This window comes from Mercenaria mercenaria, chromosome 6 (assembly GCF_021730395.1).
Source record: "Mercenaria mercenaria strain notata chromosome 6, MADL_Memer_1, whole genome shotgun sequence".
In the NCBI taxonomy this organism is placed as follows: domain Eukaryota; kingdom Metazoa; phylum Mollusca; class Bivalvia; order Venerida; family Veneridae; genus Mercenaria; species Mercenaria mercenaria.
This window is the reverse complement of record NC_069366.1, coordinates 9,077,875-9,214,901: the sequence shown is the minus strand read 5'-3', so window position 1 is coordinate 9,214,901 and position 137,027 is coordinate 9,077,875. Positions and strand designations below refer to the sequence as shown.

Here is a 137,027-nt window from a genome sequence, read left to right as displayed (position 1 = left end):
TAATATCTCGGCCAAGTTCGATAACCAGCCAAATTGCCCCAGGCACTCTTGGATTATGGCCCTTAAATTAGGCCAAGTTCAATGACGGGCGTATTTTGTGACAGTCTGGCATGTTTTGGCTAAATTTACCCAGTCTTGAGTTTATTACCACTAGTGAAAAATATATTTGATATGTTTTCACTCTAATACATGACATTGTGTATTTCAATAATTCCCTGAAAAACATGCAATAAAAAACAATACCACTGTTTAATATTACATATTATTCTAAGGAACTCCAACGGTGGTAATACAAACTTTAACATTTTCAAAATATCTTGATTAATTTTGAATTTGTTGTCAAGAATGACTTTAATCTGGTATTTTTCGTTGTAAATTCAGTTATGTTTGACACAAGAATTTTACAGAAAAAAAATTATAGACTTCATTTTTCAGTAGATTGTTACAAGAATTTAATTAAAGGATATTTAAGTATTAAGCATAAAAGTAGTGTTTCCATGGGTAAAAAGTAAAACATTAAAAAAAAGTCCTTTCGAAATTATGACTTGCCTGATTTCTACAAGAGGAAAAATACATTTAAAGCTGCAAAATGGCATTAATAAAGAATAAGTCAGAAATATCCTAGTACCACTCTCGGATACATTAGAATGATGTTTATAATTACCTGAATTATGGAGAAAAATGCTGCAATTCCTTGAAAAATCATGAGGGATTTAAGATGAATCAAATAGTAGACAGAAAAGTGTTTCAGTCTATACTACAGGAACTTTTTGGCCTACAATCATTAAACTTAATAGGATAATGAATGAAAGTGGTCAATACATGACAGCAGCAGATGTTTGGGGGATAGTAGATTGAAGGTCAGGTTTACAATGACATACATAAAACTGATTTCAAATCAGTAACTGGAAAATGTTTTGAGACTGAAAACAGTATCAAAGGTTCATGGTATACGCTCTGGATACCACATAGATTACCTGATCAGCATAAAACCTGTTCAGAATAGAATGTCTTTTTAGCTCACCTGTCACATAGTGACAGGGTGAGCTTTAGTGATCGTCCGTCGCCCATCCGTCTGTCGTCCGTCCATCCACAGTTTCTTGTGAACACGATAGAGACAATATTTTGCAAGCAATTTTAATCAAACTTGCATAAAACTTGTATTGGCATAATATCTCGGTTCCTTTCGAAAACTGGCCAGATCCCATCATGGATTCTAGAGTTATTGCCCCTTAAAGGGCCAAAATTTTCTATTTTTGGTTTGTGAACATGATAGAGACCACATTTTACAATCAACTTTAATCAAACTTGCAGACAACTTGTATTGGCATAATATCTCGGTTCCTTTCGAAAACTGGCCAGATCCCATCATGGGTTAGAGAGTTATGCCCCTTTAAAGGGCTAAAATTTGCTATTTTTTGCTTGTGAACATGATAGAGACCACATTTTGCAATCAATTTTAATATATCAGACTTGTACACAACTTTTATTGACATAATATCTTGGATCCTTTCGAAAACTGGCCAGATCCCATCTTGGGTTCCAGTGTTATAGCCCCTTTTATAGTAAGGGCCAAATTTGCTATTTTTGGCTTTTGAACACAATAGAGACCACATCTTGCAATCAGCTTTTATCAAACTTGCACACAACTTGTATTGGCATAATATCTCGTTTCCTTTTGAAAACTGGCCAGATCCCATTATGGGTTCCAGAGTTATGGCCCCTTGAAGGGCCAAATTTTGCTATTTCGGCTTTTGCAGCCATATAGAGACTTCCTTTATGGTTTGATTTGATACAAACTTGCAAAATAACTCTAACCCTAACCTGTCAGATCCAATCATAGGTTCTAGAGTTATGGCCCCTGAATGAACATTGAAAGTGCCAAAATATGTTAATTTTTACCTTGTGAACATGATAGATGCCGCATTTTGCATTCAGCATTAGAAAATCGTGCACACAACTTAAATCACAATAAGATATCGGTTCCCATTGTTTGAAGGTCAGGGTCATACATTGAGGTCAAGGTCAGCACTTATCCATAAAATGGTTATATCTCTGCAACTATTGATGGTATTGGTTTTGAAACTTAATGTATGTCATCAGGTTGACCTAGACACTGTGCACTTATTTTATATCTGATTACCTCCCCTGATTTTAATCAAAATGGATTTATATCAGTAAGTACTTAAGGGACTACTTAAGGGACTCATTTGAAATTTCATTATTGTCATTAGTTGGACTGAGACAATCAGGGTAGATAACTATGAACTGATTTTATGTCAAATTACCTCCCTTTATTTCAAATTAAAATGGGTATATCTCCGTAAGTAATGAAGATACTGATCAGAAATTTCACTTATGCCATCACATGGACATGGACAATCGGTGTAGATACATATTGACTGAATTTATGACAGATTACCTCCCTTTTGTTTTTTATGTAAATGAATATACCTTAGCAGCTTCTAATGAGATTGGTTTGAAACGTTATTTATGTCCTCCAAGGTAAGAAATAGTCATGTTAGATAACTCTTGATTGAACATTTATCAATATGAATACTTTTCTCATAAATTGTTGTAAAGGCTTGTACTCTTCTACATGCATACATCATTACCTCCCCTGATTTTAACAAAAAATGGATTTATCTCAGTAAGTATTTATAGGACTCATTTGAAATTTCATTATTGTCATAAGTTGGACTGAGACAATCAGGGTAGATAACTGGACCGATTTTATGTCAAATTACCTCCCTTTGTTTCAAATTAAAATAGGTGTATCTCGGTAACCAATGAAGATACTGATTTGAAATTTCATTTATGCCATCAGATGGATTCAGACAATCAGGGTAGATAACTTTTGACTGAATTTAAGACAAATTACCTCCCTTTATTTTATGTAAATGAATATACCTCAGCAGCATCTAATGAGATTGGTTTTAAATGTTATTTATGTCTTCCAGGGTAAGGAATAGTCATGCTAGTACAAAAATGAAATCTAGTTTAAAGTTAAAAATTGGGTCATTTGGGATAATAAAAAACTAGGTCAGGTTAAAACCTCACAAAAACATTATTGTCTAGAAGCCACATTTTCTTCCTAATCTACATGAGAAATGGCCATAATGTTTTTTTGAAATAACTTGTTCAATGACAACTACTTGTTCAGGTCCGAAACTGATTAAAAAAACTAGGTGGTTAGGTTGAGTCATAGAGAAAACATGATTCTGTAGGCCTTATTTTCTACCTGATGATCAGAATGTGTGTTTCTGCAAAGTGTACTGGGTCTCTTCGGTATTAAAAGTAGGTCATCAGGATATTTAAACTAGGTTATTAGGTCAAATCATCAAACAAAAATTATTATCCCTCTTAAACACATTTTAATTGGCCATTGTAAAACTTTTCTTATCCGTCTAGAACTTTTATACATTGCTGGATATTCAAATAACCTGGCTTACACAATTACTAATAACAGTAATAATGACACCCGTTCCTCAGAGTTCAAGAACAGTATTTTTCTCAGTCTCTAGAGGAGTTGTTTGCGGTATCAAAACACCAAGGTCTGTATTCTAAACAAGCAAGCGGACAAAATGTGTGGATGCTCAAATCAGAAGGTCTGTATTCTAACCAAGCAAGCAGACAAAATTTGTTGATGCTTAAATCAGGTCTGTAATCTAAACAAGCAAACAGACAAAATATATATACTATACACTCAATATGTGCATACAACCAATAGGTGGGAATTAATGTTTGCGATGAAGCACATCACTATAAAGACTGATTTTGTCAATGACAGGCAATGAAAAAGTGCACCAATCATGCTCTCGAGCAAAGGCTTGAGAGAAACTGAACATTATAAAAAAACATTGAACAGATATCTGTATTCCTAAAGGACCAGAAATAACTGTAAAAAGTACTGAGTCCAAGATTTCAAGATGGATTATAAATTGCGCAAACTCAACATAAGTTCTTTTCATCATCTGAGCCTTCCGCTTGTAAACGTCCCACTTGCTTTCTTTGGTCCCAGCCCTTGGTAAAATGTCAGTCAAAGCTTGCTGAGTGGGTTGTAACCTTACTTCATGAAGTTGAAAGAAAATATGAAAAGTGAAAGCAAAATAACCAGTTTGCTTATATCAGACATGACGAGTTGGAACTGACATCTTATCACTGACCATGGTAACTGATATCTTATCACTGGCCATGGTAACTGACATCTTATCACTGACCATGGGACCTGACATCTTTCCACAGACCATGGGAACTGACATCTTATCACTGACCATAGGAACTGTGACATCTTATCACTGACCATGGGAACTGACATCTGTCCACTAGCAATGGTAAGAAACATCTTTCCATTAAACATCTTTCCACAGACCACTTTCCATTGACCACAGATACCATGACCATGGCAACTGACATCTTTCCATTGAACATGGGAATTGACACCTTTCCACTGAACATAGGACCTGACATCTTTCCACTGACTATGGGAACTGACAGCTATCCAATGACCATGCTGACATCTTTCCGCTGACCATGGTAACTGACATCTTTCCGTTGACCATGGAAACTGACATCTTTCCACTGACTGGGAACTGACACCTTTCCAATGACCATGGGAACTGACATCTTCACACTGATCATGGCAACTGACATCTTTCCACTGACTTTGGGAACTGACACCTGTCCAATGACCATTGTAACTGACACCTTTGTAATGACTATGGGAACTGACATCTATCCAATGACCATGGGAACTGACACCTTTGCAAATGACTATGGAAACTGACCCCTTGATACTGACCATGGGAACTGACATCTTTCCACTCACAATGGTAATTGAAATCTTTTTCACTTACCATGGGACCTGACTTCTTTCCAGTGACCATGGGAACTGACACCTTTCCACTGACTGTTGGAACTGACATCTTTCCACTGACCATGGGAATTGACACCTTTCCACTGAACATGGACCTGACATCTTTCCACTGACTATGGGAACTGACATCTTCCCAATGACCATGGGAACTGACACCTTTCCAATAACCATGGAAACTTACCACTTGCTACTGACCATGGGAACTGACATCTTTCCTTGATAGAATTATTTTGCTTGACTGTTCATTGGACTACTTGATTATTACAATAGATCAAAGGTGGTGGGCGTCATTATATGATTTTTTCAGGCTGAACATAGAAATAATTTAATATCGCCAATTTATACAACATTTACATGATAGTCTAATACTGCGTCAAGTTCATGCCACCTCAGATGATGAGGCATCAATCTTCTTTAACACCTATGCCATAATTTCAATTATTCGATCAATACTTCACAAACTTATGTTACTAGGAAACATAAAGACAATTTCGTTTTCAAATAATGTATTTGGCCGCAGCATCAGTATCACAGTGACTGATGTGGCTCTTAACTTCCACCCTAGAAACCCGTTTTCCATTGAAATATTTAGTTTAATGACCCACCTCAACCTAGTGCTCCCCCTCCGCCACACACACACACACCCTTATGTTTTAAAACATCTTCCACTGTAGAAAGAAAAATTGGTCTAAACTTTACTAAATGCACCAGGTACTTTCACTGTAGAAACAAAAATTGGTCTAAACTTTATTAAATGCACGAGGTACTTTCCAAACTGCTAAATTAATTCAATAAAATCAATTTTGTTTTTTTTCCCAAATATATACCACTGTCAACTGTAATTAAACACTTATATTTCTTTCCTTTTTTTCATGCAAATCGTGCACAATTACCATCATTGAAACAAAAAAGAATCAGTTATTCTGAGGTGGGTCTTTAAGCAGTTTTGTAAACATGTTGGAATGAGTATAGAACAGTTTAAAGTCTTAAATCTATATCGAGTCATTTTCATCTATGTCTCTTTAGCTCACCTAAGCACGAAGTGCTCATGCTCAAGGTGAGCTATTGTGACCAGTCATTGCCCGGCGTGCGTCATCCGTCAACATTTGCCTGATGAACACTAAAGGCCACAGTTGTGACCCAATCTTTATGAAACTTGGTGAGAATGTTAGTCTTGATGATCTCTGTGTCAAGTTCGAAACTGGATCATGTGGGGTCAAAAACTAGGTCAGAAGGCCAGATCAAAGGAAAAGCTTGTGAACATTCTAGAGGCCACAGTTGTTACTTAATCTTTATGAAACTTGGTCAGAATGTTTGTCTTCATGATCTCTAGGTCAGTTTTGAATCTGGGTCATATGGGATCAAAAACTAGGTCACCCGGTCAAATCAAAGGAAAAGCTTGTGAACACTCTAGAGGCCACAGTTGTGATTCAGTCTTTATGAAACTTGGTCAGAATGTTTGTCTTAATGATCTCTAGGCCAAGTTCGAAACTGGGTCATGTGGGGTCAAAAGCAAGGTCACTAGGCCAGATAAAAGGAAAATCTTGTTAACATCTAGAGACCACAATTTAAGTTTGAAATCCTGAGATTTGGTCAAAATATTTATCTTGATGACCTCTAGGTCAAGTTCGAATCTGGATCATGCAGGTTAAAAAACTAGGTCACCCGGTCAAATCAAAGGAAAAGCTTGTGAACACTCTCGAGGCCGCAGTTGTGATTCAATCTTTACGAAACTTGGTCAGAATGTTTGTCTTGTTGACCTCTAGGTTACTTTAGAATTTGGGTCATGTGGGATCAAAAACTAGATCATCAGGTCAAATCAAAGGGAAAGCTTGAAAACACTAGAGGCCATGTTTATGACCCTATCTTCGTGAAACTTGGTCAAATATTTATCTTGATGATCTTTAGCCCAATTTCGAATCTGGGTCATCAGGGGTCAAAAACTAGGTCACCTGTTTAAATCAAAGAAAAACCTTTTGTAAGCAATAGGGGCTGCATTTTTCATTTGATGTGCATGAAACTTTGTTAGAATGTTTGTCTGCATGAAATCTCGGATGATTTATTGTCAGGGTTACGCGAGATCAAAAACTAGGTCACCAGGTCAAATCAAAGAATAAGCTTGTTTACACACTATGGGCTACATTTTTGATTCTATCTTCATAAAACTTGGTCCGAATGTTTGTTATCAAACAGTCTTGGATGATTTCGAATGTGGGTCATTTGGGTTCAAAAACTAGGTCACTAGGTCAAAACAAAGGAAAAGCTTGTATACACTCTAGAGGCCACTTTTTTTGCTCCAGTCTTCCCGAAACTGTCAGAATGTTTGTTTTTATGAAATCTTTAACAAGTACGAATCTAGATCATGTGGGGTCAAAAACTAGGTCACTATGTCAAATCAAGGAAAATACTTGTTTACACTCAAGAGGCCATATTGTTGGTCCAATCTTAATGAAAATTGGTCAGAATATTTGTCTCCATGAAATCATTAAGTCAAACATGTTAACACTGTTATGGTGTGTTACTCAGGTGAGCGACCTAGGGCCATCTTGGCCCTCTTGTTTTAATGGTTGTACTTTAATTTATTCTCGTGTTTAAGTCCGTGCGTTTTACAGAAATTTTAAGTATGGTTATTACATGAAACGCTATGCCTTATCACAATAACAACCAGACAGAAATTAAAGTGAAACAGTTATATTTTCTTTTCATATATGTCTCGTTTAATAGCACCAATGTTGCCTAAGAGAGAAAATAAATTCAGTAAAAACTGCTGACACAGCAGTTTATATTTGTACAGTAATATAATTATATACGAAGCGGGTTTAAAATGTAATGCAAATAATCGGTAAGTATCGCATGTCGTATAACACTGGTGTTATTAGAATTATTAAGGTTCTGTTGAAAGGAAGCCTTTAAGAGCCTTGTTTTTCATGGTGTGCATGGTGAAGTTTACAGTGAGGAAATTTGTTGGTGCTTAAAGTTAATGGCATCTAGTTTTTCAGCATTCCTGGCGAACGAAAATGAGATGTTTTCACCTGGACGTTATTCCTGAACCACGTGCCTTTCCAAAAACACGAGCATTCCCTGAACCGCGTGCTTTCCCACGAACTTACAACGTTTCAGAGATCAGCGACAAATGACCGAGTATAGAAATTTTAGAACATTTTTAAAATTCGCTCGCCAAGGAGACGCTCAAGTCCGTACGTTCGTCGCGAATCTCGAAACGCATTCGGCATCACATAATGTGTTATATAGTTTTATATGAGAATATAATTCTAATACCTATTAATTTAAGGAAGAAATCCAGTGCCGTCTGGCCTTTATTCAGTGTGTGCATTATTCGACAAGGTTTAGACATATGAATGACAAAATGAAATGGTTTAAACCTATATTGAAAACCTTCACTATATATATAGATCAACGTAAGATGAAATCCTTTATTACTATTTTTTATCCCCCCGCCAAAGGCGAAGGGGATATTAGAAATGCTCTCCGTGCGTGCGTGCGTCCGTCCGCAACGATCTTTGTCCGGAGCATAACTCCAAAAGTACTGGAGGGATTTTCTTCAAACTTCATACACTGATAGAACACATTGGGAGGAAGTGCAGTGTGCAAGAACAATAACTCTGCCTTGCCTATTTTTTGAGTTATTCCCCTTTATCTTATTTTCTTAAAAAATTTTGTCCGGAGCATAACTCCAAAAGTACTGGAGGGATTTTCTTCAGACTTCATACACTGATAGAACACATTGGGAGGAAGTGCAGTGTGCAAGACCAATAACTCTGCCTTGCCTATTTTTTGAGTTATTCCCCTTTATCTTATTTTCTTAAAAAATTTTGTCCGGAGCATAACTCCAAAAGTACTGGAGGGATTTTCTTCAAACTTCATACACTGATAGAACACATTGGGAGGAAGTGCAGTGTGCAAGAACAATAACTCTACCTTGCCTAATTTTTGAGTTATTCCCTTTTATCATATTTTCTTAAAAAAATTGTCCGGAGCATTTCTTCTTCATGCATAGAGGGATTTTGATGTAACTTGGCACAAATGGTCACCACCACGAGACAGAATGTCATGCGCAAGATCCAGGTCCCTAGGTCTAAGGTCAAGGTCACACTTAGAGGCCAAAGGTCAGATACAAGAATGACATTGTCCGAAGCATTTCTTCTTCATGCATGGAGGGATTTTGATGTAACTTGGCACAATCATACACCATCATGAGACGAAGTGTCATGCGCAGTTCCCTTCTTTAGAATTACCTCCCTTTGTTGTTACTTTAAATAGCTTTTATTGTAACTTTTTCATTACTAGTCGTACGGAAAAATCGAGGCCACTTTTCTGTAGTACAACATGCATGCTACATCCAATTTTGAGGTGTATTTTGACCAATCTCTACCTGGTAAAGATTTTTTTGTGGACTTGCAATTTTTTTTTTTTTTTTTTTTTAAGATTAACTTCCCTTAGTTGTTACAATAAATAACTTATATTGTAACATTTTTATAATTGACCGTAGGGAAAAAACAAGACCACTTTTCTGTAGTACAACATGGATGTTACTTTCCAATTTTACGTGTATTTTAAGATATCTCTACCTGGTAAGGAGTTTTTTGTGGACTTAGAAAAACAAAAGACTTACAATGATTACTAAACAACCACAAAATTAAAATTCCATTTGCAAATACAGCTGCTAGAGTAAAGAAATTTGCTGTGACGGGCATATTTTGTGACATTCTGGCACTCGTGTTCCCTGTTAGCTTTCCATTCCTTCTTTTTACAGTAGCCATATAGAAAAACATCATAGCTATACTGTTCATGATAAGTAATAAAATTTAGCAGTAAACCACCTCACCATGCACTGACTTATTCTTTCTTCCACATCTTTAAAACCCCTGATGCGGACCACAACTAAATGGTTCTTCAAAGCTTTCCCCAAAATTAATACTTTCAAACTTGCCAGGAACTTTAGCCTTTAGTTATAATATGCCCGGCGGGGGGATTGGCCATGTCTAACATGGCTCTTGTTCATGTAACAATAGACAAAAAAAAATGAAAAAGTTTACCAATATTTCGAACTAGGTCACATCCTGTGAAAATAAGGTCACAAGGTCAAATCAAATGACACCTTTAAAACAATGATGATGAAGCTCTGTGACAAGTCGGCGCCCCAGATATAAAAGGTTATAACTGAAAAAAGTACTTTTGAGAAAACTGAAAATAAAAACACTAAATATTTTGATTTACAGACTTCTCACCAAAATTATTCATATCTGTTTTTCAGCCTCATAGCTAAAGCTTTAAAATTCTTACAGTACCAATGATGATGTATTTATCGAGATGATGATATTTAAGAAATTGTATATACACCATTTTACAGTCCCGCAATGATGAAAGGTCGTATCTGCTATTTACGACCTATTTACAATAAAATTGTTATATCCAAAATCACATAATATGTAATCCTAAAATGTTGTAAGTGGCAAATACGGTCTTTTTCTTCAGTAGATATTTCTAAAACTGACCAAAAAAGGGTCGTAAGTAACAGATACGACCTTATTTTATTAACAAAATGTTATGTTTGTTTCAATAAACAGAATCACACGATAAAGATTTATTTTCTGTTCAGGTAATAGCCCTTTTCATGCAGTTTCCGAAAATGTATTGGTCATGTAAGTTCGTAACAGTTACGGCCTTACTTTTCTGGGACGTCTAAGTATCAATTTTATATCTACGTGTATAAACAGTGTTCATGCCAACATCTTGAAAGATTTATAAACCATTCAACAGATCAAGTATTTTTTTTATCATTTTTGGTGTCAAAAATGGCTGAATTATACAGAGGAAAGACAATTTTAAAAAAAAACTGTTTTAACCTTACCAGTTTTCTTGGAATTTGTAACAGTACTAGCCAGTTCTTCTCAAATAACTGCCAGTTTCCCCACAGGAATCTGTTGTGGGAAACGAATGATTCTATTAACAAATCGTCACTGAGAACTTACGCCTTGTCCGGGGATCGAACTCATCACCCTGCGAAAAACTGCTGCTCAAACAGTAAGATTAATGAACTTTTAATAATCAATAGTGGCAGGAGTCGTGTGCAAGGTAACTTCGTTTGCTATGATTTTCATTTTCAGCTCACCTAAGCACAAAGCTATTGTCTGTCATGGTCGTGCGTCGTCAATAATTTGACTTTCTATGCTCTTAAAGATCACAATTTTAGCGCAGTCTTAATGAAACTTGATCAGTTTATTACCCTCAATAAAATCTTGAATGAGTTAGTTACTAGGTCATCTAGGATCAGAAACTATGTCACTAGGTCAATTGAAAGGAAAGCTTTGAGGCCACATTTCCTTCCTCATCATGAAACTTTGCCACAATGTTTAGGTAATCCAGAATTTTTTTTAACTTGGTTACCTGAGGTACAAAAATAGGTTGCTACTAATCATCTGTATAAAAACCTTGTTAACACTCTAGAGGTCACATTTTTTTGTTTGATCTAAAAAAAATGTCAAAAATATCTAGATCAAGTTTAAAACTGGGATACGAGGTCAAAAACTAGGTCACTAGGTTTAATGATAGGCAACCCTTTTTAGAAGGTGATTTATCAATTTATCAAAATCACCCTCTCTATGTAACCGCGCAGAATTCGGTTACCTGAGGTAAAAAAGGAATAGGTCGCTACGGATCAAATCGTATAAAAAACCTTGTTAACACGCTAGCGGTCACATTTTTTGTTTGATCTAAAACTTTCCCTCTATAAAATCTAGATCAAGTTTATAACTGGGTTACGAGAGGTCAAAAGCTAGGTCACTAGGTTTAGTGATAGACAACCCTTTTTAACACTTTAGATACCACGTTTTCTGCTTGATCTTCTTTAAGCTTTGTTTTTGTGAAAATTAGACCAAGTTCAAAACTGGATTACCTGAGACCAACACCTAGGTCACTAGGTCAAATCATAGGATACCTTGTTACAATCTAAAGGCAAAATTGTCTGTTAAAATCTTTTAAAACTTTGTCAGAATGTTGGTCTCTGAAATCTAGGGTAATTTAAAACTGGGTAACATGAGGTCATAAACTAAGTCACTTTGTCAAATCATGAAAAGACCCTGTTTACACTTTTGAGGCCACATTTCTACTTGATCATCACAAATCTTTGTCAGAATGTTTGTCTTTAGAAAATCTAGGTCAAGTTCAGAACTTCGTTACTCGAGGTCTTAAACTAGGTCACAAGGTCAAATCATAAGAAAATCATTGTTCACACTCTACAGGCCATATATACTACTTTATCTCTTCATAGCGTTTTTGTATTTGAAATCTAAGTCAGACTGAACCTGAATTATCTGAGATCTTAAATTAGGCCACTCGGTCAAATCATAGAAAAATCTTGTTAACACTCCACTCCACTTCATCATAATTGATTGTCAGAATATTTATCTTTATGAAATTTAGGTCAAGTTCAAAATTGGGTTACTAGGTCAAAACTTAGGACAGTAGATCAATCATAGAAAAACCTTGTTAGCTCTGTAGCGGCCATAATTTCCACTTTATCTTCATAAAACTTTGTTAGAATATTTGTCCCTATGAAGTCTATGTCCAGTTTAAAACTGGATTATCTAGGTCAGATCATAGAAAGATGTCGTTAACACTCAAAAGGTCACATTTTCTACCCGATCTTCGTGAAACTTGACTAGAATGTTTGTATTGAATGTATGACAGATTTATAACTGGTTCACTTGAGAAAACTGGGTCATTAGGTCTAATAATAGAAAAGCTTTGTTAACACCGAAGATCCCATTTCGTTCAATTTGAACATCATCAAGCTTTGTCAGAATTTGTGTCTGTGTTAAATTAAGGTCAAGTTCAGTTGTGAGGTACCTGAGGTCATAAACTATATTACTAGATGAAATCATTGGGGGAAAAGTTAATTATCTAACTGATTTACATAAAACAAGGTCAAAATGTTTGTCTAAATGAAATACAATGTATAGGCCAAATTAGACACTAGCTTCTCTCGAGTAAGCCCTTCTGGGCCGTCATGGCCCTCTTGTTTGCATTTTCTCATGGTTCATATTTTAAAAAAAAACTTTTTAAGAAAAGAAAATAAGTGTAAGAAAAATATAGGTGTGAAACGTCCCAGAGGACTGCATGTGTTATTTCTAAATATAATACATGGATGTTCGTAGTTCTTCAAAATACAGGCGACCAGAAATAGACAAAGAGAAAAAAGATCAGCCGCACGGAAAATCCAGACAAATGCTGCAAAATATACTTGAAATTCCCGAGGTGATTATTATTATTTATTATTTTTATTTTGTTCACAATTTAAATGTATTTATGTCCTTTGATCCCATTTCGTCCGAAGTTCAAGGTGAGATGACACTGTCACTTTTTATTAACACCGCCCCGAGGTATACGCAAGAGAATGTATAGCCCTATAGGACTAAAATAGCAGTTTACTCGCGCGAACATTGACAGAAGGGTTATTATAATTAATTAAGTAGTTTAAACTATATCACTTGACTTTTCTACCATATGATACACTTATATCTCAGACTTCTTCGAGACCAGGCATACACAATGGGTGGAAAATAAGTGCAAAAAGGGTACCAAGGCTGTTACTACAAATACCTAGTTTTCTTGAATAAAATTAAAATCAAATTACAATGTAAAGTGTATGATATCACGCGTATTTGCGGTCGGAATTCAGTTAGTCTGGATTCACTCCCCCCCCCCCCCCCCCCCCCCCCCCCCCCCACTAACAAGCACACCCGAACAGCGATATACCCCAATTCTCAGCATCAGGCGTTGTTTTTAAACCTAATAATTCGTTTCGATGTTGAATTACATGGCCTTCCTGTCTAGAAGTCCCCGTTTTATAAGTTTTATTCGGTTCAGCCCTGTTATGGAAATGACGGACCAAACGTACAGTAATTTTGTGACAAGTTATACCTGTGCATTTTCTAAAGACATGATAATATAAGTAAACAGTAAAATTACGTTTTACTTAATAAATTCATTTTAATTTATGAAAAGAAAGGAAAGATATTGTTCGCTTTTATGCAATCTCTTGCTGACTTGCAAAAAAGTTAAATGTGAAAATGAACCTGCTTTGAAAGAGCTGAATGGCTATCAGAGGTACTTGTGAATCTGCCATAGTGCATAACTCTAGTTTGAAAGCAAGTCGCAGTGTATTAGGGCCAGTAAGTAGGGAGGGCTGAAAGGAAAAACAAAATTCCACTCGTATTACACGTTAATTTATTTTGTGAACCTGGTGTAGATTTTACAGCGCTTTCGACTTCACTAAATGTTAATCCAGCAGTCAAGAACATTCAGTGTTATTGTTGACGCATCTTGCATCTACGAATCCTAACTTCTACCAAACGCTACCTTTAGACAAAGCAGTTGTGAACGAGTTTTAAAGCACTATTCGTTTAGTTGAATGGTCTACGTGACATTTTTTCACAAGTATAGCGCGTGGATATTAAAACGTATACTGAATGAAATTGCATTTTCAACAGATTGTAACATTAATAACATCAGATTGTAACATCAATAACATCATCTTAAACAGGTTTTGGACCTTTAACAATTCAAACTCATTACGAAAAATAAACGTCAAAGCTATAAAACAATCCAATCTCGAGTCTGCCGACATTCTGACCCCTTCACACTCCTTGGGTTAATGTGTGCTTTACGTGGCATGTTAAAGAAATATGGAAGCCGATGTCTGTATCTTACAATGCCCTCCCACTAACATTTTTAACGGTCTTTCGGATGACCGATGGCGGCTACAAACAACGTAGCCTACGTTAACACTGCCTTGTCAGTCAGGCGTCTGACCAGTACCACAACCAACTGCCTGGTGACCGATTCCAGTACCGTGAATATACAACAACAAAAAATGTTTTTAATCAAACACTGTGTCCTGGTGCGTGGTCTTTTTGTTGTTTGTTCATGCTGTCCTCCTTCATGTCGTTTTTACACATTTATTTTCTAGAGGATTGTTTTCAGTAACTTTTCTTTACCTTTACTGTTTACTGTCATTTTTAAATGTGCTTTGTGAGTTTCGATGTTACCGATGTTGAAGGTTGTCTGTGTTTTGTGCGTTTCGTTGTTACCGATGTTGAAGATTGCCTGTGTTTTGTGCGTTTCGATGTTACCGATGTTGAAGGTTGTCTGTGTTTTGTGAGTTTCGATGTTACCGAAGTTGAAGGTTGTCTGTGTTTTGTGCGTTTCGATGTTAGCGATGTTGAAGGTTGTCTGTGTTTTGTGCGTTTCGATGTTACCGATGTTGAAGGTTGTCTGTGTTTTGTGCGTGTCGATGTTACCGATGTTGAAGGTTGTCTGTGTTTTGTGCGTTTCGATGTTACCGATGTTGAAGGTTGTCTGTGCTTTGTGCGTTTCGATGTTACCGATGTTGAAGGTTGTCTGTGCTTTGTGAGTTTCGATGTTACCGATGTTGAAGGTTGTCTGTGCTTTGTGCGTTTCGATGTTACCGATGTTGAAGGTTGTCCTGTGCTTTGTGCGTGTCGATGTTACCGATGTTGAAGGTTGCCTGTGTTTTGTGCGTTCGATGTTACCGATGTTGAAGGTTGCCTGTGTTTTGTGCGTTTCGATGTTACCGATGTTGAAGGTTGTCTGTGCTTGTGCGTTTCGATGTTACCGATGTTGAAGGTTGCCTGTGTTTTGTGCGTTTCGATGTTACCGATGTTGAAGGTTGCCTGTGCTTTGTGAGTTTCGATGTTACCGATGTTGAAGGTTGTCTGTGTTTTGTGCGTTTCGATGTTACCGATGTTGAAGGTTGTCTGTGTTTTGTGCGTGTCGATGTTACCGATGTTGAAGGTTGTCTGTGTTTTGGCGTTCGATGTACCGATGTGAAGTTGCTGTTTTTGCGTTCGATGTTACCGATGTTGAAGGTTGCTGTGATTTGTGCGTTTCGATGTTACCGATGTTGAAGTTGTCTGTGTTTTGTGCGTGTCGATGTTACCGATGTTGAAGTTGTCTGTGTTTTGTGCGTGTCGATTTACCGATGTTGAAGTTTTCTGTGTTTTGTGCGTGTCGATGTTACCGATGTTGAAAGTTGTCTGTATTTTGTGCGTGTGATGTTACCGATGTTGAAAGTTGTCTGTGTTTTTGTGTGTGTCGATGTTAATGATGTTTTTGTGCGTTCGATGTTACCGATGTTGAAACTTGCATCTGTTTGGTGCGTGTCCGATGTTACCGATGTTGAAGTTGTCTGTGTTTTGTGCGTGTCGATGTTACCGATGTTGAAGGTTGTCTGTGTTTTGTGCGTGTCGATGTTACCGATGTTGACAGTTGTCTGTGTTTTGTGCGTTCTGATGTTACCGATATTGAAGGTTGTTTGTGTTTTGTGCGTGTCGATGTTACCGATGTTGAAGGTTGTCTGTATTTTGTGCGTGTCGATGTTACCGATGTTGAAGGTTGTCTGTGTTTTGTGCGTTTCGGTGTTACCGATGTTGAAGGTTGTCTGTGTTTTGCGCGTTTCGATGTTACCGATGTTGAAGGTTGTCTGTATTTTGCGCGATTCGATGTTACCGATGTTGAAGGTTGTCTGTGTTGTGTGTGTTTCGATGTTACCGATGTTGAAGGTTGCCTGTGATTTGTGCGTTTCTATGTTGCCGATCTTGAAGTTTGTCTGTGTTTTGTGCGTGTAGATGTTACCGATGTTGAAAGTTGTCTGTGTTTGGTGCGTTTCGATGTTACCGATGTTGAAAGTTATCTGTGTTTTGTGCGTGTCGATGTTACCGATGTTGACAGTTGTCTGTGTTTTGTGCGTGTAGATGTTGCCGATGTTGAATGTTTTCTGTGTTTTGTGCGTGTCGATGTTACCGATGTTGAAAGTTGTCTGTGTTTTGTGCGTGTAGATGTTGCCGATGTTGAATGTTTTCTGTGTTTTGTGCGTGTCGATGTAACCGATGTGTTTTGTGCGTTTCGATGTTACCGATGTTGAAAGTTGCATCTGTTTGGTGCGTTTCGATGTTACCGATGTTGAAAGTTGTCTGTATTTTGTGCGTGTCGATGTTACCGATGTTGAAAGTTGTCTGTGTTTTGTGTGTGTCGATGTTACCGATGTGTTTTGTGCGTTTCGATGTTACCGATGTTGAAACTTGCATCTGTTTGGTGCGTGTCGATGTTACCGATGTTGAAGGTTGTCTGTGTTTTGTGCGTGTCGATGTTACCGATGTTGAAGGTTGTCTGTGTTTTGTGCGTGTCGATGTTACCGATCTTGACAGTTGTCTGTGTTTTGTGCGTTCTGATGTTACCGATATTGAAGGTTGTCTGTGTTTTGTGCGTGTCGATGTTACCGATGTTGAAGGTTGTCTGTATTTTGTGCGTGTCGATGTTACCGATGTTGACAGTTGTCTGTGTTTAGTGCGTTCTGATGTTACCGATGTTGAAGGTTGTCTGTATTTGTGCGTTTCGATGTTACCGATCTTGAAGGTTGTCTGTGCTTTGTGCGTTTCGATGTTACCGATCTTGAAGTTTGTCTGTGTTTTGTGCGTGTCAATGTTACCGATGTTGAAGGTTGTCTGTGTTTTGTGCGTGTAGATGTTGCCGATGTTGAATGTTTTCTGTGTTTTGTGCGTGTCGATGTTACCGATGTTGAAAGTTGTCTGTATTTTGTGCGTGTCGATGTTACCGATGTTGAAGGTTGTCTGTGTTTTGTGTGTGTCGATGTAACCGATGTGTTTTGTGCGTTTCGATGTTACCGATGTTGAAAGTTGCATCTGTTTGGTGCGTGTCGATGTTACCGATGTTGAAGGTTGTCTGTGTTTTGTGCGTGTCGATGTTACCGATGTTGAAAGTTGTCTGTGTTTTGTGTGTGTCGATGTTACCGATGTGTTTTGTGCGTTTCGATGTTGACAGTTGTCTGTGTTTTGTGCGTTCTGATGTTACCGATGTTGACAGTTGTCTGTGTTTTGTGCGTTCTGATGTTACCGATGTTGAAGGTTGTCTGTATTTTGTGCGTGTCGATGTTACCGATGTTGAAGGTTGTCTGTGTTTTGTGCGTGTCGATGTTATCGATGTTGACAGTTGTCTGTGTTTTTTGCGTTCTGATGTTACCGATGTTGAAGGTTGTCTGTGTTTTGTGCGTGTCGATGTTACCGATGTTGAAGGTTGTCTGTATTTTGTGCGTGTCGATGTTACCGATGTTGACAGTTGTCTGTGTTTATTGCGTTCTGATGTTACCGATGTTGAAGGTTGTCTGTGTTTTGTGCGTGTCGATGTTACCGATGTTGAAGGTTGTTTGTGCTTTGTGCGTTTCGATGTTACCGATCTTGAAGTTTGTCTGTGTTTTGTGCGTGTCAATGTTACCGATGTTGAAGGTTGTCTGTGTTTTGTACGTGTAGATGTTGCCAAAGTTGAATGTTTTCTGTGTTTTGTGCGTGTCGATGTTACCGATGTTGAAAGTTGTCTGTATTTTGTGCGTGTCGATGTTACCGATGTTGAAGGTTGTCTGTGTTTTGTGTGTGTCGATGTTACCGATGTTTTTTGTGCGTTTCGATGTTACCGATGTTGAAAGTTGCATCTGTTTGGTGCGTTTCGATGTTACCGATGTTGAAGGTTGTCTGTATTTTGTGCGTGTCGATGTTACCGATGTTGAAAGTTGTCTGTGTTTTGTGTGTGTCGATGTTACCGATGCGTTTTGTGCGTTTCGATGTTACCGATGTTGAAAGTTGCTTCTGTTTGGTGCGTGTCGATGTTACCGATGTTGACAGTTGTCTATGTTTTGTGCGTGTCGATGTTACCGATGTTGAAAGTTGTCTGTATTTTGTGTGTGTCGATGTTACCGATGTGTTTTGTGCGTTTCGATGTTACCGATGTTGAAAGTTGCATCTGTTTGGTGCGTGTCGATGTTACCGATTTTGAAGGTTTTCTGTATTTTGTGCGTGTTGATGTTACCGATGTTGAAGGTTATCTGTGTTTTGTGCGTGTCGATGTTACCGATGTTGACAGTTTTCTGTGTTTTGTGCGTGTCGATGTTACCGATGTTGAAGGTTGTCTGTATTTTGTGCGTGTCGATGTTACCGATGTTGACAGTTGTCTGTGTTTTGTGCGTTCTGATGTTACCGATGTTGTAGGTTGTCTGTGTTTTGTGCGTGTCGATGTTACCGATGTTGAAGGTTGTCTGTGTTTTGTGCGTGTCGATGTTACCGATGTTGAAGGTTGTCTGTGTTTTTTTGCGTTCTGATGTTACCGATGTTGAATGTTGTCTGTATTTTGTGCGTTCTGATGTAACCATATTGAAGGTTGTCTGTGTTTTGTGCGTTCTGATGTTACCGATGTTAAAGGTTGTCTGTGTTTTGTGCGTTCTGATGTTACCGATGTTGAAGGTTGTCTGTATTTTGTGCGTGTCGATGTTACCGATGTTGAAGGTTGTCTGTGTTTTGTGCGTTCTGATGTTACCGATATTGAAGGTTGTCTGTGTTTTGTGCGTTCTAATGTTACCGATGTTGAAGGTTGTCTGTGTTTTGTGCGTGTCGATGTTACCGATGTTGACAGTTGTCTGTGTTTTGTGCGTTCTGATGTTACCGATGTTGTTCAAAGGTTGTCTGTATTTTGTGCGTGTCGATGTTACCGATGTTGAAGGTTGTCTGTTTTTTGTGCGTGTCGATGTTACCGATGTTGAAGGTTGTCTGTGTTTTGTGCGTTCTGATGTTACCGATGTTGAAGGTTGTCTGTGTTTTTTGCGTGTCGATGTTAACGATGTTGAATGCTGCCTGGGTGAATTTTGTCCACAATTTTCTTAATTTACTTATCATACCGTTTATCGTTTGTGAAAAAAAGGGTTCGCTGTTTTTATATAGACAGATATGCTTTTAACACAGTTGTGAAACATGTTCCGGTTTTCAAAAGTACGGCAGGTGAAAAATCGTCTTGAATTTTATTCGGATATTACGACACACAAATTGACTTTATTAGAAATAATTTATACTCGTTATACGAAACCAGAGAGCTTGAACTGTTTTTACTAATACATGAAAAATGTAACCATCCTGTTATTCCACATTTTATTGCTCTAGTCATTATCCGTAACAAGTGTCACAGCAACACTTGGCTCGTTAAAACCTAGGAATGATTATGTTGTTTCAGCACGCACGTGTAAGTGCCTCGTGCCGGGCACTGTGATACATATAACAAATTAGAAGACTCTCAGTTTTTTTGGGGAAAAAAATCCATTAGCATGTTTCAAGACAAAAATAGGTAAACGTTAATTTCACCTGTTATTGATTTATTACTACTGTATATCACATTACTGAGGCGAAAGTTACCACAACTAGCTGCGAGTCAAAATTTGAAGAACATCCATCAAGTTCTTCATGGGAAGAAGTCGTACAAAGCCTTCTCATTTTCTAAGTTCAGCGGCCCCTAGAAGTGGCCTAGTGCTCCCATTTGAATATAATCGAAAAAGGACCTTATAAAGTTTGATGAAGATCCATTAAATGGTTCATGAGAAGAAGTTGTTCAAATGTTTTTCTACTTTTTAATCATAGCGGCCCCTAAAAGGGGGCCCCAAGTGCTCCCATTCGAAAACAAATGAAGGTAGGGCTGTCATTGATTGGGTCTTTGTCATATCGACGATACCGATATATCGAAAGACAGATATCGACGATACATCGATATATCGATTATTAAGTTAGAGTAACAACCTATTTGTTCATGTACATGCTATATACCTTCTTGTTAATGTTATTTTTAGTTTAATTGCCTGCTTTTCATGTGTTTTATTTGTATTTATGTATTTCCCCATACAGGTAGTGCCGACTAGTTGGAAAAGAATGCTACGGTACAAGTTTAGACATGACCTTTATTGACAACTTCCGTTACTAAGGGCGCATTTTTGCAGGCAGAAAAGTTGTTTTAGAGGGTCTGAGTGTTTATCTGGATAGTTTTTTCTCTGTGTAAAATATCGATTTTTAAAAATGGGAATCGATAATCGATCGACCAAAAAATATCGTTGATACATCGATATCGTTTCTATCGATGACAGCCCTAAATGAAGGGGAACATTGTCAGGATGCTTCAAACCAAGTTTGATGTAATTCTGACCAGTAGTTTCAGAGGAGATGTTTAAGTAAAAAAGTTGACGCTTGACGCCGGTACTGATTACTCACAGCTAAATATACCTATAAATGACTTTCTTTTGAACTGCTCAATGGATTTTAATCAAACTTGGTCTGTAGCATCATTTTATGGTCCTCTCCTAATTACCTTCAAATGGGGATGCTTGACTCTTTTAAGGGTCACTAGAGGTTAAAAATAGACATATCTTTAAACGACTTCTCATTTATAAACCGCTTGAATTGGTCCGTCATCAAACTTGGTCTGTAACATCACTGTAAGGTCCTCTCCCGAATTTGTTCAAGTTGGGGTGCCTGATCCCTTTAAGAGGCCATTAGAGTAAAATATAAAATGATTAAACGACTTCTTATGAATATTCGATGGATCTTCAGATGCAAAGTCTTAAGGTCTTGGCCCACCTCATGTGAGCGACTAAAGCCCATTTGTGCCTCATGTTGAGTCTTGGATGGTAACAATGGACAGAGGATACATCAATCTACACACCCATACATTGTACCCCGCATGTAAGGACTTGAACATATGCTAACATACATCGAATCATGACCTACCCTGGCCGTCTTGATCTAATCCAGATTTCAAACTATATCCGGCTAGGATATAAACCTACATTTACAGGTATAATATACTAAGTATTCTTGTGATAGGAGCTAGAACTAGGTCCAAATCCTTCAAGAAATATAATAATAAGATTTCAACAAATTTCATAGTTATTTACTTTCATAATAATATAAGTTAAATTAGAATTTAGATTACACATGCATTTCGATATTAATTGCCTTTAGATATTTTAAGCATTTCTCAAAATGATAGAACACTCCTTTTATTGTTTTCATTTTACGAGTGTGGATATTCTATGATAGCGTCATATTAACGTCGTATCTTAGCGATCAAACTGTAAACATCGGAATTCTTAAATTCATCTTAATGTGACTTTGCTAGTCTTTCGGTGTGTCAACTTTGATAATAACACCAGAAGGAAAAAATAAAACGGAACAGAACTTCATACTGGTCTTCGTATTCTCGAAATAATATATGAGCCGCGCCATGAGAAAACCAACATATTGGCTTTGCGACCAGCATGGATCCAGACCAGCCTGCGCATCCGCGCAGTCTGGTCAGGATCCATGCTGTTCGCTAACGGTTTCTCTAATTACAATAGGCTTTAAACGCGAACAGCATGGATCCTGACCAGACTGCGCAAATGGATCCATGCTGGTCGCAAAGCCACTACGTTGGTTTTCTCATGGTGCGACTCGTATCAATTATTACTGAGTAAAACAACATAGTATACCGGCATACCAGTATCATCCAAGGGTTGATTACTGTATTGGGCACACTATCAACTCCCCATCCACAACCCGACCAAACTAGGTACACGAACTATGCCTTGGTCATATTTGCTTCTTTCTTGGAAACATAAAAACTGTTTGTTTGTTTTTTTGTTGGGTTATTGAGATTGTCCCGTCAGCTATAGATATACCTTGTTAAGGGGTTTAATGAAAGTTGACAAGGTGAACAGTTTACCTCCACATTTGATACCTTTTGCAGAGTTGTACAGCCTTTTGGAGTTTTTAAAATAATTAAAATGACTCGACTAACTATATAGTTTTCAAGCCGGTACGTTGTTTTCTAATACCAGACTGTTCTTTTTAATTCCTTTTAGTTGGAGTTAATGAAAGTTACCTACCGAAAATTCATTTTTGACAGCAGTAGTATAACTTCATAACTCCTCAAAATTCTGTACAAATGTGTATTTGTTTTAGTCATTAATTATCTATGTATCATGTTCGTTTACTCATTTACTACTCGTAATTAACGTTATAATATACTTGAAAGCATGGATGATTGTTTTATATTTGGGTTTTACGGCGCACCAACACAGTATAGGTTATATAGCGCCAAGCAGGACTACAAATTTTGGTTTCACATCCCATTTACATCGAAATAAAAATATGAGGTATGGAATCAAAATTTGCATACCTGCTGGAATCACAGAGTTACAGCAAAACCAAGTGTTAAGACCCTATTAGTCGCCTCTTACGATCATGCAAGGGTAAGACAGTTGTTCCAATTCTTTTCATACACAGATCGTCCCAGAACCACATGGGGCAGGATGATTCTTTTAATATTGGACCTTGGTCTCGCCAATATAAACGGGATACGGAAAGGGTCACTTACATGAACAAGAGGGTGATGATGGCCCTATATCGCTCACCTGTTATCATTGCACTTAAGGACAAGTCTTCAAGGTCAAAAGATCATAATAAAGATCAATCAAAAGAATTATGAGAAAATATAATTGAATTTTTCTTAAAGTAACTTTAAATAAAATTATTCTCAAATCAGGCCAGAAGTTTCATACAAGAAGATTTGATTTTAAAGCTTTCTATATGGCCATATAGGGATAATGAGTGTCTCCTGCGGGCCGCCATGTTTTTCAAAGAATCAAAATTATCTCAAGGAATTTGGTAGTAGGTCATCCAAGGCACATTTGTGTAAAACTATTTTGAAAATGGACCAGAAGCTTTTGAGAAGAACATTTTCAAAGGTTTCTGTATAGCCATATAGGGAAAACATCCCGCATACCCCCCCCCCCCCCCCCCCCCCCCCATCAGGGGCAGTAACTACAGAACCCATGATGGGATCTGGCCGGTTGAAGAAAGGAAGCAATATCTTGTGATGATACAAGTTGTGTGCAAGTTTAGTTAAAATCAAATCATTAATGAAGCTGCTATTGTGCAGACAAGGTCAAAATAGTTAATTCTGGCCCTTTCAGGGGCCATCACTCTGGAACCCATAATGGAATCTGGCCAGTTCAACAAACGAACCGAGATCTTATGGTTATACAAGTTGTGTGCAAGTTTGGTTAAAATAAAATCATAAATGAAGTTGCTATTGTGCAGACAAGGTCAAAATAGCTAATTCTGGCCCTTTCAGGAGCCATAACTCTGGACCCATAATGGGATCTGGCCGGTTCAAGAAAGGAACCGAGATCTTATGGTGATACAAGTTGTGTGCAAGTTTGGTTAAAATAAAATCATAAATCAAACCACTATCGTGCAGACAAGAAATTGTTGACGCACGCAAGACGCACAGACGACGGACGAAGGGTGATCACAAAAGCTCACCTTGTCACTATGTGACAGGTGAGCTAAAAATATCAATCATCGAAATAAAAGTTTTTGAAAACATTCTTTTTTTCATTTTTTTTTTCAATTGAAACTTACTCTCATACGATTACATTACTGTTTACGTGTTGCCTTGATGTGGTCGAATTAGAAAGAACATTAAAACTATACTCAAAAGGCTTTGAGTAAACTTTGTACTTTTTGACTTTTCAAGGCCGATTCTACCACGTCTTCGCCGTGCACAGTATAATCCAGTTGATAAGAGTAACATCAATTTTATTTAATCTCTCACATTCGCTTAATACGTAGCCTACGGCTCAACTCTCTGTATGTTGAATTTCGTTTTATGTACGATATCAGTGCTTGAGAAGAAATAAGCCACCTCTGTTAGAATTTCTCAACATTTATTACTCCTAAGTCAGTCACGGCCTAAACGCTTTCTCACACCGCAAACAGACTGTCCCAGACGCTATTACATACGCCAATCGTAACTATTTAAACGAAAACCGTTGCGGAGAGCAAATGTGTATTGGTAAAATGTAAACAAACAATAAAAAAATGCAACTTTTACTTGCTATGTAATTATATAAACAACACTATTCCAACTGTCATTTTTAGCATTTAATTACATAATACAAGTCCATTTAAACAGATCATTGTGCGTCTGCTATACTGGTAACACAGCTCAAAAACAAACGTCTGTTCATAACGAATTTGTAACAGGAAATAACATATTTCACATGATTTGCTCTAAAAGTAGAAAATATCTTACACAGATATTCAACATGCAATAACATAGTGTGTGTAACAGCACTGTGATTGTGTGCCCCAGTTTTCTTGTTATGAAAAATTTATTCTAAAACATGAGCATCATATAAAACACAACTGTAAGATACCTAAAATAACAAGTCATTTTGTGCGTCTATTTGCTTAAAACACACCCGATTCAAAAACAAGAATATCTCACCATAACAAATTTGCAATAACAAAGTGTGCTATAGAAAGCACTGTAGGCGGCAACTGTGCTCTACGATATTTTTATACTTCCTAACAAACTGTTGTTGTTTTTCAGCACCGAATTCGTGTGCCAGGATTGCTTTAAGAGTGTTAACAAAAATTTCTTATCATAACACTTTTGCAACATATCTAAATAAACATAAGACCTCTAACCGCACCACTCACTTTGATCTAATTGATACTGTACAATGGATTTTTAAAACTCTTGTGTTGCTGCTTTGAGAATGGTATATATACGTTTAACACAAGGTCTGGCTAAACTTTACTTGTTGTAACAATAATAATAATAATAAAATAACTCTTTGATAACATAATAATTTGTAACATGTTACAACAGTTTATTATCACTTTATATATAAAACAATTGAAGTTACAACAAGACTTTATCAACAACAACAGTCTCGTAACAAGTTGCAACTATAAAACCGGAAAATAACGCAATAACAATGGCCTAAGTTTCGGTCATTATATTCCGAACAGGGCTGCTTTTAATGTACATGTATGTAATCAGTAACTTAAAACTATTTATTTACTGGTCTACACATACAGCAAAATTGTTCTAAAATATTGGTATATAATTTTCATATTTCGTTGAATACAGCCCCAAACACTTTAAATGTATTTGTTCAACTACATTCTCTTCTAACCCTTACCATGCTGGAACCGATTGATTCTGCCTCTGCGACTAGTGCAAAGCATGATCAGCCTGCACATCCGTGCAGTCTGACCATGACCTGCACTGTTCACCATTCAGTCCGTATCTTTTTGGTATTCACCCTTTTTAACAGTTAATGGTACTGTGACTACTGGCCAAATTGAAAGATGGACAAGTTCATTATAGAAATTTAGCAGAGTAAGGGCTAATAAGTGAAGTTTCTCATTTAGAACTCCTTTCCCTGTTGCAGCCAGTGTAATCGTATATTAAACATACAAGTGTATACAATAGCTACCCCGAACAACAAGGTATGTTTATTTAATATTTCATCTAACACAAGATGGAACCAAAACCAAAGAACTGCAAATTACATAATTGCAAATATCAAACGCATCCATAGTAAAACTCCTATTTGACAATAAACAAAACTAACAAAAAGACAACATGTTTATTTTCAACATAACTTTTGGCGAGAAACAAAAACAAAATCACAAATAGCACTTTTTATAGCGTATTAAAATTGGTGGACAATACGATAGTATTGAGAAAAATGATCATTAATCACAGACATCCTTTTTTATTACAGAACTTGGCGCGCCAACAATACTTCCCCAAAGATGTACATTTCGCCGAGGCGTAAGGACAAACAGACATTTTAAAGTTCGTTTCAGGTAAAAAAAAACAATCAGATCTTTATATTTGAGTCTCGTAGGGGATAATTATTATTATATTTGTTCAATAACTTACATTCAATATGTATAGCGTCTTTCGCTCACTAGAACTGGAAAAGGAAACACGACACAGAATGCACGTGCACCATGTGCCAAAACTTCAGTTACCACTTAATACCTACAATACTTGATTACCTATTTAGAAATAACGACTTGGAGGACAGTTAGAAGTTTTAACAAGAGATACCACTTGCAAGGGACGAATACCCCTGAAATTGAGAGCCACTTTCAGTGTGTTTGGGTCCAGGGCAAGGGTCCTATAAGCCTCCTTTGGGGGGTGGGGGGGGGGGAGAGTAGTAGGAATGCGGGGAGGGGGAGAGGGAGGGGGCTCCTATTCCCGCTTGCTGTATTCAATTAAAACACCTGTTACCAAATTTTATGAAGGAAACAAAGTAAGCTTTATATAAAAACCAACTAGATAATCGCACAATTTCATGATAATCAGCAGCTTAATTGTTTTTAATGATTTTAAATGCCCCGAAGGCTGAATACGAAACCGCAATAAACAATAAAGAATTCTCTTTTACCCAAAAAAAATTCTAAGACACTTGTTCTAAGTTTATACGGTATGTTGGTGATATTTTTGATAAACCTAAACCAGAAAATGGATAATGAAGTCAAAAAATTAAATATGATTTTAGTTTACTATGAAAATTTTGTGTTTTTGCTATTTTTTTTTTTTTAGTATTTCTTTTGTTACAAGCGAATTATTTGGGAAACAACAAAATGACCGTTCATTTCATGTTGCGCTTTGAAACAATCTAGACTCGCTCAGAAATTCGTAAAAACTATTTTAGTATTATTTTAACAACAGTGGAAAAAATTAGGCCAGCTTTTTGTAAATATTTGGTGGTAAAACAGAAATATCAAGGTATTATAGTGGTATATCTTTTCAGTATACTTGGTTTACGGTAATTAACCTATAAATGTTTTACCCTTCAGTCTGACAGAACACACATACTTAACAAACCATGTAAGACATTATCGGGAAAAAACATGTGTTATGGGGAACACATTCTGTTTTCAATTGACCGCATTACTTTGTCGGAAGGATACATTCAATATTTAATTATGTATGGCAGCGTACGTGTATATTGCAAATAAGTACATTTAAAACTGAGATTGGAAAGCAAAAAATAGAGTATGGATACAGCCATCTGCTATATGCTTTAAAAAAAACAGGCGATTTCAACAACACTTGATCATAAACACACAAACTTTGAAGAATTTAAATTAATGATTTTTTTCCTCGTTACCTTAAAAGGCAAAGAAAAACACGGAATCACACACTCAACAGGCTCACACTCAACAGGCTGCTTTAAAAAGGGAAATGAAAACGATAATTTGCTATATACATAAACGTTTGTTATGTTACATCTTACGAGACGTTATATGTCCGGCGCGTAAACCAGACAATTATCACAGATATGACGTCAATATTTCACTGGTGTTACTAAGTAACGAAATGCCCTTGCAGTGAGGTTGACGAAATAAATGAGATTTCAAAGCTATAAAAGCAAAAAGGCAAATAAGATGTCTTTTATAAATTGCCTGGTATTAAAATAATCAAACGTAAAATGGAAGAAGTCACGTGAAGTGGAGCGATTGTTAGATATATGAGAACTTACAAAAGGATCACCTACAAATTAGTTTATATGAGGGTGGACATTCCCTTTGTGTTAAGGAGCTATGTTTAAACCGTGCGTTCTTGAATACATAAATATATATCTCGATTTAAAGACATTAATGAAACAAAAATTATAAATATTTAATGCCTCACAATTTAATACATAAAAAAACTTTTCATCATTCATAATCGCCCAGTCCATCCTTTCATCCATAATGACAAAATATGTAACAGAACGCAAGTTTAATGGACAAAAAAAATGAAAGAGAAAAAAAAATACTGTTTAAAACTAGGCCACCGTATCTTAATCTGCCCTAGCTACATGACAAAGTCGGTGAGGGTTTACAATATATTAAACAAGCCGCACCTTTACTCTCCGTACAAACAACTGTGGATTTATGCAATTATTTCAAGTTTAAATGTTAAATGTATACACAAATACGGAGTATAAAAGCCCGATTCATAAAACTTGTATGACAAGAAAGAATACATGCCGTGTATGAATACGACAAAAACTTAAACCTGTCTGGTTTCATAGCTAAGATACGATCGTATGCACTGTATATATACTAAACGTCTCTTTACAATTTGGTTCGTAAGACATAACACTGCATACATTTGTATACATGTAAATAAGCCGAGTGTGTATATATAGTAAGCTGTGTAACTAAGCTAGAGAAACGTGTCAGTCTGATTTTTCACGAGTACCACTTAAAGAAGTTCAGCATCATTACACAATGCATAATTGATGTTTTAACGAGAGTCTTGTAATAGAAGGTCAATAAACCACACTATAATATCGCTGCTAAATATTGCTAGTGCTTCTTACTTTGCCAACGATCGAACATGCACATTAGCCGAGATGCGTTTTAAGATACAGCCAAATATTTGATATCGGAATAAAAGCACATCCCCAGTAAAACGAAATAAAACAAGAACAGGTCAACATGATATATGTACACCGTGCAGAATGTATAGGCAATACTCCTAGGAATTAATTCATTTTTACATTGTACAGAATATACCAACGAGTTCTGCTGCATGCCTGTGAATATACATGTATAACTTTGTATACGATAGCAGAAGACAGGAATGCCGGCAATTTATAAACACACGTTTCGACTCTTAGTGTCTGACAAACTGCAGGTTATACACAAAATGAAAAACATATAAATTGTACATTTCAACAATATTTAACAGACTTCAAGTAAAGTATGCGAGTTTTGAAGGTGTAGATACTGATAAAACGATGTTGTTGCTGTCAGTCGCAGAATGAAACAAATACATGTATGCGTTTAGGGTTAGCTGATCCCCCAAAATGTCTGGTAGCTCGTCAATACCTTTTTTCTAACTTCTTCTTTCTAATTATTCCTTATGCAGAGACGTTAAGCCGGGACTCAATTCTGGGATGGATCGGGTAACCCTACTAATAAACTTTGATAATGTGGCAGTCGAGTCCAATAAGTCCAGGGATGTTCAAAGATAATCCGTCATAGATCTATTGTAAAGCAAATATTGGATTTACCTGTATTGGAAAATAAACAGTGTCGATTGGATTTAGGTCAACTGCCACATTATCAAAGTTTATTAGTACGCACATATATTTTTGTAGTATTAAATTTACAATACAAGCATGGTTCGAAACAGTGACTAAAATGAACAATAACTCTTCCGCTCAGCTTAGGAACAAGAATCATTATAAGCACTAATAATTAAAACAGATAATGAAATTATGCATTTACATATACAAATAATGGAGGCATTGAAATCCCTCAATACAATGCTTACCTGCATTTTAATAAAACTTACAATTTAGGCACATAAAACTCTGTGAAATAGGACAAATTGCATTTACTATAATACATAACAGCAAATGTTCGAGATAATACATGTAATAATGATTACAGTCGCTAATAAAAATGCACGAAGTTGACTTAATTGTGTTACAAATTATCACAAACATTTGACCACTGTGGTAGGAGAAGCAAAATGTATCACATACATATCTGTAAACTTGTAACCACATACTTTATACATATGTATACAATTATATGAAAACATTCATAATTTATCACGTTCATGTCCTTTTTCCATGATAGCATCAAGCTACAAACAGAATTTATATACATTTTGACGTATGTATACACGATGAAAAACGAACCTATCCGTATCACAAGTCATGTCATATCATTGCTCTACTGTAATGGTCTGCTGCCAACTTCAAAAGTTTGCTTCATTCAGTTTTATTGACCTTTCATGCACAACTGCCATGTTTAAACGGTCATGATCAAGCGTCTCCTGGAAACAGCTCACATCTATAACGTTTTCAGCTAATTAGTTGCAAGTGTTCTTGTGAGAAGCTATTTTCAAAACATGAAAAGCAGATACTTACATGAACATATGATCAAGTAATATTCCAAAACAGTGACAACTTTGCTGCATGTATATACAAGATTAGCACTAATGCACGTGTAATTCAGATTCCATATTCTGGTGAGCTGGGGTAACTTGAGAGCGAGCTCTCACAAGACTGACCTGTAGAGTTGCTAACTGTAGGAGGGATTCCTAACTTCGCCCTGAGAAGGTCATTTTGCTGCTTGAAGTAATTCTTTTCTCTCGTTAGCATAGCTACATGACTTTGAAGAGCATCTATTTGGTCCAATAATGAATTGTTTGTACGTTCTAATTGTGTTTTATGATGCATTCTTTTAGATCTACAGTTTTGTGCATACCCTCGATTTTTTAGAGTACGCCTCTTCTGTTTTAAACGTTGAATTTCATCTTTAGACAAACCCTGAAGTCGTTTATTGAGCTCCCTAACCGGAAGTGTGACTAGGTCTTCGTCCTCCAGCTCACATTCGGATGTGCTCGGTGTGTAAGTGTCTTTTCGTCGCCGTCGGGGTGTTAACGAGTTTACAGATGACGCTGGGGTCATTTCCGTTTGTTCCATTGGGCTTTCCGGCGGCGTTGGGATCTCGTCTTTTATCATTTCCATTAATGGTTCAACTGGATCAACTTCCTCGCATTTCTGCGAGTTTTGTGATAGCTGTAAGGCGTTCTGAGACACCTGTATGGAGTTCTGTGAACATTGGGACTGTACTGATGTCTGGCGAGACAGTGGTCGAGCCCCTGATACAAGGTACTTCTGAAAACTCTGCACGAACTCTGGGCTCGATGATATAAGAACATCAACAGCTTCGTCAGGGGTGATTTCTGAATTACCATGTGGAAATGTTACGTTCTGCGTTAGCCAGGACAAATCTTCTATGAACGATTTAGGCAGACCTGCCGGCGAAGGTGTAGAAACTTCACTGCCCGTCGGCGATAAAGGCACACTGCGACTATCCGGGCTGATCGGTGTTGTGCGACCAGAATCTAACGGTGTTAACGGCTGACTAGGTGATTTTTCTAAATTTGCACAACAAGGTTCGCTAAATTTTTCATCCATTTCCTTTTTTATCACTGGTTTAGTTGGAACCTCAAAATGCACAAGATCGAAATCGCTAATATAATCGTCAGCCAAGTGTTGATTTGCCTCCATATTTAACGATCAGCTGGATGTTTGCCGGGTTAACTAGGTCACTCCGATCCGTGGTTTAAATCCGATAAATTATTCACTTAAGTATAAGTCCAACGTGATTTTATCGATGACGGATGAAAAGTTTAATGTTTACTGACAAAAGTCAGCTATGAAAGGCGAAAATCATTCATTTAGATGAAAGAAAAATCGACGGTGGTCCAAGGGCACAACCACCGAACGACTTTACAGACTGAGTAACAGGCAACAACAGGCAAATTTGGAAACCCCCTGATATACTTATATTACGACTGACGTCAAACAGACAACCTGTAAATAAATCAGCCAATCGCGTGCGGTATTCATCTTAAAAATAGATATTATCACCGGCCTACCAAGCGAAAACGAGGCGCAGAGGCTATAGTATACTAATATATCTTGTGTCCCGATACAGGGAATAAAACGTGTTTAACGCCTAAAAACGCATTTATAAAGACTTGTAATAGCTACAACGTTAATTATGGAATACAATGTTAATATGATAAAATTGTAACAATAATCAGTTTTCTTTTCATTTACTATCAGCTGAGGCTTACGCTTTAACATTAAATTTTTAGCTGCGAGCCTCTTAATGAAAATGGATTTCTGTTAGTTGTGCAATTCAAGAAAATGCGTATTGTACCAGTTATAACTGTCGATATGAGTAGTTGCCCATTTCATCAGAGGGTCTGGGGGCACTCGGGACAATCATCTGGGGTCTGGATCAAACCGCACTTAATCGAATGGGCTCTGTATATGATTAGAAACATGAACAAAACATTTTGTATAAAAATGCAAAAAAAAAAAATGGCATGAGCTTACTTATTCAGAAATGTCACTACAATTTGGCCGATAACTAATTAGGCCTAAGGTACGGCGTGTTGACTGGTAATACAGAAAAAAACGGTTGACGGGTGAGATACTTTTGTTTACTGGATACATTCACTCGAACTTCATGCTCAGTGCATCTGCACCGCCTACTCAAATGTTTTATTTGTGTATTTTACGCTCCACAGAACTTTAAAAGCTTGAAGTATACCTCTACATTTACAGTGTTGTGACAATCCTCTTTCATTCAGGATACCGAAGCTAAAAATATGTAAAATTACAGTACAAGTAATAATTCGTGTTTTTTTTCTTGGCGCAAGTCATAAAAGATGTTTAGTTCTGTCATTGTTTTCTAGTTCTATGGCTATCCTATCATTTTAAATGGGGACCATATGCCGTTTTTCGCGGAATTGAAGGTTCCATGTACACCGCCTTATGAACATCTACATTGTATTTTTGTACTGGTAACAAGTATACATGTTGAGTTTAGCTCAACCCGGGGCTAGAGGACGTGGACGGTAGCATGCATCTCCACTACCGTCCAGGAACATGCGCAATCAAACCGAGTTAGGGCATGTTGTTTTTACTAATTTTCCCATTTAAACTTGAAAATGTTTGTAACGGAGTACCGGAGGTAAAAACGACCGTTATGTATTCCCCCGCAAAGCCAACATAGCTCAGTGTGTTAAAGATATTGCATGGAATTTGGATGGGGGGTAGTGAGGCGGGGCTGACTGTAAACAATGGACTTGATGTCTAGGATTCATTGGAAAGGAAGAATGACAGTTGATCTTAGTCATAACACTGATTGACAGGTGTTTAGCTTATAACTGCAATTTTCTGTCGATCGAAATCCTCTCGAAACTTGTAAAATTATTGTTTGAAATCTGGATAAAGCTCTCTGTCTTCGCCGTTCGCCTGCTGCTAAAATGGTGAATGTAAAATATTCGGTGTAAGTTATATTTCACTGGTACTGCGAGTTAGTAAATTCATACTCCAAAAACACGTCAAAGAAATTTTGTAGCGTGATCAATTTAAATGTTACTGAAGGGGAGAGTGTTGGAAGAGGAATCCCCTACTCTGGCGGGGTCCGGGGAGCCATCCTCCGTGGAAATTTTAGCGGCAAACAAATAGAAAGGGTGGCTTCTGGTGACTTTTCTAACCAAAACTATGCTTCTTCAGTTTAGAACAAAATACTCACAAAAGACTCGGGATGTAAAGAAAGATCTATGTAAGTTGATGAACGTTACAAATCGGGGTCGGGGAGAGGGGTGGGGCTGGCATTTTGGAAGGACTTGGACTAGACTGTCTATTTATTCAGGACGAAATTTGTTAATTATGCACAAATTAAGCAACATGAGTTCGTTTTCCAAACTTTTTTGTTGTATACACAACTTGCATTCACTATACATTTTATATGGAAAGACAAAATCGTTAATTTTCGTATAAACAACATTGGAGAAATAATATCAATGACGGCCCTTTCCGCGAGATTGCACGCGTAATCTGACGTCCTTCACCAAAAACATGAACAAAATGGCCTCGTTCCAAAAATTCTTTCAAAATTGGACGCCAAAACTTTCAAAAAGAATTTTTAATTACAGCTCTTACTAATTTTTGACGTCAAGGATTACAACTGAATCGACACGACTGTGTGAATTTTCTCTGGAGTTAAAAATATTTTAAATAAAAACCAGGAACTGTATTTTATATAGTTGAACGTGGGCACGTCTTTTTGACTGTTCTGTTACAAACATGTATAAGATGACGAAAAGATCGATATCTTGACATTTATTTTGATTTTCTGATACTGCTGGAAAGCAAATTAGTTATTTTTGTTTGTAGATATAAGAACTGAATGCTATTTTTTTGTACGTTTATACGGGTATGAACCACACTGGAAGACTTCTTGCTTATCAGCGCGGTTCATGAATTTGCAAGTTTATACCCGTATAAACGCACAAGAAAGAGCATTCAGTTCTTAAATAAAGTACACATGTGTGCAAACGGAATATATGCAAATCACCTAAATGCCTAGGAACTGATCAAACTGCTGAGGTCAAACTTTGACGTATGAGACAGAATGATAAAGCTATATCAACAGAACGGTAAATTCTCTTTTAAATATCAAAAGGAAAATGGTGTAAGCATTATTTTGATTTCTAGACCTAGGTAATTACTAAAAGGTATTGTTTGCCAGCTGTTGCATGTTTGTAATATCACAAACGTCCTTGCCATTAAATTTCCTTTCATCTCTACATTCTTGGAAACAATCGAGTTAATAATGATGCAGAGACAAAAGTCTTGTGACAGATGTTTAGATTGAAATATAAAATCTAAATTCAAGAAACGATACTACTAAAGAAAATGTGTAGACGACTTTAGTAATTAAATATTTATTGGTTATGAGTATTATTACATACGTGTTTCTAATCGAGGTATTACCGTATTTAAGAAATAATATTTATAGCAAAAGAGTGTTTTAACGCTATTCAAGCACGATGGGCGGTTATACGTCGGGCGTAATAATTTCACGAGGGCGCAGCCCGAGTGAAATTATTTGTACGACGTATTACCGCCCGAGTGTATAGTGTTAAAACACGGGTTTGCTATAAATTATTTCGATTTTAATATGCCCTTAATCTAAAACAGTAGATAAGATATAGAATCGCTATTTCTTGGTCGCAACATAAACTTTGACGTCACCGCACGTTAACGTGACGTCATTCTAGCGTAATTAGGTCATGGAGGTGTAGGATGTATACTTATTTCGTGCATTAAATAATTTTGATCGATGTATTTTTTCGGCAATAAATTTTAGGAAATGGGTGTCAGGGCATCACCTCCCACGACGGAGTGGAGTAGGGTGAGTAGGTGCCTCGCAGAATAATGACCTGGAAAGTACATTCATAACCGTACGTTTTCCATGTAGAAACTAATGAATTGCTAGTCTATATGACTGAAGTTGAGTGTTATACTGTGGCAATGCAGATAACAAAGCCCAAATGTTAATTTATGAGTCTGTTCTTTTTTGCTCTCGTTGATTCTCTTTGATAAAGATAAGAGTCTGTTCTTTTTTGCTCTTGTTGATTCTCTTTGATAAAGATAATTTATTTTTGTTTGAGCGTAGCGATTTAGGAAATAATGCTTGGGAATGCATGGTTGTTACAGACACAGTTGTTTATCCTTCCAAAGTTAACTAGTGATGGACAATTGCCATTAAGAAGATTGTTCTTATGGTCAATAGCAGCTATAGTATATATGCATCTGAAATCATACATGTATTTAGAATTTTAAATGTATTTAGATTTAAATATGTTAAATAGATGTATTTAAAATAACGTGCAAGTGGAGGAAGAAATTTTTTTTTAGAAATTTGATAAAAAATTTGATAAAGGAGCAACAGCAGTCTGCCGTCACAAATATTATTACAAAGTCAAGGACCAAGACAACAGAATACTCATATTATGCTATGGCATTGTTTCTACCCTCATACCCGCTCCTGATCCGATTTTTTTGTTTCTATGGAGTTATTAGCCATTTTTATTATTTTTGGATTTTAAATGTTACTCAGCCGAGTAACTGAGTATGCCACGCTAAGAGCATGGCAGTTTTGACTCATTAAAAATACTGGAGAAATTTAACTATACTGTATTCCGTCTTTAGAATCTACACGGAAATTGCCACAATACATTGATAAGAGTATTTCGAACATGCTATTGTCACAAAATTGTTCCAATTACACATAAAGTAGATCTAGTCGGGTAGAGTATAAGGGTGCACTAACACTGCCTAGCTATAGACTCTGCTGTTACAGCGAAGTGGTAAAGTGTCTTCTCTTGGTATAGTGTCCGCTCTAGGTGTGAGAAGATCTGGGTTCAAGTCCCGGTCAAAATTTGTATTCTGTTACAGCATGTATTTTAAGGTTATCGGACTGTTCGAGATGTTCTATACTTTAATGGACCTTTGTTGGGAAATCCAGATCACAGTTGAATGTAAACTGATGATGTTTCTGCTATACATGCACAGAAAGAGTTACATTTCCTTGATCTATATGAAGGCATCGTAGCACAGTTTTTCACCACACACCTTGTGTCACCGTAGCACAATGTTTCACCGCAGATCCACCAGAACCATTTCAATGTAGCGGTTCGCCTGGTCCCGTAGCATAGCGTTTCATCACAGATCTGGCAGCAAAGTAGCATATCGACGGTGTCGATCGAAAATCCCGAATTACGAAAATGCCTATTTTTTTATTTGCCGAATAATATTCAGCATTTTCCCGCGCACATTCTCTCCAAATCTGGGGTCAATTAGCCAATGAGAAAGGGGTGAAACATGAAGAAATAAAATACCGAATAATGAGAAAAATAGAAAATACCGATTGATTTCGCTGGTTGGAAAAAAAGCCGAGTAGTGAATTTCAACTTTTTCTTAAGATACAAGTGTCTTTTCGATACTTTTCAATATTCAACCCAAATACCAATTAGCAGAATGGATGTTCTGTGTTGTTTACTTTTTTCAGAAATTGATCTGAAAAATTCATTATTCGGTATTTTATTTTTGATTTATAAAAGGCAGGAAAAACACTTAAAATTAGTTTTTTGCCTCTCCTGAAAATAACCTTTTCTTTTTCGGGATTTTCAATCGATAGAAACTATAATAAAATCGTTAAGAATGGCAAAATGTTTTCAGCAACTTAAGTGTCTTTCAGAAAGCACTCGGTACCTTCCTGAAAGTTTTAAATAGTATTACGTATTTTTTAGTGTTTTAGTATAATTCTTGTAACCGCTGGCCCGTACCTACGTTGAGGCAAGTGAGGCAGTTGCCTCGGTTAAAATTTGGCATGCAATGAAAAAAGTAATTAAGTACATGTATTTCAATTAAGAATACAAATGGTACCAATTAAAGTTCAAGTTCAAAAACATAGGGAAATGATATATTACACCCATTTAGAATGACTTTACAGTAACAGCCGTAATATAGATCTACAGCCTATTAGATAATTCTTAATCAGATTTAGAATTATGGATCCGCATACTCATAAGTAAAAAATCAGTACAAAACTACATTAAAAACACCAAATTTAAAGTAGTAAAACATGGTCGCAGGACCCTCCAGAATGCACCATAGACGACCTAAAGAAAAAAAATTCCCGGGGGAGCATGCCCCCGGACCCCCCTAGACTGCCTCGGTTAAAATTAGCCTCTGGCTACGGGCCTGAACCGTCTAAAATATCTAATTACATTTAGAATATACCATTTTGGTACTGTTCAAAATTTTTAAAGTATTTTTATGTCTTAGTAAATTGTAGTCATTAGCAACATGTTTAATGATATTTAGGATATTCAACGATATTTCTAAATGTTACAAAAAGATAACTATAAGCTTCTTCATTTTATATTCATCAAGCTGACGTGTTTTTTTTTTTTCAAATATCATGTTCTTTCACCACTTAATATTGTTCACATTTTTGACAGTTTTTTGTTGTTGCAAATTCGTAAGTTTAAATCTAACGATTTCTTAAAATGCCTGTATATTTCCTTTAATTTGTTAGTTTTTGTTAAGTATTGCTCTTCACAAGGAAATATTTTATTATGAACACATAAATATTTCACTACAATTAATATATATGTTTGTGAAATTCAAAAGTAAAATGCTTTATTTCTCACTTAAATGACTGCATCACTAAACTGGCAAAATGAAGTTCACATAGTTTTTAAATTGTAACAGACTAAATGTGAACACCGAAGAATGACGGGCAAAATGAAGTTCACATAGTTTTTAAATTGTAACAGACCAAAGGTGAACACTGAAGAATGACGGGCAAAATGAAGTTCACATAGTTTTTAAATTGTAACAGACTAAATGTGAACACCAAAGAATGACGGGCAAAATGAAGTTCACATAGTTTTTAAATTGTAACAGACCAAAGGTGAACACTGAAGAATGACGGGCAAAATGAAGTTCACATAGTTTTTAAATTGTAACAGACCAAAGGTGAACACTGAAGAATGACGGGCAAAATGAAGTTCACATAGTTTTTAAATTTTAACAGACCAAAGGTGAACACTGAGGAATGACGGGCAAAATGAAGTTCACACAGCTTTTAGATGGTAACAGACTTAAGGTGAACACCGCAGAAAGATGGGTAAAATGATGTTCACATAGCTTTTACATTGTAATAGACTAAATGTGAACACCGAAGAACAATGGGCAAATTGAAGTTCACTTAATTTTTACATTGTTACAGACTAAAGGTGAACACCGAAGAACAATAGGCAAAATGAAGTTCACTTAATTTTTACATTGTTACAGGCTAAAGGTGAATACCGAAGAATGGCGGGCATAATGAAATTTACATAATTTTTACATTGTAACAGACTAAAGGTAAACACCGAAGAATGACGGGCAAAATGAAGTTCGAATAGTTTTTACATTGTAACAGACTAAAGGTGAACACCGAAGAACGATGAGCAAAATGAAGTTCACACAGCTTTTAGATGGTAACAGACTAAAGGCGAATACGAAAGAAAGATGGCCAAAATGGGGTTTACACAGCTTTAAGATGATACCAGACTAAAGATGAACACTGAAAAACGATGGGCAAACTGAAGTTCACATAGTTTTTATATTGTAACAGACTAAAGGTGAACATGGAAGAATGACCGGTAAAATGAAGTTCACATAGTTTTTAAATTGTAACAAACTAAAGGTGAACACCGAAGAACGATGGGCAAAATGAAGTTCACACAACTTTTAGATGGTAACAAACTAAAGGTGAACACCGAAGAATGACGGGCAAAATGAAGTTCACATAGTTTTTAAATTGAAACAGACTAAAGGTGAACACTGAAGAATGACTGGTAAAATGAAGTTCACATAGTTTTTAAATTGTAACAAACTAAAGGTGAACACCGAAGAATGACGGGCAAAATGAAGTTCACATAGATTTTACATTGTCCATTGTAACAGACTAAAGGTGAACACCAAAGAACGATGGGCAAAATGAAGTTCACATAGTTTTTACATTGTAACAGACTAAAGGTGAACACCAAAGAACGATGGGCAAAATGAAGTTCACATAGTTTTTACATTGTAACAGACTAAAGGTGAACACCAAAGAACGATGGGCAAAATGAAGTTCACATAGTTTTTACATTGTAACAGACTAAAGGTGAACTCCAAAGAACGATGGGCAAACTGAAGTTCACTTAGTTTTTACATTGTTACAGACTAAAGACTAGCAACAGACAGCAAAGAGTTATGGTAAATGGGTCAATGAGTTCCTGGAAAAAAGTTTTAAGTGGGGTACCCCAGGGAAGTGTCTAAGGGCATGTATTGTTCTTGATCTTCATAAATGATTTGCCAGACGTAATGAAATGTGTGACCAGATTATTTGCTGATGATACAAAACTATACTCTAACTCTGTACAAGAGTTAGTACTCCAGGATGGCGTGTTTAGTGCATGTGAATGGGCTCAAAAATGGCAAATGGTATTTAACAGTAAGAAGTGCAAGCATTTGCACTTTGGGAAAAGGGAAATTACTGACACCTTTTATATGAAGAGTAGTAACAATCAGATTGTTGAAATCAGTCAGGTACAGCGTGAGAAAGATCTTGGAGTTGTTTTTGATGCAGATTATGAAATTTTCTATTCATATCAATTAAAAGGTGAATAAGGCAAACAGGAATTTGGGTCTCATTTTCAGGACTTTTACATATATGGATATAGATATGTTTCTGTCACATTTGGAATATGCGTCTATAGTATGGAATCTAAATTGAAGAAAGATCTGATTGCAATGGAGAATGTCCAGAGAAGGGCAACTAGGCTTATAGCAGATTTAGGTAATATGGAATATTGCTAAAGACTGAGGGTGTTGGGCTTACCTACTCTGGAATATAGAAGGCTTAGGGGAGACATGATACAGGTGTACAAGGTCCTCCATGGCTACGATAAAGTTAATAGTGAAAATATTTTCTCCTTGGTAGGTCATAACAGAACTAGGGGTAACAGGTATAAATTATAAAGAGAAGAACTAACTCCAAACTGAGAGAGTGTTTTCAGTCAGAAAGTAATCGATACCTGGAATGAATTACCTGATAATGTAGTTTCAGCACCCTCAGTAAATGCATTTAAATCGCGTTTAAACATTTAAGGCCAGTTGCTATCAGTGATGTTGTGACATTATGATGACTACGAGTTTAAATGAGTAAAACGTGTGTGAATGATGCATCATGTACTATAGTATACGGAAGTTGCTGCTGATAAAAAAATTTGGGAGAACAAAGAAGAAAAGGGCCGTCAGAAACGTTATGTTTGTATGGATCTAATTCATATGTGGCCTCTACAACAGTATGAACAGTATAAAGGTGAACACCAAAGAATGACGGGTAAAATTAGGTTCACATTGTTTTTAAATTGTAACAGATTAAAGGCAAACACCGAAGAACAACGGGCAAAATGAAGTTCACAAAGTATCTACATTGTAATAGACTAAAGGTGAACACCGAAGAACGATGGGCAAAATGAAGTTCACTTAATTTTTACATTGTAACAGACTAAAGGTGAACACTAAAGAATGACGGGCAAAATGAAGTTCACATATTTTTACATTGTAACAGACTAAAGGTGAACACCGAAGAACGATGGGCAAAATGAAGTTCACATAGTTTTTACATTGTAATAGACTAAAGGCGAAGACTGAAGAACGACGGGCAAAAATAGGTTCTCACAGTTTTTAACTTGTAACAGACTAAAGGTGAACTCTGGAGAACAACGGGCAAAATGAAGTTCACATAGCTTTTACATTGTAATAGACTAAAAGGCGAACACCAAAGAATGATGGGCAAAATGAAGTTCACATAGTTTTTACATTGTAACAGACTAAAGGTGAACACTGAAGAATGATGGGCAAAATGAAGTTCACACAGTTCTTACATAGGTGGAAACCTAGACAAATGGACAAAATATATAACAAATTTTAATATAGGTGGACACTGAGAAACAAATATGCGAGGACAGACTATATGTAGTCTCTTAGTAACAGATGGATGATATAAATATCCCTTAGTTCTTACATGATGGCAGTCTGTAGTTTAAGTTGAATGATGACCAGGGGATCAATGTACAAGAGTTCTGTTGACAGTATACACACCTCAATACAAAAAACTTTTGACTTTAAAATACTGTACCTATTGAGCCAACACTGTTTAACTAGCACAAGGGCAATAACTCATATGGACAAGCTGGTTACAGAGCATGCCCCGCAACATGTTCTAATAATGTACAGTTGAGATATGTGTACAATGATAAAATAATCCGACACTTCTGCTAATTCATGGGCCACAACTCTGGAGGTAATTTCCTGAAATGACTAATTATCCAATGTTACATTGATTTTAAAGAGCGAACGCCCAACTATCAACTTTGAAATTAGAATAATTCAAGGTAAGTTACTATGAAGACACTGGTCCCAACTGGCTAGTTACTGAACTTGATATAGATTATACAGCAAAGAAATATTCTGCATAAAAATGTTTGAGATCAGTATGGTATATTGATCAAAAAGTCAACATTTGCAATTTTGACTTATTAAAGGGCAATAACTCTTGATACTTATTTGAATTGGCCAACTACTAGAATTGAGCTTGACCAACACTTTACAGGTATAAATTTTGTACAAAAATGACTGAGATCAAATTAGATTGACAAGAAGGACATGATGACCCTATATCGCTCACCTGTTAAACTTGGCCTTGAAATCGTCAAGATAAACATTCTGACCAAGTTTCATGAAGATAAGGTGAAAAATGCGGCTTCCGCAGTATTAACAAGCTTTTCCTTCGATTCGAGTGGTGATCTAGTTTTTGACCCAAATGACCCACTTTCCAACTTGGCATGGTAATCATCAAGATACACATTCTTACCAATTTTCAAGAAGATAGGGTCATAAATATGGCCTCTAGAGTGTTAACAAGCTTTTCCTTTGATTTGAGCGGGTGGCCTAGTTTTTGACCACACATGACCCTAGGAATGATCAAGACCACTCAGACCAAGTTTCATGAAGATGGGTTCACAAATATAGCCTCAAGAGTGTTCCCAGCTTTTCCTTTGATTTTACTTGGTGACCTAGTTTTTGACCCCACATGACCCAGTTTCGAACTTGGCCTGAGATCATCAAGATAAATATTCTGTGCAAGTCTGTATCAAATCAAAGCATAAATGAAACCTCTATATGGTTGAAAGGGCCAAAATAGACAAGTTTGCCCCATTCAGGTGCAGAAACTCTAGAACCCATGATGGAATCTAGCCGGTTTTCGAAAGGAACCGAGATCTTATTGTGACTTAAGTTGTGTGTAAGGGTGGTTAAAATCAAATATAAAATGTCACTTCTATCGTGTTCACAATGTAAAAATTAACAAATTTTGGCTCTTTCAGCGGTCAGTCAGGTGCCGTAACCGATTATTGAATCTGTAGAATTTATTATAGAATCCAAGATATATTGTTGCTAAAGATATTTTGCAAGTTTGTATCAAATCAAACCATAAATAAAGTCTCTATCAAAGAGCAATTTTTGGCCTTTTAAGGGGTCATAACTGGAAGCCATGATTGGATCTGGCAAGTTTTCGAAAGGAACCGAGATATTATGCCAATAAAAGTTGTGTGAAAGTTTGATTAAAATTGATTGCAAAATGTAGTCTCTATCATGTTCACAAGAAATTGTGGATGGACAACGGACGAAATGTGATCACAGAACCTCACCTTGTCACTACACAACAGGTGAGCTAAAAAAACATTATGTCTCCTACCACTTACCACGCAGAAACTACAAAATGCCACAAATAAAGGGCAATAACTCCAGGGAAAGTTGTTTTTTTTGCTGAAAATCATCAAACAGGAAAAGAAAATGCTGAGGATATGTATAACTAAGTTTGGCAATGATAAATCTTGTGAAGTTTGGCTTAAGCCCATCCACATGTGTCGGAGAGGTTGCATGGACAAACTTTGTGACATACAGACAGAAGGACAGACTAACAACACTAAATCAGTATGTCTCCCCAACTTCATGTGGAAGACAACAATACTCCACTTACTGAACAGATAATCTAAATTATCATGATTGACTACATGACATTCACACTGAAGTTACTGGTCTTAACTGGCTACTTATCAAACTTGGCCTAGCTTTTATAGAAATACACATTCTCCTTAAATTTGGCTAATTCAGAGAAAAACAATCTCTAGTTAATGAACAAGCTGTGTCAATTTCCACAATTTGGGGTATTTCAAGTAATTGGGATGATAGAATGGTCCGAGATATTATGACCATACACTCTGACCAAATCTGGTAAAATCTGGAGAAGAACTGCTCATAAAAGAGTACCAGTTTCTGTTGATGCCAGCCAATACATATGGTTATTATTGGATCCTGTCAAGACAGCATATAACAAGAGTGCCAGAATGTCACAATATAGGCCCGTCACAGCAAATTTCTTTACTCTAGCACCTGTATTTGCAAATGGAATTTTAATTTTGTGGTTGTTTAGTAATCATTGTAATACTTCTGTTTCTCTAAGTCCACAAAAAAACTCCTTACCAGGTAGAGATACTTTAAAATACACCTAAAATTGGAAAGTGGCATCTATGTTGTACCACAGAGAAGTGGTCTTGTTTTTTCCGTACGGTCAATTATGCAAAAGTTACAATATAAGCTATTTACAGCAACAACTAAAAAAAAAAAAATCCAAAAAAAAAATTGTAAGTCCATATAAAAATCTTTACCAGGTAGAGATTGGTCAAAATACACCTCAAAATTGGATGTAGCATGCATGTTGTACTACAGAAAAGTGGTCTCGATTTTTCCCTACACTAGTAATGAAAAAGTTACAAAATAAGCTATCTATAGTAACAAAAATGGGAAGTAATTCTAAAGGGAATTGCGCATGACACTTCATTTCATGATGGTGTATAATTGTGCCAAGTTACATCAAAATCCCTCCATGCATGAAGAAGAAATGCTTCCAACAAAGTCATTCTTGTATGCTTCGGACAAAGTCATTCTTGTATCTGACCTTTGGTCTCTAAGTGTGACCTTGACCTTAGACCTAGTGACCTGGTTCTTGTGCATGACACTCCGTCTCATGGTGGTGAACATTTGTGCCAAGTTATATCAAAATCCCTCTATGCATGAAGAAAAAATGCTCCGGACAAGGTTTTCATTCTTGTATCCTTTGACCTCTAAGTGTGACCTTGACCTTAAACCTTGGGACCTGGTTCTTGCGCATGACACTCCGCCTCGTGGTGGTGAACATTTGTGCCAAGTTATATCAAAATCCCTCCATGCATGAAGAAGATATGCTCCGGACAGTTTTCTTTCTTGTATCCTTTGACCTCTAAGTGTGACCTTGACCTTAGACCTGGTTCTTGCCCATGACACTCAGTCTCATGATGATGAATAATTGTGCCAACTTTCATCATAATCCCTCCATGCATGAAGATACGCTCCGGACAAAGTCATTCTTCAATTTGACCTTTGACCTCTTAAGTGTGACCTTGACCTTAGACCTAGGGACCTGGTTCTTGCGCATGACACTCCGTCTCATGATGGTGAACAACTGTGCCAAGTTTCATCAAAATCTCTCCATGCATGTAGAAGCTATGGTCTGGACAAAGTCTGTGGACGCCCGCCCGCCCGCCAGGGCCGTTCCCATAATACGTCCCGTTTTTCAAACGGGCGTATAAAAAGGACAAGTAAAACACATAATATAAAACCAATTTAATCATTTATCACAGATAATAATATAATACCAAAGAAAATAATAATTTAACAATTAACTGTGTTCTACAATACATGAATACATTGTTTTTATGTCACATATGTCTGTGCTAAGCAAATCCCAGACTATGCACATTTGACCGAAGACAGTGTGTCTGAAATATTCACCACCTACCATGATTCATGTACGAAAGTTTTGTTTTTGTTTTTTTTAATCTGTTAAGTATTGGTACACAAATCAGGAACACTGGTTAGGTTGATGGTCAACATACTGCAATTAACAACTAGAAAATGCTTTTGTAAAAAAGCGCATGTCTCCCCCAATGCAAAGTCCTATAGGCAAGAAGTCAATAGGGGTCAGGAGTGAAAGTCAAAGAGACACTGATGGTTGGCTGCAATAGGGATCATCTACTTGGCATGTCCAGTCATCCCGCTAAATTTCAACACTCGTGGCCTAGTGGTTCTCAAGTCACTGTTCAGGCTCCTGTGACCTTGACCTTTGATCAAGTGACCTCAAAATAAATAGGGGTCATCTAGTCTACATGTTCAATCATCCTATTAAGTTTCAACATTGTAGGTCAAGTGGTTCTCAAGTTATTTCCAAAAAATGATTTTACATGAACAGGCCACTGTGACCTTGACCTTTAATAGACTGACCCCAAAATCAATAGGGGTCATCTACTCTGCATGTTCAATCGTCCTATGAAGTTTCAACATTCTGGGTCAAGTGGTTCTCAAGTTATTGATCGGAATTGGTTATCAGTGTTCAGGCCCCTGTGTCCCTGACCTTTAATGGAGTGACCCCAAAAACAATAGGGTCATTTACTCTGCATGAACAATCATCCTATGAAGTTTCAACATTCTGGGTCGAGAGGTTCTCAAGTTATTGATTGGAAATGGTTTTCAATGTTCAGGCCCCTGTGGCCTTGACCTTTAACAGAGTGACCCTAAAATCATTAGGGTTCATCTACTCTGCATGACCAATCATCCTACGAAGTTTCATCATTCTCAGTCAAGTGGTTCTCAAGTTACTGACCGGAAATGGTTTTCAATGTTAGGGCCCCTGTGACCTTGACCTTTCACAGAGTGACCCCAAAATCGTTAGGGGTCATCTACTCTTTATGACCAATCATCCTATTAAGTTTCAACATTCTGGGTCAAGTGGTTCTCAAGTTACTGACCGGAAATGGTTTTCAATGTTCAGGCCCCTGTGACCTTGACCTTTAATGGAGTGACCCCAAAATCGATAAGGGTCATCTACTTTGCATGTACAATCATCTTATGAAGTTTCAACAATCTGGGTCAAGTGGTTCTCTAGTTATTGATCAGAAATGGTTTTCAATGTTCAGGCCCCTGTGACCATGACCTTTGACGGAGTGACCCCAAAATCAATAGGGGCCATCTACTCTTCATGACCAATCATCCTATGAAGTTTCAACATTCTGGGTCAAGTGGTTCTCTAGTTATTGATCGGGAATGGTTTTCAATGTTCAGGCCCCTGTGACCTTGACCTTTGACAGAGTGACCCCAACATCAATAGGGGTCATCTACTCTTCATGACCAATCATCCTATGAAGTTTCAACATTCTGGGTCAAGTGGTTCTCTAGTTATCGATCGGAAATGGTTTTCAATGTTCAGGCCCCTGTGACCTTGACCTTTGATGGAGTGACCCCAAAAACAATAGGGGTCGTCTACTCCAGCAGCCCTACAACCCTATGAAGTTTGAAGGTTCTAGGTCAAATGGTTCTCCAGTTATTGCTCGGAAATGAAGTGTGACGTACGGACGGACAGACGGACGGACAGACAGGGCAAAAACAATATGTCTCCTGGGGGAGACATAATTATTCATGGAGTAACTTTTATGGATCTTTTGCTTGTCTTAAAGGCACTGACCTCCAGATTTGGCTAAAAATAATATTTCTTTCAAATTGAAGTTTGGTCATAATTATTATGAACATTAGAATATGAGTTTTTGTTTATAAAATATTTTAATAATTCCAAATCAAGACAAAATGATGACCGTGTCGGGAATCAAACCCCGGACCATTGCGGCAATAAAGACATTTTCCCGTCGTCGTAACCAACAGCACTTTAGCGGAATTAGTGAATTATGACTTCAAAATATAGATATCTATAATCAAGACAGTTTACCTGGAGTAAAGCGTTACAAACGCTTTTCGATTTTCATCGTAAAAAGTAGTAAAAACAGCAAATTCTCATGTGTTTCTGTAACATATACTAGTAGTTTGTCAGTAATTAAGTTTTAAATTCTTCTTAAGATATATAGCATTTATTTCCAGTTATTTAAAAAAAATTTTTTAGTTGTCAAATGATCTGGAGGCCAGTCCCTTTAAAATTGATGTTTAAGTCATATGAACATTCGAATAGGAGCTTCTAAGTCTAAACTATCTTAAAAAATGCCAAATCAAGAAAAAACGGATGCCCGAGCCTGAAAACCCCGACCACCAGGGCAATAAAATTTCCCCCGGTTTCTTTACCAATAGGCATTAGCATACCAGAATGTGAACCATCACAAAAATTTCCAAGTTAACAGACCAAGTAGAGAAATACGCATTTAACGTTCGTTAAATACAGATATTTATAATTAAGGAGTTTATTTCAAGTAAAATGATACAAACGCTTTTTAATTTTCAATGTAAAAATTAGTAAAAACAACTAATTCTCATGTGTTTCTGTATACATATAGTCTGTCAGTAATTAAGATATAAAACTTTAAGAAATATAGCATTAATTTCCTGATTAAAAATTTTCTCCTTTTTGGTTGACATACGACCTGGAGGCCAGTGCCTTTGAACTGTACTGAACAAATAAAATTACCATACATTTTATCTTTAGAATTTAAAATCAACAAAGTCAAATCGCAGATATATATATATATGTAAAAAAAACCTAAATTTCTTATGACTGCATGCTAACTGAACACAAATAAAACAAAAAACCAGCTTTTTTTTGTATTTTCAAAATTATTAAATCTTACATGAAATTTTAAAGGTCCTCATGAACCTAAAGATTTCATAAACAGGAGGGTTAATGGCCTTACTAGCTTAAGAGGTCTTTGGGTATGGCTTTTGTGTCTAATTTGAGTGGGGCCAATTTTTTTGTACTGGTCTGCATTTAGATTTTGGTTTCACTCTTGGAAAACAGGTCCACGTTGGTTTGTACATTAAGCTGATGCTACTGAGGTTTCTGCATAGATTACAGTGTTTTCTGAATATATATTTATATGCAGCCTACTACATTGAAGCTGAAATGTTTAAAGTGGCAAAATAATGTACTTTGTGATTCCATTTTAAATCTATGTAAAGCAAGGGCAGTACTGATTTTATCTTTGAGTCATACTTTGTAAAGTTTAAAACAGGTTAATTAGATGGCGCTACATACCAAATATCTAATATAAAGCATTTCACCTGTTGCTATTACAGGAAGTTTTTCCTATATAAATCTATGTTGATGGAATGATCCCTGGGATCTGGCCGATTTTGACCCCAGGGTCAAGATTTGTTTCAGTAGGATACGGGTCCAATACATACCAGTTAACTATTCAGAATTGCAGAGAAGATTCTTAACTTTTTTTCTATAGGATTGAACTACTTTTTACCCATTGATCATGACTTGTTGAAGAAAATTAATACTCAGTACAGCTGGCAAACTACTGAGCCATTAGTCATAATGTTTGTGCAAAAATGATGCATATTTGGAAAATTAATATTGTCTTAATAACTTCTTGTCACATGTTGACTGTAGAAACTGATTTGAAAATATAGTTAAATGGGACTTACAGGCAGTTTATAATACTCAATATTTGTATGTCCAAATACCGATGTATTTACATGCTTAAATACAATTTAAACTTTAGCATGATATGAGCCGCGCCATGGGAAAACCAACATAGTGGCTTTGCGACCAGCATGGATCCAGACCAGCCTGCGCATCTGCGCAGTCTGGTCAGGATCCATGCTGTTCGCTTTTAAAGCCTACTGCAATTAGAGAAACCATTAGTGAACAGCATGGATCCTGACCAGACTGCGCAGATGCGCAGGCTGGTCAGGATCTATGCTGGTCGCAAGGCCACTATGTTGGTTTTCTCATGGCGCGGCTCATATCACTTTCAACTATTCATATAAATGTCTCACATTTCCACTAAAAACATTAACAACATCGACTTGGTATGTAGAAACATTAACAAGAGCTGTCACAGGAGACAGCGTGCTCGACTATTTCAATGCTGGATAGTGAAACTGGTCACATCTGAGGAAGCTGGAGCTGTCACTGGAGTGTTTAATGACTCCAATGAGGATGAAAATATTGGACAATACCTTGAGTCTGCGTCAAAAGTGTTAAGTAATAAGAGAGATAAAGTGTATCAAAACATTAAATAACTATAATTCTAAGCAAAAAGGGGGCATAATTCATGAAATATTGGTGCAAGAGTGACACTCCTTGTGTCACATGATGTGGATGATGATCTGGAACAACTACTCTAAGTTTGAATCAAATCCAATTAGTAATAACTGAGATAGAGTGAAAGTGCACCAAAACTTTAACCTGAAATTCTAAGTAAAAAGGAGAGATAATTCATGAAATAATGGTGCTACAGTCATCGTCCTTGAGTCATATGATGCGAGTGATGATGTTGAACAACTATTTTAAGTCTGAATCAAATCATCTCTGCAATTACAGAGATATAGTGAAAATGTATCAAAATTAACTTTAAATTCAAAGTAAAAAGGGGGGATAATTCATGAAAAATAGCTGCTAGAGTTATGGACCTTGTGTCAATTGATGTGGATGATGATGTGGAACAACTATTTTAAGTTTGAATCAAATCCATTTAATAATAACTCAGACAGAGTGAAAGTGCATCAAAACTTTAACCTGAAATTCTAAGTAAAAGGGGGGATAATTCATGAAATACTGGTGTTATGGCCCTAGTGCCATATGATATGGGTGATGATGAGGAATAACTATTTTAAGTTTAAAACAAATCCATCAAGTAATTACAGGATAAAGAGAAAGTGCATCAAAACCTTAACCAAGGTGCGGACGCGGAGACACCAACATCAGGTCGAGTAGGATAGCTCCCCATACTTCATATAGTTGAGCTAAAAATCAACAAGAGAATACACTGTCAATGCAGCTATGATTTGAGAGTTCATGACTACCCATCTAGACGCTGCAAGTTCCATCTTCAGGTGGAGCTGAATGTCCTACTCCAGCAGAGAAGTTGTCAGTTTTTGGAGAGAACAAGCGAGTACTGGTACCATGTCTTGGAACCCTGAATCAGTTAAGTGAGAATGTTTGCGTGACTGAAATGTAAACAAGTTGAACATATCCTATCAAACAAACAAATCAACTTTATGATCATTCTAAATGAATGTTTATATGGTATAAATAATAAAACATTCAATTTATTGTGCAAGTTTTAAATGCCGCTACTTCTGTTCCCCCTATCTAAAGACTGTTTTAAAGGTGGGAAATCCTACTGGGTCATATCTTAACCTAGTGAAGATTTTTAAACACTAGAATAGATTAATGTCATAATTTTTTTGATGAAAGAACTTAACAAGAGGGCCATGATGGCCCTATATCGCTAACCAGAATTGATCTGGCCTACTGACCTTGTTTTTGACCCCACATGACCTAGTTTCAAACTTGACCTAGAGATCATCAAGACAAACATTCTGACCAAGTTTCATAAAGATAGTGTCATAAATGTGGCCTCTAGTGTTAACAAATGACCGAGTGACCTAGTTTCTGACCCCACATGACCCAGGTTCGAACCTGACCTAGAGGTCATCAAGACAAACATTGACCAATTCTCATGAGTTTTAAACTTAAACTGCAGACTCTAGAGTGTTAACAAGATTTTCCTTTGATCTGGCCTTGTGACCTAGTTTTTGAGCCCACATGACCCAGTTTCGAACTTGACCTAGAGATTATCAAAACAAATATTCTGACCAAGTTACATAAAGACTGGGTCACAAATGTGGCCTTTAGAGTGTTAACAAGGCAAATATCGACAGATGACTGATGACGCACAATGCCAGACAATGACCGGTCACAATAGCTCACCTTGACCACTTCGTGCTCTGGTGAGCTTAAAGACACTGATTCTGGTATGCCTGGTATGTGGCCTATGGAGATGATAAGGTCTGCGTATTGGCGATAAGGGCCAATACACAAGTCGGGACCATTGGTAGACTTGCTTCTGTTTATCATAATAAGCTACTGTATAGCTACTGTGCAGTAAATAAATTGCAGGTGATATTTCTCACCTTTATAACATACCAGTTCTCACCTTTATAACGAGTTTAGAAAGCTTGATTGAATTAGGGCTAAATAAACAAAGTGATAAGATACAATAGTGTTTTATCATATTTTTAATAAAGTAAGTTTTTTAACAATTACATCTCATTATTGCTGTTTATTATTATCAAAAATATAAAAAATGCATTCAGGCACATAGCTTTTAGAAGTAATAAATTATTGTGTATTTTGAACAATGATATATCTTTATTGCTGGATTTTATTATACATAAAAGAAAGTTAACATTATTTAAACAACACAAGAGGAATTAAGCATTTTTAATATATAACATCCTTCTGTCTATATACCTTCTCTATCTATTAAAAATGCAACTGAACGCTTCTTTAATTTCTAATAAAATCCAGCAATTATCTTTTCTTTTTTTTTATTTTGTTACTTTTGATAAAAAGATCATAATCATTGAATAAACAAACTTGTAATTTCTCTTATTAAGTTTTGAATAATTATTTTACAGTCAGAAATGCTTTGCTGTAAGAGTTATAATTTAATTGGCCAGGACATTACTCACATGACTGAGCAATCAAAGTTAGCATCTTAACAATTAAAATTTTGTGTACATGCTGAAAAAAGACTAAAAAAAAACAACAGCATTTCAATTAATAAAATGCAAAACACAGGAAATAACCAATTTACCTGTAGGCAATAAAATTTATGATTCTCTGACAATAATTAGGCTACATGTCAAGTCTACAGGGGTTTTATTAGGGCTGTCATCGATAGAAACGATATCGATGTATCAACGATATTTTTTTGTCGATCGATTATCGATTCCTATTTTCAAAAATCGATATTTTACAGAGAGAAAAAACTATCAAGAAAAACACTCAAACCCTCAAAAACAACCGAAGTTCACAAAGTTGTAAGTTTGGAAAAATGCAAAAGAGGAGTGAAGGCAAAATAAAAATGGAAGATGTTATTAATTTTTATTTATTTCTTTTATTTCATACGGTAAATATCAATTCAACACAATCAAACAGTAATATGAAAAGTAGGCAATAAAACTAAAAATAGCATTTACAGAAAGGTATATAGTAAGCATATGAACAAATAGGTTGTTAATCTAACTTAATAATCGATATATCAATGTATCGTCGATATTTGTCCTCTGATATATCGGTATCGTCGATATGCCTAAGACCCAATCAATGACAGCCCTAGGTTTTATGGACCCTTAACAGACTGGACCAGACAGGATCTTGTATATTGGGGATTAAAAAGTCTGGTATTTGGGGGGGGTCACTTATATAGGAGATTTTCTTTGTCTTTAAAAGGAATAAAATGCAATGTATTTCTATATAAAATAACAGTTTTAACTGTCATCAAGTAGAGGTAGAAGTGAATATTTGTATATGGTACCTTTTTTCAAGTATGAACATCTGCAGAAGCCCAATAATTAAGTTTATTCCTATAAAATAGCCATTTTGACCCAAACCACTAAAGAAACTGATTTTACAGTGTCCTCTGAGACTGGTGACAAAGCAACTATATGCCTTCTACCCAACCTACCTCAAGATTTAACCGTTAGTTGGGCCTTCAAATTTGTTATTTACCACTCTTACCATATAAAGCTCTTGCAGAAACTCAAAACTAAATGGGTCTTCCAATACGTTTACTAAGCATTCGTTCGCTTATATCCCACAATGCCTTTGCAAGCTCATCATCACATCCTGCACTAGAAGGTGGACATCGAACACAATTGTTGAAGTACATACCACCATTGTTCTGCAACTCGGGGGCTGCAGCACAATATATAGTAGTTGCTGCACCTTGTTGCTGAAACACAGTGACACAAAATCATATTCACATAATTTTTTTTTCATTAACACACCATTTGAAATATGAGTGAAGTAAACCCTGTATGACAATGTTCCCTTGAAAAGGCTTGAAAAATAATTAAGTAAGTCCAAACATTAGGCATACTTAAACAAGAGCTGTGACTATTAGTGACAAATGGTCCCGAAGGGTGCCCAAGAATGCTACACTTGTTTGTGCAAAATATGCCAAAATGGTTTAGGTATGTATGAATCATTTTGTGAACTTGACCTTGACCTAAGAGACCAAGGTCATAAGCGCGACACACCTTCTCAATTTGGCTTACATTTATATCAAATTATTTTCAAACCCCCCTATGAATATTGAAGTTAAAGCCTGGACAAGAAATATAACCTGTTAACCTTTGACCTCTAAGTGTGACCTTGACCTTGGAACTAGGGGTCTTGGCATGACATGTCGTCGCATTATGGGGAACAGTTTTGCCAAGTAATTTCAAAATCCCTTGATGAATGGCAGAGTTATAGACCAGACACGAAATATACCCTGTTAACCTTTGATCTCTAAGTGTGACTTAACCTTGGAGCTAGGGGTCTGGGTCTTGCGGACGGCACATCGTCTCATTATGGGAACATTTATGCCAAGTTATTTTCAAATCCCACTATAAATGTTGAAATTACAGCCTGGACAAGAGTTTACACGGACGTAGCATGCATGCACGCTGTAGCATGCATGCACGCATGCACACACGCACGCACACACATGGACGGACAGTGCGATTTTAATATGCCCATAATCCCAAACAAGAATGATGTCAACATTGTAAGACACATGCCCCTGAAAATCCCTGACGGAAAAAATCGGACATAACTGAAGAAAAATTGACCACAAAACTACCAGCGATATGCACATGTCCCTTTCATCCGAGTTCATGCTGGTTACGCAAACCAAGTTTAATTTAAGTTAGACAGAAACTAAAGGAGGAGTTGAGTGTACAATGTTCTGATGTAGTTGTGTTTTTTCAAAGTCTGGAAAAAGATCTGAACTCCATTAAAAATAATGGACACAAATGTCCCAACAATATGCATATGTTAATTTCATGCAGAGGAAGTATACCAAGTTTCATTTCAATAATTTGAAAACTGCAAGAGGACTCCTGAAGTTGAGTACACAATGTTCTAATGTAGTTTATAATTTCTAATTTCGAAAAGGGATATAACTTCAGAAAAACATATCAGACAAAAAAGTCCTTATAATATGTACATGTTCACTTCATGCTCTTAACATACACAAAGCATATTCACAAATTTATTAAAACAGTAGAGTTGAGCTTTAAATGTATTATATGTAGTTGTTATATCATTAAGCTCAAACAGGCACTGAATTTCTCATCTACCATAGTTTTACCCATGATGACTAGCTTTCCTATGATTTGACCTAGAGTGGTTTCGTTAAAGACCAAATATGGTCCAGTTCTAAACTAAGTCTAGATTTTATCCAGACAAACACTTTGACTAGGTATTGTGTAGATCAGGCACATAACATGGCATAAATTATATAGTGTTAGCAAGCCTGACCTACTGACCTAGTTCTTAAAAAAATAGATTACACAATTTCAAACTTGATCTGTATTTCATACAGACAAACATTCTAACAAAGTCTAATGTAGATCATGTAGAAATTATGCTCCCTGAAAGAGTTAATGAAGGCTTTTTTGGATTTGAATTTGTGGTTTAAATTTTTACCTTTGACCTAGATTTTATACAGACAAATTTTCTACTAAAGTTTCGAGATGAATATTGAGGGTAGAAAATATGGCCCCTGGAATCAAGCTTTCCTATAATATGACATGGTGACCTTAATTTTGACCAAAAAAGATGGCGCAGTTTCATACTTGACCTTGAACTTGAGAGGAAAAATGGCTACATGGTATTACAGTCGACACTGTATTAAGAGACCACCCAAGGGACTGCTAAGAAGTGGTCTCTTAATGGAATTGTCTCTTAATGAATTTCAGTCAGATGAAAAGGAAAGTTATTTGTAACTGTTAATGTAACTGTATTTATTATGAACATACATGTATGGTTTTAAAATCTGTTTTAACATTGTGAACACTTTTTCAAGTCCAAACACCGTGAAAATTATAGCTAGATTGTTTGTTAGTTTGACTGATACAAAGGTTAATTGCATTCAGTCACGTGCAAAACGTACTCGCTAATAACACAGATGAAGAAATGCCCGGTAGAATTTTGGTACCCGGTCGCTTAATAGATACTTTTGTCGAATATTTTACCTGTTGGGACTACATTAATGTGGTCGCTAGTCGTTTAATAAAAAAGTCGTTTAATGGAATGAATATATATACTGAAAACCTTCAGGAGGGATTTTGACTGGTCGTTTAATACAAAAATCGCTTAATAGAGGTGGTCGCAAGTATGATGTCGACTGTATTTTCAGTTTTAATGAAGCTTATTAGCATATTCAGTAATTGTAACCAAGCTTTGCTGAACTTCGATTAAGAAAGTCCTATCAAACTACACAGCAGACGGCTGGTCATATCTTCATTCATCCTTACACTACTACTAACTCAGCATGGTACTAATAAAATTTATTTTTGTAAATATCACTTATTGAATCTATGACATGTTTCATGTAATTTAGCTAAGTAAAAATCACAACTTTTTGACCACCTCAAAGATATCAAATCACTTTCATGGAAACAAAAATAGTGATTTCATACTTTATAATAGCCCGGTGACCATTTTTCATGAAAAAATATATACAAATAACTGAATTTTTTCAAAATTTTTCAACCTGCCTAAAAATTAAATTTAGAAAGGTAAGTGACGTGCTAAACTGTTCAAACACCATTAAGAAATATACAATATGTTATTACAAGAGATCACAGAGTGATCTTAGCGCCCACCATTGAGCCATTTTTGAATGTTCCAAATTTCAAGACAAGATCAAGGTCAAAGTTCATTTCAGTACACAAAACTGTGCATGTGATCCATGCATGTGGTCCAAATTTGAAGCTGTAGCTTGAGAAATGTGAAAGTAGGTCACTAGATCAATTCCAAGGTCGAAGTTCATTTCTGTACACAAAACTATGCACGTATTTCAAACCTGAAGGCTGTAGCTTGAAAAATGTGAAAGCAGTTACTAGGTAAAATCAAGGTCAAATTTCAATTCAGAACACAAAACTATGCATGTGTTCCAAATTTGAAGCCTGTAGCTTGAGAAATGTGAAAGTAGGTCATTATGTCAATCTCAAGGTCAAAGTTCATTTCGGTACACAAAACTATGCATGTGGTCCAAATTTGAAGGCTGTAGCTTAAGAATTGTGAAAGAAGGTCACTAGGTCAAAATCAAGGTCAAATTTCATTTCAGAACACAAAACTATGCATGTGGCCCAAATTTGAAGCATGTACCTTCAAAAATGTGAAAGTAGGTCACTAGGTCAATGTCAAGGTCAAAGTTTAGTTCTGTACACAAACCTATGCATGTGGTCCAAATTTGAAGTCTGTAGCTACAGAAATGTGAAAGTAGGTCAATAGGTCAATCTCAAGGTCAAAGTTCTTTTCGGTACACAAAACTATGCACATGGCCTAAATTTGAAGGCTGTAGCTTGAGAAATGTGAAAGTAGGTCACTAGGTCAAAATCAAGGTCAAATTTTATTTCAGAACACAGAACTATGCATGTGGTCCAAATTAAATGTGAAAGAAGGTCACTAGGTCAATGTCAAGGTCAAAGTTAATTTCGGTACACAAACCTATGTATGTGGTCCAAATTTGAAGGCTTTAGCTACAGAAAAGTGAAAGTAGGTCAAGATCAAGGTCAACTCATGACAAGGTTCATCTAACCACTCAAAACTATACATAAGGTCCAAATTTGAATGTTGTAGGTTATGACAAGAAGATTTTTAAAGTTTTTCCCTATATAAGTCTATATAAACCATGTGACCCCTGGGGCAGGGCCATATTTGACCCTAGGGAAATAATTTGGACAATCTTGGTAGAGGACCGCTACATGATGCTACATACCAAATATCAAAGTCCTAGGCTCTGTGGTTTTGGACAAGAAGATTTTCAAAGTTTTTCCCTATATAAATCTATGTAAATTATAAAAATAAACAGAGGGCAATAACTCACTCAAAAATTGTTGAACCAGTCTTTATTTTCAGGGCGACACAACTAGGGTACCAATACATCATTCTGACAAAGTTTGGTCAAAATCCCCCCAGTAGTTTCTGAAGAGATGCGATAACGAGAAATTGTTAACGGAAGGACGGAGGGACGGAAGGACCACAGACGTAGAGTGATTTGATTAGCCCACTATCTGATGATGGTGGGCTAAAAAGGCCAAGCACATTATACCATATATATATAACTGCAAAAATGTACATTATGTAGGTACATTCATACAACACTGGGCTATCCCGATCATGTGATCAGTATACAAAATTGCACCATGATGTTTCAATCGGGCTATTCGCATGTCCCACATGAGTACCGAATTGATGTGCTATCTAGGCTGTAATGAGTACAAATCATGCAAAACTGGTGTACCAGGCAACATCAAGGTACACAATCGAGTCCACCTATAAATGTGAAATCATAAATATTCATAGAGGGACTATTTTTTGTGGATCTTATGGTAGCTTAAATCCATGAAATTAGATTCAAGGAAAACCACCCAATTTTATACTCACAAAATCAAATGATTTCACCATGTTTACATTCAATATATATATTTTATATATATTGTATGGAAAAAAACATTTATTTTTGTATAAGCAACACTAGTGCAACGATATCAAGGATGGCCCTTACTGCGAGATTGCACATGCAATCTGACAGCACGATTCCATGATTTGCTAAAAGTCTCCATGAGGACTACACCTAAATAAATGCACAAACAGTAACATTTAATTCTTAACTATTTACATTGGCTGACATCAAGCATCACTGAAGTATAAAAGACGAGTGTTCTTCAAGTCTAAACCTAAAATAACTGTGTTACCGAGACAAGTTGCACAACTCACATGCTGAATAACAACACTATGAAGTTTGATGACTCTAAGTCAAATATTTTTTGAGATATGCATGACATAAATTCAGGCAGATGTTCAAAGTTCTCTACACAAATGGGTATTTAAGTGGCTACCCTTTAGTTCTCTGCCGTGTAAAGAATTTTTACCCAGCTGTGTGCAATAGAATGGCGAGATTTACTGTTACCTGTTGTCTTTGTAGCCACATAAGTATCCATTTTAAGCACAGACAAGGGTAAATTTAACTCTCTCCCAAAAATTTGGGAGGTATGGGGAGGGGTGCAAAAAATATTTCTCCAAGCATGTCCAAGTACTGTCTGGACAAAATCTGACAGACACATGCATACTTTAACACATATACACCAAACAGCCATTTTGATAACCATGTCATGTAAGGGTGTGTACTGGTTTTTGATATAAATCGAATATCGGTATTACAGGTTTGACTGATATGTCATATTGAAGAATGTCGCATTGGTCAAAATATCGAATAATTAAAAAGAACCAAAAAATATGTTTCCGTAACCTACTCTGGGTGTTATTTTAGTGTCTTTATGCAAACTGGAATCAATTGTTTATATGTCGTGACAGTAATTGCAGTTCACCTCTTTTTCTACACACAAGATATAACTAGAATATGCTTTTGTAAAAAACCCCACGTCTCCCCCAATGCAAAGTCCTATAGGCAAGAAGTCAATAGGGGTCAGGGCTGCAATAGGGATCATCTACTTGGCATGTCCAGTCATCCCACTAAATTTCAACACCCTTGGCCTAGTGGTTCTCCAGTCACTGTTCAGGCTCCTGTGAATATGACCTTTGATCAAGTGACCTCAAAATTAATAGGGGTCATCTACTCTGCATGTCCAATCATCCTATTAAGTTTCAACATTGTAGGTCAAGTGGTTCTCAAGTTATTTCCAAAAAATGATTTTACATGAACAGGCCACTGTGACCTTGACCTTTAATAGACTGACCCCAAAATCAATAGGGGTCATCTACTCTTCATGTTCAATCATCCTATGAAGTTTCAACATTCTGGGTCAAGTGGTTCTCAAGTTATTGATCGGAACTGGTTATCAATGTTCAGGCCCCTGGTACCTTGACCTTTAACAGAGTGACCCCAAAAACAATAGGGGTCATTTATTCTGCATGAACAATCATCCTATGAAGTTTCAACATTCTGGGTCGAGAGGTTCTCAAGTTATTGATTGGAAATGGTTTTCCATGTTCAGGCCCCTGTGGCCTTGACCTTTAACAGAGTGACCTTGAAATCGTTAGGGGTCATCTACTCTGCATGACCAATCATCCTAAGAAGTTTCATCATTCTGGGTCAAGTGGTTCTCAAGTTACTGACCGGAAATGGTTTTCAATGTTCAGGCCCCTGTGACCTTGACCTTTCACAGAGTGACATCAAAATTGTTAGGGGTCATCTACTCTGCATGACCAATCATCCTGTTAAGTTTCAACATTCTGGGTCAAGTGGTTCTCAAGTTACTGACCGGAAATGGTTTTCAATGTTCAGGCCCCTGTGACCTTGGCCTTTAAAAGGGTGACCCCAAAATCGATAGTGGTCATCTACTTTGCATGTACAATCATCCTATGAAGTTTCAACATTCTGGGACAAGTGGTTCTCTAGTTATTGATCAGAAATGGTTTTCCATGTTCAGGCCCCTGTGACCTTGACCTCTGATGGAGTGACCCCAAAATCAAAAGGGGTCATCTACTCTTTATAACCAATCATCCTATGAAGCTTCAACATTCTGGGTCAAGTGGTTCTCTAGTTATTGATCGGAAATGGTTTTCAATGTTCAGGCCCTGTGACCTTGACCTTTGACGGAGTGACCCCAAAATCAATAGGGGTCATCTACTCTTCATGACCAATCATCCTATGAAGTTTCAACATTCTGGGTCAAGTGGTTCTCTAGTTATTGATCGGAAATGGTTTTCAACGTTCAGGCCCCTGTGACCTTGACCTTTGACGGAGTGACCCCAAAATCAATAGGGGTCATCTACTCTTCATGACCAATCATCCTATGAAGTTTCAACATTCTGGGTCAAGTGGTTCTCTAGTTATTGATCGGAAATGGTTTTCAATGTTCAGGCCCCTGTGACCTTGACCTTTGACAGAGTGACCCCAAAAACAATAGGGGTCGTCTACTCCACCAGCCCTACAACCCTATGAAGTTTGAAGGCTCTAGATCAAATGGTTCTCCAGTTATTGCTCGGAAATGAAGTGTGACGTACGGACGGACGGACGGACGGAAGGACGGACGGACGGACAGGGCAAAAACAATATGTCTCCTGGGGGCGACATAATTATGCTTTGACTCCTAATTTCAAAGGAGCCTGCCAACCAAACTTGACATGTCATATGTAAATTAAGTCCGCGATTTAAGGAAACCCATTTTTCATTGGTTATTTATCTTTATTCATGCACCAGAGAGTTTCCAAGGAAATCAAAACGTCACACTGGTAATTTTCCATTGTGAGAGCTTGTGTAACTTATTTTAAGTATGGAAAAATACCATTTACACAATGTGCTATTTCTGTTTGTTACTCCCGGTGATCTGATTACATCTATTTCAGTTTCATTGAGTCAATAAAGCAATTAGCGACTGGTTTCAATTTGTATATGCTGTCTATTTGATAATGGTGTCTAAACTCTGTGATTGAAAAGAGAGGCTAGCTGACAAGTCATCCGCACAACTTATGATCTAAAATGATCCTGGTCATTGAAATTCTTTACTGATCGAGAAATACATGTTATTTCTAAAAGCATTAGAAAAGTGTAATGCAGTGACACATACTTCTAAATATAGGAATATCATATGACATATATTGAATATCGATCATTCCAACCAAGCACACAGCAACTTTACTAAAATCAAGAGCCGTCTGTAAAACAGCCAATGCTCGACTATTCAAATTGTTGTCCAAGAAGCAGGAATATTACTCTAAATGTTAAAATGTCTATAGTTTCAATCCAGTATCTGCATTAGTTTTGGAGATAGTAACCTGCAAGCAAAACTTTAACAAGAAGTTTTAAAGTTCAAAAGGGGACATAATTTTGCAAAATTCATGTCAGAGTTACAGGACTTGATGCTATGACCTAGTTTTATAAACCTGAAGAAATAAGTGAACCTAAACCATGAGTAAAGTCACTAAGTCACAAGATTCGGTTACTAATTAATAAAAATTAATGTGCTGAATACATTAAATTATCAATATTGAATACTGAATATTCCTTTGCTAAACGTATGTGTAAGTCTAGATTTCTATTTTAAAAAACATGCAGAACACAAAAAAGACATTTAAGGGAAATCCAGGATTGGGCAGACCAAGTGCTCCTGCCCACCAAAACAACTAATGAGCATGTTTAACATACTTTTTTTACAGTCTTCAAGTGTTTTGAAATGACACTGCTTCTTCTACTAGTGTTTAAATAAATGTCAAACTGCACCATTTCAGGTGTACCTGTCAATTTTTTTCTGCAGGACCATGCCCTATACCTCGTAAAATATTCCACTGCCATAAAACCAAAATCCTGGTCTGCCCCAGACATTTACTCTTATGCCCCCACACCCACTTAAAAAAAAATTCAAGCCTGAATAAACCAAAATCCTGGTCTGCCCTTGACATTTACTCTTATGCCCCCACACCCACTTAAAAAATTTCAGCCTGAATAAACCAAAATCCTTGTCTGCCCTAGACATTTACACTAATGCCCCCATACCCGCTAAGATTTTCACCCCCATGAAACCAAAATCCTGGTCTGCCCCAGACATTTACTCTTAAGCCCCCACACCCACTTAAAAAATTTCAGCCTGAATAAACCAAAATCCTGGTCTGCCCTAGACATTTACACTAATGCCCCCATACCCATTAAGATTTTCTCTCCCATGAAACCAAAATCCTTGTCTGCCCCTTACATTATACTAAACTTTAACTTACCATTGATTTTGTGAAAGGTCTTGCTACATAAAACAGCAGTCTGTAAAACCACCAGCTTCTCTGTATATTTGTGTACATAATGTTTCCTGGGTGTAATGAGTTTGAAGTCACACCACATTTTGACAATACACTGTTCAGATGTAGAGAAAAGAGAACATTACACAGTTTAGATAGGTTGTAGGCTTGCAGGTCCCAGTAATTCTTGGCACTAGGTGAAAGTTTTTCTTCACTCAGATTACACACATTTAAATCTGTACTCCTGCAATAAGAAAGTATGACATTTTTGCAACATTTATCCAAAGCTCCAGATTTCGATGTTGTTCCAATCTTTTGGTAAGTAACTGTTTACTGATACATAATAAAGACAAACTAGAACTGTCACAGGAGTGATGAATAATATCTCCACAATACAGCATTGTCACAGAAGTATGGCAACCATGAGTTTGGCAAATTTTTAGTTGGAAAGGGGCTATAACTACGTCAAACAAGAGGGCCATGATGGCCCTATATCGCTCACCCGAGTACCATTGCTCTTAATGATAAGATCAAGTTTTGACATAGATCACAAAGGCATACACATTAAATATCATCAGGATAAATATCTTCTTGTAACAGTCCCTTTTTGACCTATGGGTCACATACTAGTCAGGGCCAATCTCCATACCAAGTCTGAGGGTCCTAGGCTCAAATGCTGCATTTTTGTACTAGCATGACTATTCCTTACCCTGGAAGACTTAAATAACATTTAAAACAAATCTCATTAGATGCTGCTGAGGTATATTCATTTACATAAAATAAAGGGAGGTAATTTGTCATAAATTAAGTCAAAAGTTATCTACCCTGATTGTCCAAGTCCATTTGATGGCATAAATGACATTTCAAATCAGTATCTTCATTGGTTACTGAGATACACCAATTTTAATTTCAAACAAAGGGAGGTAATTTGACATAAAGTCAGTCCATAGTTATCTACCCTGATTGTCTCAGTCCAACTAATGACAATAATGAAATTTCAAATGAGTCCTATAAATACTTACTGAGATATATCCAGTTTTATTAAATTCAGGGGAGGATATCATGCATTGGTATATGCATGTAGATTTTTTTTTATTTGGGGTTTATGGCACACCAACAGAGTATAGGTTATATGGCACCAAACAGGACTACAAATTTTGGTTCCACATATCATTTACATCTAAATAAAAACACGAGGTATGGAATCAAAATTTGTATACCTGCTGGAATCACAGAGTTACAGCAAAACCAAGTGTTAAGACCCTATTAGTCACCTCTTATATGCATGTAGAAGATACAGAGTACAAGCCTTTACAACAATATATTAGAAAAGTAAGTAAAAGTAGAAATTTCTTACCATGGAAGACATAAATAACATTTCAAACCAATCTCATTAGAAGCTGCTAGTAGGTATATTCATATACATAAACAAGAGCACTGCAATGCAACACAAATGCAGAGCAATATACACACAAAACAAAGTCATATGACCTTTGACCCCTAAGTGTGACCTTGACCTTGAAGTGATCCATCCGAAACATGCACTCTGCACGTCGTTTCGATGAGGTGAACATTTGTGTCAGATTTCTTTGAAATCCTTCAAGGGGTTCAAGAGTTTACAGAGCGGAAGGGAAATTGCTAACCAACAGACAGACAGACAGACGGACACCAAGGCGATAACATAATATGTCCATTCGGGCGTATAAAAAGGAATCTAGATCTTATGGTGATACAAGTTGTGTGCAAGTTTGGTTAAAATCAAATCATAAATGAAGCTGCTATTGTGCAGACAAGGTCAAAATAGCTAATTTTGGCCCTTTCAGGGGCCATAACTCTGGAACCCATTAAGGGATCTGGCCGGTTCAAGAAAGGAACCAAGATCTGATGGTGACACAAGTTTTGTGCAAGTTTGATTAAATTGAGAATCATAAATGAAGCTGCTATTGTAAAGAAAATGTCAAAATAGCTAATTCTGGTCCTTTCAGGGGCCATAACTTTGGAACCCATGATGGAATCTGGCCAGTTCAAGAAAGGAACCAAGATCTTGTGGTGATACAAGTTGTGTGCAAGTTTGGTTAAAATCAAATCATAAATGAAGCTGCTATTGTGCAGAAAATGTCAAAATAGCTAATTCTGGTCCTTTCAGGGGCCATAACTTTGGAACCCATGATGGAATCTGGCCAGTTCAAGAAAGGAACCAAGATCTTGTGGTGATACAAGTTGTGTGCAAGTTTGATTAAATTCAAATCATAAATGAAGCTACTATTGTGCAGACAAGGTCAAAATAGCTAATTCTGGCCCTTTCAGGGGCCATCACTCTGGAACCCATAAAAGAATCTGGCCAGTTCAAGAAAGGAACCAAGATCTTATGGTGATACAAGTTGTTTGGTAAAAATCAAATCATAAATAAAGCTGCTATTGTGCAGACAAGGTCAAAATAGCTAATTTTGGCCCTTTAAGGGGCCATAGCTCTGGAACCCATAATGGGATCTGGCCAGTTCAAGAAAGGAACCAAGATCTTATGGTGATACAAGTTGTGTGCAAGTTTTGTTAAAATAAAATCATAAATGAAACCACTACCGTGCAGACAAGAAATTATTGATGCACGCACGCACGGACAGATGGACTGACGACGGACGAAGGGTCATCACAAAAGCTCACCTTGTCACTATGTGACAGGTGAGCTCAAACTTGACCTGTATTTTATGATGTTACACCTGTGTACTAAAAATTATTTAAAACTGTCAAGCCTTTCATGAGTAACTTTATTGTCCGGAAACCATGAGTTTGGAACATTTTAAGTTGGAAAGGGGCTATAACTATGTCAAACAAGAGCTGTCTGATGACAGCGTGCTCGACTATTCGAAGAATTGATTGAAGAATGGGGTCAAAATATTTCCACGGATATTCAGACAAAAGAAATAAATAGATTAGACAAACAATGTTCCTGTATTACTTTGATTTCGATAAGTCTTGCACTAAATGGCAATATATGAAGCAATTTCAAAGTCCAAAAAGGGCCATAATTCAGTCAAAATAGTTATGTACTCTTGCCTACAGACGGAAATCATAATGATAAACAAGTGTTCAAAGTTTAAAAGCCATATGTCAGATAGTTTTGACAAAACATGGACTTGTATGAAAACAGAACCAATTTCAAAGTCCAAAAAGGGCCATAATTCAGCCAAAATAGATGACAGAGTTATTTTCTCTTTCCTACAGATAGACACTATTAAACAAGTGATAAAAGTTTCAAAGCCATATGTCAAACACTTTACAAAAAATATGAACTGGTACGAAAAACTTAACAAAGATCTCACCTTGATGGAGTTGTGTGCTCTTGCCTATAACTGGCCATGACGATGGTAAACAAGTGTTAAAAGTTTCAAAGCTTTATCTCAAAAGACTTTGTCAAAATGTGGACTCGTACGAAAAGCTTAACCAAGGTGTGACGCCGACGCCGTGCTGAGTAGGATAGCTCTACTTATTCTTCGAATAGTCGAACTAAAAATGGTGGTTTGTAGGCAAAGTTGAACTTGACCTGTATTTTATGATGTTACACCTGTGTACCAAAACTTATTTAAATCTGTCAAGCCTTTCACGACTTATTTTCTGGAAACCATGAAAACCCACGGACGGACCGACAAGCTCACTCCTAATATTATACATTTTCATGTATAACTTGTAATAACTTTTAACAGGACTTGACCTCTTTATACAGACAATGTACAAGTTAGCCTGTTGGTACTAACTCTCGAACCAAATTTTTTTTTAAATAATTTTTCATCTATATATCATTTTAAATGGTAGGCACGTATAAGGAAATGCAGATCAATTAGTTACATATTGTTTTGGCTCAGTTTCAAAACATCTCGTTTGAAGAATTTGGTAGCTGACGAATTTCACAAAATCTAGTCATTTAGTCGTTATTTTGTGTAAGTAAGGCATGCTAATGTATAATTTCAATTGAATATTTGATAGAAACTACACAGCTACTAGTTCAATGACTACGGAAACACCAAACATTTTGAAGACCACAGAAATAGCACCAATCTAAATAGAAGTAGGTATCAATTCTGCTCTCAGCTCATCCTCAGTGCAAAAGAAAAAGAGTCAAGTGCTCAACACGTACCTGTGTGATTCTGACGACACAACAACCACCCTTGCAGGTGCTGAGTTCATTAACACAGTCCAGAGTAATTTCGTCAGATAAAAATGTGACAGGTGATTCACTTGGAATGTCAGCTCTATTCCATCCTCTGTTTGAGTATATGACTGACCAAATACTGCTGCATTCAATATCAACAGATGTAATGGCCTGAAAAAAGACTAAAATATTAGGTTTATACTTATTCATTATGAAGCAAGTTCACTACATGTATTGACATCTCATTTCTAATGGAAGCCATTGCCACAAGGTTATAAACAAAAAGAAGCCAGTTTCCCTTTTAAACGCTGATAGAAAAGGAAGGGAGCTATTGGTACAATTTTTCACGTCTTTGGTATAATGTGGCCTAGGATTGAACCCACAATTTTGAGTAGTAAATTAAATACATGAATACCGGCTTTAATTGTAATATGGAGTATTTCAGCCAATGTGAAAGCTGCTGAATAATGTGGAAAAACAGTCTTTATGAACACAATAAACATGAATTACTTGTTCCAATTATAATCATACGGCTAACTGAACCTTTCAGAACAGGTATTTGACAGCAATCTGTTATGGTCATGTAGAAAAGCTGGTCTTCAAGAAATAGTTAACAATTAACATGCAACATTTTAATATGACTAGCAATACTTTAACATCTTCACAATGATATTATGTTGACGTCACGTCGACGTGACATTTAGGGCCATGTACGCATCGAGAAAAAGGGCTTTCAAATTTGATCAAATATTTTACTTAAAAACATGTTTAAAACGAAACGTCACATAGCGTAATTGTCTTGATTAACTAAAGCACACACAGAGTTGATTATTAGCTGTGCAGAATAACTTGCCATCATTTGCACCCTAATGGAACTACTCCACAAGACATATTACCATTTCCGGTCCTAGCCTGAATAAACAAAGGAGCGTGACAACCTACCATTTGGTGCCATACATGCGCGAAGAAACAGTTCTATCATATTTGATTTAAATTTTAGAATAAGCAAGAGCTCACAGAACACGAAATGCCCCCCTTGATGCATTCAGTAACTGCACAAGGAACAGAAATTATTTCTCCACTGTGTACAGGACATTTGATGTACTGACCTGCGTCATCTACTTTGCATGTCCAATCATCTTATGAGTTTCAACATTCTGGGTCAATTGGTTCTCAAGTTATTGATCAAAAACGGTTTTCCATGTTCAGGCCCCTGTGACCTTGACCTTTGATCGAGTGACCCAAAAATAATATGGGTCATCTACTCGGTAAGCCTATCACCCTATGAAGTTTGAAGGTTCTAGCTCAAACAGTTATTGATCGGAATGAAGTGTGATGGACGAACGGACGACTGTTCTTACGAATGGACCTTTATTGGGAATTTCTTTTGTTATTATAAAGTACCCAACAAGCGACAGGAAGCAGTAATGAATGAACAGAATTTACCCTTACCTACTGTCCTCAGTACCCAACAAATGTTCTCTCGACTGCTCGGACGGACTAACGGACGAACAGATGGACGGACGGGGCCAAAACAATATGTCTCATAACAACTTATATGTACAAACTTGTTGGACATTTTGCATTATTGACTGACTGATTTTTGAAACTGTGTATAAGACTGTGTTTGAAATGTGGATACTGCTTAACACAAATCTCCTACCAGAACAGGCATTAATCAATTATTTGATGCTATAGAAACCACATTTTTTGCACAGCAACATAATGAAAGAATGTGCACATTCTTGGCATTGTCATCTATTCATGTACCAAGTTTCATCAAAAAAGAAAAATCTTATACTTTTAAAGTCATCCCAGGATCCCACCTTTTGTGACTGACAAACTGATAGATGGGGGCCAAAATATAAATTCATTCTAGTGAAACAATGGTAGGAGACTAGAAAATTCTGCTGAATAAGCAAAACAATTACAAGTAAATAGAACCTAACCACTGAAGTTGTGGAAATTAATCACTAGAGATGTACCATCCCCTTAAAAAGTTGATAATGAAAATTTAACATGTCTCACAGGTTGTCTAACTTTTTAAACCAACTTGAGAACTAGACAAGAGCAACTGGAGGTCAACTAAAAAGATTTATTTGAAAAGTTTCAAAACACCATTTTTCTTTCAAATTATTTCATTTCTTCTGTTTCTCTTTTTAAATTTTTTCAATATTTCTTTTTTGGAAAATTTGTTTTTTCCAAGAAGCAAGTTCATAACAGATTATTTTCAAGGTATTAAGGGTAAAAATCAAGCAGTTTTTTAAAACATTCAAGCTCTTTTCCAGGTTTTCTTATGGTTTTAGTCATTTTCAAGGACTAGAATCAAATTCAAGGACTTCTCTAGGTCTATGCAAACCCTGATTTTACTGCATGGCATATAACTGTAAGTACAGCTCTACATACACAGTCATTTAAATTTTCTACTTTTAGCCAATGATATTAATAACTAATGAGTTTAAATCTAAAGTGAGACTCTATTGATCAAATATTTTTGTGACAGATGCGACAAAGATCAAATTAGTGACAAACAAGCAAATTCGATGAATTGGAATCCCCCGCCGAAAGGGTCAGAGTTGAGGAACGGCAAAAAAATATATCCAGCAAAAAGTTAAGAATGTTACCAAGAAGCAAATAATTTCATTAGTCAAAATCAAATTAATAAAAGAAAATGAATGGTTTGTTTGGGTGGGGCTGGGGGGGGGGGAGGGGGGGGAGGGGGGGGAGGACACAACAGTTTACATGTTGATTATAAATATTGATAGAAAATGAAAAATGAAAAAAAAAAAAAAAAAAAAAAAAAAAAAAAAAAAAAGGGGGGGGGGGGGGGGGGGACCAAGGTAAGGTGGTGACCAGGTGTAGGTACACAACATCACATGTTTATAATAAATGTTCATGGAAAAGAATGAAAGAAGTTTAATGAAATTCTTCCAATTGGTTGGTTTGTTATGTACAGATCTGTGGATTTTTAAACAAATAAAGGGCAATAACTATATGGAAAATTGACCAATCGAAAAAAACCTTGAAGGGCATCGTCGCAGTATCTTGGTTCATGTCTGTTTCAAGTTTGATGAAATTCTACCTGCTAGTTACTGAGAAATGGCTGCAGACGGACATTTTTCATTAAATCAAGGGCAATAACTCTGACGGAAATTGACCTATCAAAAAAAAAACTTGACGGGCATCAGCACAGTATCTTGGTTCATGTCTGCTTCAAATTTGATGAAATTCTACCTGTTAGTTACTGAGAAATAGCTGCAGACGGACATTTTTTATTAAATCAAGGGCAATAACTCTGAGGGAAATTGACCAATCAAAAAAAAAACTTGACGGGCATCATCGCAGTATGTTGGTTCATGTTTATTTCAAGTTTCATGAAATTCTACCAAGTAGTTACTGAGAAATGGCTGCGGACGGACGGACGGACGGACGGACTGACGGACGGACAACGCCATTTCAATACCCCCCTCCCGATTTCATCGGCGGGGGATAATAACTTTATGGCAAGTGTCTTATACATACATACCACTGTTTCTGTTTATACTGTTCTGCAAATTCTTGAACACTTTTCAACGAAGCTAGATCTATTTTCATAACTTCAACTTTAGCTTTCGATCTCTCCTCGACTATCTTATCTCGACACTCTTTGGCTGCAACCAAGTTTCTGCAGGCCATAACAACATGAGCACCATGGAAAGCCAAAGAACGTACAGTCTCAAAACCTATAATAATTATAACAGAACTGTTAATCAGAAGTTAACAAGAGCTAGTAGAACATGAAATTCCCCCCCACCCCCCTTGATGCATTCAGTAATTGCACAAGGTACAGAAATTATTTGGTCACTGTACAGAAAAGTTCTATTGTTCTGGGTCAATGTGACCTTGACCTTTGACCTTTTGACCTCAAAGTCAATGGCGTCATCTGCTGGCCATGAGCAACCTCCCTATTAAGTTTCGTGATCCTAGGCCTAAGTGTTATTGAGTTATCATCCGGAAAATAAACGTTTAACTGTTCCTTGTCATTGTGACCTTGACCTTTGACCTACTGACCTCAAAATAAATACGGGTCATCTGCTGGTCATAATCAACTTCCTATCAAGTATAGTGATCCTAGGCCCAAGTGTTTTCAAGTTATCATCAGGAAACCTACTGACCTCAAAATAAATACGGGTCATCTGCTGGTCATAATCAACTTCCTATCAAGTATAGTGATCCTAGGCCCAAGTGTTTTCAAGTTATCATCAAGAAACCATTTAACTGTTCCGGGTTAATGTGACCTTAACCTTTGACCTACTGACCTCAAAATCAATAGCGGTCATCTGCTGGTCATGATTAACACCCCTATCAACTTTGATGATTCTAGGCCCAAGCGTTGTTGAGTTATCATCCGGAAACTGTTTAACTGGTCCTGGTCACTGTGACCTTGACCTTCTGTCCTGGTCACTGTAACCTTAACCTTTGACCTACTGATCTCAGGGGTCATCTGCTGGTCACGATTAACATCCCTATCAACTTTTATGATTCTAGGCCCAAGTCTTCTTGAGTTATCATCCGGAAACTGTTTAACTTGTCCTGGTCACTGTGACCTTGACCTTCTGACCTCAAAATCAATAGGGGTCATCTGCTGGTCATGACCAACCTCCCTATCAACATTCATGATCCTAGGCCCAAGTGTTCCTGTGTTATAATTCGGAAACCGTTTAACTGTTCTGGGTCATTGTGACTTTGACCTTTGACCTACTGATCTCAAAATCAATAGGGGTAATCTGCTGGTTATGACCAACACCCCTATCAACTTTCAAATTTTCATATTCCAAGGCCCAAGCGTTCTTGAGGTATCATCCGGAAACGGATTGGTCTACACACCGACCGACATCTGCAAAATAATATACCCCTCCTTCCTCGAAAGGGTGGGAAGTGGGGGGTGGGTGGGGGGGAGCATAAAATTAAAAAAGAATTAGACAGTGTTGATACAGTGGATATGGCTATACAACCAAGCTGATGTTGTAATGAAGGCTACACAACCCATGTCCTAGTTGTGATAAAGGCTATCACAACCCCGGCTCATGTAGTGATAAAGGCTATATAACCCCTGCTAATGTTGTAAAGACTACAAAACCCCTGCCAATGCAGTGATGAAGACCATACAATCCTGAGCAACTAAAGTATCAGTCAATGAAAACTACTATATCTGTCACTGATAACTACAATATCAGCTAGTGGAAACTACAATATCTGCCAGTGATAACTACAATATCTGCCAGTGAAAACTACAATATCTCCCAGTGAAAACTACAATATCTGTCACTGATAACTCAATATCTTACAAAGAAATCTACATTATTTGCTACTGTGAATCACAATATCTGCCAGCGATAACTACAAAATCTGCTAATGAAAACTACAATATCTGCCAGTGAAAACTAGATATTATCTGCCAGCGAAAACAACAATATCTGTCAGTGAAAACTACAATATCTGCCAGTGATAACTACAATATGATCTGCCAGTGAAAACTACAATAACTGTCACTGAAAACTCAATATCTGCCAGTGAAAACTACAATATGTGTCACTGATAACTACAATATCTACCAGTGAAAACTAGATATTATCTGCCAGTGAAAACTACAATATCTGCCAGTGAAAACTACAATAACTGCCAGTGAAAAATACAGTATCTGCTAGGGCTGTGGATCATCAGACAAGTGGCGATCTGATCCGATCCGCGAGTCGGGGCTGAGGATTCACAGATCGAACCACGGATCACCAGCAATAACTTATAATGATATAAAAATGCAAGACTGTTATATAAGTACAGTTTTCTTTATGGAACCTAAACTTTGCAGTTTTCATAGTGCTCAATTTTACAGTTTTGACTTATGATTAATGTTTTGTTCCTTAACTAAAGTCAGGTTTCGCGGGTGTACTACTGTAATATTCGGCCATTCTTGCAGATGAACGATATGACGTCGGTCATTAATATCACAATATTTTGTAACAATTTCGCATTTTTTGATAAGGAAACTTTATTTTTTGGAAAGAAGTTTCGAATTTAACTTTTTACTGAATTTAATTACTAAAATCATAAATGTTTATTCACTGTTCTGACAGATTTCATATCAAATTTAGTTCGGATATAAGACCGATGCTAACTCTACCTAAGACATTTGTTTACATCCTGTTTAGAATCTGACAACGCGTAATCGTCTTAGATGTGCAAGAAAATGCACTGATGACGTTTAATGTGGCTTTAATTTGGTTTTATTGATAGAATTTTACAAATTGCATGTATTAATGAAAAAGATCGCGATCCAACGATCTCGACAATGAGGAATATCTGTACTCGAACCTTTGGTTGAATTCGTGGATATCCGAGTACTAGGATACTCGTTACAGCCCTAATATCTGCCTGTGATTACTGAATATTATCTGCCAGTGAAAACTACAATATCTGCCAAGGAAAACTACAATATCTGCCAGTGAAAAATACAATATCTGCCAGTGAAAGCTAAATATTATCTGCCAGTGAAAACTACAATATCTGCAAATGTTAACTACAAGATCTGCCAGTGATAACTACAATATCTGCCAGTGTTAACTACAATATCTGTCAGTGGAAACTACAATATCTACCAGAGATAACTACATTATCTGCCAGTGAAAACTACAATATCTGCCAGTGATAACTACAATATCTGTCAGTGGAAACTACAATATCTACCAGAGATAACTACAATATCTGCCAGTGAAAACTACAATATCTGCCAGCGGAAACTACAATATCTACCAGAGATAACTACAATATCTGCCAGTGGAAACTACAATATCTGCCAGTGATAAATATAATATCTGCCAGTGAAAACTACAATATCTGCCAGTGAAAACTACAATATCTGCCAGTGAAAACTAAAACATCTGCCAGTGAAAACTACAATATCTGCTCGTGGAAACTACAATATCTGCCAGTGAAACTAAATACATTTTGTAACATGCTTTTACAGAAATACACCTTGTAGGAAATTAAAGCTACACTTATCATGTGATTATTCAGTTTTTTCAACAACATGTCAATTTTTTTTTTTTTTGCAAAAGCTTAAGCCTTAGTATAAAGACTAATAAATATGTGTAATTTTCCTGGAATATAATCTCTTGTCATCCTACCTACTTACATTCAAAAAGTGAGCTATGAGAGAAATTTATCATTAGCTTTAAAAAAATCAATGTAGACAGAATAAAAATGTTCAGGTATTTCATAACTTATGCTAAGACGTGAGCAAAACATGGGGGTATTAATGTCTGTTTGTATCAAATTAAAACATAACATGATACGCTGGCAGAGCAACAATCATTACGCATCAAGGAAGACAACTGCCTGAAATAAATTCAACAACAAGAGCACCGCCTTGCGGGTGCTGACGCTCATCTGATTTTTTTTGTGTAATAGAAATATTGTCCTACCCATGATTGCTTTCAAGTCTAAAAAGGCCATCATTCTTGCAAAAAGCAGATAGAGTTGTTTTTAATGTTCAGTTCCATTTGATGGGAAAAACTGTTGCAAGTTTTAAGGCAATGACATTTGTTAGATAGTTTTGAAAAATGGGTTTGCTGTATACTAATATTCCCAACTCAAGAAAATGACTTCGTCCATAAAGGCCAATATTTTGAAACAATTGCGATGGATATTTTTTTTTGTAAAGGTCGAAGTTAACTGAGGGAAATTTAAGTTTTAAAGCATAATTTGATTCAGTTTAGATTCATAACGATAAATATAAAACTTAACCATAAGACATAAGTTTCCTGTAAGTCGAAAAGCGTAATGTCAATGTGCAAGAAAAGCACTGATGGAGTTATTGTTTCTTGATGTACAATTGCTGTATAATGAAAAGATATCCAACGTTCACAATAGGAATTCTACGCTTTGGTGTTTCGTGGATAAAGTTGACGTTACAACCATAAACTTCCTGATTACTGATATTTTCCCATGAAACACAATATGGGGCCAGAAATCTTCTGCAAAAAACAGATTGAGTGAGCTATTTTCTGCCAGTGAACAGGGTACAATCTATGAAAGTGTTAACTACAAGATTGCAGTGATAAGACAATATGCATGTTAACTACTATTGTATGGAAATAAATACTGACCAAATAAAACTTAACCATAAAAAAAAGTTTCTAGTCCAAAAGCTACAAATCTTGCAAAAATCAAGAGATTAATACTTATGTCAGGAACTACTATATCGCCAGGGAAACACATATTACCAAGTTTCAAAGCAAACTATACTTGATAATTTAGAGGAAAATCTTGAGACTAAACTATAAAACTAAAACACAGTGAAAACTACTATATTGTCTAAGTAACTAAAAGGCCATAAATCAAAATACAATTGGATTATGTTTCTTTTGTACAGGGAATCACTTGTAGAATTAGCTAACAAGTATTCCAGTTTTTCAACACATAGCTTTTATTTTTTGCGAAAAGTTACCTAACATAAAACTAACAATAGAATTTCCTGGTATATTCTAAGTAAAATACCTACTATCATTCAAAAGTAGCATGAGAGAATTTGATCTTAGCTAAAAATCATGCAGACTAGATAAAAATGATTCAAGTTTTCAAACTTAGCTTAAGATAGTTAGGGGAAAGTCTTTGTACAAAATTAAAACTTAACCATGAACCCCTGGCAGACGCAACAACACGCTCAAGGAAGACAATAACTCCATGTCAAAAATCAAGAAAAATCAGAAGACTTATCAAACATCCAATAACAATGCATTGTGCCATGACTTTAGGATAACAATAAATGAAATAATATATGATAATTTTTAGCATCATTTCTCTAATAAAACTGCGAAATATTTCTGTTATATTAGACAGTGCATGTAACTATGACTACAAAATCAACAACAAGAGCTGATAGAAGACAGCAAATTTCCACTATTCAAAAGCTTTGACACTAAAAACAAGAGGGCCATAGTGGCTCTTATTTGCTCACCTGACCTTGACTATTTGACCTTGAATATACATATAACACACTGAATCATTGTTACATCATTCTGTACAAAAACATAAAAATGGTCAAGTGTCGTCATTTGAACAAATTTGAGGAAGGACATTGAAATGATTCTACATAGCAAAGTAGATGGAGCTCCATCAAGCCATTCATGAGAAGAAGCTGTTTCAAGGTTGTTTTTTTTTTATTTTCACCCCCCACCGATTTGATAAAAAGTTAGTGAATGCCTGCCTTACAATGATGCTACAGGCCAAGTTTGATGAAGACACTGTATACATAATAACCACTGATGATAATATGTGCTATATTTCATTTTTAACATAATCCTATAATATTTACCTATTCCACTATTTCCACCAGTTACAATGGCATATTTTCCACTGAGGTCCTGACCATTCAGTATATGTAATGCTGTGCTGTTGCCGTCAAACTTTTGTTTAACATCCTTTTTTGAAACATCCTCAGCAAATGCCAGCCTTGGATCTGTGTACGTTGTCTTCTGATTAACATGGCTGAAATGATTTTGTTTTTGGACAAATCTTATAATAAGCATTTTAAATTCAAAACATTTTATGAGCTTTGACACAAAATTACAGCTTAGTAGAAAACTGGAAACTACTGTCAGTATATAGTGATGGATAATACTGCCAATTCTTCTTTTGTGTTTTAAAATAAATTTTGTGCTATAACGAGGAGCTGCATTTTCAAAACTCAAAATCATGCCCCCCCCACCCTTAAAGGTGAAGATCATATGAAGGTCAAGGTCATCTACATATAGGTCAGTTTGTAGGTTTAATCAGTGCGAGTATGAACTATATTGGGTCATTTATTTGGGCTGTAGGACCAAAAATGTTGCTTATTACAGTGAGGGTGGACTAGATCAGGTCATCAATGTGGGCTGTAGGCCAAACAGAAAAATCTGGACAAGGAAAATGGTGTTTTTTTGAGGTTTTAAGTTTGAAGGTGATGGCCACAAGAAGGTCAAGGTCATCTATATTAGGTCAGCTTGTAGGTCTTGCCACAAGGTTTAATGAGTGTAAGGTTTAATGAGTGTAAGTATTAACTAAATTGGGTCATTTAAGCGGGATGTAGGACCATAAAATGTTGTTTTTTTAAGGTTTTAAGGTTAAGGTCTTATGAGATTCAAGGTCGTCTATATATAGGTCAGTTTGTAGGTCTTGCCAAAAGGATTGTTGAGTGTCAGTATGAACAAAATCAGGTCATTAATGTTGGTGGAAGGCGATCTGGTTCATATAGATGGACAAACAGACGGACAGTTCAAATGCTATATGCCCGGGGGCATAAAAACGTGATGAATTGGTTATCACAGTTACTTGAACAAGAGTCACTGTAATTAAGAATTAACACTGCAAATAAATTAAAAACTTGTCCAAAAATACAATGTAGAAGGAAGTACATGCAGTTTTGTAATGTTCACCTTGACATATTAAGTTCTGACCACAACATATCTTCCGTCAGATCATTATTAATGCTATGTCACTCATTAACAGAACTGTCAGAATATCTTTCTGTTCACATGCCATTCATTTTCAATATATTTCTTGGCAAGTTTCAGTCGATTTACTGACTTGGCCATTTCTTTCTCTAGTTAGAGATTAAATAATTAGCTGTAAAAGGATTTCTGTGCTAGTACAGGATGAATTTCGCACCCTGTGTGGCTGCGTTTGCTATATATGGAAAGCACCTTTAAACGTGTTTATCATGAAAATGGCACTATATAAATCGGGTATAATAATAGTAATATTAAATTTGGCCTAGTTAGTTTATCATCTATGTCTGTAGTCATGTGAACACCCATTTGTATGATATCGTGTGACACCTGCGTGACAGGATCATTCTTTCAAAAGTGTATCTGTTTTCTATAACAAGGTCAAATGAAACTTATGTTACTTATAAAATTAGTGTCTTAACTCAAATATTTCTCATTCATAAACAAGAAGGAGATTATTGAATTTATTTTGGAATGAAGTTACACAAACATACAACTTTCAGTCGAAACATCACAGATTCAAAAATAAGGCTGTTTTTTTCATTTATTTTTTTATCTCAATGTTCTCTTTCATTAACTCCTTACTCAGTTATCAATCAATAATGTTTCTGCATTACCAAATACAAGTAAGGCTAAATAAAATAATATGTGTGGTTTCGGTTTCCCAACCGACCCTACTTTTTCCAGCCGACCCTAACTTTTTTATTATAAAAAAAAAATAAAATAATTGGTTTGGTTGACCTGAGGTTCTGGGTTTTGACCAGCGAAAAATCAAGAAAAACTCGTATTTGACCCGCACAGAAAATGTCCCGTGCGACGGCTTGACCCGCGGAAATTTTCTTTGAAGATTCTCAAGTTCGAAAGTTCTGCCTCTTGTCAATCAAAATCCCGGTGAATTTCAATATTGTTCGCCGCCACAAGCCGAAGTATGGCGGTAGGCGGAGCGTCGTATATTAATTAGCTACTGACATATGTCAATCACGCCACGCCAACTGTAGTCATCTCGCGGTTTGTATTTAGTACAATAATGCCCCTCATTATCAAAGGTGTTCATTGATCAATGTGTAAAGGTTTATTCATAAACAATGCGAACAGCAGCCTATTATCGTGTTTGTTCCACTTGTTAATTAGCGGTAAAGCCTACTGTAGATTATCGATAATTTACATCTATTGTGTGTGCATCAAGTTTTTACACAGATTACAACAGTCTGAAAAACCCAGCGATTCAGATTTCGCCCGGAGGTGATAATTAGGATAAGTAGCCGACTTTACAGCGACTATGTAGGATGATCCTTGGTGTCATTGAAACAAAATGTCTCGGCCCGATCTTTTCTACAATCTTTGCTTGGTTGTCGCCAGAAACTTTCGCCAATTGATCCAAATATAAGTATTGAATAGAAATGAAATTGAAAACAAGTATTTTATCAAGAATTTAATGCTTTTCTTTTTCATTTTCCATATTTGTCACCCGTTTTCGCGATCGTGATTTTCTGATATTTCTGTCATTTTTTGCGAGATTTTCTAGTGCAATCTAAATAAAAACGTCTGCATTTAAGAAAATATGACTACTGTTGCAAAAGCGGATCTTATTTTGAAGTATTTTTTGAAAATAAAAGCATGCAAAGGCACCAAACCCTACCCACTTGACAATGTGCAAAATAGGATAACTTAAAAAGTTAAAGGATATCCTCCAACTGAAAGATATCAAATATTTAAACACAGAAATATAGTCACTCTTCAAGAAAATATTAGGCTATAAGACTTTACCAAGATGATAAAATATATGCAAAACTTACCTTTTTCAATTTGCAACTTTAAATTGGATTTATAGTTTACTATCGGATGTAACATCATGATCGGAACTTGTGATCCTGTGTATTTTTTAAATATATATATATAGTTTGAACTGTTAATTACAAAATGTACAGATTACATCAGATGAAGGCCTGTGCCTGAAAATTTTATCAGAGTGACCGTTTTGGACTTAGTAATATTCAGAATTCATAAATAAACTATATATATATATCTGCTACTTTGACTCGTGTTCCCGAGTACTGTTCTAACCTGAATTCCCAGGTCCTCTGATGGTTAATATGTTTCAGATGCCTAACATTCACTTTGCAAGCTATGTTACTGTGAACATAAAATTAAAAGAACGAAAGAAAGATACAGATCAGGAGAAGAAAGCAATATAATAGCAAGTAAATTTCATGAAAAGAAGGTGCTGCAAGGAGTGATTAAAACCAAAGGGTACATAAAAAGCACTGGTATGTACTGATACACCATTGTTTCAATACTAAAAAAAAAAAAAATCTCTACCTACCTACCCTTTATTTTTTGGCCATGTAACAGGATCAACACAATTTTTTTTTTGCCTAAATGGAAATGCACACAGAGCTCAAGCTTTCATTAACTGTTAGTGCAGACTTACTCAACATAGAACACAACTCCATCTTCTCGAATTTTCCTTTCCCAACCATATGGTAAATCTACAAATAAACATATTAAATTTCTGTCTGAAAAAACAAATCAAGCAAAAAATGACTGTTTTACTCATAGAGTAAGACTTAAAGAGTCATTTACGTGAATCTGAGAAACAGAATATATAAGCTAATTATAAATTCAGTCTTTCCATGTACTCTTACATAGTAGTGTTAAGAAATGCCTTGAGTATACAATGAGATAAGCAAATAAATAATTAATCAGGGTTTTTTCTCTCAGAAGGAAAAACAAGGGGAAGACACCTGTAAATGTCCACTGATATAGACCTAAACCAGATTCAGAGTATCACTGGACACTGGTGACCCCACTTATTGTCACTGTATGGTCATATGTTCCCTGTTGACAATGCAGGACTATGTAAACTTCCACATTATCTTGGGTGGGGTAGGTGGTAGGTTATGGGGAGGGAGGGAATACTTCACAACTCCCGTTTTTGGGATGAAGGGGTAAATTCAAAATGAAAACCCAGGTGCACAACTTCACAAGCTGAACAACAGTCTTATTAAACTTCATACTAATAGGTTAAACAACTTTTGAGAAACGTACAACACAAACTTTTAGACAACTTGTGAATACTTTTGAAAAAGTACAGGGCCTTTACTTTGGTCTTTATGAGTGAAATCAAAACCCCATGTGTACAACTTCAGATGCTGAATAATATTACCTTAAGGTTTCATGACACTAGGCAACAACTTTCCGAGATGCAACACAAATTTTTAGGCCTTTTAAGCTTATTTTTTACTAAGTCAAAGGCAAAACTCTTGTCCAGCTCAGAGAATCCAAAATAAAACACCAGGTGCAAATCTCCACATACCTATAATGTTAACCAATTTTTGAGATACTTGCGACATATGCTGAATCACAATCTTACCATGTGGCTCAGGGTAAATGTTTTCTTTCAGATACGCATGATATAAATTAATGGACACACATCCGGATGAACAAACAAATGTGCATACAACATTAAATCTAAGTGTCCACCCCCTCCAAACCCCCCAAAATTTTGGGAGTCACTAAAAAAGCCTGAGCTAAGTAAAATTCAGTGACTACACTATGGATGCTATGTTGTTGTATTATCATTTACTATTAAGAAATCCTGTGCCTTTTCTGATTTTATTTGCACATAAGATTCAATTAATTAATCATGTTTTCATTACCTCCTTTCACTGACTTCCTTTTCCCTGTAGTCGGATGTTCCCACTGGGTCTTTTCTGTGCTGTGACTGTAAAATGAGCCGCACCATTAGAAAACCAACATAGTGCATTTGCGGCCAGTCAGGATCCATGCTGTTCACTTTCAAAGCCTATTGCAATTAGAGAAACCGTTAGCGAACAGCATGGACCCTGACCAGACTGCGCGGATGCTGGTCGCAAATGCACTATGTTGGTTTTCTCATGGTGCAGCTAAAATTATCAAAGTACATACTTGAATAATTGTTAGTTGGATTAATTCAGGTCTAAGTAAATGAGAAGTAGGCATATCATTATAAAAGGCACTGACCTCCAGATTTTGTTCTTTAAAATTGAAGTTTGGTCATACATGTATCATGTAAAATGAACATTAGATTAATATGAGTTTTTGTTTCTAAACTATCTTAAAATTGCCAAATCAAGAAAAAAAACGTGCTCTTGTCGGGAATAAAACCAGGGACACAGCGGCTGCACTCTTGACCAATACACCATGGAAGAACACATATTTAATGGTCATTAAATATAAACCATTACAGTTAAGGCAGTTTACCTTTGGTACCCCATTAAAAATTCTTTTCAAATTTGAATGGAAAAATTCGTGAAAACAACTTATTTTTATGCATATCCATAGCAATAATATTCTGATATCTAAAAATTTTCTTCCTTTTTTTGTTGTTGTACGATCTGGAAATCAGAGTCCTTAAAGCTTATGTTTTCTACTGATTTGTTTTATGTCTATGTTCTTTTAAATGCATTAACCTATGACATACTGCAGTTCACTATGACATTCATATCCACTATACATCCTCATAAATACAATGTATCATTTCTAATATCATAAACTAACATATAGTTTATATAAATCTAACAATTTTGATGGGCTTCAATTTGAATTTATTTACATCACAGCCAATATTTCACACATAAAACAAGAGGACCTAATGGTCCTAGGTTGCTCACCTGAGGAACATCTGGAATAATCTTGATGAAAGTGTGACTGAAGAAACTGTTCTCTAATTTTTTCTGTATTTTGTAAAGAAACAGAGAGGAATCATTCCAACTGCTGCATCCTTAACCTTTAACCTATTGATCTTAAAAGCAAGACCAACAATCTGATCAAATTTAATGAATATCTGGTGTAAAATGCAGCCTCTATTGCATACACAAGGTTTTTCTTTGATTTGACAAGGTGACCTAGTTTTTGACCCCAGATGACCCATCTTCGAACCTGACCTAGATTCAACATTCTGATCAAATTTCATGAAGATCCAGAGAAAAATGCAGCCCTATTGCATACACAAGGTTTTTCTTTGATTTGACCTAGTGACCTAGTTTTTGACCCCAGATGTCCCATATTCAAACCTAACCTAGATTTCATCAAGACAAATATTCCAATCAAATTTCATGACGATCCAGTGTAAAATGCAGCTCATATTGCATACACAAGGTTTTTCTTTGATTTGACCTAGTGACCCAGTTTCTGACCCCAGATAACCAGTTTTTGAACATGACCTAGATTTCATCAAGGCAATTATTCTGATAAAATTTCATAAAGATCAAGTAAAAAATGCAGCCTCTATTGCATACACAAGCTAAGTGTGAAAAGACGACAGACAACGGATGAGGGACATCGAGCAATCACAATAACACACCTGAGCAATGAGCAATGCTCAGGTGAGCTAAAAAGAGATGTCTAATAACAGCATGCTTGACGATTTGAAGCTCTTCCACTTGATACTACATTCTCATCGTCACATGGTATCTTGTGAATGCCACGATTATAATGAAGATGTTAGTGCTAAAAATTAATTTGTAATATGTTTCCTCTGTCCCATTTTAACTGTAGCATACTGTCTTTTTTAGCTTTTATTCTTTTAACATTGTAACATATCAGTTCTTTAACAACTGTTTCTCTGACAGCGCCGCCCAGTGATAGTCGGAAATCGACGGTTGGGTGAAAGATGTAGATGTAGATGTAGATGAACGCAAGGGAAAGTAACCGCTGTGAGGAGCTTGGATTGCAGGAGAGCATGTCACTCTCACTGACAATGGCGGAAAGAACAGTTTATGCAGAAAGAACCAAAATTACTGCACAATACATGTGATTGGATTTTCCTGTTAGATAGGCAGTGACTAATTTCATACTGTCCGAAACTGTAACGTCCGTGTTTACATATACTCAAAATATTTTGTCGCGAAAACATATTACAAATTAATTTTTAGCACTAACGATATCTTCTACAGTTTATATAAGTAAGGAAACATATTTGCTGCTAGTGTATTACTTTGCATAATAAACTTCTCCATCTAAAGTAACCCTCTCTTCCCAACCAGCTGGAATTTCGTCTTCGCTATCCGTATCCAAAGTGTGATCAGCCATTTGGAGGCAGTAAACAGTTTTCTGAGCTTCTCGGCTTAGAGTCGCCTACCTAACTTTCAAAACCTCACACAAAAGTCTGTAACCACACACCTGAAATAAAGATATTGCAACATTAACACCACTGTATGTCTATCGTTACAAACCATCTACAATACATCTCTAATATCTAGTTTTCTGTTTACAAGACCTGAATTTTGTGCTCTCCCGGTCGCGGAAAACTGAGACGAAAAAAGCTAAATTTGCCGATTTTTAAATCGCTGCAGAAAATTCCTGAAAACGATAGCCCCAATTGCTACACTGTTCCATACTCCAGTAACACTGTAAAATCTGAAAATAAGCTCAAATATATGTGCCATCCGTACCGTTTTTTCACTGTTCCAGTTTTCTGAGGCCTGCTAAAATGACAACCCACTTAAGCTAGCTCAGAGGAAGCATGTATACGCTCCTGCAAGTCATTACGTCATACTATCAAGATCAAGGCTACTCAACTGATTTTTTTTAAATAAGTGAAACTCAATTCTAGCCGCTGAAACTTCAATTCTAGCAATTATTATTATTTAGAAGTTCAAATATGCACTTCATTCCGTAAATTGCCTCTTATTTGTAAATTTCACCCCGGCCAATTCGACACTAACAGCTCAAAACTGTTTACTGCCTCTTTTAGTTGCTGTTGTTGTTGTTGTTGTTTTTAGGTTAGAGAACACTATTTTTTTCAGGTCAAATACTGCTATTCTTACACAATATGTATGAGGTATGAAGGTATTAAATGCATCCGCTGCTATTTTCTATATAAAATTAACAACTTATAACATATTTTTATCAAGATTTCTAGCCTTTCACTTCCTGCGAGACTACCCTTGTCTTGAAGGTCTGTCTTTAGGCAATCAAAATATACCAAAAAAATATGGGGTTGACCATAATGCAGTGAAACCATGGTCACGTGACTGAGACACGTGATGAAAACGTTAATATTGCGTAGGTAGACATCAGGAAATACCTACTTTCACTTTCATTTTACAAGGCAGCTTCCAATCATCTTCTGAAGCATATAACGTAGCTTAAAATCATCTGCGGACATTCCTTTTTACAATCAAGCACAAATAAAGCTTATATCTGGCATGAAAATGGCCTTTACTAGGCGGGAAAATTGCACTATATATTGATATGGACTACATTCGAGTGGACCACGGAGGCATATCCGGCTAATTGCCCCCTTCATGCCTATGACGGTAATATGAAATTAGGCACTGCCTATCTGACGGGAAAACCAAGTGATAGTGATACGGATTCTTTCTTTTTTTCTGCATTAAATTGTTCTTTCTGATATTTTCTGTTCGTCTTTCAGTTTTGACAGTAAACCTGATGGTTTTGCTATTGTTATAAAAATAAGAAGGGGAAATGTTTTAAAAAGTTTTGTTTAAATGAACATAGATCTAATCATTTCTTCAAATGTTTCAAGACTAGACAGACAATGGAAAATAGTGTTCATGAGTTAAAGATAATAGTGATATTTGGGTGCACAGAATCTAGTCCAAATTGTACCATTAGTTGTACTGATGATAAAATAGAGAAAAGTGGAAACTTCACATGTCGCTCAACACGACAAAAACGAAATGTTGCATAAACCCGGACAGATAACGAGGGATTTTTTTACCTGTCACTTTTTTATATCTGCAAATTGTTATCATTTATTGTTATCAAAATAATGCTGCTTTTGCTGAAAACTTTACATAATTCAAATTTATATTTAGTAAGCTAATTTTAACTCACACGAAGTGAGCGCCGGAAAGAGATATGTTAAATGGGGGCTGTACGAACATTGATAAATTCGAACACTTTGTCATTTACAAAATTTTCCTCATAGTTTTAGATATGATGCAACAGTCATTCAAAAGTGACCCAATATCAGGCCTTTATGTGTTGTCAGTGAGCATGCGTAAAACACACTCTTCCTCAGTAGTTTTGGATAAATATTTTAATGCAAGTCATTTATTTATACATAATATTACCAATTTTGTTTCTGTTTACAACGATCATGCCTTTGCTATCAATTTGTTTCTCTGATAAAAATTCCTGAATCCGGGAATGCACATATTCTTTTCAGTTCATTTGTTACAAACAAATAGTTTCTAAAAACGAAAAAACAATCCAAAAAATAAAACAAAACAATTTACACATTATGCCTGTGTAACATCACATTCAATATCATCTTGTTCTGATATTCTTTTGTAGTATAGATACCGGAACTTACATAATCCTGCTATCCTAAACACGGACTATTTTAATTCTTTTAAATGCCATTATTGTCAAATGACACTCTTTTAGGACAAATTGTGTTCCTCGAATACAGCTATGGTAAAACTCGTGTATGTAAGAATGACAAACAACCATTTACTTGTATATTCTTATTTCAAATTCATTGTAAAAAGTTCTTGACCAGAATTTTATATATAACACAAACACTCTTGGTCGGAATTCAATTTAATTTACCTAACTGCTAACAGGCGGGGACCTTTTTTTGAATATGATTAAAGGGTTAATTTCTTAGCTTGATAGGGATCGTAAGTGACCTCTAAAGTTTATAGCCAACATTTTTTTTCCAAGTGTAATTTTACTAAAACTCAGTCAATGAATTGACTTTTAGAAAGTAGTTGCAATGTATGTGAAAGATTTGGAAGGGAGGGAGATAAGCAATATCGATATATGCTTTCCATGCTTCGAATATTTTGTTCAAAATTTACAGACATGAACATTGGTTAACTATACTTATTATTGATTTGTGTTCCAGTAATTAAAAAAAGTGTGATAAATATCAAGAAAAAAAAATTAAATTGGGCCTAAGCTAAAAAAAAAAAAAATTTTTCAAGCAATCTGCGAGATTCGAACTCGGACCTCGCGCATGGAAAATATGTGCGCTAACCACTGGATCACAGAGACTTTTGACATAATTGTGTGATAAAATTTTGTATATAAATAAATTTTGTTAGGACAGCGTGTCTATATTCGTTTTACATTGACCTTTTTGAAATCATTGGCTTTTCTACAATCAAAGAAATAAATAAACAACGGTTTTGTTATTCAAACAGTGCAGTAATGTAGCTTACTGTAAGTTACATCATAATTCATTATTGGAAACAAAAAGCGGGCCGCTTGAATCATCCATAAACTCGTTTCATGAAGAAACCCGAATAACACCGATTTCTATTGATACCGCGAATTTTCAACTCGATAGAATAATTTGTTTTAATAATGCGGCGCCCGATTGTTCATAAGAAATTTTATTTTATCAAATGTCGTCCTGAAAATTATTTATTGCGCAAGCATGGCAGCAGGTCCGGTAGAATTATGGGAGAACAACAACAACAAAACCGGTGAAGGTATAGAACTTATTCCCAAGTTGAACGGTATATAGGTTTACTTTGACATATATACACGTACACATTATCTATAGACGGAAAAACCTTCGGTTTTCCCGTATTATTATTATTATTCTGCATTCACTGACGGAAAAGAACTTTCTTCCAACCCAATGCACACATCTTCATGTTCTAGTGGGGACCCCTACTATGATACATAGGCCCCATCTAACGGTATCCTTATGGTATAGCATTATATAGTAAGAAAAGAAAAGGTAGGACACTTCCGAAACACCAGATCTAGTTTGAAGCTAATATAGAACGGACGGTTCAAACGATAGACTTAATTCATTGATATTATTGTAATAAACCTACGGCATAAGTTTGACCTTTATCATTACAGTATTTTTTTAAAGAAACCAGCGATTTTCCACAAACTTTAGATTTCTACATTTTCCCTGCTTGTATACATCCGGTTTGCAACGGAGTGAATTTGTAGTCCTTATTGCGGTGGTCAAAAATAAACCTTCAATATCGAAGGTATAAAATTTCGTGAAAATAAATTGAAAAAATTATATTCTGTACCGGCTTGGTCCGATATAATAATGTTGTGGCCACGCTTAGCAGCGCTCCTTAGTTCGTCTAACTGATTTGACATTTTTGTTTATTATTGTTTATCGCTTTTTTTCCATTCAGTTCTACTTAAATAATGATGATGAAGGTATTTGCCGAGGTATATCGATTTTCCCGGTATCTGTCAAACTATACCTATTAACCAATGAAATCGCAGAGGATATTCGCACCGTAGATCCGGAAACAGACGAGCAAAGCCAATGTAGGACTCGATTCAAAATGTAAAACATCGATTTTATAGCTAAAATAGTACTTATATGAACATTTTTTGTGGTATATTTGTTAAATTTAATATTTCCAACTAACGTTTAAATTTTATTCTATTGAAATCGATCATATATTAATGAATAAGAGAATATGGGTATTTGGAAGTGTCCTACCTTTTCTTTTTTCTTACTATATAAATGCTATACCATAAGGATACCGTTAGATGGGGCCTGTGCTATGATAATTGCCCTCTAATTAGCTACTGTTACGTAATCGCTGATGAGCAGCAGATAAGATGGGAGTTGTTTATTGGATTTGGGGTGGGTAGGGGGTCACTTGTATAGTGTATATACATGTGTATATAAGATGATAGACAGAATAAGGGAGATAACGCGAATAAAATTGTTTCTCTATCAGAATCAAATGCTTTTGAAGAACTTAAAATGCTTTCGTTAAATGTATGTGGCCTGAAATCGAAATTGATTTGTCCAGAGTTTATTGATCTTTTAAACCAGTATAGTATAATAGGTTTACAAGAAACAAAATGTTGTGACTTAGATTTTGTAAATGTACCGGGCTTTGATATTTTTATGAAAAACAGAATTTCTACCAGAAGACGTAAATCTGGTGGCATTGCTTTACTTATTAGAAAGGATATTTCCAAATATATTTCTGTAAAAGAGACAGAAAATAAACTGGTTTTATGGTTTACAATTTCAAAAACGTTGTTAAAAACAGTAAAAGATGTAGTTTGTGGCATTGTCTATGTACCACCAGAGTACTCAGAATATTCTACAGAAGACCCGTTTTCAGAAATCCAAAGTGATGTTAACAAGTTTGCACAGAAATATGACATGTATTGTTTATTTGGAGATTTTAATTCCAGAACTAAATGTCTTCAGATTATATCATAGTAGATACTGAATTTTTTGAAAGTAAAAATTTTGGAAGAAATATGCTTAGAATATAACCTCGAAATGAGAAATGTTTGACAGGTCTTCAAATGTAAATAAAGTACGTGTAATAATGATAAATCCTCAAATAATTATGGGCATCAATTTCTTGAGTTTTTGAAACTGAATAATTTTTACATTTTAAATGGGAGAACAAATATGGACATTCCCGGGAAAACCACATGTAAAGGTACAAGTGTTGTTGACTACTTTGTTTGTAACTCTAATCTTTTTAAATATGTGTCTTCACTGCGAGTATTAGACTTCTGCCCATTGTTATCAGATGTTCATAACCCAATTGAACTAAACTTAACATTTAACATAAGTAAAAGCAACTACGAACATGATGAGGAACAATTGTCTGTTAAACTATGGATAGAACTAAAGCAAACGAATTTGTAGATAAAATTAATGTACAAAAACTGCAAAATATAAATGAAACACTTGATAATCTTACACTAAATATGAACTTTACCAAAGAGAATGTAGACGAAATATCAGTGATATATCATCACTGTTTTTAAATACATCTAGCGAAACTTTTGGATATACAAAGGTAAATAAAAAATCATACACGGGTAATTCTAATAAAACTTCTTGGTTTGGACCAAAGTGCAAGAAGGCTAGAAAAAACTTTCACACGGCAAAGTATCTTTATAAATTAAGAAAGAATAACGAAACAAAGGAGATTCTAAAACGAAACGCTAAAATTTACAAAAATACATTAAACCAATTTTATAATAAAGACAAAACGTTCAAGTATTAAGAAATTACGGGATGTTAAAAGTAAAGACCCGCGAAAATACTGGAAAATCCTAAATGGAAATCCAACACAGAAAAGTGAAGCTGACTTGTCAGATCTTTATAATTTCTTCAAAAATGTAAATAACACGATGATGAAAATAATGATACTGATAATAATAATAATAATAATAATAATAATAATAATGATAAAAATAATAATAATAATAATAATAATGTTGAAAATGAAATAAACGAGAAATAAATGTTCCCATTACTGAAAATGAAATAATGGCAGCAATAAAAACTTTAAAAAATAACAAAGCAAGTGGTTATGATAAAATTGTAAATGAACAAATAAAAGCATCTTTACCCTTGATGAAAAATATATATGTTAAACTCTTAATCTAATTTATGAAACTGGTGTAATCCCAGAACTTTGGACAATAGGTATTATCAACCCAAATATAAAAATAAGGGCGACATAACAAAACCTGAAAATTATAGGCCTATAACATTGTTAAGCTGTCTAGGAAAAGTTTTTACCAGTATTTTAAATAAAAGAATAACTGACTATGTTGAATCTAATAACATTTTAAACAATATACAAGCGGGTTTTAGAAAAGGTTTCTCAACAGCAGACAATTTATTCGTCTTACACCACATTATTCAATATCTAATAATAACAAGAGAAAATTAATTCTGCTCATTTATTGACTTAAAACAAGCTTTCGACACGGTCTGGAGAAATGGTTTATGGGAAAAAATTAATGAATACCAAAATCAACGGAAAGTGTCTCCAAGTCATCAGAAATATGTATAATGACATAAAATCCTGTGTTAGAGTAAATTCAAATTTTTTTAACTTTTTCTTGTAATATTGGAGTTCGTCAAGGGGAAAATTTAATCACCTTTGCTTTTTTCACTATTTTTAAACGATCTAAAGGGCTTTTTTCAAAATAACAGTAATGTACGAGGAATAACAATTCAAAATGAACAAAATACAAATGAACTCTTTAATCTCTTAAAAATCTTTATTTTACTTTACGCTGATGACACAGTAATATTGGCAGAAACAGCGAATGACTTACAGGAAGCTTTAAATACTTACGAACAAAACTGTGATACTTGGAACTTAAGGTAACATCTCAAAAACGAAAATTGTTGTTTTTGCAAAGGTAGACAACCTATATATAATTTTACTTTTAAAAATGAAGCCCTAGAGGTCGTGAATGAATATAAATATCTTGGTCTGTATTTTAATAGAAGTGGCTCTTTCTTAGTTGTAAAAAACATATTTCAAACCAAGCAACTAGGGCAATGTATAGTCTTATTAAAAACTCCAATCGTCTTAACCTTCCAATAGATTTACAAATAGATCTCTTTAACAGAACTATCAGACCTAATTTTACTTTATGGAGCTGAAATATGGGTTTTGGTAAACTAGATTTAATAGAGCGTGTACAATTAAAATTTTTAAAATATGTATTAAAATTAAAAAGGTCTACTACCTAATTATTTGTTTATGGTGAAACGGGATGTATGCCATTGTCAATAGATATAGAAGAAAAAATAATTTCGTTTTGGTCAAGGCTCTGTGTAACTGAAGGTGAGACACCCAAACAAATTATCAACTGCAGTTCATAAAAATATTTTACAATCAACAGAAACCCATACCTATTGAAATGCTTAAAATAAAGTACCCATGGTTATACAAGTTCGATCTATTTTGATTAAATGCGGCCTTGTTTAAAATATGGACAGATCAAAATTTTCCGAATGCAAAATGGTTAAAGATGACCGTTAAACAAAAACTACAGGATTTATTCTTAAATAATTGGTATTTTTTAGTTGAAAATTCAAGCAATAGCACATTCTACAGGTAAATTTTAAAAACTCTTTGGTATGAACCTTATATTATCCAAACTACAACCCTCTCTATTATATAATTTCATTAATTTAGAACAAGGAATCACCGCTTACTATTGAAACGGGAAACTGGTCAAGAATACCAATAAATGAAAGAACTTGTAACTCATGTAGAAACAAAATTGGGGATGAATTTCATTATTTATTCGAATGCGATCAGTTCTCCGATGCCAGAAGACAATTTATCAAACCATATTTTTATCGACGTCCGAATATGTTTAAATTAGAAAAATTAATGTGTACTAGCAACAAATCAGAATTTTTGAAGCTTTGTAAGTTTGTAAAGGTTATCCTACGAATTGCTAGAAATTAGAATGTAATCTTTCCTCCATATTTACAGATTATTATTTCTATTAATATGAATTGTGCATATATCATGTGTTTAATATTAATTGTTTATAACTGATATACTGTACTTTGATGTGTTTATATATGGTAGCCTCGTAATAGATCATATTGTCTATTGTAAATTCCTCATATTTGCATGTGTGTACATGTATTGAGAGAATAAACGAGATGTTCTGTTCTGTTCTGTTCTAAACTTGCATAAAATATGACATGTTAAAACAATATAAAATGACATAGAATAAAATAATTTTTAGAAGCAACAGGTAAGCAAACATGAAAGCAACTGGTTAAAATTGGTTTCTTCCCTGAAATGTTGTGGGAGAGAGTTCCAAAGTTTGGCCGCCGTGGAACGAAAAGACCTGCTGCCATAGCTAGAGGTTCTTACCCTCGGAATGTCTGCTGTGTTTGTGTACCTAAAAGAATAGTTACTATTTGTAATATGGATTAGGTCATGCAAGTATAATGGGCCTTGTTTATTGATGATTCTAAAAGGCAATAGATCTTAGTCATCTGACCTTTAAGGTTGGCATCAAAGATTTTAAAAGCAAAGTGTCATAGTCGGAAGTAAAATCACTTTAAATGAATCTAAGAGCCCTTTCCTGGATTTTTTCTAGCTTTTATTGTGTTTACCTCTCCACAGAAATGCCACGTCAGGGGGCAATAATTCGGTATTTGGGAATACCGAAAACTACTCCATTACCGAAAACTACCGAAAACCAGTTTTGATTACCGAAAACTACTTATATTTCTAAAAGTATTATTATTATGATATTAAATTTAATACATACTATTAATATATAATAATATATATTAACAGACGAAATTTTGAATTAATTCGTCCATGTTTAAGTGTTTTATCCGACATTATTGATTACGCTTTGAAAATGAAACATTGAGTTACTTCCCTTTCATATATATACTGTACAAAATCAGTTACACTGATTTGTTTTAGAGTTTCCGTAATATGAATATAAAATTATTAAGTTGATTTTTGAGAAAAATTAATTGTTGTCTTAATAGAAAGTTTGCACTTTTAGTCGAAAGAAAATATCAACGAGTCATTAAAACGGTGAGTTTATTTGTAGAGTGTTTGAAGAAAGAAGTTCAAAGGTAAGCATAAATGTTTTTCATACCTGGTTGAAAATTATTTTTTTGATATATTAACTAATTATTAAATGAGTGTTAATTTTAAATTTAGAGTCTTTTCAGGTTTGCACGTGCATCTTTAATCCATCTGTATGGTGCTAAATACATTCCCGCTCAAGTTCTTTAAGGTGATAACAATGTGTCTTTAATCTGAGCTTTCAAACGACACATTAAAAGTAATTATTAAAAACAATATATCTTGAAATTGATTCTTATTGAATCCGCTTCTCTTTAATCTACTTAACATCAGAAGAAACTACATAAAAAAGTTTTGTCACTCATTTTAATTCTTCATAGCTTGTTGTCTTCTTTGTTTTTAACGTATATTTAAGCTTACGAAAAAGTAGCCTCAGTACCATTGTCTTTGGTTTCATTATGGAATATCCATGCTCTGTCTGTGCTCTTAAGTGCCATGAAGGCATACATTGTTCCAATTGTCAGAATTGGGTACATAGTGATTGTGCAAATTTAAGTTCTAAGGACTTGAAAACTTGGTCTGCTGCTCTCTTAAACTTTCTGTGCAAATGTTGTGTTTTCTCTGGATTTAACTACGATGCAAGTGCAGCTTTGTCAAGGTAAATATAACTTCTTTTATATTCAGCCGTTATGATTTTAGAATCAACTGTGGAAAAACGTATTGATTTTTGGATAATAATGAAGTATTTTCAAAATTAGTATGCATTAAAACAGATACGTATTTCACTGACCAATTATAAAAGCTTTCAACAATCTTCAAGAAATCGTTTTGACTGATGTCTTTTTTTAAAATAAAAATGTCTTTTCCAATAACCAGCAGGATAGTTATAAACATTTATCAAGCAATAATTACTTGAATATGCAGGAAATTTGCAACGCTCATAACACGTGCAAAAAGTCTATTTTCCGTCCAGTACGGACATAATATATGCCGTGACCCGTCAAACATGTTATTTGTTATTTAAATCTAATTTATTGATGTACTTTATCTGAAAATGGAGATCATGTTATTCATGTTAATGTTCATATAAAGTCTTTTGAGTACGATTTCGTTTATATAGCTTACCGTCACAGACTGTTATATGGTACTGACCTATTATATGCTTCAAATTTCACGCGTGTCAGCAGAAATTTCTTCAATTTGTAGCAAATATAAAACATTTTAGGCTTTACGTTTCCTAAAAGCATCAAGTATGCGAGGATAAAATTTAAAAGATAAATGCAAATATGAAAATATTTTTACCTTGAATATCTAAGCTTTCAGAAAATATGTTTTTTTTTGTATGTTTGTATGATGAATGGTCTGTGAGTTTTAATTGTTACAAATTCAGTCACATGAGATATTTCTGGATTCAATGAAGTTGCTTATCTCATGTTTTTTAAGTCTCTGGTAATTCTCAATGACAAAATCTAATTACTTCCACAAGCACGTGCAGAGAAGTCAGGTCACATGATTGGTCATATATATTTTCCGTCAAGTACGGACTGGTAATATATGCACATAAGTGCCGTACGAAAAGGTATAATTGTATAATAATATAATACACTGCAATATAGTATTTGGCTATAACTTATAGCCTTAAAAGTTTACAAATTCTTTTCATGTCTGCTTCCCGTCCGTCATTTAGCAAATGTCCCCATACCGCATTGCACGTCCGTAAAGATGATAAAAATAATGAAATATAAGAAGGAAAGAAATTCAAAGGTTTATACGTTGTTAAAGTTCCTTGTGATTTTAGATCATTTTAAAGAAGACGTTATCACCGGCATGAATTCTGTTTTCTTGGTTACTAGTGAAACATTGTGAATGTCGTTTTTCATCATTTTTTTTTCTAAAAAGTTTCACTGGTAAAAATTACAAAGTGCTATTACACCTTAAAGGCCTAGATTCACTACTATATAAGTGTCCCCCCCCCCCCAAATCCAATATACAACTCCCATCTTATCTGCTGCTTATCAGCGATTATGTAACAGTAACTGATTAGAGGGCAATTAGCACAGCAGGGGTCCCAACTAGACCATGAAGATGCAGGGCCGTCGCCGGGTTCGAAAAAGTGGTCCGGCCATGGGACATCGAAGGCGTCCCGCGAGTGCCGACGGCAGGAGAGTGGGGAGAGCAGGAGAGGGGGTTCCCCCTCTCGTAAGGGGGGTTTGGGGGGTCTCCCCCGAGAAAATTTTAAGATATGGGATGCCCGTAAGTACGTTTTCCTTGCATCTTGAAAGCATTTTCCATTAAGATTTTCTGTCAATTTTATAACAGTTTTCAAGGATAACTATCCGACATTTGCCCAATGAATGTTGACCCCTCTGTGAGTCTCATCAGGCGGTGGCATTAATAATGAAGGCTTTATCAAGATTCGAACTTGACAACTTGCCGTCTATGAGAGCAAACATACACACATGACAATAAGCAAGGTCATTAGTTTCATCGTAATGCAACCACGATCTGTTAGTGAACCACAAAGGCTGAAAACTTCTGTTCACCGGATTTTTCCGACCAAAGGTGCGTTTCGGAAATTTAAATGTCTTAGGTTGTTTTGGAATTTCAGGTATGTCCATTTTGCAGCAATACGTTAAGCAACGAGTTAAGCATACGGTTTCAGAGTTTAGAGAAGATAGAAACGAAGTTTATATTATTTTATATAGTTGAGATGTACGTAAGCATTTTATTTGATTTAAAGCAATTATTTAAGATTATTCAAAATAATTAGAAGAAATTAGCTTTCGGTTAGTTTTGTTTTATTATACCACGAAAAACACATCTTTTCTAATTTTTTTAAACATACGACTATTTTTTTTTTTCATCAAAACAATTATTATAGATTATAAAAAAAATGCGCTTTAGATCATACCGGATTAAAGATATATCAGATAAGCGTTTAATTATGATTAATCCAATCAAGCAGGGTCGATACTTTTGACACGAAGTGTGCCGAAGTTTTCACACCCCGCGGGCAATTATGACAGATACCGCTCGTTGCGGATAATTAGCAAGGCAATATTTTGGCACTTTTAATCTAAGCAAAAGCTGAAATTTTATGCGAAAAAACAACTGGTCATGCTCGGCCAAAAAAGTGGTCCGGCCATGGCCGGACCGGCCGGACCGCCCGCGACGGCCTTGAGATGTGTGCAGTGGAGTTGAAAGAAATTAATTTTTCTTCAGTGAATGTGGAATGATATTAATAATTATTATTATTTTGATATTATATAGATTATAATAACTATTACTTTAATATTATAATAATAATTATTATTATTATTATCATATTACATATAGGATGATAAAAGATACAGTAATAATATTGAAAATAATAATGACAATAAAACACAAGTATAGTGAAAACTTCATGAGTTCTTTGTGTTGACAAAAAATTAATATAAAATTATTGTGTTCCATCTATACTCAGTTTTCATTTTCAGTTTGTTGCCAAAAGTGATTTTTTTCATGCTTTGCTTTGTAATTTTGAAATGCACAAACTGTTTTCAACTTTAGACAAATGTTATCTACAGTATTCTGCCAGCTTTAGATGAGTGAAAGTCACATTTTTCTGAAATATCACAATTCTCCAGACAGAATTTGAAAAAAATAAAAACTTGCATATTTCTTTAAGAAAGTTTCTCATTATTTTATTATTGTGAAAATAAGTTTCTGGTTATTTTATTATTGTGTTTGATCAACAATATTTTTCTTTACATAGAAATGCCCAAAACAAAACCCTAGTATAAGTTTAAATGTTACTAATTATTCATTAATTTAAAATAAATTACTTTGTTTCCCCTTCTCACTAACTGATACACTTGAAAGGTAGACTGACTCTCCAATAAACAATGACCCTTGTTTATTGGAACCATACTGTGATGGTCATTAGCCCCCAACTGTGCTGGTGAAGACAGAAATCCCTTGGCCCACTGCCAAAATCTAGGCCTTTAACGTCGTTACCTTCAGGCCTATTTTCTTTTTTGCATTTCAGTTATATGTATCATTTTATTTTAAAACATAGTTACCATATTTCGGTCGGTGGCATTATAAAAAGATCCTTAAATTATAGTTATTTTTATTTTAAAAAAATAAGACGATTTATGTGTATTGTATGAATAGACTACGTTTTTACAGGAGATCTCTAATCTATAATCCTTGTTTTTTATGATCGGCACCTCCCGTGATACGATAAGCGGAGATAGCCGAACCATAACGATCTGAAAAATATCCGACAGTGATCGATATTTAGCTAGACGGTCGAAGGGAGACAACAAGGTATAGCGTTGGTCTCAATAAACAAGGAAAGATAACAGAATCGATTTTTTCCCAATTCTTCAGTATGATCCAATGTGATCTAATAAATATGCTATTATGTTTCAGATATTGGAGTCATTCCGTTGTAACTATTAAACATTGTGTATTTGAACAATTATATATTCGATACTCACTCTGAAAGATTTGAAAAAAACTGAATTGACAAGTATGTGCAATGGTTTAGCTTCAGTCGGTCTTTAAGGTGGCCACAGTCAGCATCAAATGCCCCATCCCTGACAAATAAAGTTTATCCCCCTTATAAACTGAAGCCCATTGCACATAAAAGATGTTATGAGACAAGATGTAATTTATAAAGGCCAACATCTTGTGGAATAACATCTAAGTCAAATTTCAATTAAAATGAAATAATACCGCATTCATGCCAGCATTTTATTATAAATGAGCCGCGTCATGCGAAAACCAGTCTTATAAGCGATTGCGACCAGTATGGATCCTGAATCAAATTTCAGTTAAGAAGAAATTTAAATTATTATCTATAATAAAAAAGAAACACGTGTTTATGCCAGCATTTTACTATAAATGTTCTAGCAGATTAGAGATTTACAATTGACGACAATTTGTTGAATTTACAAGTATGTGCAATGGTTTAGCTTCAGTCGGTCTTTAAGGCGGCCACAGTCAGCATCAAATGCCCCATCCCTGACAAATAAAGTTTATCCCCCTTATAAACTGAAGCCCATTGCACATAAAAGATGTTATGGGACTCGTAATGGCAATCGGCACTTTCTGTGCGATTACGTATTCTCGGCTAAAACAGAATTATTTTCCATAACAACCGGAGAATGCCGGAGAATACCGAAATCGCATACAGAGAATACGTAATTGCACGGAAACTGCCGATTGTCATTACGGGTCCGGTACCTTAATTAGGACAACAATTTTGGCGTATTTGGTATAACAAGATATTTGCTGCAGACTGATATGATTGCTAGGTTTAAATGTTGAATCTACCAAGCAGTCTTACTGTCTGAAAGTTTTGATACCTTTAGAAAGGTTTTGGTCCAGTTTTCTCTTTTTAAAAAAGCTGTATTGCTCATTAGACAGCTTAAATGCTTCATTGCTTCATTTCAACAGTATTATCTATATTTGTTTCATAAAATTCACTTTTGTATTGTATACTATTTTTTTTAATTTCTGTGTATATAGATTAACGTAAATTAGTAGGGTTAAGAATAGGTCCAAAATTACCACAAATAACTGTGTCGTAATGGTCATAATAAGGCATACATTTCTGCAGTATAAAAACCTCAGCAAGAGCATTTCCTTCTGTGTTGTTGATAACGCGTACTAGTACCTTTCTGTAGTCATCGGAAAAAAACTTCCTTTTTAGTGTTTAATGGGTGTACTGTTCTTTAGTTTTTAAGGCCTTAATAAGGACACTTCTTTCAACGTTGTATAGACAGTGTGCAATTCTACATTCTAAGACCTAACTAAAGACATTCGCTTTTAAAATATTCAGTGGGATAGTAAAGTATTTTGTAGTTTTTAAGGACTGTCGGACCTTTACTGTAATGTAAATTAAAAGTGCACTTCAGTGTATTCTGATGGGTAAATAGTAGTGCTGTATTATATATTTTCAGAGAAAATTTGGATCATGTCCTCGTGGTGGGTATGGTGCTGGCCTGGAGAGATTTCTTTGCTGGATCCTCAATAGATATCATATTCGTGAGGTGTGCCTGTATCCGAGATTTGTTGGAAGGTGTATACCATTAAATGTTAGGAAAATATAAACAGATTCAGTCAAAAACTTTTAAAGTGGTCTGTCCTTAACTTGTTCACTTCTGTGACATAATTCGATATTTTTTGTTCTGTTGCCTGGATATTGATATCTCCTATTTTTTGCATGGGCGGATCCAGCACCGGTTGGGGGGGGGGGGGTGTCAGTACCCCCCCCCCCACCCCCCTAGAATTTTCAAAGTTAATGGTGAAAACTTTTAAAGCTGCACTCTCACAGTTCAACAAACAGTACAAAAATCATATTATAACGCACTGCGGCTGTGGGCACCGTGAATCCAAACAATACTTGCTATGTATAATACTATTGTAACATCAGTTCAAGAATAAATGAATTCGCTGCACCCTCTTAGTTGAACAAACAGTACAAAACTCGTATTATAACATGCTGCGGTACCGAGAATCTAAGGATAAATGAAAAGTGGAGACCTCCTCGTGGTTAGAACTGGTAACATTTGAGATCAAACGGCAAACATCCACATCGATAATGGAAATACAAGAATTATATTATATTTTTAATAAACCTTTAGAAGTCGGCGAGTCATTGGCAGGGGAGCTTAAATTTAGTCAAGGCCAATAGTGAAGTTTTCATCCTTATTCATCCATACCCCGACTAAGCTCGTTTTCATATCATGGGAAAATTTGTAAAATAATACTGGATTTTTAATTTTCGAAGTGATAATTACATTTTTGATGGGATTCAGATTTTTTTTTTACTCTAAAACGCTCGAAATTCGCTCTCCGTTGACCCCAAGAAACATTTTTTTTCGAGGGAGGCCCCCTGTACTCCCACCAACAGGAGGGGGACACCCCCTCCCGCACCTACCCCCATCTGGACACCCCCCCCTCCCGAAAAAAATTCTGGATCCGCCCCTGTTGTGTACAGTTTAATGTATTTAAACTTTGTTTTCCGGTATTTTTGTAAATAAATACCTATATTCAATTCATACTGTTGTCAAGTTTTCTATACAATGTGATCCACAAGCTTTCCTTTGTGGGAAACAGTAAGACATAATAAATAAGACAGCGTGCTATATAGTTGAGAATTAGACATGGTTTTAGTTTACCAGAGCTTACGGTGTATCACTCGTCCGTCTGTGCATTCACATTTTCGACATTTTTTTCTGAAACCATTTGACAGAAATTGATAAACATTCGCATGGATGTTCCTTAGACGGTCATTTTAAACAGTTCCGCTCGAATGTACATGGGGCTGAAAATAGCAAAAATCTGCATACAACAGCCCTACTCCTAAAATGCTAAAGGAAGTGGAGGTTGAGGGAGTGGGGTGGGGTTGTTATAGTGGTGGGGGGTTCATATGTATTACTTCTTAAGGACAGATTCAATCAAATCGAGTTTGCTACATTTATTAACTTGCTTGCATCCAAGCTTCTACATTGCATTAAGTACCATAACAGCAGTCTTTCAGTACCGTACATAGGACCGTTGTAAGAAGTACAAAATATACTCCCTTACTTGGACTCAATGTTGTTATATTTCATGGTCCTTTTGGATCATTTAATGTATGCATATAGTAGAGTTCAATTTAGGCTTGGATGCTAGGGGCTTGTATATTTCATTACCCCTCATCACAGAATCTGCTATTACTATAACTTAATTGTTTGTGTTCTATGTTTTGAAAGAATCTTCCGATATATTTTAGCTGAAATAATTTCACAAAAGTTTTCTTGGTTCACTCTCTACTGAAGAAAAATGACCACCCGGGAGGCTTTTACCACTTTTCCCTATATGTATTTAGTGTTAAGGAACATTGCTGTGAAATTAATTTGAAATCCAGCAAGTAGATTCCGTGGATAGATAAAAGTGTTTCCTTGTGGTTGCCATAGTAAACAGAAACCTGCATGGATGACCTAGATTTAAAAGACTCTATATGCGGACCACCGAAGGAACATTAGGTGGTTTACTAGATGTTTTAGACACTGTGGATGTTGGATGCATGGCAGACATCCAACGATGCTTAAAGTTTACTCTTGTGCATCCTCAGGTGAGCTAAACAAGAGCTGTCACAGGAGACAGTGCGCTCGACTATTTCTATGTTGGATAGTTAAATTGGGCACATTTGAGGAAGCCAGAGCTATAACCGGAGTGTTTAATGACTCCAATGTGGATGCAGATATTGGACAATTGTTTAAGTATGTCTCAAAGGTACTTAGTATCTGTGATAATAACAGAGATAAATAGTAAGTGTAACAAAACATTAACTAAGTATAAAAGGGACATAATTCATGGAAAATTTCTGCAAGAGTAATGCACCATGTGTCACATCACGTGGATAATAATGTGGAACAACTATTTTAAATCTGACTGAAATGTATTAAGTAAAAACTGAGATAGAGCAAAACTGCATTACAATTTGAACTTGAAATTCTAAGCAAAAGTGGGGCCTAATTCATAGCACATTGGTGTCAGATTTACCAAGAGTCATATGATATGGGTAATGATGTGGAACAACAATGTTAAGTTTGAATCAAATCCATTTAGTAACAACAGAGATATGATGAAAAAGCATCAAAATTAAACAGAAATTCTAAGTAAAAAGGGGACATAATTCATGAAATATTGGTGCAAGAGTTATGGCCCTTATACCAAATGTTGTGGGTAATAATGTGGAACAATTGTTTAGTTTGAACCAGATTCCTTCAGTAATAACAGAGATATAGTAAAAATACATCAAAATTGACCTAAAATTCTAAGTAAAAATGAAATATTGGTGCCACATTTACCTTGAGTCATATGATATGAGTGATGATGTGGAACAACCATGTTAAGTTTGAATCAAATCCATTTAGTAACAACAGAGATATGATGAAAAAGCATAAAAATTAAACTGAAATTCCAAGTAAAAAGGGGACATAATTCATGAAATATTTGCACCAGAGTTATGGACATTGTGTCATATGATGAAGACAATGATGTGGATGAACTGTTTCAAATATTAATCAAACTCATTAAGTAATACCGGTAACAAAGATATTAATAGTGAAAGTGCACCAAGATTAACCTGAAATTCTAAGTAAAAAGGGGGAATAATTCATGAAATATTGGTGCAAGAGTTATGGCCCTTGTGCCAAATGCTGTGGGTAATGATGTGGAACAACTTTCATTATTTAAACCAGATTCCTCCAGCAATAACAGAGATATTGTGAAAATGCATCAAAATTAACCTTAAATTGTAAGTAAAAATAAACAAGAGGATCAGATGGTCCTAGGTTTCTCTCCTGAGAACAGCTTGATCAAATTTAATGAATATCCTGCTTAAAATGCGACCCCTTTTGCATAGGCAAGGTATTTATTTGATTTGACCAGGTGACCTAGTTTTTGACCCAACATGACCCATATTTGAACTCAACCTAGCTTTCATCAGAACAAACATTCTTATTAAATTCAATGAGGATCCACTGAAAAATGCAGCCCCTATTGCATACCCAAGGTTATTCTTTGATTTGACCAGGTGACCTAGTTTTTGACCTAACATGACCCATATTTGAACTTGACCTAAATTTCATCAAAGCAAACATTTTCATAAAATTTCATGAATATCCTGCCTAAAATGCAGCCCCTATTGAATTCGCAAAGTTTTTCTTTGATTTGACCAGGTGACCTACTTTTTGACAAAGATGACCCATATTCGAACTTGACCTAGATTTCATCAAGACAAACATTGTGACCAAATTTCATGAAGATCCAGTGTAAAATGCAGTCCCTATTGCATACACAAGGTTTTTCTTTGATTTGACCTAGCGACCTAGTTTTTGACCCCAGATTACCTATATTCAACTTGACCTAGATTTCATCAAGACAACCATTCTGACTAAATTTTATGAATATCCAGTGTAAAATGCAGCCCCTATTGAGTACACAAAGTTATTCTTTGATTTGACTGGGTTACCTAGTTTTAGACCAAAGATGACCCACATTTGAACTTGACCTAGATTACATGTAGACAAACATTCTGATCAACTTTCATGAAGATCAGGACTGGTGTAAAATGCAGTCCCTATTGCATAAACAAATTTTTTCTTTGATTTGCCTAGTGACCTAGTGTTTGACCCCAGATGACCTATATTCAAATTTGACCTAGATTTCATCAAGGCAATCATTCTGAAGAAATTTCATGAAGATCAACTGAAAAATGCGACCTAGTTTTTGACCCCAGATTACCCATATTCGAACTTGACCTAGATTTCATCAAGGCAACCATTCTGACTAAATTTTATGAATATCCAGTGTAAAATGCAGCCCCTATTGCATACACAAGGGTTTACTTTGATTTGACCAGGTGACCTAGTTTTTGACCCCAGATGACCCATATTTGTACTCCATCTAGATTTCATCAAGACAAACATTCTGATCAAATTTCTTGAAGATCCAGTGTAAAATGCAGTCCCTATTGCATACACAAGGTTTTTCTTTGATTTGACCTAGTGACCTAGTTTTTGACCCCAGATGACCCATTTTCAAACCTGACCTAGATTTTATCAAGGCAATCATTCTGACCAAATTTCATGCAGATCAATAGAAAAATACAGCCTTTATAGCATACACAAGCTAAACAGTGACAGATGACGTGAAGACAGACGACTGATGCCGGACATTGAGCAATCACAAAAACTCAACTGAGCATTGCTCAGGTGAGCTAAAAATTGGTGCCATAGTTATGAGCCTTGTGTCATATCATAATAATTATTATGTTGTGTAACAACTCTTTTAAGTTTGAATCAAATCCATTCAGTAATAAATGAGACAGAGTGAAAGTTAAGTGAGATAAATTTTAACCTGAAATTTTAAGTAAAAAGGGTTTTAATTTATAAAATATTAGCGCACGAATTATGGTTCTTGTGCCATATGTTGTGGGTGATGATGAGGAATAACTATTTAAAGTTTGAAGCAAATCAATCATGTAATTATAGAGATAAAGAGAAAATGCATCAAAACTTTGCACTTACGGTATTCTTACTGATATTATTACTAAACAAGAACCTTGAAATTCCATTCTGTAGCTTTATACGCATTTGCGAAAGAAGTTGTTTATTCAACAACTCACACTGAATACCTCTTTAATTTTGTCAGGGTTTATAGCTATAAATTCGAATTATACAGCTAAAATTTGTTTCTGGTTAACAGGAAGGGGGAGGTTTACTGGGTGGTCAGAGGTTTAGACTAGGATGTATGGTAGTACAAAAATGTACAGGTATATCCTGCAAAAATACTTTTTTTTGCCAAACAGAAGGAAGTGTGTTTATTAGGAGGGCAGCGTTTATTTATATACTTGGGTATACAGTCATATATGAATATCTTAACAACATGCCAAGTTCACTGAAAATCAATACCTTTCTGTTGTTTTGGGTAGGTCCCTTGAAAACTGTTACAGGAGTTACCCATATGGCAAAATACAGCATTTTGTAAAATTTTGAAAGTATATGCTGACAATGAACGCAAGTTCAATAATGTCTTCATATTTATATTCCAGTAAGTTTGCATGACATCCCTTAAAAGTTGTAAGAGGAGTTATCCAGACAGGGTTTTTATCAGTCTTTGGCAATATACAGAATGCTGTAAAATTTCAAAGGAGCATAACCCTCAAAGGGGATAAAATCTCAAAGGGTCATAACTCCTAGACATGCCACAGTACATTCTTTGTGCAAGTTCACTTCTGTTCATAATATATTTCTGTAAGTTCGGGCTAAAATCCTTTAAAAACTGTAGGAGGAGGAGGAGGAGGAGCTACCTGGACAAAGATTTTGGGGACAGAAATACAGTATTTTTAACTCAAAATATCACAATATAAATGTAATGCTTTACAATAAAGTATAAAATCAAACATATAAAACCATTATTTTTTCACTATGAGGTTAACACTGCTACTAACAGACAACTGTTTTACGTAATGAATAATTTAATATTTTCTAATACATAAGCAGCTGAACAAATTAATTAGATCAAAATACCAAGACAAATATCACACCATTAGAAATATCTTTACACATAACAGCATCATTTTATAGAATATGTATTAGCAAATTTGATTCTGTTTCCATTCATCCTATATTTAGATGTTTAAAAATTTGATTCTATATACATTAACAACCTGACATTCAGATGTTAGATTTTTTAATAATAGATTCTGTATCCATTCACTTAATAATTATTCAGATGTCAATTTCAATTTTGCATCTGTTTACTTAATATTCAGATGTCAGTTTTGATTCTTCATTTGTTTACTACATATTCCAATGTCAATTTCAGTTCTGTATTCTTTAACATACTGATAACAAAATCAACTCTGTATTTGTTCACTTAATATTCAGATGTCAGTCTCAATTCTGTATTGATAATGTTAATTTGATTCACAAATTAGAAACCGGTATGTTTTCCTCTGTAAAATTTACAAACAATGGACTGACTTGACCATCAGACATTTTCACGTTACATTTAAATGTCCGATCCACTCCTTTTTCACCTATAACCATCTCTGACCTGTTCATATTTGGGTACTTTTTACGTAGTTCTTCAATTGTTCCCTCCACTGTGAATTTGGGGCCCTCTCCAGTAAAATCTGGGATTTCTGGATAAAGATCATCACCTAAGACGAAAAAGGTTCGTTAATTTCTGCATAAACAGTTCCAGCATGCTTTACACATCATCTACAGTATGGCTCAAAATAAATAAAATATTTGATTAGTATATGAGCCGCGCCATGAGAAAACCAACACTGGCTTTGCGACCAGCATGGATCCAGACCAGCCTGTGCAGTCTGGTCAGGATCCATGCTGTTCCCTTTCAAAGCCTATTGGAAGTAGAGAAACTGTTAGCGAACAGCATGGATCCTGACCAGACTGCGCGGATGCGCAGGCTGGTCTGGATCCATGCTGGTCGCAAAGCCACTATGTTGGTTTTCTCATGGCACGGCTCATATATTGTATTCTCTATCAGAAATTTGTTTTACTTAATATTTTTAAATAATATTCTGAAGCAGAGCTGTTTGGAGGCAAGCATCGCTGTGCCCTCGTGATATAATTCCTTTGTATCTGAACTCCAAACAATGATTTTATTCAATGACAAATCACAAAATGAGATATATTATTTCTTAATTAAGCAAAAATTAAATCTGGTTATGGAACCTCTGCATTGCATAGCAAACCATCCAAACAAGCAAGCGTGTTGATCAATTCCAACAAGTAGCTACTGAGAAACCAGATTACATACTAAAGCTTGACAAATCAGGACACAGATGTTGAAGCGGACGTATGGATGAATGCAACAGCTCTACTTATACTTCAGGTAGAAACTCACTGAGTGGCAACAAATGATGCAATATTCTTAATTTCTGTAGAAGATTTTTATTTCTTGCATGCCAGACAAAATTTTTCCATCTTTTTGCCAGTGCTTGAAAAACTCATCTCATGATTCAATTGCTTTTATTCATGAATGAATATGTAAGTTCATATACATAGGTGCTATATTAAAACAGTGCTTAAAAATACACATTTGTTTTATTTTATTTCTTCTATTCGGACTACAGGACATTTTTACAAACTGAAATCGGCTAATATAAGGGCTCCCACCCAAAGTATTTTGAGAGGCACAAAAACACAAACAGATAACAAGAATGATATAAACATTGTATGACCCATGCCTCATGAAAATACTTGATAGAATAATATATACAGTCAAAAAAAGGCTAATTAAAAAAAAAAATAGACAAAAAGAAAAACTCCCAAGCATATGACCATGCCCACTTCATGTTGATTAAGTATACTAAGTTTCATTTAAATTTGATGGAAACCATAGAAGGAGTTGAATACACAAGGTACAGATGTAGTTGTATTGTTAAGTCCAAAAACTCAAAAAATAATATTTAGACATAATTTAAAAGTCCCCAAAAATGTGTGCATGTCACTTCAAGTTGTTGATGTATACCAAGTTTCATTTGAACTAGATAACAAGAGCTGTCACAGGAGACAGGGTGCTCGACTATTTTGATGCTGGATAGTGAAACTGGGCACATCTGAGGAAACTGGAGTTGTCACTGCAGTGTTTAATGACTCCAATGGTGGATGAAGATATTGCATAATAGCTTCAGTCTGTGTCAAAAATATTAAGTAACAAGAAACGGGGCAATGCCACGAAACCAGGTTTTCAACACTTTTCGTAAGAATAAAAAAGTATACTGAATCACAGTGCACCACTTTTAAGCACAACCCTAACCCTAACCCTATTTTTAGTAACAATGACCTTTACCTTGATCCCAGAAACCCCAAAATCAATCCCAAGCTACAACTTTATATAAGTTTTCTATACACCAAGTTTCATCATGATAGCTCATTCCTAAGTTAAGTTATTGACCGGAAACCCTTTTTCTATTTTAAGTAACAGTGACCTTGACCTTGACCCCAGAAACCCCAAAATCAAACCCAGCCTTTGTCTTGATATATGCTACATACATACCAAGTTTTATTCAAATATCTTTACCAAAACAAAAGTTACTGACCGGAAACACCAGTTTGACGCTGCCGCCCTCCCGCCCGCCCGCCAGACCAACGACATACCCCAATCTAATAACTCAGGTTTTCAACAACGTGGTTAATAAGAGAGGTAAAGATAAAGTGTATCAAAACACTATATTAGTATAATTCTAAGCAAAAAGGGGGCATAATTCATAAAATATTATGCACCTTGTGTCATATGATGTGGGTGATGATGTGGAACAACTACTTCAAGTTTGAATCAAATGCATTTCGTAATAACTGAGATATAGTGAAAATGCATCAAAGTTAACCTTAAATTCTAAGTAAAAGGAGGCATAATTCATGAACAAGAGGGTCACTGACCCGAAAGCGCTCACCTGATACAAAGCTTCAAGTGTGTTTGTATAAGTACAGAGTTAGGTTTTTTCTATGTTAGCCTATATTATATACATGACGTCACACACACTTTGAACCTAGGGCAATAATTTGAACAATTATGGTAGACATTACAAATCTGATATCACACGCCAAATATCAAGGCTCTAGCTATATTATTGATTCAGAGAAGAAAAGTGACCACGCCCCCTGGCAGCCATGTTTTTTGACGAATCGGAATAATTTGAACAATCTTGTAGAGATAGACCCTTAAATTTTCAGTGATAGTAATACATAAAATAAAGTCTAGAAATTGATTTCCAAGTCCTTGAAATAACCAAAAATGATTTCACAAATGCGAAGTTTATGATAGTTTTGTTAATATCAATAACAGAAGTTTTAATTTTTAATTTAAAGTTGTGATCCACAAAGAATGACAACTCTTGCCTTGGACTAGTACTTATAAGCAGAGATATCTATTAGTTTCCTTCCCTTGCAATTACACAATTGAGTGGAAAATGAAATCTGTTTAGACACAATATCATACTTTTTTGCACAATAAAAACATTTAGGATTTATTCATTTGTGTTTGATTTACCCCTCAGAACATGGTTCCAATGATTCTGTCAACTTACATATGGAAAAAATTAACTTTTAACAAGCCAATAATAAAATGAAGTACCTGTAAGTAAATGATAGTGCAGATAATACAGTTTTGCTTGTATCAAAATGTCACAATAGAAGCACTTTTGTAATACAGAACACCTGGTAGGATTAGTAAAGGTGCAATTATATTGATCTATATTTCCTATGCCTAAATCTTGGTAGAGCACAAGAACCATTTGTGTAAAATTATTTTAAAATCGGGCTTGCAGTTTCACACAAGTTTTCACTATATACATATAGGGAAAAGTGACCACGCCCTCTGGCAGCCATGGTTTTTGATGAATCAAAATAATTTGAACAATATTGGTAGAGGGTCACACAAGAACCATTTGTGTAAAATTATTTTAGAATCGGGCTAGCAGTTTCACACAAGAAGATTTTTAAAGTTTCCACTTACTATATACATATAGGGAAAAGTGACAATGCCCTCTGGCGGCCATGTTTTTTGACAAATCAAAATAATTTAAACAATCTTGGTAGAGGGTCACACAAGGACCATTTGTGTAAAATTATTCTAAATTCAGGCAAGCAGTTTCACACAAGAAGATTTTTAAAGTTTCCACTATATACATATAGGGAAAAAATACCACACCCTCCAGCAGCCATGTTTTTTGACGAATCGGTATAATTTGAAAAATCTTGCTAGTGGGTGACCATTTGTGTGAAATTATTTCAAAATCTGACCATCAGTTTAGGAGGAGATATTGTTTGAAGTTTTTTCTATTTTTAACTCTGGCAGCCCCTATGTGAAACCAAGGGGAACCGTTTGAACAACTTTGGTAGAGGACCACCCAAGAAACATGGCCAAGTTTCATCAAAATCCATTCATTGGTTTTGGAGGAGATGTCGTTTAAACACAAATGTTGACGACAGACGGACGACTTGATGGACAGACGCACACACGCAGGACAGATGCCAGACACAGCGTGATCACAATAGCTCACCATGAGATACCAGCTTACATTCAAAAACGTAACCAAATAGGGACACTGACGCCGACGCACAGGCGAGTCCAATAGCTCTACCTATTCTTTGAATAGTGAAGCTAAAAAGTCATTAAAAGAGTATTTTTATTTCTAGAACAGGTGACACCTTTGTTCACAGGACGTTATGAAACCTGCCGCATCACAAAACGTCACAGAAAATTATTGAAATTACGTAATTGTTACATAAGTAACCAAAGATACCATCCTGAAACTTCTACTCAGAGTCATGAAACCTTACAGGAATATTATTCAGCATTTGAAATTGTGCACTTTAGGTTTTGTTTGAGATTCCACTCAGTCAGACCAAGTTTTGATCCCTGACATAGTCAAAAATATCATATGCCTAAAGGGCCCAAAAGTTTGTGTCACTAAGTATTTGACGTAAGAGCATGAAACATTAGGGGATTTTTATGCAGTATGTGAAGTTGTACACCTGGAGTTTTTTTGCAATTTCTCTCCACAAGACCATCTAGTTGTGACTTTTGACTTAGTCAAAAATATGCATAAAGTGCCTTAAAGTTTTGCTGTACATATCTCAAGAAGTAGTTGATATTGTTTCATGAAACTTTATAGGAATGTTGTCGAGCATGTAAAGTTGTGCACCCAGGGGTTTTATTTGGGATTTACACTCCCTTTCCCCTTCCTATCCCTCCCCCTAAACCTACACCCAAAATTTACCCCACCCATACTCCTGTCTACCCCTCCTACCAAAAATTTTTTTTATTTTTTTTTTTACTCTTTCAGTTTCTTGATGATGTTTTGTAGTATCCATACTTCCCATGCCCACCACCCTGATCACTCGAACCCTCACCACTCCTCCTGAACCCAAAGTAATATGAAAGTTCACTTTGTGTTACATTGTCAACAAGTAAAATATGACTGTACAGTGCATCAATGTCCTATGGACATATATCTATTTTAAATGGAACAGGTTGCATGGCCAACCCACATGAGTTTTGGATACTGTACACACTCGATTATTTCTTGACGGATTTTCATAAAATTAATTGCATCAAAGACAGCAAAGTAAGTGCTTTCCACCGTACACAGCATCTACCATGAGTTCTCAGTACTTTTCTCAAACACTTTGCCCAACTGCTTTTCTTGGACTGTGTATATAGATAACGTCCACACTTTCACAGTTTGGCGAAGTGTTTGAGAACAATATTGAGAACTGAATCCGTCAAACAACAAAGAAATATAAGCAAAATCCTATGTGAATCTGGACATCATCCAAAAGTTTTGTGGGTTGGCCACTCTGTGGAGGGGCACTACAGAGTAGCGATACAATACCTGGATAAATAAACAATACACCATCAGTACAGTAACATGTTACTGGGAACCAGCACTGTGCTCTCAATTCTGATCTCTCCCATGCAAACTGTTTCAGTTTTTCTGCATCTGTGAAATGAAGAATTCTACCCAGCTCTACTATTTGTGGAGGTGCAAGCTGCAGTGGGTTATTTTCATCTTTATGTTTGATAAGAAATCCACTGGATGAAGTCCACTGAAATTGATTGTATAGATAAATGATTAACATATTTAAGGCGAAAATTAATTTCTCTCAAAAATCCATAAAAAGTGACTACTCTGAAAGTGACTTAGTGGTACAGACTTTTTGACATAAGGTTTTTGCAAAATATATTAAATTAATAACCAAAATATTGTGCAGAAGGAAATAAACCTTTGCAACTCTTGAAATAATGCAGAAAATGTACGTTCTTCTTGCATTTTTACCAATATCTAACTATTATTTTCACAGGATTTTGACTTTTGAAACTGTCCATTTTTATATGCCTGTTTTGGAACAACCAGACATATTATGTGATTGCATGTATGTCTACCTGTCTGACTGTCCTTCTTTCCAAGCAATCAAATGGATATTTGCTTGGTACTGTCAAAAAAATAGGTAATGGTTAACTCTATTCATTCTGTATTGCTTAGGCGTAAAAAAAAATTGTTTGTTTCCGGTATCCCGACCTAGCTACCCTAAATTTTTTACCTGACCCTGAATGTTTTTATGGCCTTGGAGACAAAAAGTTACAAAACAGCACCTTAACTTTTTATGCTTTAAACATGGTCAGTGATGTTGGCAATCAACTTACTGATGCTCTAAAGGCATAACCCCCTTATTTGTATTCATTTTTTGACACAAAAATAATTTCCAAAAGTCCCACTTAAATACTTTCAATTAGAGAAAGAGAGAGCACGAGCCCTTCAACAACTACTTTATCAAAACTGAATGTTGTATTTCCTAATTAATGGTTTGTACTTCATGATTAATGTTTTTTACTGCTTGTCTGTTTGTTTTCTCTGTGTGTGTGTCTGTGTGCATGTGTGTCCGCATATTGTCTCGTGCATGTCCGTGTTTGCGCTGCTATAGTTTCTGGAGTGTTGCTTTCCCCTTTCTCTACCCCTTACGTATTCTGCATATAATCAAAATGTATTGTTTTTGTATATCATAGCAGCAGTGACTAATCATTATGCTCACAAAATGCTTGCTCATAAAATAACACGCAGATTCACTGGCAGACTGATTGTAATGTTTTTACTAACTTATGACTTTATTTTCCTTTTCTCAGTTATAAATTCTAAAATTAATCAGAAATACATGGTACATCTTCCAACAATGTACACTGAAACGACTTGCACATGCTGGGCTCCTTCAAGCAATAAACACGGTCCCTGTCATTTTCCTTACATTTCTTGAAAGAAATTACCTTGCCTGGGTCAACATATATTGCTCTATTGCTCAAGTCTGACATGCTGTCCCTTTGAATTAATCTATTCGCTATCAAACTTGAGTTTAGCAAAAGGGTCTGACACATGTGGGTCATCTTAATATGATATAATAAATAGTCCCAAGCCACTGGGGACAAAAACATGGGTCACAATTATATATCCATTGACACATGCTTTTGTCCCCAGTGGCTTGGGACTATTTATTAATTTGTCATATTAAGGTGACCAACACGTGTCAGACCCCTTTGGAACTTAGACGTCAAAATTGTTCACACCTTTTTCTTTCAGAGTTGGCTAATACAAAATGTTCACATGTTATGACAATCACTGATATTCTTTCTGAATAATATGCCAAACTGAATATTTTTGGCCAAAATATTTAAGCTGATAATGAGATCATTAATTTTATCCATAACAGCTCAAAGAAAATGTTCTTTTTATTGGATTTAAGCAACTTCATCACAAGAAAAACTATTAAACAGGATCTTGATTTTCAGAAAAGTATGTGAGATGGAGTTTATCTTAAAGCTTATGCATACACTTTGAAATTAAAGTCATAGAAGAGTTTAGACAACATTATTTTGCAGATTATTGATAAAAGCTTGGAGATGAAGTTATTTAATCAAAATTTGTTCACATTAAATTAAGGAAATAATGATTACTCCTTATAGCTGTTTTGTAAATCCAAGATGATGATCAATCTATGAGATAATATCTATACCTGGTTATCTGAAAATGTCAGGAGTGTGCTTTTATCACACATCACAGTTCTTATGGTACTGTATATATAAATAACATGTTCAATTCATGTATGTTTGAGTCAGTAAATAGATGGCTCAAAACACTAGATAGCTCAAATACTTGCTCATGAATCGCCATAAGACTTTAAGTAATGAGTATTTTACTGTATACTCATGATTTACCATCAAGACTTTTAAAAAGTTATCTATTATTTCCAAAACAGAGATAAAGAGAATAAGTTTTAGCACCTCTAGTTCTGTAGTTTCCTTGTCACAGTGTACAGCATTCGGGATGTAGTCAAGGACACACAAATAAAAAGCTGTATCATATCTCCGTGCTGGTGACCTTCCATGCTGTCCAGGAAGAATGGGTGTAAGCCAGTTTGACCATTCGTATAGTGACCAAATATCAGGTAAAAGATTTAGCTCTTTGCACATAGAAATAAACTGCCATGCGTCATCATCGACCTTCTCCCTCCATGGTTTCAGGATTGAATCCGAGATTACTGCAGACTTTCCAGAAACAGGCTGTTCTTTCTCTGTAATTTGTTCATTTTTCACTCTGTTCAAGTCTCTGACAAGTAAAATACCTGACTCTTCAAAGGTCTCTCTTATTGCACAAATCCTGAAAGCAAGTTCACTTGGAATTTTGGAAAATTCTTCAGGTCTAGATCGGCTAAACATATGTGTACCCTTACCACCACGCTCAACAAAAGTTTGCATATTTCTAACTACATCATTGCCAGCTTTGCTGAAAAGTTCCATCCAGTCCGGGGAAAAGTCTGATTCATGGGCAACCCCTCCTGGGAAAACATGCAATTTTGGCATGAACTTGGATTTGCCACTTCTTTTCAACATCAATATCTCAAAATTTGTAGTCTGGAATGATGTGACAGCTGGTGACCTGGTTTTAGCGACTAAAAGCAGTGTTGCCGCTTCCCTCCAATGCTTAAGAACGTGTGACATCTTTGTTAAAGCCTTGAATCTTAGTTTACAGCAATTTCCATCTAATTCTTGAACTCCATTTGATCATACCGCTAGACGCTTTTAAATGTGAAGAAATAATAAGCGTCGCTTAGACGTTGATTGAATATTTGACAGCAGGCCAAAGTCTACTTTCACTTTCAGAAAACGTATTTTCTCATAAAATATGGCTTCAGGTAGAGTCGAGTAAGCGATTCAATTTATTTTCCATTTAAGGTCATAGTTTACATGTAAATGTTCATACATGAGGTTATGACATTGTGTAAATATCATTATTTACGCGAAAGTGTAGTAGTTTCTGGATAGAGCATAAAAATAATCATTTCCTGAATCTTAGAATTGAAATGCCCCAAATGGCTTAACATAATGAATGACACCTATACATACCAGAATCAATGTATTTTGTTTATGCTTGGGTGTTGCTTGGATCAAGATTCTGTTACTTTTTCTTGAAATTGATTGGAATTGAAATTGAAAACTTAATTGGTACCTACGTACTGTACAGCCGATTAGTGAGTTCCAGATCACTAAGGGCTATAATTTGTTATTGAGCTTTGAAAATATATTTTTAAAACACATTTTTGCACAGGGAGAAAGGAAAATCCTTTTGCTTTTAAATCACCACATTTGGTTTGAAAATGCAAAGTAAATGATTATACTGTAGGAGCAACAGTGGTGTCACCACTTTGGTCAGTTACTGATCATTTTGGTCTATCTCAGATCATTTTAGAATAAAACTAAAATGCACTGGGACACCTGTGAAATAATAATTGTTTTCTCTCATCCGACCAAGTCATTACGCATTGACAAGTTGGAAATATTAAAATATTTTCTTGTTTAAAAATAATGTCTCAATTGTGTTGTGTCCCTGTTGTGTGAGTTCCGGATCACATAGATTGTCAAAAACACGAATTTTCTTCAATTCCAGCGATCTGTAAAAGTTATATTTTGGTGTGTTATTTCCCTCATTGAAGCAAATATTCATGCTAAGAACTAAATGATTATCTTCGTCATATAAGTGTAAACAGTGCTGTGATCCAGAACCCCCCATGATCCGGAACTGACAAATCAACTGTATATTTATAGATCTCTGGATACATTCAAAACCAAACATGATAATCAACATTAGTTGTAACATTACATCCCCTGCCATATTAATATTTGGTTATTCATTCATGTCCTGTATGTAAATATTGGTACACTACCAGGTCCTGTGTCCAGGATATATTTGGGTGACATAGTATTACATCAGTTGAGGCATAGAAAAAAAAAGTTTGTTTCCGGTATCCCAACCTACCCTAAATTCTTGGCCAAGTCCTAAATGTTTTTATGGCCTTGGAGAAATTTTTTTTCAACTTTTCAACCAAAAATTGCAAAACTGCAATTTTTATGCTTTAAACATGGTCCGAGATGTTAGAAATCAACTTACTGATGCTTTAAAGGCATAACCCCCCTTATATGTATTCATTTTTTGACACGAAAATAATTGCCAAAAAGTCGCACTTAATAAAAAAAACATCACCCCCCCCACCCCCCAAAAAAATTTACCGACCTACCTACCCTAATTTTTTTGAGCATGTTACTGGAAACAAATATTTTTTTATTAGGCTGTTGTTTTTATTATGACTGATCAAATGTCAACATACAAGCACATCATACACCAGTGCAGTTAAAATTTAAAACTTTAATATTTTTTTTGTCTAGGCCGGCATATTGCAGAGGCAGCCATACATTGGTTGTTTCCATGGCAATGTTTAAACAGAACAGACAGAGACTGTGTGAAAGACTCCACAAAAATAATAAAGTTCCAAAAGGAGCCGTCATTTTGTTACAAGGAGGAGAAGCGGACACTAGATATTGTTCTGATCATGAACCATTATTCAGACAGGTAAATAACAAATGCTACATTTTCTCTATTATTTATATAAACATAATACCAGAAGATTTATGTATGACTGCAAATTACTTCTTCATTTGTGAGCTTTAGTAGGTTAATTAATATGTAGATGTCTGTTGTTATATAAATGTCACATATTGTCACTTCAAAGCAATAATTGGTTAATGGCACTGACATTAAGGAGCAGTTAACTGCTTTGACATTAAGAAGCAGTTGACTTCATAAGAAACAGTTCACTTCACTGACATTAAGGAGCAGTTAACTGCTTTGACATTAAGAAGCAGTTGACTTCACTGACATATATTAATTTAAGGATCAGTTAATGTTAACTGCTTTGACATTAAGAAGCAGTTGACTTCACTGATATTAAGGAGCAGTTAACTGTTTTGATATTAAGAAGCAGTTGACTTCACTGATATTAAGGAGCTTTTAACTGTTTTGACATTAAAAAGCAGTTTAATTCACTGACATTAGGGAGCAGTTAAATGCTTTGACGTTAAGAAGCAGTTGACTTCACTGACGTTAAGGAGCATAATTAACTGCTTAGACAGTAAAAAGCAGTTGACTTCACTGACATTAAGGATCAGTAAACTGCTTTGTCATTAAGAAGTAGTTGACTTCACAGATATTAAGGAGCAGTTCACTGCTTTGAAATTAAGAAGCAGTTGACTTCACTGACATTAAGGAGCTGTTAACTGCTTTGACAGTAAGAAGCAGTTAACCTCATTGATATTAGGGATCAGTTAACTGCATTGACTTTAAAGAGCAGTTGACTTCACTGATATTAAGATTCAGGTAATTGCATTGACATTAAGGAGCAGTTAACTGCACTGATATAAAGGAGCAGTTAACTGCAGTGACATTGAGGAGCAGTTAACTGCACTGACATTGCGGAGCAGTTAACTGCAGTGACATTAAGGAACAGTTAACTGCACTGACATTGAGGAGCAGTTAACTGCATTGATCTTGTGGAGCAGTTAACTGCAGTGACATTGAGGAGCAGTTAACTGCACTGACATTGCGGAGCAGTTAACTGTAGTGACATTAAGGAACAGTTAACTGCACTGACATTGAGGAGCAGTTAACTGCATTGATCTTGTGGAGCAGTTTACTGCACTGACATTAAGGAGCAGTTAACTGCAGTGACATTAAGGAGAAGTTAACTGCTTTGACATTGAGGAGCAGTTAACTGCACTGACATTGAGGAGCAGTTAACTGCACTGACATTGAGGAGCAGTTAACTGCACTGACATTGAGGAGCAGTTAACTGCAGTGACGTTAAGGAGCAGTTAACTGCACTGACATTGAGGAGCAGTTAACTGTATTAATATTATGGAGCAGTTTACTGCACTGACATTAAGAATCAGTTAACTGCACTGACATTAAGGAACATTTAACTGCACTGATTTTAAGGAGCAGTTAACACATTGACACTAAGAGCAGTTAACTGCATTGGCATTAAAGAAGAGCAGTTAACTGCACTGACATTGAGGAGAAGTTAATTGCATTGACATTAAGAAGCAGTTAACTGTATTGATATTCAGGGGCATTTAACTGCATTGATATTGAGAAGCAATTAACTCCATTAACATTCTGGAGCAATTAACTCCATTGACACTAAGAGCAGTTAACTGCATTGAGTTAACTGCATTGACAATAAGGAACAGTTAACTGCACTGACATTAAGGAGAAGTTAACTGCATTGACATTGATGATCAGATAACTGCACTGACATTGAGGAGCATTTAACTGCATTGATATTGAGGAGCAGTTAACTGCACTGACAATAAGGAGCATTTAGCTGCACTGACATTTAGGAGCAGACAACTGCACTTACGTTAAAAAACAAATAACTGCACTGACATTAAGGAGCAGTTAACTGCTTTGGTATTATGAAGCAGTTTACTGCATTTACATTAAGAGCAGTTAACTGCACTGACAAAAAGGAGCAGTTAAATGCACTGACATTAATGAGCAGGTAACTGTGTTGACATGTAGGAGCAGCTAACTGTTTTGACAATAAGGAGCTGTTTACTGCATTTACATTAAGGAGCAGTTAACAACTTTTTTTGCAGAGGAGACAAAATTATTATACTTTTTGTTGGTAGGAATCTTTCTTCCACTGGATGTTTGGTGTAGAGGAACCTGACTTTTATGGGGCTGTGGAGGTGGATACTGGAAAAACCATGCTGTTTGCTCCAAAACTTCCCGCTGAATATGCTGTCTGGATGGGCAAGTAAGTCATCTTCTTTGATCATTCAGTTCATAACACCTTATCTCCTGTTGCTGTCATGACAGATTTATTAAAGTGGCAAAACAGTATAAGAACTTGCAACAAAAGTCAGACTTTACAACTTTAAAACAAAAAGTTTGCCTTTGGGAATAAGTTGGCTGTAGGAATCTCTCATTTTTAATAGGAATTGGCAATTATGCCATATTTCTGAAACATTTATTTCAAATGATGTCATCTGTGCAACTCAAGTTTATGGCTGGTCTTTACAAAGTACTGTAAAAAGGTCATAATTTAGGTTTAATAAGGTAAACCAGATTAGGATATTTCAGCATAATATCAAAGTAATGATATGTTGTTTTTTTTTTGTTTTAGACTGCTAACTGAAGATGATTTTAAGGTTCGCTATGAAGTTGATGAGGTCTATTTCATTCCAGAGGTAAGATAATATTGTGAAATACGATGGGAAAACTTTTGACATAACCCTTATCATGCTGGACACGATTGATTCTGCCTTTGCGACCAGTCTGATCATGATCTGCACTGTTAGCCATTCAGTCAGTATCTTTTTGGTAAGCACCTCTTAATAGTTAATGGTACTGTCCAAATTGGAAGATGGACAAGTTCATTAATGAAATTTTAGCAGGGTAAGGGATAAAGTAGAAATACTGAAATAGAAAAATGTAAATTACAGAAAGATGTTAGAGCAGCATGCAGCCAGGTTGATACGAAAAATATTTTTCTTTCATGTAAATGCATTGGTATCATTGTGCTGTAGGAATGTTCATATGATTGTTATCAAATTATTTGGTGAAGGCTCTGTAGAAACTAAAATGTTGGTCTTTAATAAAAATAGTCAAACTAAACCTGCTTTGGTTGTCTGGTTACACTACACTTTGGTGTTTTTAGCTCACCTGTCACATAGTGACAAGGTGAGCTTTTGTGATCACCCTTTGTCCGTCGCGTCAGTCCGTCCGTGCGTCAACAATTTCTTGTCTGCACAATAGTGGTCTCATTTATGATTTTATTTTAACCAAACTTGCACACAACTTGTATCAACATAAGATCTCGATTCCTTTCTTGAACTGGCCAGATCCCATTATGCCAGAGTTATGGCCCCTGAATAGGCCAAAATTAGCTATTTTGACCTTGTCTGCACAATAGCAGCTTCATTTATGATTTGATTTTTACCAAACTTGCACACAACTTGTATCACGATAATATCTTGGTTGCTTTCTTGAACTAGCAAATCCCATAATAGGTTCCAGAGTTATGGCCCCTGCAAGGGCCAGAATTAGCTATTTTGACCTTGTCTGCACAATAGCAGCTTCATTTATGATTTTATTTTAACCAAACTAGCACACAACTTGTATCACCATAAGATCTTGGTTCCTTTCTTGAACTGGCCAGATTCCTTTATGGGTTCCAGAGTGATGGCCCCTGAAAGGGCCAGAATTAGCTATTTTGACCTTGTCTGCACAATAGCAGCTTCATTTATGATTTGATTTTTACCAAACTTGCACACAACTTGTATCACGATAATATCTTGGTTGCTTTCTTGAACTAGCAAATCCCATAATAGGTTCCAGAGTTATGGCCCCTGCAAGGGCCAGAATTAGCTATTTTGACCTTGTCTGCACAATAGCAGCTTCATTTATGATTTTATTTTAACCAAACTAGCACACAACTTGTATCACCATAAGATCTTGGTTCCTTTCTTGAACTGGCCAGATTCCTTTATGGGTTCCAGAGTGATGGCCCCTGAAAGGGCCAGAATTAGCTATTTTGACCTTGTCTGTACAATAGCAGCTTCATTTATGATTTGAATTTGATCAAGCTTGCACAAAACTTGTGTCATTATAAGATCTCGGTTCCTTTCTTGAACCAGCCAGATCCCATTATGGGTTCCAGAGTTATGGCCCCTAACAGGGCCAAAATTAGCTATTTTGACCTTGTCTGCACAATAGCAGCTTCATTTATGATTTTATTTTAACCAAACTTGCACACAACTTGTATCACCACAAGATCTTGGTTCCTTTCTTGAACTGGCCAGATTCCATTATGGGTTCCAGAGTTATGGCCCCTGAAAGGTCCAGAATTTGCTATTTTGGCTTTTGCAGCCATATAGAGATTTCATTTATGGTTTGATTTGATACAAACTTCCAAAATATCTTCAACAACAATAAATCTTGGGTTCCATGACAAATCTGTCAGATCCAGTCGTAGGTTCCAGAGTTATTTTATATCTGATTACCTCCCCTTATTGTAATCAAAATGGATTTATATCAGTAAGTATAGGACTTATTTGAAATTTCATTACTGTCATTAGTTGGACTGAGACAATCAGGGTAGATAACTATGAACTGATTTTATGTCAAATTACCTCCCTTTATTTCAAATTAAAATGGACATATCTATGTAACTAATGAAGATACTGATCTGAAATTTCATTTATGTCAACAGATGGACTTGGACAATCATAGAAAATACATATTGACTGAATTTATGACAAATTACCTCCCTTTATTTTTTTGCGTATGCCTATCTATGTCAAAACTTGATCATATCATTTTGAGCAATGGTACTCAGGTGAGCGATACAGGACCATCATGGCCCTCTTGTATAAATAATATATATTTGAGAAGTTAGTTTTTTCCCCAAAATTTAAGTACACACTCTGTTAACTAATTGACTAGATTTAACTGTACGTGTTATACAGTACATCTATGGCCATTGTTTTGTAAATGTAGGAAGGATGAGTGGCAGCTGACTTTGAATCACTTTCTTGTCAAAATCTTACATTAGTTGTAGAATTATTAATATCAAAAAAATACCTAAAATGTAATCTTTCTTTATCTATGCACAAGTGAAATTTGTTTTAATAATTCAACCTTTGATTGGATAGGATTTCATGGTATTTTTAGATTTTAATATCCTGACGGTTACTACTTACATGTGGTTTTGATAAGTATATAAATTAAATTTTTGCATGTTATCAAAAATATATGAAGTTTACAACAGAAGTATTATTTAGGAAATGGTTGTCCATCTGAGGAATGCTGTATTAAAGTTATTTATTATACCCCCACAAACAAAGTTTGAGGGGGTATATAGGAGTGAGCTTGTCGGTTGGTCTGTCAGTCCTCTGTTGGTTTTCATAGTTTCGGGACAATAACATGTGAAAGGCTTGACAGATTTAAATAATTTTTGGTACACAGGTGAAACGTCATAAAATACAGGTTAGTAGGTCAAAGGTCAAGGTAACAGTGGCCTGGAACAGTAAACAGTTTCCAGATGATAACTTGAGAATGCTTGGGCCTAGGATATCATAAATTTTGGTACACAGGTGTAACATCATAAAATACAGGTCAAGTTTGAATTTGAGGTCAGTAGGTCAAAGGTCACAAGGACCTGGAACAGTTAAACAGTTTCCGGATGATAACTTGAGAATGCTTGGGCCTAGAATCATGAAAGTTTATAGGGAGGTTGGTCATGACCAGCAGATGAACCCCTATTGATTTTGAGGTCAGTAGGTCAAAGGTCAAGATCACCGTGACCCAGAATAGTTAAACCGTTCTGGATGACAATTTGAGAACGCTCGAGCCTAGGATCATGAAAGTCAATAGGGAGGTTGGCCATGACCAGTAGATGACCCCTATTGATTTTGAGGTCAGTAGGTCAAAGGTCAAGATCACAGTGACCCAGAACAGTTAAACCGTTTCTTGAAGATACCTTTAGAATGCTTGGGCCTAGGATCACTAAACATAAAAGGGAGGTTGATCAGGACCAGCAGATGACCCCTATTGATTTTGAGGTCAGTAGGTCAAACATCAAGGTCACATTGACCAAGAACAGTAGAACTTTTTTTGCAGGGTTGACAGATTTAAATAATTTTTGATACACTGGTGTAACATCATCAAATATAGGATAAGTTCAACTTTGACATTGGCTTACTTCTGTGACAAAGCCGTATTGTGGGGGTATAATTCGTCACTCCTTTGTCAGCTCAAGTTACATTTTTGTACTGTATTATTTGACATACAGATATATTTTTCCCTTGTAAGAGGCTATAAAATGAGTGAAATTTAGTTTGAACATGAAATAAGAAGACAATTTGTTTTTTTATTGATTAAGATCAAAATATCTTTCACTCATAAACAGCATATCTTTGAAAATATAAAATTTGGTATTCACTCGATGAAAGATAATTCAATGGTATACTGAAACAGACAGATTTCCTCTGTATAATGTGTTAGTGTTCTTGTCTTAATTGTGTCGAGAAATTGCTTGATTACTTCTCTGTGTACATGTAACTTAATAAAGGGTTTTTGAAATTTGAATTTTATGAAGTAAAACATACTTATCTGATATATTCTTTTTGTTGTGGAATGCACTGTATAATATTTGTAAAAGTAATTTCACCTATGGTTTTAATTATTACAGATAGCAAAAGTACTGAAAGAAAAATCCCCATCTGTGCTGTTAACACTGGTAAATTTTTATCTCTTATTTCTTAACATCAGTTAAGTGAACTGATAGACAGATCAGTTATATACATGTAGATCTTTGAATGATCAGTATGATGCAGACGTCGCTGGATTTTCTGTGAAGCTCCACGGATTTAAGGAAAATGGTCAAAATTTTTAGTAAGACAAATATAAAACTGCCTACTTATACATCAAACTGACTACTTCAGATATTGCCAATACATCAACTGCTTTAAAATGTTTGTTAAAAACCCATTTCTTCTTACATCAATCCACAGCCTTACAGATTGTTATTATCTTTTATATCTAAATCTGTTTGATGTTATGTGTATGCCATCAGTATTGCATTTGTTTGTATTATATTTGAATATCTACTGTCAAGCATTTTTGTAGGGACACTACATGTGTTATAAATAACACCTACAGAATTCCGACTGATTGACTGGTTGCCCAAGCCCGGTAGGGTGAGGATACCAATATATCTGGGTATTCTGCAGACTTTATAATACAAAACAAACAAGCATTCATGTTGTTCTAGCATAAACTCTATAAAAAGCTGCAAAAATGAGTGTATTATTCACCAAGGTCATTAAATGGAAATATCAGCTGTGCTTGACCAATTTGACATATTCTATCCTTTGAATTATTGTTTATAGGACTGAAATACATTTACAGTTTGTTGCAGAATACACATATGTCAAAAGGTATTTTAACAGTGTGTGTGTATGTGTGAGAGAGAATCATGTTTATTCTCTTGTTAAAACACTTTCTTAAAATGACAGAAGCAGCATTTTTATGCTAGAATGAGTATGTACACACATGAAAAGTGTGCTATATAAATGCGATATGATGGTGATGATAATATTAAATAGAAAGTGATAATAATTATTGACCATCCTGTTATTTACTTCTTTATCATATGCACTGATTATCATTAAATTTTCATAACAGAAAGAAACTGTCCATAACATTTATTACAAGTTGAAAGTAGCAAAATAAAACCCATCCAATAAATTTGTATGACCCAAAACAAATGGACAAAATTTTCAATGTTTCAGAGAGGTTTGAATACAGACAGTGGAAAGTACAGTCGAGAGGCGGCCTTTGATGGAATCAGTGAGTAAGTGGTGGTATTCTGTCAAATTCTTGCTGACTGAGGACTGTCAAAAAGTACCTGTAGGACCACTGTGGCCAAGTTGTTATTTATTTATACTAATAATTTTTGGTCGATTGTGAAGCAAGTTCTATGATATATATTAATCACATCGCCAAGATGGTGTGAGGTTATGAGAGAAGAGAAGCCAGTTTCCCTTTTATGCTGAGCGCCAAGGAGGGGAGCTACTGATACCAATTTAAGGTTGCAGATTTCAAATTGCCCCTGACGGATGTGGATTTGACTCTGGCTTGGGGCGTAAAATTCTTTATGTAAAGGAGCTATCAAGTTGGCTTATTGAATGTTGATGGTTCTACCCAGGTACCAGCCCATAACGAAATAATGTCTGGAGGGGCACCTGGGGTTTTCCTCTACCATGAAAAGCTGGAAAGTTGCCATATGACTTATAATTGTGTCTGTATGATGTTAAACCCTACATAAAAAAGATCATGTACTTATATCCATGTTCGCAAGTTAGAGTATAGCTTGACCATAGTCATACCAAATTATAATTCATTATTGGACAAGTAAAAATATTATAATAGGTGCTCTTACTCTGTTAAAGTGACAGTGTTGCAAACACTATCCGCTATATAGTAAGTCATCTTAGTTTATATACTATATACATTGCCCACAGTTGTATGGACAGAATCCACTATGCCATTGTTAATTCAGGTTTGATTAGTGCTTTAAATCATTTATCTTTCTACAGATTCAAAGTAAATAATGAAGTACTTCATCCAGAAATATCTGAATGGTATGTAACATTTAACATTTTATAGTTACTGTAGTAAATTAACAAACTATTGTTTGAACATTTTTAAAGTATCCAAGATCATAAATGCTGTTTTGGAGGGCTGCCTCAGAATGCCACATATGAACACAGGGTGAGCCTTCCATAACTCTACTTTGAATAGAATCTCTAGACAATATTTAGATAGCTGTATTTAGTAACTTCCTTTTAAGTTTAAAATGTTTTTAATGTGAGCCGCGCCATGAGAAAACCAACATAGTGGGTTTGCGACCAGCATGGATCCAGACCAGCCTGCGCATCCGCGCAGTCTTGTCAGGATCCATGCTGTTCGCTAATAGTTTCTCCAATTCCAATAGGCTTTAAAAGCGAACAGCATGGATCCTGACCAGACTGCGCGGATGCGCAGGCTGGTCTGGATCCATGCTGGTCGCATACCCACTATGTTGGTTTTCCCATGGCGCGGCTCATGTAATTATTATTAATGTATTGGTAATTTAGCATTTTAAATGTTTCAACTGAGTATTCAAGTCATGTAAGGAGTTTGAGATATTGTAATGTTAATATGAGTAACGTTGTGGTTATATTATGGGTCAACTATTTCAGTCGAGTATTCAAGTCAGATATGGAGCTTGAAGTATTGAGGTACGCAAATCGAGTCAGCAGTGAGGCCCATAAGGAGGTATGCTTTATTTGATATTGTTCATTGTATTCACATTTACCATGAAAAGACTGTTTTTGAAGTCTTTTTATCTACATGTATCTATAGATTGCAAGTTGTTTGGAGTTAAAACGACAGTAACTATAACAATAGCAGTTTTAAAATGTGTTTTGTCTTAAAGTTGCTTTTAGAACAGCGAAACAAGAATGCCATCAACTGTTAATATGAAGAAAGAAACTGGAGTCAATTACAAAAGATGTAATATTTACTCCCATGTTGAACAGTTAAATCTGTTACTGTAAAATCATTTAATTTTGTGGGCATGAAATTTCGTGGTTTTGGTCAAAACGGCAATTTCGTGGGGAAATGAATTTGTGGATTTCAACTTTTGAGCTTAAAATGAATGGGAATTTTACTTGTTCGTTGGGATTAAATTTCGTGGATTGACTCAACCACGAAATCCACGAAAATTAGTCCCCTACGAATATTAATGATTTCACAGTATATTGTATTCTACAGGTAATGAGAAATGTGAAACCAGGAATGTACGAATACCAGATGGAGAGGTAACATCTTTTTGTTTGTTTTGGAACATTTTTCAGTACTGTTTCAAGTCAGCATCCTGTAGGTCCTATTCCACACCTAGCAAAGAATTTTGCAGAATCATTCAATATGACATGGCAGTTTGTCATGCTTAACAGGGATTAATAATGCTTTTTTCAAACACTTCTGATTTTGTTGTTGGTGGTGATGATGATGTTGATGATAATATTTGTTGTTTCTAGGCATGTTGTAATATATTTCAGTATGTTTATGAACAGTTGTTATATGTACGGCGGTTGTCGACAGTTAGCCTGGGGTAATGGTGTTTGTTGTAGGTATGTCAACCACTAACAGAATGAATTTGTATTATATTGCAGTATGTTCCATCACTATTGCTATTTCCAAGGGGGACTTAGACATCTCTCATATACATGTATATGTGGAAGGTAACTTTCTTGTATAATGTCAGTCGCTTTTTCTTAAATCATTGGTATGTAATGGAAAAGAGTTTATTGTTATTTTGGAATGAGTCATACAAGTTCAAGAATAAAAGAAAGCAAGTTTATTCTTTTACAAAGAAAACTGAATCAAGTCAGTACTTATTAGTACATTTGCAGCAAAATTTTTCTTATGGCATCAAAGGAGTGAAACTTTTAGGAAGCACATGTACTAAACTTTTGCAAAACTGGGTCAAAATGTCAAAAATGTAGTGAAAAATTTCTGTTGTATTCTTCAGTTTGTCTGTGGTTCCTTTTTCAGTGGTGACAATGCTTCAGTGCTACACTATGGTCATGCAGGAGCTCCAAACAGTAAACAGTTACATGATGGTGATATGTGGTAAGTGCAGTTACATGATTGTGATTGGTAAGTGCAGTTACATGATTGTGATATATTGTAAGTGCAGTTACAGTTACATGATGGTGTTTTGAGGGAAGTGCAGTTACAGTTACGTGATGTTGATATGTGGTAAGTAACATGATTGTGATATGAGGTAAATGCAGTTACATGATGGTGATATGTGGTAAGTGCAGTTACATGATAGTGATATGTGGTAAGTGCAGTTACATGATAGTGATATGTGGTAAGTGCAGTTACATGATAGTGATATGTGGTAAGTGCAGTTACATGATAGTGGTATGTGGTAAGTGCAGTTACATGGTAGTGATATGTGGTAAGTGCAGTTACATGATAGTGGTATGTGGTAAGTGCAGTTACATGGTAGTGATATGTGGTAAGTGCAGTTACATGATAGTGATATGTGGTAAGTGCAGTTACATGATAGTGATATGTGGTAAGTGCAGTTACATGATAGTGGTATGTGGTAAGTGCAGTTACATGGTAGTGATATGTGGTAAGTGCAGTTACAACAGTAACATGATGGTGTTATGTGGTAAGTGCAGTTACAGTTACATGATAGTGATATGTGGTAAGTGCAGTTACAACAGTAACATGATGGTGTTATGTGGTAAGTGCAGTTACAGTTACATGATTGTGATGCGAGGTAAGTGCAGTTACAACAGTAACATGATGGTGTTATGTGGTAAGTGCAGTTACAGTTACATGATTGTGATATGAGGTAAGTGCAGTTACAACAGTAACATGATGGTGTCATGTGGTAACTACAGTTACATGATTGTGATATGAGGTAAGTGCAGTTACAACAGTAACATGATGGTGTTATATGGTAAGTGCAGTAACGTTACAGTTACATGATAGTGATATGTGGTAAGTGCAGTTACATGATTGTGATATAGGTAAGTGCAGTTACAACAGTAACATGATGGTTTTATATGGTAAGTGCAGTTACAGTTACATGATAGTGATATGTGGTAAGTGCAGTTACATGATAGTGATATGTGGTAGGTAAGTGCAGTTACATGATAGTGATATGTGGTAAGTGCAGTTACAACAGTAACATGATGGTGTTATGTGGTAAGTGCAGTTACAGTTACATGATTGTGATATGAGGTAAGTGCAGTTACAACAGTAACATGATGGTGTTATGTGGTAAGTGCAGTTACAGTTACATGATTGTGATACGAGGTAAGTGCAGTTACAACAGTAACATGATGGTGTTATGTGGTAAGTGCAGTTACAGTTACATGATTGTGATATGAGGTAAGTGCAGTTATAACAGTAACATGATGGTGTTATGTGGTAAGTGCAGTTGCACTTACATGATTGTGATATGAGGTAAGTGCAGTTACATGATAGTGATATGTGGTAACTGCAGTTAGAGACGGTGATATGTGGTAAGTTCCAAAGCTAAGATTGTTTATCTTTACTTGACAATAATGACTTGTTTTGGTGAATGTGGAAATTTAAGCTGGCTGATATTTTTGGGAGTTTATAGAATTCGTGAAATTTGCAAACATTTCCATGGTGCAAACTTTTCCACTTGTACAGTAATTTGTAAATAGCCTGATGATGAAATGTGTAAGCTACTAGTATTATATACTGTTTTACTGCAGTTTGTTAGATATGGGAGGAGAGTACTACTGTTATGCCTCGGACATCACATGTTCCTACCCGTGTAATGGCAAGTTTACCGAGAAACAGAAAGGTATCTACAATGCCGTGTTCAAGGCAAGCAGGGCTGTCATGGCTGCTGTGAAGCCAGGTAGGTGTATTGTTGCAATTATTAATTCTGGAATTATTCTATGTTAAGTATCCCTTTTTTAAGTTATTTGTGAAGCAAAATGATTCAGCACATGTCAGACATTGTTAAATGACGCATTGACTCATGTTTTTTGTTATAAAATATTAATTTTATTTTCATGTTAACCTGATAGCACTTTATGAGCTTAATGAAAAACATCATGTCAGAAGATGGAGCTAGTTTTCTCTATATGACTATATGGAAAACTAAAACTCTTCTCTGAAACTGATTTCAAAATAATTTTACAGCAAATTACCTCATGTGACTGATACCGAATTCCTTCAAACGTTCTTTTTCGTTAAAAAATGGCCGCCGGGGGATGGGGCTAGTAGATGACCCTAATGTTTAGCTGGTCAGTATGTCAGTGGTCAATGTCATCATTATGTTGAATCTGACAATAGCTTATGCTCAATAACTGGAAAAAGTTTAAGCCTATTGCTTTTAAACTTCAAATGGATGATGGACTGTGGTTAGTTAATGGCCCCCGCAGTTTTGGGGGTCAGTACATCAGAGGTCTCATAGACCTTGAGATTGATAATGAACATGAGATTGAAAATTATTTTTGCTTGATAAGTTTGGAATGCTTTAGCCTACAAGAAGGATGAATGTGTTTGTTCAGTCAGTGACCTGAATGTTTTTTGGTCGGTATGTCAGATGTCATGGTGACGCTTAGCCTGAAAAATAATTGGAGAACTATTAGACCCATAGCTTTCAAAGGTCCTAAGATGGTTGCATATGGCTATAAGTAGACCCCTTGTTTCACCAAATGTTAAGGTCAATGTGACCTTGATACTTCAGATGATTTCACAGCTGTTAAACTTCCTAAAATGCTACATCTTAAGTTAAGGTCAGTGTGACCTTGGGGTTTTAGAAGATATCCTATCAACTACTGGACAACACTTGGACCTACAGCAGTCAAACTTCACCTCTTCTAACAAGTAGAGTACAACACTGTAACAGTAAAAAGAAGAATTCAGTGACTACTACTGATATACAGTGGAATTCTAAGATAAAGCCAAAATTCAAAATAGTCCCTGGGAAGAAAAAATGTTAAACAGACTCAGAATCAGCCATAAAAATCTATACTAAGACATATGAGAGAACCCATAAGACCAGACCTGAGATGAAGGTGGAAGACTGTGTTTTCCAGATACCTTCTTTACTTAAACCAATTTGGACAGTCACAGTCCTTGAGTAATGTGACCATATGGTTAGATGAATATGGTCAATACATTGACAATAGTAAACTATACATAAGTGGACCAAAACATTAGAATGATTTATTAATTTTACTTTAACATCTGCCGAAAAAGTTTTATAATATAAAAAAAATATGGATAGTAAGGTAAGGCAACATACTAGTACCTGATTTAGCACTGTACTTTTGTATGGAAGGTGTTTCATGGGTGGACATGCATCTGCTGGCAGAACGTGTTCAGCTGGAGGAGCTTGCAAAACTTGGTTTGATACAGGGTGACATTGAGGAGATGATGAAGGTGCGACTTGGTGCTGTGTTCATGCCACATGGTCTTGGACACTTCATGGGAATAGATACTCATGATGTTGGTGGTTACCCAGAGGTGAGATATACAAACCTGATAATTGATGTAAAAACTTTCTACCTGTCTCTAACTTTGATCCTAGTATAAGTTGGATAAACTAAACTTATTATTACATGCATGTTTTCACATGATAAGTTAATTCCTGTGTGTTCCACAGGCAAAGTTTCTTTGTATTTTGTTCTACACAAAAAATTGCTTCATGTTTGTTTCCCATGCTAAGTTCCTTTGTATTTGTTCCAAATACTCAGATGCTTCATGTTTGTTGCACATGTTAAATTGCTTCATGTTTGTTCCACATGCTCAGTTGCTTCATGTTTGTTCCACATGCTCAGTTGCATCATGTTTGTTTCCCATGCTAAGTTCCTTTGTATTTGTTCCACATGCTCAGATGCTTCATGTTTGTTGCACATGTTAATTTGCTTCATGTTTGTTCCACATGCTCAGTTGCTACATGATTGTTCCACATGCTAAGTTGCTTCATGTTTGTTGCATGTGCTCAGTTGCTTCATGCTTGTTGAACATGCTCAGTTGCTTTATGTTTGTTGCATGTGCTCAGTTGCTTCATGTTTGTTCCACATGCTAATTTGCTTCTTGATTGTTCCACATGCTACGTTGCTTCATGTTTGTTCCACATGCTAAGTTGCTTCATGTTTGTTCCACATGCTAAGTTGCTTCATGATTGTTCCACATGTAAGTTGCTTCATGTTTGTTCCACATGCTAAGTTGCTTCATGTTTGTTCCACATGCTAAGTTGCCTCATGATTGTTGCACATGCTAAGTTGCTTCATGTTTGTTGCACATGCTCAGTTGCTTTATGTTTGTTGCACATGCTCAGTTGCTTTATGTTTGTTGCATGTGCTCAGTTGCTTCATGTTTGTTCCACATGCTAAGTTGTTTCATGTTTGTTCCAGATGCTAAGTTGTTTCATGTTTGTTCCACATGCTCAGTTGCTTCATGTTTGTTGCATGTGCTCAGTTGCTTTATGTTTGTTGTATGTGCTCAGTTGCTTTATCTTTGTTGCATGTGCTCAGCTGCTTCATGTTTGTTCCACATGCTCAGTTGCTTTATGTTTGTTGCATGTGCTCAGTTGCTTCATGTTTGTTCCACATGCTAAGTTGCTTCATGATTGTTCCACATGCTAAGTTGCTTCATGTTTGTTCCACATGCTCAGTTGCTTTATGTTTGTTCCACATGCTCAGTTGCTTTATGTTTGTTGCATGTGCTCAGTTGCTTCATGTTTGTTCCACATGCTAAGTTGCTTCATGATTGTTCCACATGCTAAGTTGCTTCATGTTTGTTCCACATGCTCAGTTGCTTTATGTTTGTTCCACATGCTCAGTTGCTTTATGTTTGTTGCTTGTGCTCAGTTGCTTCATGTTTGTTCCACATGCTAAGTTGCTTCATGATTGTTCCACATGCTAAGTTGCTTCATGTTTGTTCCACATGCTCAGTTGCTTTATGTTTGTTCCACATGCTCAGTTGCTTGATGGCTGTTCCACTTACACTTTAACTACATGTATGTTAATTTACATGCTATGTTACTTCATGCACATATCTACATGTTAATTTATGACATGTTTTTCTTGCATACCAGACTGGGTTTCCAGCGATTTTATCGTTGCTGGAAAACATCTTACACCCTGGGGCTTTAGATGATGTATGAAGAGCTACGTCTATGCCAAAGATTTATTCAATAATTTATGTTTTATTACATAAAATGAGATAGAAATCAAATACCTTGATTGTTCCTTGTTGTTCCTTATAGTATATATCCCAATTCAGAAAATGTTATTTTATGAAAATTGTTACTCTGCAAATGATAAAACAAAACCAGAACTAAACATCATGATTTGTCTTTGAAACATCATGATGTATTTCTTGTTTACGGACATTGATTCCCCTTGCTTTGTTTAAATATGCTACTGTAAGAAACAAATGCTTTAAAGAAAGTGTAAAGAATTATTTATAGAATATTGCATGCAAAAAAAGATTCTATCACTAGCTGTATGTGCAGATGGAAATATCCAGCTCTGATAACTGTTATGCGGTAACTCAGAAGAACCTTGTTATGGCCTAAAGAGTTACCATTGAGCCAGATATTCACATACACACCTACAACCAGTGAAAGAATCTTTTAATATTACATGTTTTTATGTTTACATGCAAAGTCACTTCATGTATGTATCCATGTGCTCATTAGGTTATTATGAGACTCCTTATGCTCATTTAATGCATATTTGTAACCATGCACAAAACAAAATGACTTTACAGTTTGTTTAACTAATATTATCCTCACTTGTTACATGACTTGTGTATCCTTTATTTAAGTTAAGTTATAAAATCTATGTATATCTTCAGGGAACAGAGAGAATAAATGAGGCCGGACTGAGGTCACTGAGAACATCGAGGACCCTGGAACACAGGATGGTCCTCACTATTGAACCTGGCCTATACTTCATCAATGTGGTCTGTACAACCTCATACAGTATCATTTCTCAGCACTTGTTTTCATTCATAAAGTTGTCTGTTTACTAGATGCTTTAAGAATTCAAGGAAACTCTTTTCTCTGCAAAAACAGTTGTTACAAACTTGGTTACAGCTGTCACAAACTACTGAAGACTCACTAAATTTTACCGCAGATGATCTGAACTTTTAACCTTTATCCGCCTGGCTGAAAATGATTCTGCCTTTGCGACCATTGCAGACAAAGAGGTGCATGGAGGTGCGGCTGATCTTGGTCTGCACTCTTGACTGTACAATCAGTAAATTTTCAGTGAACACCCCTTTGAATGATAAATGGTACTGCTTAAATTAAATGATAGACCAGTCCATTTTTAAATTTCAGCAGTGTAAAGGTTACAGCAATACCAGTATTTAGAGTATTGTCAGTATACATTTTTATCAATATTTAGACTAAGAAAATTGTTCCCAATTTACCTTATATTTCATACTTACTTACTTCTTACTAGGATTAGCTTTAATATATTTCTTTTACATAAGATCTATATGTATGTTCAGGTTGAACATTTGGAGCAAAATTATAAAAGTTTGCCTATTTACTATTATTGTATTTTTTATTTTTTCGGCAGCTGCTTGATCAAGCCTTAGCCAATCCAGAACAAGCCAGATTTATGTGTCAGGAGGTGATTGAACAGTACAGAGGCTTTGGTGGGGTAAGAAAATTACTGCAATGAAAGTGATAAAATTGCATATTTGAGCGTAACTTACATCAAACAGGCAACAAATAGTGCAGATTTCAGTTCTCATAGCAATAGCATAACTACAGTCAAACTTGTTTTGGTTTGAAGTAGCATGATTTTTGTTTCATTTATTTATAGGTACGTATTGAAGATGATATAGCAGTGACAGAGGATGGAATGGAATGTCTTACTGTAGTACCCCGAACAGTAGAGGAGATAGAACAACTGATGGCTGAAGGTGAAGGTCACAAGGTGACCTTGCCACAAGAAGCTGGGAAACCTTCTGTCTAGTCAGTGATAGTGTAATAACACTTACACGACAGGAATAAAGTCTGAAAATACATTATGGAACAATTTTATTCCGCTATATGAGGAATGAGCACTGTGATAAATTACTATCATAAAGATCAGATGACACATAAATATTTTCCTTTATAGATTAATTTATTCTCATTCTACACTTAAGTCATTATATATGTTGCAAGCCAAAATTAAAACCATTAATAATTATTTTATACTATGTCATGTTCATTACAGTGTGCCCTATCTTCAGAGAACTGCTGTCAGATCATTGATATGCATGGAGAACAATTTTTGTGGATTTCATGGTTACACCAATCCACAAAATTTAATCCTAACAAACACATAAAATTCCAATTTTTTTATGCATTCAAATGCTGAAATCCACAAATTTATGTACTTATGAAATGACTGTTTTGGCAAAAACAGAAATTTGATACCCAAGAAATAAAAAAGATTTTACAGTTTTATTTGATTTACTCATGCAGTCACGAACTGACTTGAAAATTCCAAGAAATGTCATATTTGCTGGGGAAATTTGAAAACTGGTCAGCAAAAACTTGACATTAAAAAAGTCAGAAAAGTCATTCTCATAGACCAAATTTAGACTTTCAGTTTAGGGCATCCAGTCATTTCATTTCTTTGCTCAGTTTGCTCTCAACAGTAATATAAGGAATATTCTTTGTGAAGCTTCTGTACCTCTTCCTTACATCATTTAAACTAAAAAAATTGTTATTTTAAAATGTTTGACTTATACTGTCTTGTATTTTATTTATGATCTTTTAGACTGTTGACCTTCAAATATTTTCGAGAGTATTAAATTGTATGAGCCATTAACAGTATGGTATTTCATGTCTCTCTATATCACAGTGGTTGTAAATGGACTCCATTAATGCACTTTGAAACACTTGCAAAAGATTGAATAACCAATTTTTACACATTATTTGATGTAGGATGTAATAGATAGAATTATAATGTACACATATTATTGTTGCAAAACATTGTTTTTTCTGTGGTGGTTTTTGAAAGCAGATATCAATGTAACTATGTGTGTTATTTTTCTATTCAATAAGTGTCATTTGCTATTTTTGAAGAAAATACATCAATATTAGTCAGTTCCGTTTGACTTATCACTTTCCTGTAATTTTATTAAATGTGTATCAGTTGATTTTATTAACAGTCAATCATTCAGTCATGTATCAAAGTAATGGTGGGAAATGCAGTAATTTTCTGCTATCTGTAGAAACTAGTTTCACCTTTAAGGTAAATCACCCTTAAAAGAACGTGTCACCTACTGACTGCAGGTAATCCTCCTATGAAGTTATTTTAGTTACCTTAGTCATCTGTTGTTCAATTGTTGTCACTGTATTAAGTTTGAAGGCAGTGCGACATTAATTTCAAACCCCAAAGAACAATAAGGGTCATCTACAGAAATCTGGCAATTATCCTATCCGGTGTGACAACTGAGGCCTTGGCATTTTTTATCTTGATACCATTTTTTGTCTTAGTGTCACATTGACTGACATTTGACCCCAAAACAATATTTATTACAACAGGCCTAAGCATTTAGTTATAAAGCAGAGAACTTTTCTAGTCTCAAGATCTCAATGGCCTTGACTTTCTGACCAGTTCATGGGAAGAAGTTTTTTAAAGATTTTCTATTTTTAGCTCTAGTGAGCCCCTTTTAGGGCAAATTGCATCCATTTAAAAAATCAGAAGAAGACCTTATACTGGTGCTACAAACTAAGTTTGCTGAAGATCCATCAAGAGGTTCATGGGAGGAAGTTGTTAACAAGAGGGTCATGATGACCCTAGATCGCTCACCAGAGTAATATGAGCTACATGCTTCAAATGTCAAACTGATGATTTTTAGAAATTTTTTGGAAGATTTTCCTATGTACAATCAAGTAACCCCTGGGGCGGGGCTAATTTTACCCCGGGGGGTCATGATTTGAACACAGTTTGTAGAAGTCTACTAGGAAATGTTACATATCAAATATCTAAGATCTAGGCCTTCTGGTTTATTTTTAGCAAATTTATGAAGATTTCCCTATGTACAATCAAGTTACCTCTGGGGCAGGGTCAATTTGACCCTGGGGGGTTCAAGATTTGAACAAATTTTGTAGAGATCCACTAGGCAATGCTACATGTCAAATATCTAAGATCTAGGCCTTCTGGTTTATTTTTAGAAAATTTTGAAGATTTTTCTATGTACAATCAAGTAACTCCATGGGGTGGGGTCAATTTGACCCCGGGGGTCATGATTTGAACAAATTTTGTAGAAGTCCAATAGGCAATGCTACATGTCAAATATCTAAGATCTAGGCCTTCTGGTTTATTTTTAGAAATTTTTTGAAGATTTTCCTATGTAACATCAAGTGACCCCTGGGGCAGGGTCAATTTTGTCCCGGGGGTCAAGATTGGAACAAATTTTGTAGAGGTTCACTAGGCAATGCTACATGTCAAATATCTAAGCTCTAGGCCTTCTGGTTTATTTTTAGAAAAATTTTGAAGATTTTCCTATGTAAAATCAAGTGACCCCTGGGGCGGGGTCAATTTTGACCCAGGGGTCATGATTTGAACAACTTTAGTAGAGGTCCACTAGGCAAAGCTACAGGTCAAATATCTAAGCTCTAGGGTTCTGGTTTTTGAGAAGATTTTTTAAGATTTTCCTATGTAAAATCAAGTGACCCCGGGGGTGGGGTCAATTTTGACCCCGGGGTTATGATTTGAACAAACTTTGTAGAGGTCCACTAGGCAATACTTCACACCAAATATCTAAGCTCTAGGCCTTCTGTTTTTGAGAAGAAGATTTTTAAAGTTTTTCCTTTCTGTTGCCATGGCAACCAGAGTTCTGAATGGAATTAAATTCTTTGAACAATTTTTGTAGAGCTTCACCCAAGGAACATTCCTGTGAAGTTTGGATGAAATTGGCCTAGCGGTTTATGAGGAGATGTCATTTAAAGTAAAGTTTACGGACGCCGGACGATGACTGATCAGAATAGCTCACCTCGAGCCTTTGGCTCTGGTGAGCTAAAAGGTATTTTTATTTTAAGCTCTATCAACCCCTAAAAAGGGCCAAAAAGCCCCTTTTGAGCAAAGCTGGGAGGACCATAAACTGATGACATATACAAAGTTTGATGGTGGTCCATCAAGTTGTTCATGAGAAGTTGTTTGAAGATTTTTATATTTGAAGCTTGAGGGTCTAAGCTCCTCCATTTGAACATATTTGGGAGAGAACTTAATAATGATGCTGCAGACAAAGTTTCTTGAAGATCCATTAAGCCTTTCATGAGAAAGTTGTTTCAAAGTATTTCCATTTAAGCTATAGTGGCCTCCAAAAGGGTACAAGCTGCCCAGCTTGAACAAATTTGGGAGAGGCCCCCAAAAATGCTAGTATTTTATGAGAAGTTGAGCCACCCATTTGAACATAATTGAGAAGAGGACCTTGCCAGGAATAAGTTTGGTGTAAATCTGACCAGTACTTTCAGAGGAAAAGATTTTTATGTAAATTGTTGATGACGAGTGCCCAACCATCCACCTGTACTAACAGCTCACCCTGAACCTTTGGATCAGGTAAGCTTAAAAAAAGGTTTGGCCTAAGGTTTTGTTTCAACTGGATGTAGTTGTAATATTTAAAAGTAAAACAAGGTGATCAGTAACACTGATGATGCTCCTCGAAATTATTGTGACATAAGGGGCTTTTCAGTCACTGAGGTTGTTCAGGAGAAATGTAAAACCAAGTCTTTTTAGGACAGGAGTCATGCTCTTGACAAACATTAACAACAAGAGGGTCATGATGACACTATATCGCTCACGTGTTCAACTTTGCCTTGGAATCATCAAGATAAACATTTTGACCAAGTTTCATTAAGATAGGGTCATAAATATGGCCTCTAGAGTATTAACAAGCTTTTCCTTTGATTTGAGTGGATGACCTAGTTTTTGACCCCACATGTCCCAGTTTCGAACTTGGCCTAGGAATCGTCAAGATAGACATTCTGACTAAAGTTTCATGAAGATAGGTTCATAAATGCGGTCCAGGAGTGTTAACAAGCTTTTCCTTTGAGCGGGTGACCTAGT

The 137,027-nt window shown here is 35.8% G+C and overlaps 4 protein-coding genes across 8 annotated transcripts; 1 reads left to right on the top strand and 3 right to left on the bottom strand.

Moving 5' to 3' along the window:
• Positions 1 to 24,656: 24,656 nt before the first annotated feature.
• Positions 24,657 to 31,932, bottom strand: LOC123549707 (transcription factor Maf-like). Its single transcript, XM_045338022.2, has one exon. It carries the CDS (start codon positions 31,674 to 31,676, stop codon positions 30,612 to 30,614), a length of 1,065 nt encoding a protein of 354 aa, XP_045193957.1. The 5' UTR covers positions 31,677 to 31,932; the 3' UTR covers positions 24,657 to 30,611.
• A 17,451-nt stretch (positions 31,933 to 49,383) lies between these two features.
• Positions 49,384 to 83,852, bottom strand: LOC123549708 (WW domain-containing oxidoreductase-like). 4 transcript variants are annotated; one of them, XM_053545033.1, is made up of 10 exons: positions 83,671 to 83,852; positions 83,087 to 83,271; positions 80,769 to 80,833; positions 79,541 to 79,598; positions 75,939 to 76,111; positions 70,113 to 70,308; positions 66,572 to 66,757; positions 62,425 to 62,683; positions 53,212 to 53,425; positions 49,384 to 50,599 (listed from the first exon to the last, which is right to left on the bottom strand). In XM_053545033.1, exons 2-9 carry the CDS (start codon positions 83,179 to 83,181, stop codon positions 53,240 to 53,242), a joined length of 1,218 nt encoding a protein of 405 aa, XP_053401008.1. In that variant the 5' UTR covers positions 83,182 to 83,271; positions 83,671 to 83,852; the 3' UTR covers positions 49,384 to 50,599; positions 53,212 to 53,239. The 4 variants fall into 4 exon arrangements, with proteins under 4 accessions (XP_053401008.1, XP_053401010.1, XP_053401009.1 ...); XM_053545035.1 differs by having other exon boundaries at positions 83,817 to 83,835; XM_053545034.1 differs by lacking the exon at positions 83,671 to 83,852 and adding an exon at positions 83,544 to 83,567.
• Positions 83,853 to 104,315: 20,463 nt separating this feature from the next.
• LOC123549710 (acyl-coenzyme A diphosphatase NUDT19-like) lies at positions 104,316 to 113,567 on the bottom strand. Its single transcript, XM_045338025.2, has 3 exons — positions 112,767 to 113,567; positions 110,329 to 110,542; positions 104,316 to 105,123 (listed from the first exon to the last, which is right to left on the bottom strand). The coding sequence occupies exons 1-3, from the start codon at positions 113,481 to 113,483 to the stop codon at positions 104,888 to 104,890; spliced, it is 1,167 nt and encodes a 388-aa protein (XP_045193960.1). The 5' UTR covers positions 113,484 to 113,567; the 3' UTR covers positions 104,316 to 104,887.
• LOC123549709 (xaa-Pro dipeptidase-like) lies at positions 113,563 to 134,059 on the top strand. 2 transcript variants are annotated; one of them, XM_053545029.1, is made up of 16 exons: positions 113,563 to 113,687; positions 115,206 to 115,389; positions 117,507 to 117,634; positions 118,004 to 118,067; positions 122,072 to 122,119; positions 123,174 to 123,235; positions 123,981 to 124,025; positions 124,626 to 124,701; positions 125,200 to 125,246; positions 125,601 to 125,669; positions 125,983 to 126,060; positions 127,695 to 127,843; positions 129,278 to 129,462; positions 131,803 to 131,910; positions 132,534 to 132,617; positions 132,783 to 134,059. In XM_053545029.1, the coding sequence occupies exons 1-16, from the start codon at positions 113,668 to 113,670 to the stop codon at positions 132,933 to 132,935; spliced, it is 1,500 nt and encodes a 499-aa protein (XP_053401004.1). In that variant the 5' UTR covers positions 113,563 to 113,667; the 3' UTR covers positions 132,936 to 134,059. The 2 variants fall into 2 exon arrangements, with proteins under 2 accessions (XP_053401004.1, XP_053401005.1); XM_053545030.1 differs by lacking the exon at positions 122,072 to 122,119.
• The last annotated feature ends 2,968 nt before the right edge of the window (positions 134,060 to 137,027 follow it).

Bases quoted from the DNA above. Each gene is read 5' to 3' on its own strand.
- LOC123549707 (XM_045338022.2), bottom strand. From the start codon at position 31,676: ATGGAGGCAAATCAACACTTGGCTGACGATTATATTAGCGATTTCGAT.
- LOC123549708 (XM_053545033.1), bottom strand. From the start codon at position 83,181: ATGGCTGATCACACTTTGGATACGGATAGCGAAGACGAAATTCCAGCT. The intron at 62,684-66,571 runs GTACGTGTTGAG...TTCTTATTGCAG, and splicing joins GTGTCGTCAGAATCACACAG to GAGTACAGATTTAAATGTGT. The intron at 53,426-62,424 runs GTAAGTTAAAGT...ACTGTGTTTCAG, and splicing joins GACCTTTCACAAAATCAATG to CAACAAGGTGCAGCAACTAC.
- LOC123549710 (XM_045338025.2), bottom strand. From the start codon at position 113,483: ATGTCACACGTTCTTAAGCATTGGAGGGAAGCGGCAACACTGCTTTTA. The intron at 110,543-112,766 runs GTGCTAAAACTT...AATCAATTTCAG, and splicing joins AGGAAACTACAGAACTAGAG to TGGACTTCATCCAGTGGATT. The intron at 105,124-110,328 runs GTATTGTATCGC...TTTTCGTCTTAG, and splicing joins TGTATTGTTTATTTATCCAG to GTGATGATCTTTATCCAGAA.
- LOC123549709 (XM_053545029.1), top strand. From the start codon at position 113,668: ATGGCTTCAGGTAGAGTCGA. The intron at 125,247-125,600 runs GTAACATCTTTT...ATTATATTGCAG, and splicing joins TACGAATACCAGATGGAGAG to TATGTTCCATCACTATTGCT. The intron at 127,844-129,277 runs GTAGGTGTATTG...TTTGTATGGAAG, and splicing joins CATGGCTGCTGTGAAGCCAG to GTGTTTCATGGGTGGACATG.